Genomic DNA, 144,179 nt, shown 5'->3' with positions numbered 1-144,179 from the left:
CTGGGTAGGCATGAGAGGGGCTATTGAGAGATGGTGCAGAGACTGTGGCCTGTGCAACATAAGGAGGAAAGACCGCGCCAGCCAGAAGACTCCCCTGCAGCCCATTATCACAAGGCAGCCCCTCGAGCTAGTGTCCCTGGACCACGTAAAGCTGGCTCCGAGCAGATCGGGATAGGTCTACGCCCTCACAATCGTAGATCACTACTCCCGGTTTCTAGTGTCCCCGTCAAAAACTTAACAGCTCAGACGGCCGCCAGAGCCTTTCAGCAGCATTTCTGCTGCCCACACGGGTATCCAGAGCAAGTGTTGACTGATCAAGGTCCAGCGTTCGAGGCTGAAGTCTTCCAGGAATTCTGCAACCGTAATGGCTGCAGGAAGATAAGGACAACGCCTTACCACCCCCAAACCAACGGGATGTGTGAGAAAATGAACCAGGTAGTAATAGACCTGCTCAAGACATTGCCCCTGAAGGAACGCAGCCTGTGGCCTGAGAAACTGCCGGATCTGGTGGACTTGTATAACCATATCCCAGTGGGTTCTACCAACTGCACCCCGGCTTCCCTAATGAGAGCAAGACCTGGTAAGCTGCCAATTGACCTGAAAATGGGAGTCCTGACACCCGAGGACACCTCACCAGAAGCAGACTGGGACACAGAACGACAGCAGCAGTACCGGAAAGTACAGGAGTGTGTGGAGTGAAGTCTATCTCAAGCAAGAGAGAGGCAAGAGAGGAATTACAACCAGTATGCTCCTGCAGCTATCCTGGCACCTGGAGAGCAGGTCTTGAAGAGGAAGATACGGCTCCACAAGTTGGATGACCAGTGGGAGGAAGACCCGTACACCGTACTGCCGTCCAGCCATGAAAACCCAAAGGTGTGTGTTATCAGCAAGGATGGAGGAGAGACCATAGCCACTGTCTCCAGAGACCACCTGAAGAGGTGTCCCGAGCAGCTGCAAAGTGCTGATGAAGACCAAGATAGCCCTCAACCCGGGGAAAGGGAAAGGGAAGAAATGGTCAGTACAGTGCTCGGAGAATTTCCCCGGTCCTGGACACAAATCAACAACGCCATAGTGGTACCCGTCCTTACCTTCCTCCAGCCAACCCCTCAAGAGCCCGCAGAAGAGCCAGTAGTGTTGGAAGAGCAAGTGGCCCCGGAGGCAGAAGATTCCGTACCAGCAGCTCAGGAGAATCAACCCTCTGCTAGTAGTGAACCTGCCATGCCCGTGGTGAGCCAAAGAGTACGCAGAAAGCTGCCCAACCTACCCGTAACATCTGCAAACACCTCTAGTGCAGACATGAGCACACCCAGTACACAGGGGGTGGAAATAGGGGACCCAAATAGAGTACCACCAGACAGTGGGTTACGTAGGTCCAACAGGAGCACTAGGGGTCAAATACCAGGTCGCTGGAGAATCTAAATGCCAAGTATATATCTACCTGTATATTGCAAATGTTTAATGTCTGTGTTACCTGGTTACTAATTATGTTTTTCTAGTTACCCGACAGGGTTCATGGACTAACAGGTTATGGACAGTGAATAACCGGAACTACCTTGTAGATAGTTGCACCTTGTGCCCTCTTGCGAAGATGGCCACAGAAGAAAAACCTGTCCGGCGTGGCCCCCTGGTGGTCCAAAGTAGCTAGCTTCAGCCTAACAGCCACGCCCAAGGCCAGGAACTTGGGGTTTGTGGGGACAGGTCCCCGCACCGTTCAAGACTTCACCTTGTTGGGTGACATGGACACCCGGTCACGGAAGCGCTGCGACCTATAAAAACTAAATGTACTTGTATATATGTTTAGGTTATTGCTTATACCCTGTATTTGTGTTTTCTCAAAATATGTTTAGTCGCGGAGTACTAAATTTCACTAGGGGGGAATGTGGCACCCCGAGGTCTGGTTGCCACAGTGACAGCAATGTCATGTCTGAGAGCAGGTGGGAGGTTCCCTGGTTGGGGACAATTAGCATGCAGCACCTCCTGCCTCAGTCCAGGGAGGGGAGAAACCTGCCCTTTATAAACTGGATCTGGGGCGGGGTTAGACAGAGCAGTGAGAGTCCAGTGAAGTGCCAGTCTAGTTCCAGAGATAGGGACAGGTCAGCAGCAGGCTGAGGAGTCCCTGTAGGCAGAGGAGGAACACGAGGCCAGGAGGGGAACTAGCAGAGTTTGTCCTGGCCAGAGACTTACTAAGCCGGACACTGGAGTCCGAGGCTGTGAGGGTTATAAGCCCAGCAGCAGAAAACCACCACGCAGGGGACTTCAAGTCCTTTGGCCCAAGGAAGCCCGGAGGCTCAGCCACACGAGAGGGACCACTACAGCCCTGGAGGGGTGAGAAGCACGGAAGGCCCGAGTCGCCAGTCATACGGGTGAGAACAACACGGTACACTCAGAGACGTGGGCTACCACTACACTACAGCAGGATAGCCAAAAAAGAGTGAAGTCAGCACGGTAGGCTTACAAACTCCCCCTGACCAGCGGGATTTCCCAGTTGCTCTCAGACTGGCCAGGCCTCCATTATTAACCTGTATTCCGGACGGGTCCTTTAATACCACCAACAGTAAAGACCCTGACTTGCATGACAGACTCCGTGTGGTTACTGCTGCTCCTGCGCACCATCACCCCCATCCTCCGCATACACTGACCTGAGGCTACACTCCTCCTGTGGGGAGTTGTACTACACTCTGCTGCACCCACAACACCAGCCTCAGCGGTCTGCCCTGCAGCGGCGGTTCATCCTGACCGCAATCCACGGGTGGCGTAGTCGGACATTTAAAATACAACAAAAAGACTGCCATTTGAGTTGACTACCCTGAGCCAAGGGACCGGGTCCCCGCCACGCGATGACTACAACCCCAAGCATCCACAACGGGTCCGGTTCCGGATATCCCCACACAAACACAGCCCAGGGGGCGTGTCACACGGAACTGGAGCTGTCGACCCCAGACAGGGGCACAGGTCCACAGCAGCTTCTCCACTGATGCACGGAACTGGAGCTGTCGACCCCAGACCGGGGCGCAGGTCCACAGCAGCTTCTCCACTGATGCACGGAACTGGAGCTGTCGACCCCAGACAGGGGTGCAGGTCCACAGAAGCTTCTCCACTTATACATGGAACTGGAGCTGCCGATTTTTTTTTTTTTTTTTTTTTTTCAGGGACGCATGCATCGCGGTTAATACGGCACTAACAAACAGATGCCGGTAACTCGACTTCCGGTCACATGATGTCCTCGAGGCGCGGTGACGTCATCAGGCCGCGACTTACAGGAGGACAGAAGTGCGCGCCCGCACAAGCCTCGCGCCAGGATGCTTCATACACCGCCGGCGCTCCCAGGTAGGCCCTGCCCATTGCGATGGCCTGCTACCTCTGGACGGGGCGCCGCTCTCCCGCGGCCCATTCCTGGTCGCGGCGGAGGTTCGCAGACGGCCTCAGACCCGGCGCGCCGACCTCCGCCAGGTGTCAATGGGGACAACAATCCACGTAACTCGCATCTCCAGGGCGATGGTGGGCTTGCCACCCCAGATAGGGGCGCAGTCCCACTGCAATCCGGATCCCAACCAGGGCAGACTCCTCTACAGAAAGCGCAATCTGGCTGAGGCAGATAAAAGGGCTGCCACCCCAGATAAGGGCGCAGCTCCCCTGCATATCCGGTGCAAAAAAATGCTGTGCCTCTCCCAGATAGGGGTGAACTGACATAGGCAGAACGCTGGAGCTGCAGATCCCAGATAGGGGCGCTGCTCGACAGCAGTCGCCATCCAGATCTTCCACAAACCTGCAATAGGTTCCCTCCATCAAGGACAGGAAACTAAACTGAGGCGAGAGGGAGGGCCGCCCCCTTTTAAGCCTGTAGGTTTCCTGTCCTTGGTGGGCGGATCCCCTCTCTCGTGGTGCAGTCATGGTCGACCGATAAAAATAACATTTCCCTAATGTCTGCCTTACATCAGCACCATTTGTAAAATGTTCTTTTATCTTATTAGCATTTTAGAAGGTTTAAAAATGTAGCAGTAATTTTTCATTTTTTTGAGGAAATTTACCGTATTTTTCGAACTATAAGATGCACTTTTTTCCTCGAAAATTATGGAGGTAAGTGGGGGGCGCGTCTTTTAGTCTGGATATACCTGCTGTGGCGGGGGGGGAGCGGCAACGGAGGAGCTGGTCACAGAGCAGGACACAGCGCTGGAGCAGAGGGAAGGAAGATGAGTAAAATCCTTTATTTTTTTATGTGTGCAGCGTGTTGAGGGTCATATATACCAGGATGGGGATGAGGGGGCCATGCATACCAGTATGGGGATGAGGGGTGCCATGTATACCAGGATGGGGATGAGGGGGCCATATATACCAGGATAGGGATGAGGGGGCCATGCATACCAGGATGGGGATGAGGGGTGCCATGCATACCAGGAAGGGGATGGGGATGCCATGCATACCAGGAAGGGGATGGGGGTGCCATGCACACCAGGAAGGGGATGGGTGTGCCATGCCTACCAGGAAGGGGATGGGGGTGCCATGCATACCAGAATGGGGATGAGGGGGTCATGCATACCAGGATGGGAATGAGAAGGTCATGCATACCAAGATGGGGGTGCCATGCATACCAGGATGGGGATGGGATGCATACCAGGATGGGGATGAGGGGTGCCATGCATAGCAGGATGGGGATGAGGGGTGCCATGCATAGCAGGATGGGTATGAGGGGTGCCATGCATAGCAGGATGGGGATGAGGGGTGCCATGCATACCAGGATGGGGATGAGGGGTGCCATGCATACCAGAATGGGGATGAGGGGGCCATGCATACCAGGATGGGGATGAGGGGTGCCATGCATACCAGGATGAGGATGAGGGGGGCCATGCATACCAGGATGGGGATGAGGGGGGCCATGCATACCAGGATGGGGATGAGGGGGGCCATGCATACCAGGATGGGGATGGGGATGCCATGCATACCAGGATGGGAATGAGAAGGTCATGCATACCAGGATGGGGGTGCCATGCATACCAGGATGGGGATGGGGTTGCCATGCATACCAGAATGGGGATGGGGGTGCCATGCATACCAGAAGGGGGATGGGGGTGCCATGCATACCAGGATGGGGATGGGGGTTAATGCATACCAGGATGGGGATGAGGGGGCCATGCATGCTAGTATTGTGTCTGAGGGGGTCATGCATACCAGGATGGGGATGAGTGGGTCATGCATACCAGGATTAGGATGGGGCCACATATAGCGATGAGGGGGCCATGTATAACAGGATGGGGAAGAGGGGGGCATATATACCAGGCTGGAGATGAGGGGGCCGTGCATACCTGGATTGGGGGCCATATATACCAGGATGGGGACCATATATACCTGGATGGGGACCATATATATACCAGGATAGGAGATGTTAGTATATAATTGGGGGACATTACCCCTGTAAAAGTGTCAGCAGCAGACCCCTCCCCTCATAATAGTGCATCACGACTACATTTTTTTCCTTCTATTTTTTTTCTATTTTCCTCCTCTAAAACCTAGGTGTGTCTTATGGTCCAGTGCGTCTTATAGTCCTAAAAATACGGTACTTTTCGAGGTACCTATTCAGTTTTGAAGTGACTTTGGGAGTCCTATATATTGGAAAACTCCCAAAAGTGACATCATTTTAAAAACAGCAGCCCTCTACATATTCAAAACTGCGGTCAGGTAGTTTATTAACCTTTCAGGTACATTTCAGGAATTAATGTAAAGTGGCATGACAGGAATGAAAATTTTTTTTACCACCTAAATGTTGCTAATTTCTGAACAGGTCCCTATAGTCGGCAGACTAACACCGTTATTTGGCAGTGAATTGCCATGGCAAACAACAGGACCACACGATCAAGATTTCAGGGTGCCGATGGGGTTAAAGAGGGAGCCGCCACTCTGTTAACCATCTAGATGCTGTAGTCACTATTAACAGCAGCATCTAAGGGGTAAAACGCCCATAGTCTATGCGAACACTGATCGTGGCTGATGCAGCAAGTTGTCAGCTATAGTGTACAGCTGACAAATGCTGGATTGTCACCTGTCTAGGGATGCTAGTCTCTTATATCTCAGGTCAGTAAAAAGTCGTATTGGTGGTCATTAAGCGGTTAATAAACCTTAAAGGGATTGTCCAGTGACTGCTGCTCCATTCATTCTCTATTGGGCTGCCAGAAAAAGCCAAGTGCAGTACTCAAAGTGCCCTGTTCAGCCGATCAGCGTGGGTCCCAGCAGTTGGACCCCTATCAATCCTAAAAAGTTATCACCGATCCAATGGATAACACCTTTATTAGAAATACTAGGCCTTACACTTTTGAATGCTTAATTTATTTTATTAAACACTTAAAAAAAATTGTTGTGTTGACTTCTTTATTTTCTGAACATAAAAACTTTATGTAAATGGTTTCCAACTCAAACCTTCTGTTAAAGGGTAAGTGTCATCCGTAAATGACATGGTTTTAATCAGGTTTTTGTGTCCACTGTATTTAAAAAAAAAATGTTGGTAATGTTTTTAGTTTTGTTTTCCAGATCACAACCCAGTTTAAAAATCCCACTGAGGATAGCTTAACTTCCTGTTCGATCAGGAAATCCATAGAAAACTCAGACTCTATGTTTTATAGTGAAGCATCTAATGAGAATGTGCAAAGGTCATTGTGGAGGGAGGGGGAGACAGTGTGCTGTGACATCACCTGTTGTAAATTGTGGATGCTGTGTTATCTACTGTATATAGAGGTGTTATCAGTCATTGCACAGGAAGAGGAGGTGAGCTGTGACATCACCTATTGTGAATGGTGGATCCTGTGTTATTTACTGGATATAGAGGTGTTATCAGTCATTGTACAGGAGGAGGGGGTGAGCTTTGACATCTCTTATTGTGAATGGTGGATCCTGTGTTATCTACTGTATATAGATGTGATATCAGTCATTGTACAGAAGGAGGAGGAGGTGAGCTGCGACATCACCTACTGTGAATCCTGTGTCAGCAGCTGTATATAGAGGTGTTGCTATGTACAGTGCTGCTTTGCTGGGTCATCTGTTGATAGATCCTAAAGGTAAATACAAGCTTTTTTTTTGTCTCCTGAAACAATACCAGGAAAAACAACATTATAAAACTCTGGGCACGAGAAGGTGGGCGCTGCTGCTGGGTGGACTATTCCCAAACGCATTTACACCCCTGTAAATTTTATTTTGCTCAACATGAAGCAGCCAACCAGCTCCAGGTGTTGGGTAGATTAGCACACATCTGACAGTAGTAGCCATGAACTTTATACGTTCTACGTCTGAGGGTCGCCAATAAAGTCTTACAAATGTTCTGCTTAATGTTCAGTTGGCTGCTTTAAGGATGGCACCTAGAGGAACTCCCTTTACTGCTTTTTTAGAAGGAGCTGCAACTCTAAAGGAGTGTGCCTTGAAATTATCAAGGCCGAAAGGATCAAACATCTGATTATGCTTGATGATACTTTCCTAATAGGCTGTCTAGAGTATATGAAAAGATTGCGGGTGTTGCTCCTTAAAGGAAATCTAACAGCTGATACATGCTGCTTGATCTACAGGCAGCATGCATCAGACAATGGCTGAATGATTTCAGCCAGGTATGTAGGATTCTGAAACGCTGCGATGTTACAAGCACAATCATACTTTATGAGTCACCAGGCACCGAGCTGCACAGACGACTAGTTGGACAGGTGTGTGGGAACCTGGCGGCTTCTCCCTGAGTGACAGGTCTCTTCCTACGTGTGTGTATAAAGAGAAACCAGTCAGTCACTGGAAGAGGTGGGAAGCCGACAGGGACTGATCCGCAAAGGAGGCTAGTCGGAAAAGGTGTGTGGGTCCCTGGCGGCTTCTCTCTGCCGGCACCTCTTGAGTGACAGGTCTCCCTCTATGTGCGTGTATAGGGAGAAACCTGTCAGTCACTGGCAGCGGTGGGGAGAAGCAGCTGCAGACCCGTTTGTCCGACTAGTCTCCTGTGCAGCTCGATGTTTGTTGTCTTTAAAAGTATGTTTTTCTCCATTTGAGAGAAAAAAGACATGCCTGGCAGAAATCATACAGCCAGAGCCTGATACATTCTGTCAGTAGTCCGGGCAGCATGTATCAGCTGTCCGGTTCCCTTTAACAGTGCTGTCATCTCCAAGTGTACTTTCATTCATTTGACAAATCATAATGATCTATCCTCTACGTCTTCTATTAGATCAAAGTACTGAATTTCTGTCAATATGAGACGCCTTAGGTTAAGTTCCTACATCTAGATTGTAATTTCCAAACTAGATTATAATTTTTTAAACATCTTAAGCCACCATGATGGGTAGATCTGTCGTGAAACGTGTCAGGATGTAAAGCAGGCTCGGCAGCCGAGCTCTCTCCATGCGCTGTAGATGCCGTCTGTGTTACATTGCCGGCATCTGCCTCTAAAAGTAGCGACCGACACTGAGCTCCGATTGCTGCTATTAACCATTTAGATGCTGCTGTAAATCTCTCACAGAAGCATTTAAATGGAGAAGGCACTGGCTAAACTTGATGCAATAGTGGGGGAACCGATGGGTACCATGGCAACTGAGGGCCTGCTGAAAGTTCCCATAGCTGACATCTTGGTACTGATATCTCAGAAACTGGCAAAAGAAACAAAAAATTATTTTAGCTTTTTTTAAAAAAAAAAAAAATTAAGATTTTTTTTTTACCTAATAAATGTAATAAAGTGTATTCAAGTTTGGTATCTCCGTAATCGCATTGACCCGGAAAACCATGTTTCCATTTTTACCAGATGGTGACGTTCGTAAAAACAAAATAAAAAAAAAAACTATGGGTCTTTTTTTCAGTATTTTATCCCAATTTTAATTTTTTCCAGCTTTTCAGCACATTATATGGTAAAGCCAATTCCCACAACTCATTTTGCAAAAGAAAAGATCTCATATGGCTCTTTCGACGTTAAAAAAAAACAAAACAGTTATGCCTCTTGGAAGAAAGGGAGCAAAAAACTAAAGCACAAAAACTAAACATTGTCATTCTATAAAAGGTTAAGAAGAAATACTGAATATCTCTACAGTTCTCCAATGTTCGGTGGTGTAACCTGTGTATAAAGGTAAGTTTAGGATACAAGTTGGCAATGACTGCCACCACTGAGGATGGCTTGCAGTGTCTTTGCCAGTGAAGTCGTTGAGGTCATTGCGGCCAGATATAAAAGATACCCAAGTGGTTGTAAGATCAGCTTCCTGCCAACACTCCATAAATCAGCCTGACTCCTGCACACTGAGGAATCAGCCAAACCTGCCGGGTCTACACATTTAGGGTCAAGCAATAAACTGCAACAATAAGTGACATTTAAAAGGGTTAGGCTATGTTCACACACTGCAATTTTTTAAAACAAATTAAAATCTGCTTTTCACAGTTCCAGCAAACCTATGAGATTTCAGAAATCTCATGCACACACTTTTTTATTTCTTGACTGAATATGAGAACTAGTGATTTTGAAATCTGTAACATGTCAATTCTTACAGCATTTTTGTCGCATTTTTGGTGAATAAAACTAACTATAAAAACATGTACTGTAGACAAAGCACATATGTAATTCACATCCCAAAAAAAAAAAAAGAGGCAAAACGTGTGATTGCATCGCAGCAATTTTACTGCCAAGAGAGCAGGTTTTGGCTGCAGAAAAAAAAATGCTGCGCGTGAACATAGCCTTAAAACAGATACTTCATACTTAGCAAAGGACATCATTATTACATTGGTGGGTGGCCGTGCCTGCCATTACAGAGCTTGGCCTGTGCAAGTAAACAGGACTGAGCAACCAAATCATAACAACTGCTACCAAAAGTACAACATTGTCCTATATGGAGCAGTATTACCAGTGAATGGGAGAAGCACCATTAATCAGCTAATTGGTGTCGAGAGTCGGATCTCCATGAGGACTCAGTCAGACGGCCGTATAAACTGAGACAGATGCTGGGAATGGAAGTTGTTTCTGTGCTCTCTGGAGTTACGACAAACTATTAGTATGGATAAAAATGTATGGTTGTCCTGAGGAAGGAGTCGGTGGACTCTGAAATGCGTAGACAATAAACCTACATGTTTATCTATACTAATGGTTTGTCGTGACTCCAGGGAGTGCAGAAACAACTTCCCTTCCCAGCATCTATCTCTGACATATCCATAGGAAGCTGCATCATTCATCTGGAGTCCAGGCTTTATAGTTGTTGTGTCCCACACAACCCTACTAGGTGAGCAGTTTTTAATACTTCTGTACCAATTATTAATTGGAAAAGACCCTATTGCGCGCTTGCATTTTTTCATGGCCGTATAAACTGGACAGAGATCGGCCCGCAACGCATGGACAGGCAGAAGGCTTTCCCCACCCCATATATTTCTATGTAACGGTCACGCTCGGGTCGGGAGAGCCGTGGCCAGTCCATGCATTGCGATTCGATTTATAAAGGGTATCTGACTGCACCCTTAATCTAACACTACTGATCTGTCTTAAGAATAGACTATCAATTTAATAAACTGGAAAAAAAAATAATAAAATAATTTTTTTTATTTATATAAATTTCCTATATAAGGCCAAAAGTCATTATAGTGAAATACTATATAACAACGATGCTAAAGCTATCGCTTTCCCGCTGCTGTGATACTACAGCTCCCAGCATACTATAAATTCTACAAATCTGTAAAATGCCTTTTGACTTTTCACATTTCTGTTTCTATGGTAAATGATCACTGACACGTCTCACTATCTCCATCTGATTTGTGAGTGTAATCAAGCTGTCAGGACCATTAGCTGCCACGGTCGCCCAGCAGGGTGATAAAGACACATGAGGTTGTGTGACTGACAGGTAGTAACTTGGGTGTTGTGTCTCAATATTTACTGGTCATAAATTAGTAGCAATGATCCAGAAGAAAATAGCCCTAAATTTACTAAGTAAAATTAATTATTGTTGTTTTATTTCTGCCATATACCACAATTGTGTAAGCAGCAAGACATAGGGCTGATCTTAAAGGAAATCTGTCGTCATCAGGTTTTTCCAACCTAATCTGAGAGCACCATGATGTACAGTGTCATGTGAAAGTTTGGGCACCCCTGCTCAAAATTACTGTTATTGTGAACAGTTAAGCAAGTTGAAGATGAAATAATTTCCCCCCTACTCTGGAACTCTCTACCCCAACGTATCAGACTCTCGCCTACCATGCAAGCCTTCAAAAGGAACCTGAAGACCTACCTCTTCTGACAAGCCTACAACCTGCAGTAACCCCCGCTCCACCATACCGCTGCATGACCAGCTCTACCCTCACCTACTGTATCCTCACCCATCCCTTGTAGATTGTGAGCCCTCGCGGGCAGGGTCCTCGCTCCACCATACCGCTGCACGACCAGCTCTACCCTCACCTACTGTATCCTCACCCATCCCTTGTAGATTGTGAGCTCTCGCGGGCAGGGTCCTCGCTCCACCATACCGCTGCACGACCAGCTCTACCCTCACCTACAGTATCCTCACCCATCCCTTGTAGATTGTGAGCCCTCGCGGGCAGGGTCCACTCTCCTCCTGTACCAGTCACTGTCACATTGTGTTCAAGATTATTGTAATTGTTCTTGTATTATACCCCTTTTTCACATGTAAAGCGCCATGGAATAAATGGAGCTATAATAATAAATAATAATAATAATATCTAAAAGGCCTAAAGTTAAAAATGACACATTTCCTTTGTATTTTAGGTAAAAAAAAAAATTATATATATAGTCATTTTTTACATTTTGAGGAAAAGGGACTGATGCAAATGTTTGGTCACACTTTGAGATTTGTGTGCTCAGATAACTTTGAGCAAGGTTTCAGGCCTCAATTAGCATTGTTAGGGTTAACGTTAGGAAAGGCCAGGAGACGCAAATTTCCCAGCTTTATAAAAATTTAGCCTCTTCCTACTTTGTGCCAAAAAACAGCAGCCATGGGTTCTTCTAAGCAGCTGCCTAGCACTCTGAAAATGAAAAGGGTGGAGGCCACAAAAGAAGAGAAGGCTATAAGAAGATAGCAAAGCATTTTCAAGTTGCCCTTTCGTCAGATCGAAATGTAATGAAGAAAGGTCAGTTAACAGGAAAAGAAGAGGTAAAGATAAGTTCTGGAAAACCAAGCATAATTTCAGTGAGAGCTGCTAGTATGATTACTAGAGAGGCAAATGAAAGTAAAAGACCTTCAGAAAGATTTAGCAGACTCTGGAGTTGTGGTACATTGTTCTACTGTTCACAGACACCAGCACAAATATGGCCTTCATGGAAGAGTCATCAGAAGAAAACCTCTCCAGCGTCCTCACCATAAAATTCAGCATCAGAAGTCTGCAAAAGAACATCTAAACAAGCCTAATGCATTTTGGAAACAAGTCCTGTGGACCAATGAGGTTAAAATAGAACTCTTTGGCCACAATGAACAAAGGTATGTGTGGAGAAAAAAAGAGCACAGAATTTCAGGAAAAGAACATCTGCCAATCATTCAGCATGGGGGAGGATCAATCATGCTTTGCGGTTGTGTTGCAGCCAATGGCACGGGGAACATCTCACTGGTAGAGGAAAGAATGGATTCAGTGAAATTTTAACAAATTCTTGATGTAAGCATCACACCATCTGTAAAAAAGCTGACATTCAAAAGAGGATGGCTTCTATAAATGGATAATGATCTTAAACACGTCAAAATCCACAACAGACAACCTCAAAAGACGTAAGCTGAAGGTTTTACAATGGCCCTCACAGTCCTCTGATCTGAACATCATTGAAAATCTGTGGTTAGACCTCAAAATAGCAGAGCATGCAAGACGATCCAGGTGTCATGATCTGCAACAAGAACTAAGGAAAGATAGGGGAAAGCTGTCCCTACAGTAAAACTAAGCTGAATCCCTACGATGTAGTGGGCTGCCTGTTCCTAGTGAACAGACCCGCCTTCGTCCTCGGCTAGTCTGAACGAAAACCTATAGAGTTAAGGGAGGGGTCCCTAAAAGAACTAAGGACTGGAACAAAAATGGAACACCTCCTAAACAGAAGTTGTTGTAGAACACAAAAGACAAACTGACAAAAGGTACTAGAGGTCCCAGAGGACCAAGCGAACTGACAGAGATAGGCACCGAAGTACCAGGCTAGCAAGACAGTCAAACAACACTGAAGTCCAGCAAAGCCAGAAGGGCGGAGCTGGAATATATAGGCAGATGGTCACGTGACCGCAAAACACAAGATAGAAAAAACTAACAGGAGGGTTCTAACAGTACCCCCTCTTTTATGAGGATCCTCCGGATCCTCCAGGCCCAGGCCTATCCGGAAACCTCCTGTGGAAAGCTTAAACAAGCCTAGGAGCAGAGACATCATCCGTCCTTACCCAGGAGTTGTCTTCGGGACCGAAACCCTTCCAAGAGACGAGATACTGTAATCTCCCTCTATGCCATCTAGAATTCAAGATACGCGAAATCTCAAATTCGCCGTCTTCCATCACAGGAGGAACTGTGACCGTGGCGTCCCTATCAGAAACGTCAGCCTTTTTCAACAAGGAAACATGAAACACAGGATTAATCTTCCAGGAAGTAGGGACCTCCAACCTAACAGCAGACGGGTTAACAACCTGAAGCACTTTAAATGGACCCACAAACTTAGAACCCAGTTTTTTAGGGGGAATCCTCAACCGCAGGTTCTTCGAGAACAACCAAACCATGTCACCCACAGTAAACAAAACCTCTTTACGCTTCCTGTCAAAATACTTCATGGATTTCTCGTTAGCCTCTTGAAGGTTGCAACGTACATTAGTCCAACCTCTCTCCAAATCACAGGAAAAATTCTCCTCCTCCGGCACCACCGACCCTAATTTGGAGAACGAACCAAAAGACGGATGTCTCCTAGTACAACAAAAAAAGGAGAACACCCAGCAGAGGAGGATGTATGATTGTTAAGGAGCAAATTCTGCGAGAGGCAGAAACTCAGACCACACCTCTTGATTGTCCGCCACAAAACAACGCAAAAACTGTTCAACATCCTGGTTCTTTCTTTCAGTTTGTCCATTAGACTCAGGATGATAACCAGACGAAAATGACAAATGGACTCCCAACCTTTCACAAAAAGCACGCCAAAAGCGAGCCACAAACTGAGGTCGTCTATCAGAAACAATATCTGTGGGAACGCCATAGAGTTTGACAATCTGCTTACCAAACGCCTTAGCGAGTGTCTTGGTGCAGGGCAACTTAATGAATGGAACCAAGTAACACATCTTACTAAAACGTTCCACGACCACCCAGATAACAGTAAAACCCTCGGACACAGGAAGATCAGTAATAAAATCCATTGTGAGATGGGTCCAAGGCGCACTAGGAACTTCCAGAGGCAAAGCAACACCGCAGCAGGAGTATGTGAAGCCTTTGACCTAGCACACACAGTACACTGACGCACCCACTTGATGACATCCTTCTGCCATCCAGGCCACCAAAAACTGCGACTGATAAGTCTCTTAGTTTCCGAAATTCCTGGATGACCTGTCAACCGAGACTCATGACACTGCACAAACAAATCTCTCCTAAAAGCTCTAGGCACGAACAACCTCCCATGGAGAGTGTTAGATGGGGCATCATCTTGAGCTTTCAGAATCCCATTCTCCAAAACGGAGTCCAAATCCGCCACCACAACTCCTTTCTGTAAAATGCTCTCCTCCTCCTCGGCACCGACCGTAGGAGAGAAACTGCGAGATAAAGCATCAGCTTTAACATTCTTAGTACCAGGGATGTAGGTAACAGAAAAATGAAACCGAGAAAAAAAAAGTGCCCACCTAGCTTGACTGGCATTCAAGCGCTTGGCAGCATCCAGATAGATCAAATTCTTATGATCTGTGAAAACCTGAATAGGAAATCTAGCGCCTTCCAAAAAATGACGCCAATGTTCAAACGCAAGTTTAATAGCCAGCAATTCCCGATTTCCAACATCATAATTCAGTTCGGTTTCTGAAAATTTCCTCGAAAAGAAGGCACAAGGATGTACTCCACCCTTGTTCTCCTGAGACAAAACTGCTCCGACCCCCACCGATGAAGACTCGACCAAAAAAGGCTTGGTCTCATCAGGCTGCATAAGGATAGGGGCAGAACTGAACCTCTCCTTGAGATACTCAAAAGCTTCAATGGCCTCAGTAGTCCACTGGGCCGTATTCGCACCTTTCCTGGTGAGATCGGTTAGAGGTTTAACAATTACAGAAAAATTCTTAATGAATTTCCTGTAATAATTGGCAAAACCCAAAAATCTCTGTATAGATTTCAACCCAATAGGCCTAGGCCATTCCTGCACAGCCTGAACCTTCACAGAGTCCATCTCAAAGCCCTCGCTGGAGACAATGTAGCCTAAAAACTTATTTTCTGCACAGCGAACTCACATTTCTCCAGCTTAGCAGAGTGAATTATCACTCAATATCTGCAAAACTTCACGTACACTCTGCCAATGGGACTCCAGATCTGGCGAATAAATCAAAATGTCATCCAAATACACGACCACATTCTTACCAAAGGTCTCAGGACGTCGTTAATAAGGTTCTGAAAAAATGCAGGTGCATTGGTAAGACCAAAAGTCATCACCAGATTCTCAAAATGACCTACCGGAGTGTTAAAAGCAGTTTTCCATTTATCACCCTCCTTCACTCGTAACAAATTGTATGCCCCCCCGGAGATCAATTTTGGAGAACCACTTGGCTCCCACTAACTGGTTAAACAAGTCAGGAATTACCGGCAATGGGTAGGAATTGCGTACGGTAATCTTATTAATTTCACGAAAATCCAGACATGGACGTAAACCGCCATCCTTTTTTTTAACAAAGAAGAATCCAACTGCCACCGGCGACTTAGAAGGTCTAATGTGACCAGCAGCCAGGCTAGTCTGTATGTACTCCTCCAAGGCCTTTCTTTCAGGGATAGTCAGATTAAACAAGCGACTTTTGGGAAGAGTAGCACCCGGAACAAACTCAATGGCGCAATCATAATCCCTATGAGGAGGTAAAACTTGCGGTGACTCCTCTGAAAAAATCCTCCAAAAATCTTGAATAGGTACAGGTAATTCCCCTTTTTCCACAGCCGCAATGTGACCATTACTACATTTATCATAGCACTTCGGACTCCAAGACTTAATCACATTAATAGACCCGTCCAATAAAGGATTGTGCAGTTTTAACCAAGGCAATCCTAGAACAACTGGAGAGGGCAAATTATCCAAAACAACTAAGTCCAAAATTTCTTGGCGAACTCCATTGATAGTGAGGGAAAATGCAGCAGTCTTGTGAGTAATACATTTCAACGGAGTGTTATCAATTGCAACCACAGAAATAGGTGATGACAAAGGTTTGAATTTCAATTTAAGGTTTTCCAAAAACCCTTTATCAATCACATTAAGTGTTGAACCACAATCCACAAATACCTGAAATTCAATCAAATCTCCCTGCAGAGTGGTACTCCCAGAAAGAAATACTCCTGCAGAGCGTAAACAAGCTATAGGGCCGTAACTGACCTTTTTTTTTTCTTTACTTAAACGAAGCTCACAATACTTAATCAAATGGTCAGCTTTACCACAATAAAGACACAATCCCTCGGCGAATCTCCGGTCTCTTTCCTGAGAGCGGAGTGACATTGCCCCCACCTCCATTGGTTCTCCGCTGTCAGAGCAGATTTTCTGGGATCTAGGACCTGACGTTACAGGAGTTTTTACATCATTCACCCTGGACCTCAGTCTCCTGTCCACACAAACAGCTAACTGCACAGCCTCCAGCAGAGTCTCAGGTGCAGGGAATGCAATTAGCAAATCTTTAACCCTTTCACTCAGAACAGCAAGAAATAAACATCTCAGCGCAGAATCATTCCATTTAACTTCTGAGGCCCATCTCCTGAAGTGTGTGCAATAATTTTCAACATCATCTGACCCCTGATTCAAACGTCTAAGTTATGATTCAGCAGATGAGATTCGAGCAGGATCGTCATATAATAGCCCCATAGCAGAAAAAAATTCCTCAACAGACCCCAAACATGGATCATTAGGTTGGAGAGAAAAGGCCCACCCCTGTGGCTCCTTGCGCAAAAGTGACATAATAAAACCAATGCGCTGTGATTCATTCCCAGAGGATCTTGGTCTCAAATGAAAATATAACAAACAAGCATTTTTAAAGGAAAAAACATCTTGCTGTTTACCACAAAAAACATCAGGCAGTCCTACCTTGGGTTCGACAAAATGCGCTCCAGAACAGCTACTCACGTGTTGCTGGACCTCGGCCACCTCCAGAGACAATCCCTGCAAGCGTTGAGCCAACTCCTGGACGGAAACCATACTGATCCCCAAATTTCTTTCCTTTAAGTTTTTTTTGGGCTGGACTTACTTTTATGATCTGCAACAAGAACTAAGGAAAGATAGGGGAAAGCTGTCCCTACAGTAAGACTAAGCTGAATCCCTACGATGTAGTGGGCTGCCTGTTCCTAGTGAACAGACCCGCCTTCGTCCTCGGCTAGTCTGAACGAAGACCTATAGAGTTAAGGGAGGGGTCCCTAAAAGAACTAAGGACTGGAACAAAAATGGGACACCTCCTAAACAGAAGTTGTTGTAGAACACAAAAGACAAACTGACAAAAAGTACTAGAGGTCCCAGAGGACCAAGCGAACTGACAGAGATAGGCACCGAAGTACCAGGCTAGCAAGACAGTCAAACAACACTGAAGTCCAGCAAAGCCAGAAGGGCGGAGCTGGAATATATAGGCAGATGGTCACGTGACCGCAAAACGCAAGATAGAAAAAACTAACAGGAGGGTTCTAACACCAGGAATATCACAGAACTGGAAGAATTTTCCAAGGAAGAACGGATGAAAATCCCTCAAACAAGAAGTGAAAGACTCTTGGCAAGCTACAGAAAGTGTTTACAAGCTGTGATACCTGCAAAAGGGGTGCTACTAGGTACTAACCATGCAGGGTGCCCAAACTTTGGCATTGGTCCATTTTCTTTTTTAAAATTTTTAAAATGTAAACAAACAACAATATACAGTGGGTAAAATACGTATTTGATACACTGCCAATTTTGCAAGTTTTCCCACCTACAAAGAATGGAGAGGTCTGTAATTTGCATTGTAGATACACCTCAACTGTGAGAGACAACCTTAAAAAAAATCCAGAAAATCACATAGTATGATTTTTACATAATTAATTTGCATTTCATTAGATGCAATAAGTATTTGATACAATAAAAAAAAAACAGAACTTAATATTTGTTTGCAATTATAGAGGTCAGACGTTTCCTGTAGTTCTTGACCAGGTTTGCACACACTGCAGCAGAGATTTTGACCCACTCCTCCATACAGATCTTCTCCAGATCTTTCATGTTTCAGGCCAGTAGCTGGGCAACATTCAGTTTCAGCTTCCTCAAAAGATTTTCTATTGGATTCAGGTCTGGAGACTGGCTAGGCCACTCCAGGACTTGAAATGCTTCTTAAGGAGCCACTTCTTAGCTGCCTTGGCTATGTGTTTCGGGTCACTGTCATGCTGGAAGACCCAGCAACAACCCATCTACAATGCTCTTATTGAGGGATGGAGGTTGTTGGCCAAAATCTCACGATACATGACCCCATCGATATTCCCTTCAATAAGGTGCAGTCATCCTGTACCCTTTGTAGAAAAGCACCCTCAAAGTATGATGTTTCCCCCATCATGCTTCACGGTTGGGACAGTGTTCTCGGGGTTGTACGCATTCTTCTTCTTATCCCAAACACGGCGAGTTGACTTGATACCAAAAAGTTCTATTTTGGTCTCATCCGACCACATGACTTTCTCCCAAGCATTCTCTGGATCATCCAAATGGTCATTGGCGACCTTCAAACGAGCCTGTACATGTGCTGGCATGAGGAGGGGAACCTTGCATGTCATGCTAAATTTTAATCCATAACAGCGTAGTGTGTTACTAAACAGTAATGTTTGAGACTGAGGTCCCAGCTCTTTTCAGGTCACTGACCAAGTCCTCCCATTTAGTTCTGGGCAGATTCCTGACCTTTCTCAGAATCATCCTTACAACACGAGGCAAGATTTTACATGGAGCCCCAGTCCGAGGAAGACTGACAGTCATCTTGTGTTTCTTACTATTTTTAATAATTGTGCCAAAAAAGTTGTTGCCTTCTCACCAAGCTGATTGCCTTTTGTCCTGTAGTCCATCCCAGCCTTGTGCAGGTATACAATTTTGTCCCTGCTGTCCTTAGACAGTTGTTTGGTCCGGGCCATGGTGGAGAGTTTGGAGTGTGATTGATTGTGTGCAAAGGTGTCTTTTATACAGGTAACGAGTTCAAACAAGTGCAATTAATACAGGTAAAGAGTGCAGAGTAGGAGGCTTCTTAAATAAAAAACTAACAGGACTGTGACAGCAAGAATTTTTGCTGGTTGGACGGTGATCAAATACTTTCATGCAATAAAATGCAATTTAATTATATACTGACTTTTATTTTTAGATTCTATCTCTCACAGTTGATGTGTATCAACAATAAAAATTACAGACCTCTCCATTGTTTGTAGGTGGGAAAACTTGCAAAATTGGCAGTATATCAAATATTTATTTTCCTCACTGTATTTTTTTTTTTTTGCCTAAAATACAAAGTAAATGTGCCATCTTTAACTTTAAGCCTTTTAGAGATCATTTAATCTTCGACTTCCATAAATGTTCACAATAACAGTAATTTTGACCAGGGGTGCCCAAACTTTTACATGCCACTGTAAACGCAGAGAGTCTGATTCCAGCGGTGTCACTTTATGGGCTGCTCGCTGTAGTTTTGAGAAAATCACTGTCTTATCATTATAGGACTGGTAAAACTGCTGCCATGTAGTCAATATTAGTGCACTCTCTATAATCCCGCCCTCACCGATCGCCAACTTTCTGCCTATGCACAGTGTACACAGCAAGTTGTCACTCGGGGGGGGGGGGGGGGGTTATACAGGGCTCAGCATTTGAGCTCTGTTAGATCTGCAGCAGATAAAATTGTGATTTTATCAAAATGACAGCAAGCAGCCCAGTAAGTTACACCGCTGTAATCAGGGTCTTTGCCCTAAATAATGCTGCTCTCACATGATGTAGCAAAAACCAGGAGACAGATTGCCTATAAACCTTTTTTTTTTTTTTAAATAATGAGTTCCCTATTGTGTTTTGATATATTATAGGTGGAGATGATCAAATTGATTTGGTGCCCGTCAAATTAAAGTTGAATTTTATGAAATTCACCAGTAATGGCAACTTTAAACAATTTGCAATTCAATTTGAAAAATGGCTAAAACAATGCTCAACATCCTTTTACAAATGGCAAAAAATTGCCTCAATCACAGAACTATGACATGACATCAGGTTCAAGAACACAGACGTCGCCATTATGCCTTGCAGCTATCATGTCACAGGAGAGACTATCATAGCCTGTGTAAGGCTGTGTGCCCACGATGAGTTTTTTAAGCATTTCCGCAGCAGCAAAAACACTGCAGAAATGCTTAAAAAATGCATGGTAGAAGGCCTGCCATGTTCCCCAATGATAATCCGCATGTGCTGTGCACATGCTGAGGAAATTTCCACTGCGGATTATCATTGCGGAAAAAAATGCAGCATTACGAATTATTTTGCGGAAGTGCTGCGTTTTCGCTGCCATTGACTTGCATTGGAACGCATGGATTACGCATCACTGGATCTGTACATGCGGAATCCAAGTGTTTCAATGTGCGGATGGTACCCGGGTCTGGAGGACAGGAGACTCTCCTCCGGACCCGGGTACCATAGAACCTGAAAAAAAAAAAGAATAAAATAAAAAATATACATTATACTTCCCCTCTGATGGCCCCCGGTCTCCTTGTCTTCGCTTGCCGGCAGATTGCGGTGGACTGAAGGACCTGCGCTGACGTCATCTAGTCATGTGATGGGTCACGCGACGCTAACGTCGGCAGGTCCTTCAGTGTACTGCGAGCTGCCGGCAAGCCAGGACAGATCGAATAAAGACTCCGGAGGCCATCAGAAGATAAGTATAGATTTATTTTTTGATTTTTTACCATTCTTTCGGTCACACTATATATGCCGGTTGCATACTATTTATATAGTGTGACCAAGTTGTCAAGCACTTTCCAAGTGATGCTAAAATTGCTTGGAAAGCTCTTGACAACCCGCATGCGGAAATGCAAGTGAAAAACGCTTCACATCCGCATGTCCCTGGCAGGAAAAACGCATGTACAATCCGCATATACAATCCGCATGTACAATCCGCATGCGTTTTTTCTGCCAGGGAGATGCAGAAACGCTCAGGAAAAATCCAGAGCATTTCTGCATCGTGGGCACATAGCCTAAAAGCTGAGGCAGGAAATGCAGCAGCCATTAATCATTGTAACAGTTAAAATGAGATTAGTAGTCTATAAACAATCTAGAGATTAAATCAATAAAGGGGACAGATAGGAAGGGTGTCAGCAGTAGTACCCGACTCTGTGAGATTGATCAGTGATATGAGCTGGCATCTGTCCTGTTGCATTTGAATTGTAATTACACATTTTTCTTTATCCCTGACGCACTAAAAAGCAGAAGCAAGACAGCACAATAGATTTTACAGAAAAAAAAGATAACTGTCATACGATGTGCTTGCTTGTTACAAGAAAATGCACTGAGTTTTTGAATTTTTGTGTGCAATACTTTTTGTGAAGGAGGAAATTATTTTTATTTTTTAATTTTTTTTTTAAATATAAAAGAAAATTCCCCAAAATCAAGAAATTTAACTGGGACTGTCTATCTCACAAAGTGAGGGCTAGGCTCTGCTATATTGCTGGACTCTGTTTCATAGCTACAGTGAGACTCTCTATATACACATCACAACCCTGTGCTTCCAGCCTCTATAACCTCCATGAACAAAAATACTGCATTTTCATGAGTGCTTTTAACACTTGAGTCTTTTTTGGGCATGCATGGCGTATATCCGTTTGTTTTTGGATCCAACTTAACGAATACTTCTAAAAGAATTAAATTAAAAAATTCATATTCATCCGAAAAAAAAACTCTGAATGATGCAAATTAATTCTACATCATATAGGATATAGTACATGTTTCACGCAATCTATGGAGCCCTAGCAGAAAAAAAACAGATATAAAATGGCTTTGTGTCTGAGACCCTAATAAAGTACATCGCAATGCAAACCCTATTAGGTCAGGTTCACAGAGTGCAATTTTTCATGCTTCTTTTATTACCCAAAGTTCTAAATCCTGTGTTTTATACTTTACCACCCTTTATGATCCAGCCTCAGCACTGCCTTTGTGAACATGGCCTTGGTAAATCTAGGCTTGGAGCTGAAAAAAGTCATGAGGCTGCCTTTTTGTAGATGGGAAGTTTCCACCAAATCACTTGAATAAAGACTATAGCAAAATCTTATTCCTTCATAAACCCAGCAGCTGAATGTAATGACTGTGTTTAGCAAAGCAAACACATTCTTAATAAGAAAATCCCCCAAACTGATACGTGGGCTCTTATAGATTCCTCAGACTGTTCTCTGCATTACAATGTATTTCAGAAATCTCAAGTGTGGGACAAGATTATTTTTTGATCCCTAAGCCAAAACTACATGGAATCCTAATAAATCAGAATTAGTGACGTGCCAGAGCCATTGACTTGCTTAAAGCGCACCTCTCAGCAGGATTGTGCTTAGTAAACCACATACACTGTCAGGTGGGCGCCGTTACACTGAGTAGAATGATACCTTTGTTAATGAAATCCGTCCAGTGGTTTTATAATCTTTATTTTCAGTTCTGCCATAATGATATGCTCGGGACTTTCGGGAGGGGCTGTAACTGGTGCTCTCATTATGTTTTCCTGTCTCTGGCCTCCGACAGGTCACTGTGCTTTCCGTCACCTGCCTACTATTTTAAACTCTGCCTTTGTAATTTCTCTGCCAATGTGAAATTTACATGTCCCAAAATGGCCACCGCCCGCGCGTGCCCAGTAGCATTTTGCTTTTGGAAAAAGAATTTGGGAGCCGCAGTATGGCGCTGCGCATGCGCAGTAGCATCTCTCGGCAATCAAGAAATGCTACTGAGTAAGCGTGGGCGGCGGAGACCATATTGCTGCAGGCAAGTTTCTTTTTCCATCGGCAAGCGATAGATGCAACTGCGCACACGCGAGCGCCATTTTGCTAGAGGAAAACTATATTCAGAGGAGTGACTGAACGTGGGCCGGCACTGTCCGCTGTGACTGAAACTGGAACGCTACCGGAGGGGGATAAAGTTAATTTACTCCCTGCAGCGGGGCTCTCAGTGCGAGCACCGGGCAGCTTCAGAACGCTATTAACCGGAAGATTAACCCCATATCAGTAGGTTAATAGCATGTTTTCATGTGACAGGTTCCCTTTAATTAGATCTCTCACATTTTGAGGTAAGTCTATCCATCTATCACATATCTATCCTTCATCTATTATCTATGTATCATCTATACATCGATTGATCTATCCCACAACTATCGATTTATTCATCTATGTATCTAACGATCTATTCATTTAACTATTGCATATCTATCAAATTATTTATCTATCCATCGATTTATCTATAAATGTATCTAACGATTTATCTATGTATGCATTTATCTATCTATCCCATATCTATTATCTATCCATCTCATATCTATCTTCTACCTATTTACAGGTGCATCTAACAAAATTAGAATATCATCAAAAAGTTACTTTATTTCAGTTCTTCAATCCAAAAAGTGAAACTCCTATAGAGTCATTAGAAACAGAGTGATCTACTGTATTTCAAGTGTTTATTTCTGTTAATATTGATGAGTCATTATCTCAGTAAATTACAATAATTAACAAAAAACACCTGCAAAGGCTTCCTAAGCATTTAAAAAGGTCCCTTAGTCTGTTTCAGTAGGCTCCACAATCATGGGGAAGACTGCTGACCTGACAGATGTCCAGAAGGCAGTCATTGACACACTCCACAACGTCCCAGTGTTCCAATTTTCATTTGAAAATCAAGGTCCCAGAGTCTGGAGGAAGAGTGGAGAGGCCACAATCCAAGCTGCTTGAGGTCTAGTGTGAAGTTTCCACAATCAGTGATGGTTTGGGGAGCCATGTCATCTGCTGGTGTAGGTCCACTGTGTTTTATCAAGACCAAAGTCAGCGCAGCCGTCTACCAGGACATTTTACAGCACTTCATGCTTCCCTCTGCCGACAAGCTTTTTGGAGATGGAAATGTCATTCTCCAGCAGGACTTGGCCCCTGTCCACACGGCCAAAAGTACCAATACCTGGTTTACACACAACAGTATCACTGTGCTTGATGGGCAGCAAACTCGCCTGACCTTAACCCCATAGAGAATCTATTATAGAGAATCTATGGCAGGGGTCTCAAACACGCGGCCCGCGGGCCGCATGCGGCCCCTGAGGCTGCTTTATGCGGCCCGCAGGCACAGACCCCTTGACGATCTCGACCTGGTCCAGGAGGAGCCGCCGACAGCAGCGCTGAATTGCCACACAGAGACTGTTTCCCAGCACTGCATTTCCAATGCCAGCCGCTGGCCAATCAGAGGCCATCAGCTGATATCTGCGTGTCGGCGCAGCGAGTATGACGTCATTGCCATATGCAGATGTCAGCTGCTGGCCTCTGATTGGCCGGCGGCTGACATTGAAAATGCTGTGCTGGGAGACAGTCTCTGTGCGGCAATGCAGCGCTGCTGTCGGCGGCTCCTCCTGGACCAGGTCGGGATCGTCAAGGGGTCGGACTCTGTGGTGCCTGCGGGCCACATCTGCAGGAAGGCCGCCGAGGGAACGGAGGACAGGTGAGAATCATCTTTTTTTTTTTCTATTTTATGTGTGTGAAGAACAGCACAGGGGGCACATAGCCACAAGAGGGGACCTGGATGGGGCACATAGCCACAAGAGGGGACCTGGATGGGGCACATAGCCACAAGAGGGGACCTGGATGGGGCACATAGCCACAAGAGGGGACCTGGATGGGGCACATAGCCACAAGAGGGGACCTGGATGGGGCACATAGCCACAAGAGGGGACCTGGATGGGGCACATAGCCACAAGAGGGGACCTGGATGGGGCACATAGCCACAAGAGGGGACCTGGATGGGGCACATAGCCACAGGATGGGGACCTGGATGGGTCACAGAGCCTCAAGATGTGGACCTGGATGGGGCACATAGCCACAAGATGGGGACCTGGATGGGGCACATAGCCACAAGATGGGGACCTGGATGGGGCACATAGCCACAAGATGGGGACCTGGATGGGTCACATAGCCACAAGATGGGGACCTGGATGGGGCACATAGCCACAAGATGGGGACCTGGATGGGGCACAGAGCCTCAAGATGTGGACCTGGATCGGGCACATAGCCTCAAGATGTGGACCTGGATGGGGCACATAGCCACAAGATGGGGACCTGGATGGGGCACATAGCCACAAGATGGGGACCTGGATGGGGCACATAGCCACAAGATGGGGACCTGGATGGGGCACAGAGCCTCAAGATGTGGACCTGGATCGGGCACATAGCCTCAAGATGTGGACCTGGATGGGGCACATAGCCACAAGATGGGGACCTGGATGGGGCACATAGCCACAAGATGGGGACCTGGATGGGGCACATAGCCACAAGATGGGGACCTGGATGGGGCACATAGCCACAAGATGGGGACCTGGATGGGGCACATAGCCACAAGATGGGGACCTGGATGGGGCACATAGCCACAAGATGGGGACCTGGATGGGGCACATAGCCACAAGATGGGGACCTGGATGGGGAACATTGCCACAGGATGGGGACCTGGATGGGGCACAGAGCCTCAAGATGGGGACCTGGATGGGGCACATAGCCTCAAGATGTGGACCTGGATGGGGCACATAGCCACAAGATGGGGACCAGAGCCACAACATGGGGACCTGGATGGGGCACATAGCCTCAAGATGTGGACCTGGATGGGGCACATAGCCACAAGATGGGGACCTGGATTGGGCACAGAGCCACAAGATGGGGACCTGGATGGGGCACAGAGCCACAAGATGGGGACCTGGATGGGGCATATAGCCACAAGATGGGGACCTGGATGGGGAACATTGCCACAGGATGGGGACCTGGATGAGGCACATTAGTACAAGATGGGCGCCAGGATGGGGAACGTTGCCACAGGATGGGGACCTGGATGGGGCACATAGCCACAAGATGGGGACCTGGATGGGGCACAGAGCCACAAGATTGGGACCTGGATGGGGCACATAGCCACAAGATGGGGACCTGGATGGGGAACATTGCCACAGGATGGGGACCTGGATGGGGCACAGAGCCTCAAGATGGGGACCTGGATGGGGCACATAGCCTCAAGATGTGGACCTGGATGGGGCACATAGCCACAAGATGGGGACCAGAGCCACAACATGGGGACCTGGATGGGGCACATAGCCTCAAGATGTGGACCTGGATGGGGCACATAGCCACAAGATGGGGACCTGGATTGGGCACAGAGCCACAAGATGGGGACCTGGATGGGGCACAGAGCCACAAGATGGGGACCTGGATGGGGCATATAGCCACAAGATGGGGACCTGGATGGGGAACATTGCCACAGGATGGGGACCTGGATGAGGCACATTAGTACAAGATGGGCGCCAGGATGGGGAACGTTGCCACAGGATGGGGACCTGGATGGGGCACATAGCCACAAGATGGGGACCTGGATGGGGCACAGAGCCACAAGATTGGGACCTGGATGGGCACAGAGCCACAAGATGGGGACCAGAGCCACAAGATGGGGACCTGGATGGGGAACATTGCCACAGGATGGGGACCTGGATGGGGCACATAGCCCCAAGATGGGGACCTGGATGAGGCACATTAGTACAAGATGGGCGCCAGGATGGGGAACGTTGCCACAGGATGGGGACCTGGATGGGGCACATTAGTACAAGATGGGGACTTGGATGGGGAACATTACTACAAGATGTTTTCCATTATTACTATATGATGCTAATTGTAAGATAATATTACTGTATGTGGCCAATTGGGGGAAATAAAATTGTAAAAAAAATAAAAAATAAAATAAAGCATGAAAAAATATTGGGCACTAAAAATGCTGTTTTATATGTAAACTAAAGTAAACACAAAAAAGTGCACGTTTATTATCGCCACATCCATAACGACCCAAGCCATAAAAAAATAAACACGGCAAAAATGTTCAAAAGGTGTATATAAAAAAAATGGTATCACTAAAAATGTCACATTGAACAAAGAATGCGGCCCCCCAAATTCAAATTTTTTCCATGTGCGGCCCATATACCCAGCCGAGTTTGAGACCCCTGATCTATGGGGTATTGTCAAGAGGAAGATGAGAGACCCCAGACCCAACAATGCAGATTAGCTGAAGGCGGCTATCAAAGCCCCCTGGGCTTCCATAACACCTCAGCAGGGCCACAGGCTGATCGCCTCCATGCCACGCCGCATTGATGCAGTAATTGATGCAAAAGGAGCCCGACCAAGTATTGAGGGCATTTACTGAACAGACATTTCAGTAGGACATTTTGGATTTTAAAAACATTTTTCCAGCTGTTATAAAGTATTCTAATTTACTGAGATAATGACTTTTGTGTTTTCATTGGCTGTAAGCCATAATCATCAACATTAACAGAAATAAACACGTGAAATAGATCCCTCTGCGTGTAATGACTCTATATAATAGATCCCTCTGCGTGTAATGACTCTATATAATAGATCCCTCTGCGTGTAATGACTCTATATAATAGATCCCTCTGCGTGTAATGACTCTATATAATAGATCCCTCTGCGTGTAATGACTCTATATAATAGATCCCTCTGTGTGTAATGACTCTATATAATAGATCCCTCGGTGTGTAATGACTCTATATAATAGATCCCTCTGTGTGTAATGACTCTATATAATAGATCCCTCTGTGTGTAATGACTCTATATAATAGATCCCTCTGTGTGTAATGACTCTATATAATAGATCCCTCTGTGTGTAATGACTCTATATAATATAGGAGTTTCACTTTTTGTATTGAAGAACTGAAATAAATTAACTTTTTGATGATCTTCTAATTTAGTGAGAAGCACCTGTATCTATCTTGTATCTATCTCTCATCTATCCCAGCCTATATATCCATCGTTATCTGTTCATCTTCAAGTGCTTCTATATATATCTGCATTTCTGTCATCAGCTCTCAATCTCCCTTAGATCTTGCTTCTTCTCTGCCCTCTGTCCTGCGCCTCTGTCTATTCCTGCAGGCTGAAAGTCTGAGCTGAACATTCAATCCCGTCCTTGGTTCCTGATCAGTACACTAAATCCCTAGTCACATCTTCCGGCTGCGCCTGCCTAACACAGAGGGTGTAAGGGAATAAGGGGGGAGCGAGGAGGACTAGCATGGGGGCTAAGCTTACTAATTCACCAACTGGTTTATCCTCATATTTTTCCCAAAATTTATAAGATAGGAAATGTAGTTTTGCCTACAAACTAGTTTAATACAGTCCAATCAGTAAAAAATGCATGGCAATAGAAAGTCTGCAAAACAATGTTTTTCATCACAAAATGAAAAAAATGCAAGCGCAAAGGTCAACAATTATCTAATTAAGTCGTTTGGCAAAATCCAGAGAAAACAGGACGTTCTCTTTACTTTGTAAAATTTAAAAAGATTGTACTTTGTATGTAAAATTAGATGACTATATCCTGATGTACTTTCAAGAGTTATTAAAATAATTAAAAAACTATCACCAATCCAAAGGATAGGAAATAACATGCAGGTCAGGGGGGTCTGGCCGCGGTGATCCCGAGAACGAAGCTCTGAAGTGTCCAGTCCAGACAGAGAGGTGGCCGCACAGAAGTGCCACCGCTCCAGCCATTCTCTATGTAACTGATGGAGATAAACGAGTGATAGGAATAATAACGCTTAGTCACAATGGAATTTATATTTATATATTTTCTATTAATATATGTGCTTTCTATTTTTGTGGAGTCCATGAGGTGATCTAATGTCTTGTACGCTGTGAGTTGTGCTGAATGTTTTACTTACTCTTGTGTAGATTGTGCCTTACTGATACACTTGCGACAGTTTGTTGTAGATTACACAACTCAGATTTTACCTTTTGGATAGACTTGTCCTTAAAATAAATCTGTCTGCAGGTTTTTGCCACCTCACCTGAGTGCAACATAATATAGAGACAGAGACCCTGATTCCAGCGATGTGTCACTTACAGGGCTTCTCGTGTAGTTTTGAGAAAATCAACGATTTATCAGCAGGAGATCACAAGAGGACTAGTAAACCTGCTTCCAAGTAATCCTCCATATTCATGAGCTCTCTATAATCCCGCCCCCAGCATGGACTGGCAGCTTTCTGCCTATGCACAGTGTACATAGAAAGGCTGCTAATCACTGACTCTACTGATAAAAAGGTGACAATACTCCAGGTCTGCAATGTGCGAAGCTGCAATATCGTAACACTACATTGTTTTGCACGCAAACATCACTATCTGCAGCAAAAAGACGGATTTTGGTAAGACCTTACCTGTAAAATCCTTTTCAGCGAAGGAAAGAAGGGAGACACAGATCCATTACTAGTGGGGTAGGCGGAGCCCCACAGGATAGTTCACCTCAGATTTATAAAAAGTGACAACCGGCCCTTCCAACTTAAGCTCCTCCTACTCCCATGTTCTCCAGTCCGTACACAAGCTAAGGAAGAGCAGACAACACCAGCAGAACAACACAACCCCTTCCGAAAATTCAGAAATGCGAGAGAACAGGTTATGTATATAACAGAAAAAACACACAGTCCCAGGCACTACTTACTGGACCTGACAACTGCGATGAGCTGGCAATGCTGGAACAGAGCCCCGCCCAGATGACCGCCATCAGAGAGGAGTCGCGCCGCATCTGGAAAACAATAATACACTTCTGCCCTGGGAGGGTGCTGTGTCTCCCTTCCTTCCTTCGCTGAAAAAAGTTTTACAGGTAAGGTCTTACCAAAATCCGTCTTTCAGCAGCAGAAGGGAAGGAAGGGAGACACAGATCCATTACTAGTGGGACGTCCCAAAGCAGTGCAGAACTCAAGGGTGGGAAACAGTGGCAGAATCGCCAACACCCCAACAACTTAGGCAAGCGCGCAACAAGCGCCAAAACTAGATAAAGATATAACCTAAACCACCGCCGCCTGCAGGACCCTGCGTTCCAAGGCCGCATCGGCGGAAGCACTCACGTCCACTTTATAAAATTTAGTAAATGTGTGAACGGAGCGCCAGGTAGCCGCCCGGCAGAGCTGCGCTGCCGAGGCCCCCTGACGAAAAGCCCACGACGAACCAACAGCTCTCGTGAAATGAGCTCGAACCTTAACCGGACAAGGCTTGCCCTTGAGCCGGTACGCCTCCAGGATAGCCGAACGTATCCACCGAGCTATAGTGTCATTGGAAGCCCGCTGACGACGCCGACGACCAGCAGGAATCACAAAAAGAGAGTCCGACTTCCGAAACCCTTGCGTGATTGTAAGATAGAACTTCAAAGCCCGCACCAAATCCAACGAGTGCAAGGCCCGCTCCTTTGGACTCTTCGGTTTCGGACAGAGGGAGGGCAACACGATGTCCTGATTGACGTGGAAACGCGACACCACTTTAGGCAGAAAATCGCAACGGGTACGAAGCACCACGCGATCCGAGTGGAACTCTAGAAAAGGGGGCGAGCAAGACAGTGCCGCCAACTCAGAAACCCTTCTCAAGGAGGTGACCGCCACCAGGAAGGCCACCTTCCAAGAAAGCAAGTAAAGCGTAGCTGAATCCATAGGCTCAAACGGCCCATGCTGAAGAGCCTCCAAGACTAGATTGAGCTGCCAAGGAGCCACAAACGCCCTCCGAGGCGGAAACTGATGTGCAACCCCGCGAAAAAACGAACGCACATCCCTGCGCGAGGCAATAGCCTTCCGAAAAAGCAAGGATAGTGCAAATACCTGACCCCGCAAGGTACCAACCGCCAGACCCTTGGCCAAACCACATTGCAGAAAAGCCAAGAAATTGGGAATGGAAAAAAACCCTCGGGTTCCTTGACGATCCAGAACACCATGAATAGAAGGCCTCCCAAGTTCTGTGATAAATCCAAGACGTAGCTGGACATCTGGCCACCCGCAAGGTGGCAATGACCTCGGCCGAAAACCCACAACGGGTCAAGATCTCGGTCTCAAGTGCCACGCCGTCAAACGAAGTGACTTCAGGTCCGGATGGCGAATGGGCCCTTGAGTTAACAGGTCCGGGCGAAGAGGCAGTGGAAACGTAGGCGCCGCCAGAAGAGACACCAGCGTTGAATACAATGCCCTCCGCGGCCAATCCGGCGCCACCAAAATCGCCGAAATTCGTTCGAGTTTGATCCGCCGGATCACCAGAGGAAGTAAGGATACTGGCGGAAACACGTAGATCAGCTCGAACTGGTCCCACGGGGCCACTAGAGTATCTACCGCCACAGCCTCCGGGTCCCTGTACCTGGACATGAACGTCGGAATCCTGGCGTTCAGCCTGGATGCCATCAAGTCCACTTGGGGAGTCCCCCAACGGGAGCACAGCAGTGCAAAAACTTCCGGATGAAGACTCCATTCTCCGGGATCCACCTGCTCGCGACTGAGGAAGTCTGCCGTGATATTCAGCACTCCTGGGATGTGAATCGCAGAGATGGCTGGAACCCTGGACTTGGCCCATACCAGGATCCGAGAGACCTCCATCATGAGTCTGGAACTCCTCGTCCCACCCTGATGGTTGATATACGTGACAGCTGTCGCATTGTCCGTCGGAATCCGGACCAGCAGACCGCTCAAAGGGACCGTCCAATGTCGGAGGCAGAGAAATATCGCTCTCAACTCCAGGATGTTGATCGGCAGAGACGACTCCTCTGACGACCAGACCCCCTGAACCCGGAGATAGTTCCAAACCCCCCCCCCCCAGCCAGTCAGGCTGGCATCGTTGGTAATGACCGACCACCGTGGGAGGAGGAAGGATTTCCCCAGGGATAAAGCCTCCGGACGTAACCACCATCCAAGAGACTCTCGCACCCTGCGGGAGATACCGACACTGCGATCCATCGATCCCAACGGATCAGAATAAGATCTTGGAGACCCCGGGAATGAAATTGTGCAAACAGTACCGCTTCCATTGCCGCCACCATCAGACCCAGACGGCGCATACACTTCCGAAGGGACATCGCCATCGCCGACCTCATAGCCTGGACATGGTGACGAAGGTTTGCTTGTTTGTCCGGAGGCAGGTACACCACTGCCCGTACAGTGTCGAAATGCATCCCCAAGAACAGGATTGACTGCGACGGCTCCAATGACGACTTCTTCCAATTGACCAGCCACCCGAAGTCCTCCAGGTGCTGAAGGGAGAGATCGCGAGCTGTCACCGCCTCCTCCGCTGTGGGCGACACAATTAACAGGTCGTCCAGGTAGGGGAGAATCGTAACTCCTTGCCTTCGAAGGAGCGCCATGAGCGGCGCCAGAATTTTTGTAAAAACCCTGGGTGCCGAGGCCAACCCGAATGGAAGGGCCACAAACTGGTAATGGGCCTGACCTATGGCGAAACGCAGGAAGTGCTGGTGAGCCCTGCCGATAGGGACATGCAAATAGGCGTCGCGGATGTCGATCGACACCAAGAAATCGTACTGCGACAGGGCCGCCACGACAGAACGAAGAGACTCCATACGGAATTTCCGGGCCCGGACATGAAAATTCAATTCTTTGAGGTCCAGAATGGGGCGAAACTTGTCCTCCTTTTTGGGGACCACAAAAAGGTTGGAGTAAAACCCCCTTCCCCGGTCCTCCGGCGGAACCGGAACCACCACACCCTGCTGCAGAAGAGAGTCGACCTCCCGCAGCAGTGCGGCAGCCAGCTTGGGCTCGGACGGGATGCGTGACTGACGAAACCTGTCCGGGGGTCGATAATGAAACGCTATGAAATAGCCTGCCGACATAACCCGCGTCACACAGGCGTCCGATACGTGGGACGCCCAAATCGACCCGAATTGTAGCAGACGACCTCCCACCCGAAAGCCCTCGAGAGGGTTCCTGGCGTCAGTCCGCCTTAGCGGGCTTTTTGTCAACCTTCCTTTTGTCCTGAAGGAAATGTTGTTTCCAGGGTGTACGGGATTTCTGGGTGGTCTTCTTTCCGGAAGACGAGGGACGACCCGATCTCCAAAAGGGCTGACCGAACCGCCCCCTGGGCCGAAAGGACCGACGACCACTACCGGCACTTGACTTGCCAGACGTAGAAGCCGCTATTTTCCGCTGCGGTAAAGCCGTATCCTTGGCCTTAGCAATCAGCTTTGTGAGGTCCGAACCAAAAAGATGACCGCCCTTGTACGCCAGACTCAGCAAACCTTGTTTGGATACTGCGTCCCCAGTCCACTGTTTAAGCCACAGTGCTCTCCTGACTGACGGCCAAGGATTGAGCCCTGGACAGAACCGAAGTACTATCCAGCACTGCGTCCCTGCCATATCGGGCCGCCTCTTCCACCAGCTGGAAGAGCCTTTCCACCTCAGACAGCGGAGTCCCCTCATGCCACGCCGTCCGCAGCTGATCCAACCACTGCAGAGAAGCCTCACCAGCCCACATGGCCCCCAAGGCCGCTCGGAATCCATGACCCGCGGCCTCATAGATGGACTTCGCCGCTAACTCGGTCCTTCTGTCCAGCGGATCCTGTAGACTCGCCTTCCCTTTAACAGGAAGCAAAGAGGATTTGCTCAGCTGAGACAATGGCACGTCCACTTCAGGAGAGGGGACCCAATTAGCGATCATCTCCGTGGAGCAGGGATATAGGGCATCAAAAAACCGCATCCCCTGGAAGCGTTTATCCGGACACAGGCGTTCTTTCTCCACCGCCTCGCTAAGTTCATCGTGCGCCGGCAGCGTCGAACGAGCCCGACGCGACTCCTGATACAGCCGGGCCGACTTGCCAGGGCGCCTCGTCACCTCTTCAGACAGCTGTAACGCTTCCCGCATAGCCCTAATAAAAGCGTCCACGCGGCCCGAAAGCGAAGCAGAGCGACCCTGCCGATCCTCTTCATCAGAATCGGAGATCTCACCAGCAGAGTCTGTCGGTGATTCCGAAGCCTCCGAAGCACTGCGCGGAGGAGACAGCGCCACCACAGGCCTGTGGCGCTTCTTGCCTCGTGACGTCGGGTGGGACTTAGCTGATACTCAATGACCCAGAAGGTCAGACAGACTGTCAATGGAGCGAGTGAGCGCCTCCACTTTAACATCACTGAGACCCCCGACCGGTGTCGAACCTGACGCCGTCGAAGACCCCGGCGTATCAGAAGCGCGTGACCGATCCTGAAGCGGACCGGGAGAGAGGTCCGCACCCCCTGATCCGACATGCCCCCACACAGTTGCGAGTGTCGCGGATAAGGCGGTAATAACCCCTTACAATGGGTACAGTAACCGAGGATGTGAGATTCCGCTACCACAGCCTGTTCCTACGCAAAAAAATCACCAAGCACTGAAGGGTTAAAGCTCCTCCTTAGAGGGAGAAGAGCTACCCCAGCTGCCTGCAGAGCAAAAGTTAACCTAACAGACTAGGGTGATGCACTCAGAAGCATGCACATCCAGAAAGGGTTAACTGCCCTGATGAGGCCAGACCCCGTTCAGAAGGGGTTAATGCTGCTGACCACGCAATACACATTTGCCTTAAAAGGACAGAGGTGTGCGAGTCCCAGAGCCTCCTCAGCAGAGAGGTAGCAGCGCCGGATATAGCACACCCTGTCTGCCTTAACAGGCCAGCAGTAAGGTGCTCTGCGCTGCAAAAGTGAGAAAAGGGAATCTTCTGCCTTAAAAGGCAGAAGTGACTCACCAGCTGGCCGCGGTGACTGCTCTTCCCGGTCTGGTGGTGTAGAGAGCGGGGAGCAGGGAGCAGGAGGCGCTGCACGTGGTAATGGACGCCGGCAGAAGGACCCGGAAGAAGAAGGGGCTGGGACAGCCCCAGCGCGCGCTTCCTGCCTGAGGCTAAGATGACAGGCAGCAGAGAGGCGCGAAGCCACGCCCCCCGCCGCCGCATACTAACGGAGCCCGCGGCTCCTCCGTCCCTGCTCCCCTGCTAACACAAACGCCGTATGCAGTGGAGATATCCTTCCTGCAAGGACAAAACAGCAGTCACCACTTGTACAGTAACAGCAGCTGCCGCCGCAGCCGCTATAGCACTCAGACCCTGAGATCACTTACCCAGCTGAGCGCCACAGGGACCCCCAGGGATGTGTGGCGCCGTGGTCCTTTGCTCCCCTCCACGGCGTAGCGCGCAGGGACCCCACAGAAGCGGTGTGCGTCTCCGCCAGGGAGCACCCTGTATCCCCCGGGGCCGGCAGGCTTCAGCGGGGACCTCCTTAGGGGGTACGCAGATCTGCCAGGGGAGGGTCTGGGGTCCCAGCAGCGCCGAGACCCCCTGAGACCTCTAGACCACGGGGGGTCCAGGTCTCCGGAAATGATAAAATAAAAAATTCTTCTGAGGAGCTGCAAAGGCAGCGACTATCCTCTGCGACCTCAAATTTTAGACTGAAGGACATGGGAGTAGGAGGAGCCTAAGCTGGAGGGGCCGGTCGTCACTTTTTCTAATCTGAGGTGAACTATCCTGTGGGGCTCCACCAACCCACTAGTAATGGATCTGTGTCTCCCTTCCTTCCCTTCTGCTGCTGAAATATCATCTACAAGAATATACAAAGATATAGTATGCAATAGAAATAACATTTATACAGCATAGCTACTAATACAGAAAAAGGGATGCAAGATGGATGGATGTAAGGGGCTACATGATTTGGATACAATTTCTGCTTAATATCCAGGAATTTCACCCTTCCCTTGTAAACCTCTGCCAAAAAGTCCAGATGGAAACTTTTTTCCCATCAATGCTAACAGTTGTGTGGCCTTTAGCTTCCAAAGAATGGAATCCATATGCATAAAATAAAGAAGCTTTATTAGGAAAGAACAAACTAGAGTCCAATGGGCGCCGATGCAAAAATTGGACCTGGGCCCCCACCTGCATATTGGTCAGATGTGTAGGCCCTTGTAGCGTTTTAGATCCTGAAAAGAAATGTGTTTGCCTCTCCCCATATAAAGATACCCCCCGTCCTGGCACCTATGTCTCCTATCCCAGGCCCCTTCATGGTATAATATCCCCCATTCCAAGCCCCTTACTGGTATCATGTACCCGATCCCGGGCCCCTTCCTGGTATAATGTCCTTCATTCCGGGCAGGGCCAGCTCCAGGTTTTTGTGGATCCCGGGTGAAAGTCTCAATGGGCCCCTCTAACACATACCACGATTCATGATACATAGATATGGCAGAGAAATATAGGTATAGCACAATGCCAAAGACTTCACTGACTTCTTACATTACATGAGCGATATCTATTGTAAATTCTACAATAGTTCAGAAACCAGAGAATCCTGGCAGCGCACAGTGCAGACCGGACAGTATAGTCCTCCACACAGAATAATGGGCACCACATAGTGCTCCATACACTATAATGGGCCCCATATAATGCTCCATTCCGTATAATGAGCACCATATACTGCTCCATTCAGTGTAATGAGCCCCATATATTGCTCCATACAGAATGAGCCCCATATAGCACTACATACAGTATGAGCCCCATATAGCGCTACATACAGTATAATGAGCCCCACATAGTACTACACACAGTATAATGAGCCCCACATAGTACTACACACAGTATAATGAGCCCCACATAGTACTACACACAGTATGAGCCCCATATAGCACTACATACAATATAATGAGCCCCAAATAGCGCTACACACAGTATAATGAGCCCCATATAGCACTACACACAGAATAATTAGCCCCATATAGTGCTACATATAGAATGGTCCCCATATAACGCTGCATACAAAATAATGGTGGTCCCCATATAACGCTCCATACAAAATAATGGACCCTATATAATGCTCCATAAAGAATAATGGATCCCATATAATGCTCCATACAGAATAATAGGGATCACATTATGCTCCATACAGAAAAATGGGCCCCATATAATGCTCCATACAGAATAGGGCCCATATATTGCTCCATACATAAAATATAAATAATCAAATACTTGCCTCTCCTTATTTCCCGCTGGCCGCTGCTCTGGTCTCCTCAGCTCCGGTGTTTTCGGACTCTCTGCTCAGCAGAGGGCGTGCTGGCACCACCTGCCCTTTTTCCCCCCGATTCAAGGGCCCCATAGCATTCCAGTGTCCCTGACGGTGAGTGGGCCCCCCTGCTTGCTCAGGGCACTGGCACTTGCCTGGGTGCGCCGGGTGAGGGTGCCGGCCCTGATTCCGGGCCCCTTCCTGGTACAATGTCCCCATCCCGAGCCCTTTCTTGGTATAATGTCCCCCATCCTGGGCTTCTTCCTGGTAAACTATCCCCCATCCTGGCCTATTCCTATAATAATGTTTCCCATCTCAAACCCCTTCCTGGTATAATGTCCCTCAGCGGGAGCTCCTTCCTGTTATAATGTCCTGTTTTAGTACTCAATAGGCTTACATTTTGAACATATTTCTTGAGATCTTTATGGATAAAGGGTGTTTGGTTTGACAGATGTACCTTAGTCTGCCTTCTACCTGCCAAATTCTTTCTTTGACTTTTTGCAGCTCTAGTCTAAAAAGACTCTTGTCCACTTTGAGTCTCCCCATGTGCATATTGAGAGTGGCCAATGCGGTGTTGCATACTGTAACTAAAAGAATACATCTCTGGTCTCTTGATCTGAGTCTAAAGGGGTCTCTCTAGAGTCAGATACACATAGAGGGGTGAAATAAGTTTCTTTTTTTTTTGTAACAATTAGGTTGTGAAGGTCTTGAGACAGATCACTGGTTTTACCCATCATGAGATGTTTTGTTGTGTGGCACATTATTAATGAAGAAAAATCTTAAAATTTGAGAGTCCTCAGTGGTTGATATCTGGCTATCTACTGGTTAACACGGTACAAAGATATATTTTTCCTGTATCACCTTGGTAATGAGACACCTTTTTATAGGTCATCAGTTGAACCAGCTAATATTTTTTACAAAGTGTCAGGATTGCTTTCTAATTACTAAAAGATTTCAGCTGGTATCATGACTTTCTCATGGCTTTTTGCACCTCTCTTTCTACATGAGTTCAATACTTTTTTCCTGTGTCATTTGTCATTATTACACATAATTCATGGACATCTATGGTTTCATTTCTTTGCCTGTTTAGATTGGATGGGTTGTTTTCAACATCTGGTGAGAATTTCATGTCAAATATATTTACTTAGAAAATTGGTGACATTTTCAATACTTATTTCACCGGCTGTACCTCAAACGCAGCTTCTCCCGCCTGGGGAACAAGACCTGCTCCACTTATCCACTATTGTGGAAGCAGGGACATGTTACATTATGGCTCCTCAGTGGTGTTACGCTTCCAATTCTTTCCCTCAGGGGTGATAGCAGCCTGGGATGAAGGAAGCCTTTGTGCAAGGATATTAGGTAACAGGAGGGCAAACCGCTCTAACTTTGCAGCGGCCACCTGTACCACTCTGTCTCTAACTGGTACACAGGGTAGAGTCACAGTGTTGTAATGGCCTCCATCCTGGCTCTGCTCCTTCTAACCCTTGCAGTATATCATACCGGACCTGAAGCATGCCGATCTTTTGTCCTCTGATGCTGCATGATATAAAAATGGGATAATTGGAGGGAAAGGTCTGTGTCACAACTCTGTTGTCGGATCACCAGGGGCTCCTGCCCTGTCCCTAATGCTAGGGGCACCCTAGGTATCCCAGGTCCCCGGATTACTTCTGATGGTGAAGACGCCAGTGCCACGTACCTTGCTGTACTCCTGAATCAGTCCTATATCGGTCCCCCTCCCTCACCCAGGAAAGTGGGGAGAAATAGTGTATAAATATACACAAACTAGGCTAATAAGGGAGGACATACAGGGATTAATGAAAATAGCAATCATACAAATATGCACTCACAGACAACAGAGAGGAACACCAGTGGGAAAAGGAAGGGAAATTAAATAGGAGAGGATGAGGACTTGTACACAGCCAAAACACCAAGCAACAATCACAGATCAACACTCCAAATGCCTCTACCAACAATCTACACCTCCACTCCTCAACAGGCAGTAAGAAACTAACGCTGGCAATCTAGGCGAGTATATATAGGAGAGGGGAGTGGCCAATACTGAACAGCTGAGATCATCCAAGCATGGAAGCTTCAGAGACTCTAAGGTGAACAGATTAACCACTGCTAACAGGAACCTGCACCGTTTAATATAAAGAAGTGCTTCTGATCAGTGCAGGAGTGCGTGAAATCAAACCCTGCGGTCTTCTGGCAGTAAACCCATGACAGTCTGGTTATCTACCCGGTAACCCTGGATTTTACAGAATGGTTTGCAGAAGCTAAGGTCCGAGCATTTTCTTCACGTGAGAGCCAGGCCATGTCATTTGGATACAATTTTTGCATTATTCTGCTTTCTTACACACTAACAAGTTTGATAGAATACAAAAAGCTTTTACACAGGGTGATAGTTGACTGTACAATAATTGACCCAAGTACCCATGTTCAACAAGCAAATATTTACCGATTATTTGTGAGAGGAAGAATGACACGTGATCTCATTAACTATAGCTGATTTACACATTGTTACAGGTGATTTTACCTGCCTGTGTAAAAGGACCTTTATAAATTGTGATCTTGGAATGTACATGATTATACTGTATACTATGGGGCATTCCTCTGATGATGAGGCACCTGGGGTTATCTCCTAGTGAATGAAAAAAAACAGAAGATATACAGAGACGGCAATTGAAGGAGCAGGGACTTTAAGCAGACTGCTTCACTTTACTGATTATCCTTAGAAGGTAAAAATGGTTTTAGACAACCCACTCCAACATAAAGCGTGAGAGAAAAAAAAATCAGACATCACCTGCTGAACTCTGATGTCTGACAACTTAGCACTTGTGTATAAACCTAAACCTGCTGTGCGCCTCTCCAAATAATGAGACCCTCTGACCTGCTCTAGAAATTGTCCTTTCTTTAGAACCCTGACCAGAGGCTGCCCTCTTCCTGCTCACTCCCATTTCATCCATTTATCTTGTCTTAGCAGTTACTGTTTAGAAAATGGAGGTCATGTAACGAAACAGGTGGTTGCATTGTAGTCGGTTTCTGCCATGTGCACACTGGTTTGCTATAAAATGCGCCGAAGTATGATCAATTCTATTTCTTTCAACTGCATCACACACTACATAACAAAAAACTGTGTACTAAAGAGTAAAGATATGCGGACACATTAACAGGGTGGATTTACAGTGGAAGTCACTGCAGAAATTTGAGGCTGACCATCAAATTTCTGCCATTGGTGCGCATGGGGATTAGCAGCTAATATACAGTTATATGAAAAAGTTTGGGCACCCCTATTAATCTTAAGCTTAATGTTTTATAAAAATTGGTGTTTTTGCAACAGTTATTTCAGTTTGATATATGTAATAACTGTTGGACACAGTAATGTTTCTGCCTTGAAATGAGGTTTATTGTACTAACAGAAAATGTGCAATCTGCATTCAAACAAAATTTGACAGGTGCATAAGTATGGACACCTCACCAGAAAAGTGACATTAATATTTAGTAGATCCTCCTTTTGCAAAAATACCAGCCTCTAGTCGCTTCCTGTAGCTTTTAATGAGTTCCTGGATCCTGGATGAAGGTATTTTTGACCATTCCTCTTTACAAAACAATTCCAGTTCAGTAAAGTTTGATGGTCGCCGAGCATGGACAGCCCTCTTCAAATGATCCCACAGATGTTCAATGATATTCAGGTCTGGGGACTGGGATGGCCATTCCAGAACATTGTAATTGTTCCTCTGCATGAATGCCTGAGTAGATTTGGAGCGGTGTTTTGGATCATTGTCTTGCTGAAAGATCCATCCCCTGCGTAACTTCAACTTTGTCACTGATTCTTGAACATTATTGTCAAGAATCTGCTGATACTGAGTGGAATCCATGCGTCCCTCAACTTTAACAAGATTCACGGTGACGGCATTGGCCACACAGCCCCAAAGCATGATGGAACCTCCACCAAATTTTACTGTGGGTAGCAAGTGTTTTTCTTGGAATGCTGTGTTTTTTGCCGCCATGCATAACACCTTTTTGTATGACCAAACAACTCAATCTTGGTTTCATCAGTCCACAGGACCTTCTTCCAAAAAGAAATTGGCTTCTCCAAATGTGCTTTTGCATACCTCAGCCGACTCTGTTTGTGGCGTGCTTGCAGAAACGTCTTCTTTCGCATCACTCTCCCATACAGCTTCTCCTTGTGCAAAGTGCGTTGTATAGTTGACCGATGCACAGTGACACCATCTGCAGCAAGTTGATGCTGCAGCTCTCTGGAGGTGGTCTGAGGATTGTCCTTGACTGATCTCACCATTCTTCTTCTCTGCCTTTCTGATGTTTTTCTTGGCCTGCCACTTCTGGCCTTAACAAGAACTGTCCCTGTGTTCTTCCATTTCCTTACTATGTTCCTCACAGTGGAAACTGACAGGTTAAATCTCTGAGACAGCTTTTTGTATCCTTCCCCTGAACAACTATGTTGAATAATCTTTGTTTTCAGATCATTTGACAGTTGTTTTGAGGAGCCCATGATGCCACTCTTCAGAGGAGATTCAAACAGGAGAACAACTTGCAAGTGGTCACTTTAAGTAGCTTTTCTCATGATTGCATACACCTGGCTATGAAGTTCAAAGCTCAATGAGGTTACAAAACCAAAAAAGTGCTTTAGTAAGTCAGTAAAAAGTAGGTAGGAGTATTTAAAACAAGAAAATAAGGGTGCCCATACTTATGCACCTGTCAAATTTTGTTTGAATGCAGATTGCACATTTTCTGTTAGTACAATAAACCTCATTTCAAGGCAGAAACATTACTGTGTCCAACAGTTATTACATATATCAAACTGAAATAGCTGTTGCAAAAACACCAATTTTTTATAAAACATTAAGCTTAAGATTAATAGGGGTGCCCAAACTTTTTCATATAACTGTATGACTGATCCATTTGTGGCTCCCAAACGTGGTTTCAAGATGGAATCCACGCAAAGTCTTGAAAAATGCAGTAAAAAAATCAGTGGCCCTATGAACGGTAAAGAAGATTTCCCATTCCAAGTGTGGATGGGGTTTTGTGAGCTGTATTCACTTGGATTTTTGACTTTCTAGGAGTCCAGTTTTATCTTACGGCATCCCCGGCACTGCATGTGATTTGTCGGGGGCTGGCACGTCATCTGTGCAACGGGAAGCACAGATGACATTACACCAGCCTTGGCTAATAAAAAGCCATATTGGGGATGCTGGAAGGACTGGACCAGAGTCTCATAAATTGATCCGCTCATCTCTACTATTATACGTTTGTCCTAAAAGCTGCAATACCAAGTTTAGTCACTATAAAAAGCACAAAGTTCTGGTGTATGGTATAAGTTGAACCACCACCAATCTAATGTCCAATGTTATTTTATAAACCTGTCTACTCTGGACAGTCCATTTCTATATGCCCCAGAAGCTTGGGAACTTTATGAGCCAAACTGTGGAACCAGTAAAAAAAAAAAAAAAAAAAAAAAAAAAAAATGGCTCCAACTCTGGTGGGTCAATGTAAACATGTTCTATATGGCTGCCCATTCACTATACTATATTTTATCTGTAGGCGAAATAAGCGGACGGATGTAGCGTCTCCCAGTAATAACAGCTGATCATCAAAGGGATAGCAAAGTCAGACCTGTGGAGGTCAGCTGACTCTGTTTAAGTCTCTGCCTAATCTGATAATTGAGATGAAACCCAAAACCACCACTTCTTAATTTCTTTCATTCGTCCCATTACACCAGGACATGTCCTGTAACAAACAGTCCTATCACAAATAATGTATATCAAAAGCTAATGGTAAATTCTAGGAAGTTCCTATCAACAATCTATTTTTGTTATTTCTATTTTGAAGTCTATTTTCTACTTGTTTGTATTTTTTCCTCTTGTCATCATTGTGGACGTGGTTTTTGCTTTCCAGATATTTGCTGCTGATTCACTATTGGCTATTTTTTACAAAGTAAAAAATTTGAGATGCAAATGTAGTCCAGTCCATCACCCCCAAAGTGATTTTTTTGCCCAACAAATTTTTGTGTGAGTAACATTGTAACGGATTGTGTGATTTCTTTCATTTTCTTTTGCTCTAAAAGGTGCAAAAAAAGGTAGACAAAAATAAACAGCATTTTTTTTATTTTGTGCAAATTTGAAAAATTTTGCGCAACAAATACAAGGCAAAAAAAAAGAAAAGTGATGCAAATTATAAATGTAACCACAGTGTTTTCCCAAAATGTCAATTCTTTCCAAATTTGTGGCCAGGAAAAAACAATACACTTGCTTATTGAAAGCATTGGTTTGTAAGCAGATAAACTGTGCTGTGAAAACTATGTAAAAAAATGCAATTTTTTTTATTTCATGCAGCTGCTGTATCAAATTTTTCTGCCGTTGATATCTACATGATAAAAACTATTCGAACATGTAATGACACTCCTGAGAAAGTATGGCCGTCCTACTGATGGGATGGCATTTTCAGTCCATCAGTAACACTGGGAAATTACAAAAAAAAAAAAATGACACATTATAGGGCAAGATGTTTTCAGAAGAAAAAGCGATAAAACATCAGTATTTCTGATAGACTGGGCACAACTCTGATCAGCGCTAATGGAGCAGGTAGGTTCTCAGTCACAGTTGCTGATTTCACCTTGAAGAACCTCTCCACTAGAAATAGTGCAAACCCTATGGCTGGGGCCGAAGAATAGGGCAAAAGTCAGCGACACCATCATTGAGGTGAAAGTATTCAGTGGAACGTTGGTAAAAGCAATTTTTTCTTTTAGGAATGTAACGCATTTTGAGATCTTGGCACCTGACGAATCAGCAGCATTGACGGAGTTCATATTAAACATGCTTTAAGTTCACAGAATCAGAATGTGCATTCTTTTCTGCAATTTTGATTGGCATGTTGGGGTGGGGGGCATTTAGTGTAATTATAACCATACTAGATGGTGGCCCGATTCTAATGCATCGGATATTCTAGAATATGTATGAGGCCGACCGGGCGCAATCAGCAAAACGTTATTTAAATTTGGCGCCAAAATCGCTGATTGGTCGCGGCCGGCAACCACGACTAATCAGCAAAACGGTGTTTAAATTTGGCGGCAATATCGGTGATTGGTCACGGGTGGCGGCCGCGACCAATCAGCGAACTGTGTTAGTGAGGACCGGAGAGCATGTTTAAATTTGGCGATAAAATCGACCAATCAGCAGAGCGGTGTTTAAATTTGGCGCCAGTCTCGCTCATTGGTCGCGGTGGCCGGCCGCGATTAATCAGCAGAGCGGCGTTTAAATTTGCCGCCCATCTCGCTCATTGGTTGCGGTGGCCGGCCGCGATTAATCAGCAGAGCGGCGTTTAAATTTGCCGCCCATCTCGCTGATTGGTCGCGGCCGGCCACCGCGACCAATCAGCGTCGTATTAGTGTGGGCCCGGGAGCGGCGCTGCTTGTGCGGCTCTGTATTAGCGAGGACCGGGGAGCGGCGCTGCCTGTGCGGCTCCTTCTGCTGCGAGGAGCTGGGAGATGAGCGGCTGCTCGCAGTAGAAGCATCCCGACCGGCGGCGCCGCTCCCCAGTCCTCCGTTCACACTTGCTGTCGGGAGATCAGCGGGCCAAGCCGCTGACCTTCCGACGTTAGCCGCATGGAGGTCAGCTAGCGCCGCTCATCTCCCAGCAGCATCGCCGCTGATCTCCGTCCGCCAGATGAGCCGCTAACGGCCGCCATCTTTTTTCAGAAATCCCGCGGCGCTGATTGGCCGCTGCCGGACCAATGAGCGACGCGGGATTTCCAGGACAGACAGACAGACAGACGGGATAAGACAATTATATAGTAGATTACTTTCTAAAATAGTCATAGGCTCCTTATATTTTTTTTTATCAAATTCAACTGATAAAAGCCTTTTAATGGGAGTCTATGACCCCAAAACCATGATTTAAACAGCCCCATAGGTCAAGTAGCCACTATAAAACTTTTATCTGCAGTATATATTTCTGTTAGTTGTATAGAAAAGGTTTTATTACATATTCACATGGCCTCTGTGCACCCTTGCCATGGCCAATGGCTTAATGCACACCCCGCCCCCCCAACATGTCATGTTCCTCCTCTTAGCTTGACTGACAGCTCTCACTTTGGCCTCTGTACTGTACTGTACATTTTAGGCATGCACACAACTGTGGTCGACCACACTTCTATGTGCTAAAAAGACAGACATTGTCAGAACAGAGGCCATACAAAGTCCAAAGGGCCTTTTTTTGTCTCATTATGTTGACATTTTCTTTCAGGGGTTTTGTCTAAATTGCGTGGTTTAGGCATTTACACGAGAAATCCGACGCATGTTCTCAGTGTAGCGCGCATCATAAATGTGAACCTTGCCTTAAATTGAAAGCCATCAAAAAAATACTATATACCCCAAAATGCCACAAAGAAAATCTTCAGGTCATCTTGCAAAAAAAACAAGTCTTCACTTGTGTCCATGACCTTTTGGCGGAAAATCGGGAGGTGTCCACGTTATTGATAGCTCAAAAGCCCTGAAAAAGCGACTTTTCTGCCTCCCCCAATTAAAATCCAGTGAAATCTAGGCTCCCAAACCCAAATGCCTTCTTCTTTCTAAGCCTAAAACACAGTTAATAGCCTGATGTCTTGCATTACTGTAGTGGGAAGAACCCACTTAAAGAAGTTGTCCAGTACTTTTTTGAATTGCCCCAATGTATTTAGCATGTGGCCATAAGTGTTTTTGTAAATACCTTTAGTTGTATGTATTGCCTGTGAGTGGAGCTGTCACTGGCCGCTCACAGGCATCACGTGACCCCCGGCTTTTTCTTCCGCTGATGTCACATCAAGTGAGGCGTGACTCAGCGCTGGGGTCCCCGCGGTGGATGCTGGGTTGTGGGCGGGGTTACCCCGCGCGTCACACCCAGCATCCACCGCGCGCTTTCCCAATGAATGAGGAGAGGGAAAGTGCGGTGGATGCTGGGCGTGACGCAGGGGGAAACCCCACCCACAACCCAGCAGCCACCGTGGAACGCAGCACCGAGTCACGCACGGCTGCAGCCGGAACTAGACGTGACATCAGTGGATGTCAGAGCCGGCAGCAGCCGGGGGTCACGTGATACCTGTGAGCGCCCAGTGATAGAGTTGCTCACAGGCAATACATACAACTAAAGGAATTTACAAAAATACTTATGGCCACGTGCTAAATACATTGCGGCAATTCAAAAAAAGTACTGGACAATTTCTTTAACGATTTATGGAGTGCATGTCTCCAAAACCAGAAGCTTTGAACAATGTATGGGAACTAAAGCGGGCATATCTGCAATTTTCGATAAAACATCATGGAGATTGCAAGTGAAAACAACTATGGAGCCAAAATAGTCACACCAGCCGTGGATGAATTCATCAAGAGGTGTAATTTCTTCACTTTTGCTGGTTGTCTTCTATTCTAGCAATGTGAGGGCTTTGCAAATTGTGTCTGCAAATTATTCCAGCAAAATTTGTGCTTTAAAATCCAAACAGCATTCATCTTCTAAGGTGGGAAAACTCCAGTCTGCGATGACCTTTTCTCCGGCCCCTGGGCAGATTCCCAGACCTGATTTTCCAGCCGCCGATCCTTTAAATTTCTTCTTGGATTGCGAGCATGCACACGCAGCATTCACTATTGAACGCTGGGGCACATACAATAAAGGATTGCATCTTGACTTTGGTCAGAGCCACTGTCAGGATGTTCCTCGTGGGCGGAGTTAGTGCACGATGCATTCCCATCACACAGATGAATACAGCAGCGGCTGCCTCCATGTCTCCTGTGAGGTATGCACCAGCCCCAAAGTCTCCTGTGATGTGCATGCTTTTGCCCCAGCGTCTCCTGTGATGTATATGCTCCTGGCTCAAGTGACTCCTATGTGATTTATATGCTCCAACACCCAGTGTCTCTTACTCAATGTATATGCTTCTGCCCCAGCGTCACCTGCAATTTATAGGCTCCAGCCCCAGTGTCTCTTATTGTATTTACTCCAGCCCCGGTGTCTATGTGGTGTATATAAAGCAGTTTCAGTGTCTCCTATATGATGTATATACAGCAATCTCAGTATCTCCTATGTGATGTATACAGCAGTTCTGATGTCTCCTATGTGTTGTACACAGCAGAGTCTCAGTGTCTCATGTGATGTATATACCACAGTGTCTCAATGTATCCTATGTGATGTATACAGCAGACCTCCCACTGCTTTAGTTCTAAGATACCTGATAAATTTCGCACTTTGAGGAGACATACAATGTAATATACCTCTGTGTTCGCTATTACTTACTGCTGTAAGTTCTTTACAAAACGTATTGAAAAGAATCAACTGCGCTCTACACTGATGCAAACCTGGAAAAACAGTTGCAAGCATCATCATCACCACCACCTAATATCACAGTCTCACCAAGAGAAGAAGCTCCAGTCAGTGACATTAGGGGCATATTACGGTAATTAAATGCGTATCAAATTAAAAATGATCTTGCCATATTTGATCAATTTTGTTTGACATCCAAATGATGGTATAAATATCCAAATGGCCAAAAATATTTTCACACCCATTCTAAACTCTGTGTGACCAATCAGTACTTTACAATGACATGTCTGTGTGTTGTAATTTAAACAAAATCAGTGTTTCATCAGCAGAAAATTTTCTTTAGAGGACTATTTGTCTTGTACCATGTAGTTCTCCTGCTCTGTGTAACCCCGCCTCCACCACTGATTGGCAGTTTTCTGCCTATGCACAGTGTACACAGAAAGCTGCCAATCAGTGGTGTGGGCTATGGTGTGGTTTATACATGGCTCAGCGTTCAGGGAACTGCTAGATCTGCAGCAGAGAAAACGGTGATTTTAAAAACTGCAGCAACCAGCCCAGTGAGTGATACATCGCTGGAATCAGGGTCTATGCCCCTCCACCATGCTCAGATTACATAGCCAAACTCTGGTGACAGATTGTTTTATTTTTTTCAGAATCCAGAATTATTTTAAAGGTAAACAAAAAAATTGGTTTAATTTGCCATTTTACAATGCTTATAACTTAATTTTTGTCGATATAGCTGTGTGAGGGCTTGTTTTTGAGCACTGAGCAGTAGAATTCATGGATTTCACTTGAACCTATGATAATTTCATCACTTGTATTATATAGTGCAATACTTCTGCACCAGTTGGCAGAAAGGGGAACTTGCACATGGATGAACAAGAAAATGAAAGGAGCGGTGTTCCTCTAAAGAGGAAGGGGAGAGGGGGTGGTACAGAGGTTGGGCACCCATCAACCAATAAGTTGTCACCTATACAGTCGACAGTTTGTAACTTGTTTTCATTGGACAACCCCTTTAAGTGCCCACAAATCGCTCAGCCATTTCAATAATCTGTTAAAGAGGACCTGATACTTTCATTAAATATGTTGTTTTTTTACCTGATGTAAATGTTATTTTCCTGAAATTGGTGCTGTTCTTTTTTTTGTTGTTATGTCTCTTTATTCAGGAGAGGTCACCGTGTTCCTTGTCTAAACTGTACATATAGACTTTTTAGCCAAGTGGGCATGATCCTCAATTCTTCTCCATTAGAGGCTTCTTGAAGACGTCCATTGACCAAAATAAGTAAATTTACAAACAAGGAAGAGGAGGGTCATATCTCAGGAAAAGAGAAGCGCAGGAACAAAAAAAACAACAAAAAAAAACACTAGATTCAATAGAACAGCAACATTTACACCAGGTAATAAAATTACATAGTTATGAAAAGTGATGGGTCGTTATTAAATATTAAAACTGTTTAACATGGACATGTATGAAAAGACGGATTACTTTGCACAGTACTCCTAAGGTTTGAAGCTTGATCAAACGAAAACACAGCTCCAAATCCCCTACTTTCCTTCACAATGCCAGAGTTTTATGATATATTTCTGTCCCACCACAGTCACACGTGGGAAAGTTTACTAAAAAACACTTTTACATTAGAGTCAATAATAATGATGACCTTTGTATAAACCGGCATCCTGTGATGACATCTCATCGAAAGGAAGCACTGCAGCCAATCACAAGCTGTGAAAGTCACATGGTAAAAGACATTACAAGGTCAAGCTGTACAGAGACCTGCCTAGGCCGAGGAAAGGGAGCCTCTGCTTTTTTCAGCATAGTTTTTTTTATTATAATTTCACCCTACCTGCAGAAGCAAACCACAGACAAACTAGCACCAACATTTGCAGGATTGGGTGTGGGTTTTTCCCAGGAGTTTCTCTTTGAATTTCAGCAGTAATTTTTAGCAACAATTCTGCACCCATGTGAACATACCCATAAATTCTCTTATATGTGCGGCTTCCTCTGGTAAGTGGCGTAAGGGTAGGGACATTTTTTTTTTAAGGCAGTCAAAAACAAAGTTTTCCAGTAGGAACCGCTTCAGGAAATGTTTTTTCTTTTTGAAGCTTTTGATAGTATTTTTTTTTTGTTTATTAAGGTGGTTTTGAAGCATTTTATGCAGCCTTCTGATTGGACACAGCCTATTTTAGCGCGCATGCCATCAGGAGCCGCTTCAAAAAAATGACATGCAGTTTAATAATTGACATGCAGTTTCTCTGTTTTGTTTCTTACCAGGCTTTTTTTTTTAAAAAATCAGAAGTGGGAAAAAAAATTCTCAATACACTGAACATATGAACAGCAAATTGGTTTTACAAAAGAAATAAATAGAAGTCTTTTGAGCAGTTGTGCTTTTTTATAAAGCAGAACCGCTCCAAAAAAAAAAAAAAAAAAACCCTTGTGTGCGCAAACCCTACACAGTCTGAAAACACACAGTAGATCGCTGGTGGTCTCTGCATACAGCCTATACAATGCACCTTAAAGGGAACCTGTCACGTCCTAGCTGCCCTCTACACTGCCCCCATAGCGTGACGCAATGTGCATCACTAACAAGCTGTTTCCATGAAAATCGGTGCAGCTGTAATGATTTTATAACGTTTAATATACTTAGATCCTACCTGTCTTTTCAGTCATAGGGGGCGTGCTTGTCATATTCAGTCATGGGTGGGCGCTGCATTCACTCACAGCTGGCGCCGCCCATGTATTTGAATCCTGCTCCCAGCAAGCGCTGATATTGTGGGGCGCAGGCGCACTTGTATATGTCCGTCTGCCTGCGCAGTGAGGCTGTGTGATTACCATGCTTCACTGCGCATGCGCTATGACCTGAGGCTCCCAGCGCGTTTAATGTATCATGCAGTCACCACAAGATACACTGACCGCGCACGCACCGGGAGCCACAGGTGACAGCACGTGGGAACTAAAGCTGGTAATCACACAGCCTCACTGCGCACGTGCCGGACCAGTGACCTGATGTGTGCGAATACGCATGCGCCCCTCAAGCCTAGCGCTTGCCAGAAGCAGTATTCAAATGTCATGGACGGCGCCAGCACTAACTGAACGCGGCGCACGTCCTTGACTGAATCTGAGAATCACACCCCTATGACTGAATACGAGCAGGTAGGACAAAGTGTATATAAGGTTATAGAATCATTATACTACCATCGATTTTAATGAAAAAAAGCTTGTTAGTGATGCAGATTGCATCACTAACAAAGCAATGGGGGCAGTATACATAGCAACTAGGACGTGACAGGTTCAGGTCTATAAAAGACAGATCAGCCGACAATTTCTTTTTTTGAGCTCAAAAAGTGTCTTTCGTTGACCATCCAAAATATTAAAAGATTAGATAGTGTGTGAAGATGCTCCCTAAAAGTGATGTTGTATAGCAGAACTCATAAAGTAGGTCAGTGAACTATTAGGCCTCAAAAAGCCTTGAATTGGTGTAGCTGTTCATCTGTGCTGTGCATCGTGGGCTATGTGCTCTGGATTTTAACCGAGCATTTCTGCATCTCCCTGGCAGAAAAAAAACGCATGCGGATTGTACATGCATTTTTCCTGCCAAGGACAAGCGTAATTGAAGCGTTCTTCACATGCATTTCCGCATGCGGGTTGACAAGCACTTTCCAAGCAATTATAGCATCACTTGGAAAGTGCTTGACAACTTGGTCACTCTATATAAATCCATGCAACCGGCATGGATTTATATAGTGTGACTGTAAAAGAATGGTAAAAAAATAAATATTATACTCACCTTCTGATGGCCCCCTGTGTCCTTATCCGATGAGTCCGGTCTCCCCGGTGTTTCACGGTTGTGTAAAAGGACCTGCCATGACTTAATTTAGTCATGTGATGGGTCAAGCGACCGCCGACGTCAGAGGTCGTGTGACCCGTCACATGACTAAATGACGTCATGGAAGGTCCTTTTAGACCATCGCGAGCTGCTGAGAAGCCAGGATGGATCGTTGAGGAGACCTGGGGCCATCAGAAGATAAGTATACTTTTTATTTTAATTTTTTTTTCTCCTCTTCTCTAGACCCGGGTACGATCCGCACATTGAATCGCTTAATATCAGCATGTGCACATGTACCATGCGGATATTATGCGATTCAATGCAAGTCAATTGTGGCGAAAACGCCGTGATTACGCAAAATAATTGGTAATGCTGCAGATTTTTCTACAATGATAATCCGCAGCGGAAATTTCCGCAGCATGTGCACAGCACATGCGGATTATTATTGGGGAACATGGCAGACCTTCTAGCATGCATTTTTAAGCGTTTCTGCTGCGGAAATGCTTAAAAAACACATAGCGGGCACACAGCCTCAAAAGAGAATGCATTGGAATTGAGTAACTAGTGTTTTGAATAAATTGTTTGTCTTTGAAGTCTATAGTGTTATTTTTTTTTGCAATCGGTTGATGAATTAGTACTAACTGTATGGTAGCTAATAATAATAATAAAAAATAAAATGATCTGTAAATAATAATACATAAAATGTGACCGTGTGGAGCACATAAATCTTTTTCAAGGAGAGGAAACTGGCTGAAACAATTAAAAGTATTTACAAGAGTGATAAAAGAAAGATAAAAGCAAGGACGGTTATGTAAGTGACAAGCAACGAGTGTGTAGTTGTCGTCCGAATATATATAACAATTATGGACAGGTGACAAAAATAACTTGAATGGGTTTAGTGGAAGGGGAAAGGCAAGAGCTTGCCAGGATGGGATCTGAGGGAGGGACACCTACTGGGTTCTCTTACAAGCTTGTCCTGGACTTTGAGTGACAGGTTCGTGTGTGTGAGTGTGTGTCTGTGTGAAACGCCTACAAAGCTCATATCAAGTCAGCAAAAACAAAAAACCAAAGAGGGTCTCCTTTCTGTAAAGGGCTGGACAGGGTGATAATGCATGAACTGACATCAGTCATATCCCTGACCAATCGAAATGCAAGGTAGGGGTGTGGGCTTCCTAACCCTCTTATAAGCACCTCTCCAGAAAAGGTTCTCTCTGACAGCTTCTGTGTGGGGTCCAGGGTTGAGGGTGATCCAGTCTCCTGCTAAGGACAGAGCAGGAGATGAGCTGTTGAGCCACGGGTCGGCTCTTAAGGGAGAATCCGCTGCAATACTCAGCTGCAGAAAAGGGGAGACCTGTCCATTAAAGACTGTCAACCACAAGAGGTGGGGGGAAACAGACCACTTTTTCTTAAGGACAAGGTGAGCCCTTTGTGGCAGGGCTGAAAGGGAAGGATGCAGGACGCACACACCAAAAACACAGAGGAATGCCTCGCCTACTTTGGGGTCAATGAAAACACAGGTCTGTCACTTGATCAAGTCAAGAAGAACTTTGACAAGTTTGGACCCAATGGTATGTCAACTTTTATATACATAATATATCGGTAGAAATCTGTCATATACTGCATGTATGTTGTTCTATATTACACAAACTTAGATTAAGTTGATACTATTACAGCACATTTCGCACTTCTCATACAGGGCTACAAATGTACTGTGACCAACTCTAACACCTGCCTCACACTTCTAGATCAGACACAACCGATGAAGCCCAATCCACAAGTAAAGCAAGCAGCTATTGTAAAAACACTGCAAAAAGCAAAACTCGGGGAATGGAGCTTATAACAAATTACTGAACGTGCACTCTCAATCCTCGTATCACATCGTACTAAATCCACAACTTACATAACAAAGTTATTAAATCGATACTAAGAAATGAAGTATTATTTCCAACATGACCTGATAACATGATTGTCAACGTTATTTTATATTTTGTAGTTAATAATGATTAAGTATTATTATTGTTTATTGAGTATTATACTATTGATTTACTAATACGTCATGTATGTTCAGGACAGTTGTATATGATGTAAAGGATGAGTACAATGAATGCCTAAATTAGAGTTAGGTAGTCTGGGCTGTAGGCTAGTAGACTTGTCTAGTCATCTGTAGGCTGAATACATGATATGAGCCATATCTGCAGATCTTACTTTTAGAAGTCTAAGTGATGTACTTTGCATTGAAATGCCTGTGAAGTTGAGGACATCTGTTCTGTGCCTCTTGTCACCCGGCTGTGAATGACAGACGGCTGTCTGCAGTCGTCCAGTATTAGGAAGGAGAGTTACATCTCTCAATATCCTATCTTGTCCATGATGCTTCTTAGTTCTGTATTAGTAAGGTTTTATAAATGATATATATAGTGATGACTTTATCTGTATACAACTCTACACTACATCCCTGCACATACAAAACAGGCTTCCCTTACAGAGCTATTACAGAGTTGCTATGATTATCTTTTACTAGTCCTGGGGGACGACGAGGGGATCTCTGTAAATGTCACATTCTTGTAATCAAAGCTACATGAGCCGGCGGAGCAGAATAGCCAACACTGAGGTCTGTGTTGATTTGGAAAGTGCACAGATATACATTTATTAGTGTGTTTTAGCTTTTATGTGACTAGATGACAGCTACAAAATACTAGTCTGCGAAATGTGTCATATTGACATATAGATGTACGAGGAAGAACATATGCCAAGTGTTATGTATAGCTCTGCATACTGCACATGCTGTGCATATTAGCGGACATGTATAGCACAGAATGACATTAGACGTATACTGCCACCTCCATAACAGTCTGCAAGGGGACATGTAGGTGCTGCGATATATCTAACACTATACATTGTAACCTAGAAGGCTTCTCACATGGCAGAGAGAAGTATTTTAGTATTGGGGCATTGGATCCAGCTCATGATGTCACTCTCCTTATACAGCCATCTCACTTGTGTCCTTCAAGAGAGTCCCAGGCTGCAAACTGCTGAGAGACAAGATCCTTCCTATGGTCTTCCCACTCTCAATGTCAGACAGTGTGCCCCAAAATACTTTCATAATAAGTCATGCATCTCTATATATAGACATATTGGTAGCCAGCAGGAAATACTATAGTCGGAGGGCTAAATAAAGCTCCAGACGTACGTTGAATTATATATAAAGTTACAACCATTGGGAAAATGTTTTCTACTTAAACTTGCTTCTCTTGTAGTGCAGAGGACAGTATATCACAAGTTTCATCCACTTCTTCTGGCAACTAAATCTTTTCTTTTAATCATAATTAAAAGCGATTTTCTAAGTCATTACATGATTTATTTAGTATTACGTGGTGTAAAACACTGTGTAGAAATTCTGCTGTATTCTTTCTGGATGCGAGTAGGTTACAGGGCACCTGAGGGTTCGCAGCCCAGCAGTATGTTGGCCCACATCACCGTGTGGTGCAAGATCCAGAGATTCATGTCCCAGAGCATTCTGTTCCCGTGGCAGGAGGATCACACATAGTATCTGCGTGACACAATCTGGCAGGGGGATTTATAAAGCTGTCACATAACCCTCAGGATAGCCTCACGCACACACATCATCAACATGGTCATTTGACTGCACATTTGCTTCGTTCTCAATCATTACCTCTGTTACGAACCACCTGTGCTCATATGTTGCCCCTAATTTCTCACTTTGGAAAAATCACATATGAAATAATCATTTGTTGAGTTTATCAGAAGAACTAAGCTGATACATCGCTTGTCAGTACAGATACTGGTTTTCTAGGATAACTTATATTAGGTAAAGGAAGAGGGTTACGTGTATAAGAATATGTAACATATGGGTCATTTCTTGGATATATATTTTACTCACATTAGTTTAGGCCTCAGGATTGAAATCAGGCACACAATAAGCCTTAATATAAATATTACCAGGGTGTATGAATAATTGCAAATCCAAGCTTAGTGTATGCATTGATGTACCTTTATAATAGTAACAGATTATTGTTTTGTTTTTTTCTTTATTGCTACTGTTGTTGTGGACCAGAGCTCCCAGCTGAGGAGGGTAAGCCGTTTTACTGAATATCTTACAAAATTTGGCGAATTGTTAGGTGTGCGTGGTGGAAATAACTGTGGCAAATGAATGGTAAAAATCAGCCAAAAATTCCACAACAGCATGCATGGCTGACATAAACTTGTCTCCTTGCTACAGGAAAATCCCTTTGGGAACTGGTCATAGAACAGTTTGAAGATCTGCTTGTCCGAATTCTGCTGCTGGCTGCCATCATATCTTTTGTAAGTACTTACAGCAGGTGATGAGTAGAGGCTCTAAAAATGGCAGAAATAATGGTAACAACCTAGAACAGAAGGGGGCTCTGTCACGCTCTTTCAGCTCTACCGCAACATACACTATTAAAAAATTTTTTTCTTCTTCCATGAAAGCAATAGAATGAGCTCCTCTATAGTGTAACAAATGCCCATGATTCCTGGTCTAGGTGTACACTAGTGTATGAACCACAGGCAATAACTGTAATAAATGGTGTCGTTTTCTCCTTCAGCACAAATATGTGCAATACTGGATGCATATTTGTCTTTTTGTTTTACTGATAAATTAAAAATGAAGTGTTAATTCCACCTACAGTTGAAAAAAAGACTAAGTATTTTTTTCTGCAAAAAAAAAAAGCTTTTCTTTAATTGCAGGGCAGCGATCCTGAAAGATTTAGATTATCTGTAAAGAAACCCACTATGTGGCGAAAAATACCGATCACCTGTTACCAAACAAAAACCAGGCGGTTCTTAGCTCATAACCCTCATGTGAACATGCCCCACACGGTCTCTTTATCACGCAGTCACGTACGGCTCTTGGAAAGAGTTGTACAACAAAGGAAAAGCCAGAGCTAGAATGGAGGGGTCACCACATACATTTCAGAGTATAAGGAGTCCAATGATTGTATAGTTTAGAGCTTTAAATAATGAGATTGCTTTACAATGTGTATTCACCATTCTATAGAACAATGCATAGAAATATAATACCCCAGCGCTCCCTCCCTGTATGCCATCAGACAGATTACATTACATTATACATATCTATATTTACACCTGGATTCTACTTAATTTTTGCACAATATTACTAAGTGTATGACCATTAGACCAAAGAAGCATAAAACTGGTTGGTTTTGAGAACACACATGATATGGGCCAGTGAAGGGGTTAACTGGGCTCTAACCCTGACCTTTTCTTTTCCCAATGAGCGGCACATTCTGCAGGTTAAATTTGTCTTGAAGATAACTCGATCCAGCCAGTGGCCAGCTCAAGTGTCAGACAGCTGCTGTGAGAGCGCAGGAGGAGGCCCCACAAGAGAGGGGAGGTCAGGGGAGACAGAGGGTGTTTCTTGCCGCTCTGAGTGACAGGCCCGGGTGGCTATGTGTTTTGCAAGCACAACAGCTGCATGAAGTATGGGAGGGCCCCATAAAATAGCTGTAAATCTACTCTAATGTAATTTAAGATGCTGTTTATAATGACACAGGCTCTGCTGTGACACAGCTCTACTCAGAACTCCTGTCCACTGTCCTAGACAGGCAAAAACAAAAAGCAGCACATTTATAGTCTTATAAATAAAGTGATCACTATGGTTTACAGTCCATAAGATATGAGCAACATACTTCTAACTCAGGGATGTCAAACTTAAACACACAGAGGGCCAAAATGAAAAACTTGGACAAAGTCGTGGCATTCAGTATACAGTATAATGGGCCCCACATAGGTCTCCATACAGAATAATGAGCCTCACATAGTCCTCCACACAGAATAATGAGCCTCACATAGTTCTCCATACAGTATAATGAGCCTCACATAGTCCTCCATACAGTATAATGAGCCTCACATAGTCCTCCATACAGAATAATGGCCTCACATAGTCCTCCATACAGAATAATGAGCCTCACATAGTTCTCCATACAGTATAATGAGCCTCACATAGTCCTCCATACAGAATAATGAGCCTCACATAGTCCTCGATACAGAATAATGAGCCTTACATAGTCCTCGATACAGAATAATGAGCCTCACATAGTTCTCCATACAGTATAATGAGCCCCACATAGTCCTCCACACAGAATAATGAGCCTCACATAGGTCTCCATACAGAATAATGAGCCTCACATAGGTCTCCATACAGAATAATGAGCCTCACATAGGTCTCCATACAGAATAATGAGCCTCACATAGGTCTCCATACAGAATAATGAGCCTCACATAGTCCTCCCTACAGAATAAAGTGTTTTTTCACCTGAATTGGGCGCTGTCTCGTTCTTCTATGGTAGTGCTGCTGAGATTTGCCACAATCACTGAAATGACAGAGTAGAAGTGCTTAGCCGATCACTGCCCTCCTCCTTAATTGCAAGTCTATGTTAAAGGGAATCTGTCAGCACATTTGACCTATCTAAACTATTAATATGGGCATACAGGTTATAGACTGCTGAAAGGACTTTACCTGTATGCCTCTTATCAGTTGCCTTGTTGAGAAATCATCTTTTATCACTTTATGTAAATGGCCTCTTCCAGGCTCTGGGGAGGACACTGTGTGGAAGATAACACTGCCCCAGAGCTCATTTTAAATAAAAGGGGAGTTATAATATAAAGAGCTATAGTATAAAGATAAAATATAGAAATAGTTTTCATAGTTGCATCTTTAACATTAAACACAGCAATAAATGTACGAGTGATGTGAAAATAGGACCTATAAATCATAGCGTGCAATTGTTAAAATGGACATGAGAATATGAAAAGAGTAAATAGAAAAATATAAGATTTTTAAAATCAACTTCAGTTATTTCTCGCATCAAAGATTGAACGATAGCCTTAAAGAATAAAGGTATACACAGAACCTGTTCTTGTGGAGAATGATAACGGTGTGTGGATTGCAGGTGCTGGCCTGGTTTGAAGAAGGTGAAGAGACAATCACAGCTTTTGTGGAGCCCTTTGTCATCCTGCTGATCCTCATCGCTAACGCAGTTGTAGGAGTCTGGCAGGTAAGATCACCGTACCCAATATAGATCCAGACATCTTTTCTTGTGTATTAAATAATTACAACCAAATACTTTTCTGTTTGAAATCGTCACTTATGATAAAAATCATATCATCGACTTTCAAGGATTCTAAGTATATAAGTGTTACTGTGAGGTAATTATCATATGATTAGCTAATAATCCAGGGTGTTTAATAAAACAGACCTGCTCCTTTTCCACCTCCGAAATTCAAACCAGCAGGTCTCCTGACCCAAACTCAGGAAATGTCAGGCCTTGTAGGTATAGACGTATATGAGACTGTTGAGTTTGGGTCAGGAAAATCGTAGCCAGTTCAGATATTGGGATCTGCGCTCGGGCCGTGAATAGTGAATGTCTGAACAAGTCTAAATAGGAGCCCAAATATAGTGTAAAATTATAATACTTCTCAAAACATTAATATTGTAAGTCTGCTTCCAGGTAATAAAGCTCTAAGAAATTTCTGTTTGCGTTGTAGGAAAGAAATGCTGAAGATGCCATTGAAGCTCTCAAGGAATATGAACCCGAGATGGGAAAAGTTTACCGCAGTGACAGAAAATCAGTACAAAGAATCAAGGCAAGAGAGATTGTGCCTGGTGATATTGTGGAGGTAGCAGGTGAGTTATTGCAGGGCTGACATCTACATGGCTGACATTACATTGTCTTAGTTCCCAAAATCCCTTTCCCACATTTTAGCCTTTATCTCCTAATATCCACATTAAGGCATAGGGCTTGAAATAGTGGGATGTTAAGTCGTTAAACCAAAAACTTCCGACTTCTATATTTTCCACTCTGAGACTTCTTCATAAATGACTAACATGCAATAAGTAGTGACAAAAAAAATGACTTTTCTAAATGGTACCTTTTAATGGCCAACTGAAAAGATGGTAACAAATTGCAAGCTTTCGAGAGTACTCCGGTTTCTTCATCAGCCATGTATTTCTATATCAACTAAGGAATGTGCTCCTCAGACATGTAGGGGCATTAAAACCTCGGACCAGACTTCAATCACAGGACAATAAAACGTTCACACTCCTTATATATGAACTATTTCAATATTTACGGCCACAACTGTTTAACCTTCTCCCATACTAACAGTTCTCCTTTATGTCACTTGCCTCATCTATTGCATTATTTCTGTGTCTTGAATATAAATATGTGACTCTTCAGATTTTGTGTTATACTATGCCTGATGAAGAGACCTGAGTAGTCTCGAAAGCTTGCAATTTGTTGCCATCTTTTCAGTTAGCCATTAAAAGGTACCAACCACTGAGGACTCTCAAATCTTAATATTTTTCTATCTACTGGCTAACACGGTACAAAGATATATATTTTTCCTGTTCCAAATGGTACATTCAGGCTCTTCATCATCATTATACAATATTAATAACATATTCAAAATTATATTTTTACACCATTTGCATGCTTTTTGTAAATTAAAATATTAAGATTTGAGAGTGATCAGTGGTTGATACCTTTTAATAGCGAACTTTTTTTTTTTTTTTTTTTTATTATTATTATTATTATTATTAGCAATCAATATCTTATGGATCCATTTTCTTTGTAGTATATAATATATAATCTGTTCTGGTGTAGGCAATCATTTTCTACCAAAACAAGAAATATATTTTTCAATGTATAAAACAGCTTCTATTGTAAAATACAAGGTGCAATAGAGCTGCCAGGCCAGAACTGTGAATACATACAATGCAGTACTGTAGAAACAAGACAGGCTAATGTTGCTTATATTCATGCCTTTCTTTTTCTCCTAGTTGGTGATAAAGTCCCAGCTGACATCAGACTAATCAGCATCAAGTCCACCACCCTGCGTATTGACCAGTCCATCCTGACAGGTGTGTTGAGCCACTTTCAAATATAAATTGAGAGTATTTTACAGATTCCTAACCCAAAATTTGTGCTTCCTACAGGAGAGTCTGTTTCTGTCATCAAACACACAGAAGCTGTTCCTGACCCTAGAGCTGTCAATCAGGACAAGAAAAACATGCTGTTCTCCGTAAGTATTTCTAGTCTTCAATTTCTGTTTGTTTTTTTTCTATTAGACATTTTTTTTTATATCTTTCTAATCTTTTCTAGGGTACCAATGTAGGAGCTGGAAAGGCTATTGGCGTGGTCATTGCCACTGGAGCCAACACTGAAATTGGTAAGATTCGTGACGAGATGGCAGCCACAGAGCAAGAGAAGACCCCACTTCAGCAGAAACTTGATGAGTTTGGAGAGCAGCTGTCCAAAGTTATTTCCCTCATCTGTGTTGCTGTATGGCTCATCAACATTGGACACTTCAATGACCCCATCCATGGTGGCTCTTGGATCAAAGGAGCCGTTTATTACTTCAAGATTGCTGTGGCTCTGGCTGTAGCTGCTATTCCAGAAGGTTTGTTTCATATACTACTACTGCTCGTAAAAAAGGTAATGCCACCATAATATATTCTCCATACATTATCTCATTGCTCTTTATACACGCAGGTCTCCCCGCTGTAATCACCACTTGTCTGGCCTTGGGTACAAGACGTATGGCTAAGAAGAATGCTATTGTCAGAAGCTTGCCCTCTGTGGAAACTCTTGGTTGCACATCAGTCATCTGCTCTGATAAGACTGGTACTCTGACCACCAACCAGATGTCCGTCTGCAGGGTACGATTATACTGTAGGCTATTACCCAAGAAGAAAGGGCAGTATCTATGTCAATTAAAGTGGATTTGCCCAATTTTTTTAATACTAACTGCATACATTTTTAAATAGATCTCTTACACCTGATAAGACCGGTATATTTATGCTGAAAACCCACATCACGATGGCTTTCTAATCATTTTTTTTACCTAATATTGAAATGATCAGCAGTAATTGAGAAAACCAGTGCCTAGTCCATAATACATCAAGCTTTTACTTAACACATCTTTGAAATGAAATATTTTTGTTTCCTGCAGATGTTTGTCATTGATAAAGTTGAGGCCGATGTCTGCTCCCTGAATGAGTTCTCCATCACTGGATCCACCTATGCCCCCGAAGGAGATGTGTAAGTTTTAAGTCTTCTCAAATTTGGCACTGACCGCCAATAACTGTGTAGAAGCCCTAATATTTGTCAGCAAAAAAAAAACCTTCACTAAACTAAAACTTACAACCAGCGTTTTTCTCATCACTTCCCAATGTCATTCATTACAAAACTGATGATCAGTGCACGGCCAGAAGTAGATTAGAGGCAAATGTTTGCAACCATATAAGAGTGTTCTGAATTGTCAGGAGTAATTCCTGCAGCATTATAGACAGCTACTGCACGAAACACGAGTACAAAAATGGGCCAGTAATACGCATCCATAAAACTGGTAAATATCGGTTTCCTATCCTCATCAAGCACTTTTCCCTATACGTTATCCGCTGCCGTTTTGTCTTTATAATTTTCCCTCTGTCAGTCACTGCTGCTATCCTCATTTTTGCATGTCATCGTACTTCTCTTTCACTTTTTTCATAAACTACTCTTCCTTCTCATCTCCACCTACACCGGGCTTGGCCTTGTCTTTCTCTGTGGTGTCATCTCAGTATGAAGAGTGATAAGACTGTGAAGGCAGGCCAGTATGATGGGCTAGTGGAATTGGCCACAATCTGTGCACTTTGCAATGACTCTTCTCTTGACTTCAACGAGGTAAACACGGGAGATTACTAGAATTTCACTTTCGGAGGATAAGGCTTGGGGTTTTTTTTTTTTTTTTTAATCTAACACTTATTGCATGAGCTAAAAGATTTGGTAGTAATAAAACTATTGATTCACTTTCCACTAAAATGAATAATGTGTGTTCATCATCATTAATTATTTTACATTCTACGGTTTTTATTTTATTTTGCACTTTCTTCTACTCATAGTACTTGTATGGTCCCTGCCTCCAGTTTGGCTCGCAATCATGCAAGGGCCAAGGAACTTATTTTTTTTGGCACTGATGTAAACCCTATATAAAAATAACCGAAGAAAATGCAAGCTCTATGCACTGTTTGTTATTGCTGCATTTAAGCTAGAAATTAAAAAAAACAAATCTTATATTAACAAGTAAAGTGATGAAGGATGTAGGTATGGAAACTACCATAAATGAACTTTTTTTTTTTTTTTTTTTTTTTTTAATAAATGAATTTTGTTTTAGTCCAAAGGAGTGTTTGAGAAGGTTGGAGAGGCAACTGAGACTGCTCTGACTACCCTTGTTGAGAAAATGAACGTATTTAACACAGATGTGAAGAGTCTATCTAAAGTAGAGCGTGCCAATGCCTGCAACTCTGTAAGTTCTGGAAGACATACATTGTTTTAACAAAGTTGTGAGAGACTCTATATAAAACCATCTATAAAGCTTGGTACTAGATAACCAAACGTATAACCCTGGAGAACTTGAATCTACATTTATCATGTTTCTCTAACACAAGAAGGAATAACCTTCTACTTTCCCAGAACCACTGCCTGTGGTGACAAACAGCCCCAGCTGCTTGTCTTCTACCATTATAGAAATCTAATTATGCAGCACTCAGCAAGCTGGCAGGAGGGTATCAAGAACTCTGTATACCGCACACCTGCCTTGTGCTCGTCATGTACAAGAAACCTAACTCCCTTCTAGCAATGCTGTCCTTAATGATCCCATGAAACATACTGTCCCAAACACATGCCATTGTGGTATTAAGTACCGCAATTTAGAACAGTTTCCCTTGAGTCTGGGGATACGGCTCTAAGTTCAGGTTTTCGGTGTTCAATGAATGATAAAAAGCTTTTGAAAACTTAAACTACAGCAAATGTCTATGTAATCAAAAAAAAAAATCTCTCTCCAGCAACCCATTTGCTTCAAAACTGAGAAAATCCCCCAACATTTGTTAGATCACAAAAATTCTAACACATAACGATTCTCCCAGGTTATTAAACAGCTGATGAAGAAAGAATTCACCCTGGAGTTCTCCCGTGACAGGAAGTCCATGTCGGTCTACTGCACACCCGCCAAAGCTTCCCGTGCCGCAGTTGGTAACAAGATGTTTGTGAAGGTAAAAGCCGAGATACATTGGGGCACGTCTATTAATGCTTGATAACCGTAATGTTGTCTGATTACATGCTAAATTAATCAGGGGCGCCCCTGGCTATGAAAGCTAGATACCTTTCTTACTTATGCGGAGTTTTAGGAGACTTACCGTGGACCACACACAAGATTTGGTGCAAATTACAACTACATTTGGCCATGCCGACTGTTGAATTGAAAAAAAAAAAAAAAAAACACCAGAACACGGCACTCGTGTGTCACTTTTTTTGTGTGTGCAAACAATTAATATATTTGTCCAAATTACTTTGTACTAGACTTTTGTAAACCAAAGCCAACACATAAATTGAATAAAGTCGAGCTAGCCCACTGCCATACTGCGTATTAGTGAAGACCCTGAATAATCATTAAAGATTTAATTTTTATACTTTTATTACAAAACAATAGGGTGCCCCAGAGGGTGTCATTGACCGTTGCAACTATGTACGTGTGGGCACAACACGTGTGCCTTTCACTTCAGGCATCAAGGATAAGATCTTGGCTGTAATCAAGGAGTGGGGCACAGGAAGAGACACCCTGCGTTGTTTGGCTCTCGCTACAAGAGACACCCCACCAAAAAGAGAAGACATGGTTCTCGATGATGCCACCAAATTTGTTGACTATGAGGTAATAAATGGAAAGACACACTGGCTGCACTACTGACAGACATCAGTTCATTATTATCTTATGCATAATCTATACTGATCCATACTTTAGAGTTAGCATCAACTATTATTCGCCAAGATGAAGGACTACATTTCTTATGACACATTCATTCTTCCACAGACTGACTTGACATTTGTCGGCTGTGTGGGTATGCTGGACCCACCTCGTAAGGAAGTCATGGGCTCAATTAAACTTTGCCGTGAAGCAGGTATTCGTGTCATCATGATCACTGGTGATAACAAGGGCACAGCTATTGCCATCTGTCGTCGTATTGGCATCTTTGGTGAGGATGACGATGTATCAGGACGTGCCTTCACTGGTCGTGAATTTGATGATCTACCACCAGCTGAACAAAGAGATGCCTGCAAACGTGCTTCTTGCTTTGCCAGAGTTGAGCCAACTCATAAATCCAAGATTGTGGAGTTCCTGCAGTCCTTTGATGAAATCACAGCTATGGTGGGTGAAATTATTCACGTAGGAGTTCTCATTTATGACTATACATTCTTTAATTATTCCTTCTTTTCTTGATTCCATTCTGGCTCACACCTTTTTTTGGTAACTTCCAACAGACTGGTGATGGTGTAAATGATGCCCCTGCTCTTAAAAAGGCTGAGATTGGTATTGCCATGGGTTCCGGTACTGCTGTAGCTAAGACAGCCTCTGAAATGGTGTTGGCTGATGACAACTTCTCCACAATTGTGTCTGCAGTAGAAGAGGGTCGTGCTATTTACAACAACATGAAGCAATTTATCCGCTACCTCATTTCCTCCAATGTAGGAGAGGTCGTCTGGTGAGTTTAATATGTTTTTATTGTTAGAGAACTGTTTTGTTCTTGAGGTGTTTAGACAGTGATAATGATCATTCACCATTGTTTACTTGGTTGTTGGATTGCATAAGCTGATTGCAACATGCTTTTAATAATGCAGTATCTTCCTGACCGCTGCTTTGGGTCTGCCTGAGGCTTTGATCCCTGTACAATTGCTCTGGGTCAACCTGGTCACTGATGGTCTGCCCGCTACAGCACTCGGCTTCAATCCCCCCGATCTGGACATCATGGACAGACCACCCCGTAGCCCCAAGGAACCCCTCATCAGTGGATGGCTCTTCTTCCGTTACATGGCCATTGGAGGTGATGCTACAAACCTTTTACATTGATAAAAAAAAAACAGCATAATTTTATGTTTCTCTAAAAAATTCAACATTTACCACAGTTAACTACAAGACATGTTGATTCCTTGCAGGCTATGTGGGTGCTGCCACTGTAGGTGCTGCTGCTTGGTGGTTCATGTGTGCTGAAGATGGACCTTCAGTGACTTTCTACCAGTTGGTAAGCATCTGTCCTCCATTTCTTGATCTTTATTACAATCGTTTTCAACATGATAAATACTACTCCAGTTCAGCTATAGTTGCCAACTCATATTAATGCCAGAACGGTGTTGTCGTCTGCCCCAGTTTGGTATTCTAGATCTTATTTCATCTCGTGTCTTACGCTTCCTTTCTCAGAGCCATTTCATGCAGTGCACAGAAGACAATCCTGACTTTGAAGGCGAGGATTGTGAAATCTTTGAGTCTCCAGTTCCCATGACCATGGCTTTGTCCGTGTTGGTCACCATTGAGATGTGCAATGCTCTGAACAGGCAAGTCCATATCGCACTTGTTTTGCCATGGATTCTTATGAACTCCTGTTCCGCTATCACTTGTATACTTATTTTATTTTTTTCAACAATAGTCTTTCAGAGAACCAGTCTCTGATCAGGATGCCACCATGGGTCAACATCTGGCTGCTGGGCTCCATCTGCCTCTCCATGTCCCTCCATTTCCTGATCCTTTATGTTGATCCTCTGCCAGTGAGTAAAATAAAATACAACCACTGCATGGAAAAACGTACTCAGGATAATGTCATATATTTTGCAACTGGGAAATAAATGTATTAGTAATGTATTGAGCGAGTCATATATCATCTTATATAATGCTTTCCTATCCTAACATCCTACCGCTTTTTGCCCTGCAGATGATCTTCAAGTTGACACCTCTGGACATTACTAAGTGGTTAGTTGTCCTGAAGATTTCTTTCCCTGTCATCCTATTGGATGAACTTCTCAAATTTGTTGCCCGTAACTACCTTGAAGGTAAGAATTAGCTCATGTTTTAGCATAGGACATAATTTTTCAGAAATCAACCACATATGGATTTATGTATACTGTCTATAGAAAATGTACCTACCAAAAGTAACATAACAGTGAAATATGGAGCAAATGCACTATCCTTCTTCTCATCTGATATAATCATTATGGCAGCCATTGTCTCAAGACATCGGAATTTACACAATATCCAACAATAATATTAATTCTTACCTTATAGTCACAGCACACGGTGAATAGGAGTACAAGATTGAAGATTGCTTACAGTTTTTCTATAGTTTTTGATGACTTCATAAACTTCAGTATATGAATCACAATACATGGACCTGATGCAGTTTTACTAATAATCATCTTTTTTTTTTTTTTTTAATTCATGATTACTTCACATTAAACTGGTATTTTTTTTATCCTTTCCCATAGCATAATCCTTTCCTCACAACTTCCCTGTTCCTGTTTAACAGGTATCCCCCCTGTTGCATGTGTTGATACATGTCATTCTGTACCATTTGCACATTTGTCCTCTTCATTTAGCTTCATCGTGATTTTTTTGGTGTCTTTACTCTTTTTCATTAACTTTTCCTACAACGATGTGCAAAATTGACTAATCACCGTTCTGCGTGTCTCATTGATCAATTGTCACGTCCTGTTCTCTATGGATATCATTTTCTGTTCCTGCTCTAATATCACACATCTGTATTTCACCGTTACAGCTAAACTTCACTATCACAAAACTTTTAAACATATAAGAGAACTGGGACCAACTCTTCTCCGAAACTGCAAATGGGCTCATTGACTATTTATGGAGTTTATCTTCAGCTTTGGAGGGGAGAACTACGCTCAACTGAGCATTTCTGACTCTTCATTTTAGCAACTGGTGGAGGTCTGGGTACCGGAACCTCACCAATCAAAACTACCAACATGTCAAAAGTTTTGTGAGGCAGCAATTTCTCTTTAATGGGGTTGTCCGTTGAGAACAAGTTGATAATGTATTGATTGTTTGGGATCCAACTGCTGAGACAGCACTAATCAGGAGAACGGGGCACTTATATCCCCACTAGAAAGAAATGGGAGTGAACATGCTTGACCGCCACTCCATTCATTCCCTATGGTGCGGATGAGAATTATAAGAGGCATATAAATGCCCCATTAGGGATAAAAAAAAAAGCCACAATCTATGGATCGTGAAGATTGCTGTGGTCGGACCCCCAATAATTAATAAGTTATCACATATCCTATAGATTGTTTTCACTGGACAACCCATAGCACTCATTTCTAGATGAACTACTATAGAACATACAACGAGTCACTTTTTTATACACCTCTAATACAAAACAACAATAGAAATGGTAATCATTTCTAACCCAATTGTCCCACGTATTATTAAATGACATTATTCAGACCTATTAATGTTTCTTCCCATCATCATTATATATTACCTAACATCACTATGTAGACTTCCTCTGTGCCATATAATCCAATCATTACATCATGTCTAACAATCATCACCTGTCATCCCTACCATTACACCTCTCCTTACCCTTTAATAATATAAGCAGCAAAGAATAAAGGCACCATACCACGGGCTCCTAGAGGACATACGTTACAAAGGGTGGCACTGCAGATATGGTGGCACTGCCGATATGGTGCCTGACAGCTGTATGTGTGTGTGTAGTCTCACTGCTCATATGATGAGAGAAATCCATCATATGTATTCGTGGCTGGCTTGATATTGTAAAACAACGTAAAAAAATAAAAAAAAAATGCAAAATACACAATAGATGGATATGAGCTTTCCAAAAGTGGTTCTTGTTAATAAAATTCAGAATTTGTATTTTGCTGGCAAATATTACAGCTGTGCATGAAAGAAGCTGACAATACAAAAAGATATTGTAAAACTGCTGCCGTTTTACAACTTGCATCCTGAAAAGCGCTGCATGGTTGGAAAATTACAATGCTTAAATGTGTGCCGAGTCACATTTACGGTAAGTATTAAAAGAAAGATCGATCGTTATAATCTCTAACATGTCGATGAAGATCATCCCGACGCCAGAGGACAAAGTCGCGATAGACATCTTCACTGCGAGGGATACCATTAATATCAGGCAATTCTGGGTGTTTCTGTAACTTTGGTTGTCTATTAAATATGTAATTGCACATATTTATACAATTGTGTGTGTACAGAGTGGTAAATGAGAGCGATCTGTGTTTTCTCCACTAATTATTCCATTACGACACCAAGCGCCTCTGGTAAAAAAAAATAACATCACATTTGCCATTAAAAAAAAAAAAAAACAAGTCTTCTAATTGAATTCTTTTTCTCTTGACAGAGAAAGAAATACAGCAGTAAAAGGAATTCAGCTTTTTACTGAAACCACGTCAGATTTCAGCCCACATATCCATTGAGACTTTTCTCTGTATCTGTCCCCTCCTAAGATTTCATCTTTCATCTCCCTACAACACATCACTGCCAAATCTCCACCTGTGTTCCCACAGTCCGTACATCCTGGTGCATGCCAGGTGTGATTGCAAGGGCTCTGTTACTGATGGGCTGTTATTCTGTTTCCAACGTACCTTATAAAGTTTTGCTTCCAATCTTGCCCCCTTTTTTTATAGCGCTCCCCTCCCGTTTCTCCCGTTAAAATGAAGGAAAATGTCATATAGCTGGAGAATACCAGGACTAAGAATGCATTGCCCCCAGAGTCTATTCCATCAGCGAAAGCCACAGTCGGTGTTTTTGTAAATTGCAGCGTCGTGTCATCCTGATCCCAGCCCTTCGAGGGAGTTGCAGCTTGTAGCAAAGAAAAAAAAGGAAGCGAGAAAAACCAAAGAAAACTGTTCTAGCTATTTATTAAAATTAAATGATAAGTTAAACTAAGAATTGTCACATGTGTTTTTTTTTTTCTTGGGGGGGGGGGATGGGTTGGAGGGTGCATCTCCGTATTCAATGAGCTTCACAGTGTTTTTTACATTTAGGAAGTATTTGTGCCATTACATATCACTGTGGAGTGAACAAAGTAGAAAGAGTTGTGGCAACAAGGTATACAAGCAGAGCTTGGAGCAAACGCAAAGTCTAAAACGGTCAAGAATATTATTGTTTATTACTAACAGCATTCAGCTCGATCTTGAGTCATGGCAACTTGATGGATGAACGCTGTGAAGGAAGAATGATTTTGTGCAGCCTAGATAGGTCCACCAGGGTCTTCTCAGCCATTATCTTTAATGTATCAAGCCATCGGGTTGCTGGTCTTCCTCTTCACCTTGTTCCTTCTATTCTTCCGACCAGGATGTCCTTCTCCACTGATCGCTCTCTTCGTTTGATGTGTTCAAAGTAGGCAAGTCGTAGCTTGGTGACCCTTTCTTCTAGTGACATGTCTGGCTTGATTTGTTCCAAAATTGATTTGTTTCTTCTTCTTGTCATCCATGATATTGATAACATCAATTTTTGTCTTGTTGGATATGGTATTGAGGATACTGGGCTCTCCTAACCACTAACCTCTGCTCCTCTGGAATTGTTAAACAAAGGTAACCAGACTGGAAGTGTTTCTGCGCCCTCTGGAATTATGACAAAACTTATACTAGATTAAATTACAGATTTAATGCGTTTCATTGACTCCTTCCTCAGGACAACCATAGAAAAAAGAAAAAAAAAAGATTTTTTTTTGTATGGATGTCTTGAGGAAGGAGTCGGTGAATTCTGAAACGTGTCGACATTAAACTTATAATTTTATCTGCTATAAGTTTTGTCATAATTCCTGAAAGCCCAGAAACTCTTACAGTCTGGTTACCTTCATTTGATATTTTATGGAAGCTGCTGCATCTGGTCTTAAGGCTCTTTACTAAGAGCTGTGTCTCACACAACCTTACAAGGTGAGCGGTTTTATCATTATTTATTATACTTTTAACCTGGATAAGACCCTATTGCTCTCTTGCATTTCTTTACACCCCTGAAATTGGTGAATCACTCATTTTTGAGCAAATAATTATTTTTTATTATTATTTTACACAGATATCAGGAATGTCTCCAGGGGGTAGCACAACCTCCGACGGGGCTTGTAAAAATGAGCAACTTTGCAGGTTCCTTCATTAGAAATTCTCTGTGCTCTAAAGAAAGGAGGGATTTTTAATCTGAGTGTACAGCTCATTGCTTTGTTACGGGCCACCCTGCAGTCTGCTCATGCAGCTCTGAAGCTGGACAGACCTCTGGATTCGACCAGTCTCTGTCTCCCTGCGCTTCTCCCAGGCTGCCTGGGGACCGCTCCATCTCCAGCACAATGCCTTCAGCAAGCAGGAAGCCAGGAGGCAGAGGAGCGGTGCACTCCTGAAGCAACATCAGAAAACCCCTTCAAAATACTCAACGTAGGAAATTATCCTAAAAAAAAACTTTTTCTCTTGATTGAAAATCTCCTGCCAGTTCATTACTTTGAACACAAGATTACAGTAAGTACCCAGGACATTATAAATTAATCATATTCATTAAAAATACAGAATATACTTCCACATGAAAACAAAAAAAATTTGACAGGGGGAGGGAAGCTGATGTTCATAACAAATCTTCAATTCATACATCTGTGGTACAGTACACCCTCAGCTGTGGTGGCAAGAATGCAAGTAACTGATTGATGGTGCCAAAAAGCAGTCACTAAATGGCGCTATTGGACAGAAACGAGGTACACCTAGTATTAAAAGTATACAACAAATTGCTGCTTGATCACTCACTCGCTCAAGTCACCTACACCTTAAAACCATCTCTAGAATTCGATCTTTTCTTACCTTTGACAAAAACTCTGTCGCTCTTATTCATTCGCATCTGGACTACTACATCTCTCTACTAATCGGTCTTCCTCTTACTAAACTCTCCCCACTAAATCCGTCCTAAATGCAGCAGCCAAGATCATATTCCTTTCCAATCACTACACCGATGCCTCTACCCTATGCCAGCCATTGCACTGGTTGCCCATCCACTAGAGTCTAATAAAAACGTATTACTCTCACCCACAAAGCGCTCCACGGTTCAGCACCACTCTACTTCTACTCCCTTGTCTCAGTCTACCACCCTACCCGTGTCCTCTGTTCTGCTAATGACCTAAGATTAACATCCTCAATACTATGAACCACCCATTTCCATCTCCAAGATTTCTCGTGTGCTGCGTCAATTCTTTGAAATCACTACCCAGGACAATTTGATTAATTTCCAATACCCACAGTTTTAAGTGTGGCTAAAAATACATTTCTTTTTAGACTGGCCTATTGCCTCACCTCACTCATCTAATCCCCATTTTGCCCATACAACATTTTCTTCAAAATTATGATCCTCGTAGCATCTGTTCACACACAAATTTAATAGCCCTCTGGGTCTATACTGTACACACACACACACACACACACACACACACACACACACACACACACACACACACTGGCTGGTGATGGATTCATTAACCATTATGTGAATACCTTATTTAGTATATTATGGCTGGACCGTATAATACAAGCTCATTTTACCATTTACCTTTTTTGTTTCCCTTTTTTCCCCCTCAGACTGTAGCTTGTGAGCTTCAGGGCTTTATCTCCTCCTGGTATCTGAGTTATGTGTTATAATGTATTGTCTGTACAAGTCCCCTCTAAAAAGTGCTGCCGAATACGTTGGCGCTATAGAAATAAAAAGGATTATTATTATTATCCTACCTATCCTATTATCCTACAGATCAGCCACACCTGTTACTCCGGTCACCTGTATCACCATCTAGTGGCTTCTTTTTTGCATCACTAATCTGATACTTCCTTTCTTGCCATCACCTGTACAGTATGTATTGTATCGCAAATGCATGGCTTGCAGATTTGTTCTGAACACCACTGTCTTGCTCAGTGGTGGTCGGGCTCAGCCTCCTCACCTCGGCTGTGTCTCTGAGCACCTTGTACTTCTGTGTCTTGCTCAGTGGTGGTCGGGCTCAGCCTCCTCACCTCGGCCGTGTCTCTGAGCACCTTGTACTTCTGTGTCTTGTTCAGTGGTGGTCGGGCTCAGCCTCCTCACCTTGGCCGTGTCTCTGAGCACCTTGTACTTCTGTGTCTTGCTCAGTGGTGGTCGGGCTCAGCCTCCTCACCTTGGCCGTGTCTCTGAGCACCTTGTACTTCTGTGTCTTGCTCAGTGGTGGTCGGGCTCAGCCTCCTCACCTTGGCCGTGTATCTGAGCACCTTGTACTTCTGTGTCTTGCTCAGTGGTGGTCAGGCTCAGCCTCCTCACCATGGCCGTGTCTCTGAACACCTTGTATTTGAGTCTTGATCAGTGGTGGTCGGGCTCAGCCTCCACACCTTGGCCGTGTCTCTGAGCACCTTGTACTTCTGTGTCTTGCTCAGTGGTGGTCGGGCTCAGCCTCCTCACCTTGGCCGTGTCTCTGAACACCTTGTATTTGAGTCTTGATCAGTGGTGGTCGGGCTCAGCCTCCACACCTCGGCCGTGTATCTGAGCACCTTGTATTTGGATCTTGCTCAGTGGTGGTCGGGCTCAGCCTCCTCACCTCGGCCGTGTATCTGAGCACCTTGTACTTCTGTGTCTTGCTCAGTGGTGGTCGGGCTCAGCCTCCTCACCTCGGCCGTGTCTCTGAACACCTTGTATTTGGGTCTTGCTCAGTGGTGGTTGGGCTCAGCCTCCTCACCTTGGCCGTCTCTCTGAGCACCTTGTACTTCTGTGTCTTGCTCAGTGGTGGTCAGGCTCAGCCTCCTCACCTCGGCCGTGTCTCTGAACACCTTGTATTTGGGTCTTGCTCAGTGGTGGTTGGGCTCAGCCTCCTCACCTTGGCCGTCTCTCTGAGCACCTTGTACTTCTGTGTCTTGCTCAGTGGTGGTTGGGCTCAGCCTCCTCACCTCGGCCATGTCTCTGAACACCTTGTATTTGGGTCTTGCTCAGTGGTGGTTGGGCTCAGCCTCCTCACCTTGGCCGTGTCTCTAAGCACCTGTACTTCTGGCCTCCAAGGAGGCTGCAGTTCTGGAATATGACAGCACTGGAGAATAATGCCTCCTCGTCGCTTTACATTTGATTCTCCTCATATCTTTGGAAGTTAATGTGTGGCCTTCTTCTCAACACGTTTTTTGCAACCCTGATGACTGACTATTTGCAACAAAACTTTTGATGTTTCTGCGATCACGCCTCAATATCTTAGCAATTTCAAGAGCTGCGTCCTCTGTTAGATTTTTAACAATTCGCGACATTTGCGAGTCAGGTAAATATCTTTTACAGTCCATTATGCCTGAGTAAACCACGCTAATAGTTTTGCACAAATTGATAAAGGGAGTTGTTTCCTTAGGCCACACACCCCTCAGTACTCAAATACACATCACCTGATCTGCTTCATCCAATCAGCATTCATGTTTATATAGCAGAGGTGGAAAATCTGCATAAAAATTATATGGTTAAAATACTCACTTACCTAATAATTCTGCGCACAGTGGAGGTGTATAACACATTTCTATACATTCACTACATCCCAAGAAGAAACCAGGCACAATGGGTCTTGAATTCTGTAGAATATAGGGAGTTACCAGCCCGACATTCTACAATCTGCACAAAAAAAGAAAAATACGTTTTTTAGATATTAAATGTGTACAAGATTAAAAACTACAAAATAGAACAATACATTTTCAAACTTTAAAATTACCTTAAAATGGGTTTTCCGGTCTAAAATGAAAAGACGGCAGTCACTGCAGAGGATTCGCCATACCCAGAGGGTATATATGACTTATGCATACTCCCGGGAGGAGCCCAACTAGTGGGCAAGGCCTCACTCCATACACTAGTATAGAGCGAGGCCGCACCCTGTCTAGTGACGTGGCAGTCCAGTGGACATGGCTTTGCTCAATACCAGTGTCAACTAATCGGGCTCTTTCCCGGGAGAATGCATAATGCATATATTACCGCCGTTCCCAGCTCAGAAACCAACGAATCCTTGCAGTATTGGGGGGGGATTCAAAAGTCTGCTATCACACAGAGTGACTGCAGACTTACCAATTTAGACCGGACAACCCCTTTAAGTGACTGACAGACAGGAATTGGGGCTCCAACTACATCACAAAGTGCTAGGATGAAGAGGATAGACGTCAGTAATTAGGAATCCCGGAATTGGCGCATCTAATGTGATGCACCACTTCTGGGGCAGCTGTGGTTTGGTATTTTGAGGCCGGGAAGGGCCCAATAACCATGGACCTTCCCAGCCTGATATCAACTCACAGATGTCTGCTTTACCTTTGCTGGCTTTCAAAAGTATAGGGGACCCCACCTAATTTTTTTTTTTTTTTTTTAGTATATATTAGGTTAAATAAACCTAAACACACTTTAGTGCCATATGAAAGGGTTCAAGTGTATTATATGTAGGGGGGTTATGAAATTACATATCTGCAGGATATCTATTTATTATCGAACTAATATCTATCATCTATATAAAAAAAAAAACGCACATGACATATGGAGTGACATATGCATTACACTCGTCCAACTTTTCAGGAAGAACATCGGAGCGATTTATAATATGCTGATGTGAGCAAACCATTAATACGGCCTCCTACCACATTATGTTTTGGACTTATAGATCCTACAATTTGTATTTAAACTACCGCATTTTTCTGACCACAAGACGCACTTTTTCTCCCCCCAAAATTTGGGAGGAAATGGGAGGGGGTGCGTCTTATGGTGCGAACGTAGCTTACCGGGGAGTTGCGGTGGTGGTGGTGGAACGGGATCACAGGAAGCAGGGTCCCTCCCTCAGTACATTTCCCTGAGGGCCACGGTTCAGGAAGATAGCTGCCGAGATCCCAGTTTGCGCATGCGCCAGCTCGGGCTGCCATATCCCTGTAGATCACGGCTTCAGGAAGACGCCTGCGGCCGCCAGAAAGGCAGTGAGAGTAGTAGAGAATTCATATAATCCATCAAACTCAATCTGACAGGTGCCCCGCCCCTATCAAAGTGTATCAGTCTAACCCCTCCCCTTTTTGCAGAGTGTGACCCCACCCCTATGCAATTGATAGTGTTATATTAGTGTATCAATTAAAATTGATAGGGTGCATTATCAAATCATTTATTTTTGATTAATTGATTTGATGTTACTATCAATTAATTGCCCGAATATTATTAACATGTTGTTGTACTGCACAATAAATTTGATTTGATAGTGGCATATTATGTATGACACTATCAAATTTGATGTGTTGATCCATATTTTACGGCGGTGTGATTCACAATATTATATGGTAGTGTGATTCTCCAATTTTACATTCAAATGAAATTAGTCAGGCATATTATATATATGGCCGACTTATAGCTACTCCCAAGTATTAAAAGTATGCACTTTATACACTTTGTGAAAAAATGAAAGACACTTTATAAGTTTTAATGATTTTACTACATTCTATTTTTTATCAGACAACACATTTCACCCAAATTGCAGAATGATACAAAAGCATTACAATAACATAAGATGTTGGACTTAATAAAATAGGTTTTACAAGTGTTCAGAATAATGTATAAATAAAAAGTATTTCATAATATATAGCAGTATCGGCATTTTACAAGTGTGTCTCAGACCACTGACCTCTACACATTTAGGATGAAGCAGGGTCAGCATAATTTTCAGCACGACCAGCGACTGTTTTAGGCTGCGTTCACACATTGCGTATTTGCTGCTTTTTTTTACGCGCGTGTATTTTCCTGCAGTTTTTAGGCTGCGTTCACACATTGCATATTTCCCTGCGTTTTTTTTACGCAGGTAAAAAAAAGCACCTCCATTCACACACTGCGTAAAAAAGCACAGCAAAAAACGCAGTGTGAAATGAAGTGTGACATGTGTAATGTATGTGTCTGTGTGTCCTGTGTGTACTGTGCGTCTATGTGTCGTGTGTGTGAGTGTCCCCCTAGCAGTGTATGTACAGACAGCTTCTGGCTGCAGTACATACACTGCTTTAAAAGAAATAAACTATGGATACTCACCTATCCGATGGATGGGAGAGGCGTCAGCTCCGGTCCCGCGGATTCCAGCATCTGCTGTGAAGCGATCAGCTGACTGTCACGTGACCGGCTTGTAAATCAGCTGACCGGAAGCCGGTTACAAGCAGGTTAACTAACAGCTGATTGCTTCACCAGCAGATGCTGGAAGCGCGGGACAGGACCGGACGGCTCTCCCATCCATCGGCTAGGTGAGTATCCATAGTTTCTCCTGCACCTCCGTAAAAAAGCGCTGGAATTACGCAGTGTGTGAACACCGCTGCGTAATTCCATCGCTTATAATGGGCACAATAGGAGAAAGCGAGGGACGCAGCTGCGTAAAGAATTGACATGTCAATTCTTTACACAGCTGCGCTTTTGCCTGCGTAAAATCACAGTGTCTGAACGGCAAAGTGAATTTCCCGTTCACTTTGATGGCACACACAAGGCACATTGCGTATTTTGAAAAAGCGCGAGCAAAAAAGCGCGCGAAAATACACAATGTGTAAACGCAGCCTTACCTGCGTTTTTTTTACGCAGGTACAAAAAAGCACCTCCATTCACACACTGCGTTTTTTGCTGCGTTTTTTTACGCATGCGTTTTTTCTGCAGTATACACTCATACTGTATTATGGCCACCGGTCACTGATTTAAAAATAGATCCAGTACTCACCTCTCCTGGTTCCAGACGATGCTCCGGTCTCCTCAGCGTGTAGTGCCGGACATCTCATAGCAGCGAGTGCCCTGTAATGACGTCATACGTCGAGTAAAATGATGGGAATGGAAAAGTCTTCTGACGCTACCTCCTCCATCATCATTGCTCGCACTGGGCCCCCTCCGGCTGTCAGTGTGAGCAATGATGATGGAGGAGCAAGCATCAGAAGACGTTTCCAATCCCATCATTTTGTGCGGGCGAGCGGCCAGGCAGTGCGGGTGCTAACGGGAAGAAGCAGGGCCTGCTGCGGTGAGGCTCACGGGTCCCATAACAGTGGAGTGGCCTGCCGCCATTGGCGGTACACCACTGCATATATGCGCGCGCACACACACACACGTACACACATATGCATTCACATATATAAACACACATTACACATGGACTTACCTTCTCTGCAGATGATTCTACATGAGAGCACAGGGGGAGAGAGAGCACAGGGGGAGAGAGAGCACAGGGGGAGAGAGAGCACAGGGGGAGAGAGAGCACAGGGGGAGAGAGAGCACAGGGGGAGAGAGAGCACAGGGGGAGAGAGAACACAGGGGGAGAGAGAACACAGGGGGAGAGAGAACACAGGGGGAGAGAGAACACAGGGGGAGAGAGAACACAGGGGGAGAGAGAACACAGGGGGAGAGAGAACACAGGGGGAGAGAGAACACAGGGGGAGGCAGGGGGAGAGAGAGCACAGGGGGAGGCAGGGGGAGAGAGAGCACAGGGGGAGGCAGGGGGAGAGAGAGCACAGGGGGAGGCAGGGAGAAGGGGCCATGCTGGGAGCAGCCGCTCTGCTGGAGCTACAGGCCGGAGCTGGTGGGCGGAGCCTCATCTCCTGCACCTACAGACACTGAAGCATCATCCCGCCGCTTCCAGCATCTGCCGGTGAACCGATCAGCTAATCGGTCGGTATACTGATCAACTGACTAGACCGATCAGCTGATTTACAAGCCGGTCAGCTGACAGTCAGCTGTTCGGTTCACTGGCAGATGCTGGAAGTGGCGGGACCGGACCGGACGCCTCTCCCATCCATCGGATAGGTGAGTATCCATAGTTTCTCCTGCACCTCCATAAAAAAGGGCTGGAATTACGCAGTGTGTGAACACCACTGCGTAATTCCATCGCTTATAATGGGCACAATATGTGAGAAAGCGCAGGCCGCGGTGCGTAAAGAATTGACATGTCAATTCTTTACGCAGCTGCGCTTTCGCGCTGCGTAAAATCACGCAGTGTCTGAACGGCAAAGTGAATTTCCCATTCACTTTGCTGGCAGACACAAGGCACATTGCGTATTTTGAAAAAGCGCACGCAAAAATACGCAATGTGTGAACGAAACCTTAGAGTGATTACTGGCTATGTGCCCTGGCTACCAGATAAGGTGGCCACTAACCCAGCACCGCCTCATCCTGACCAGATAGTGTCCAGTGTTAGCAGCTGATAGAGTGATGGAGAAGTGTGGTCAGCTAAAAGCAATCAAAGAATTAATTATTGCATCTGTAAATATAATAATTTTAGCTGTTATTACAAAGGGTCAAACAATGTTACTTATAAAGGTAGCTTGCTCTATAGGTTGAATGTGCAGGGCATAGATTATCCTTCAGAAACCAGCTCACTATCTCCCCATTTTGATTTAAATTCGCATTGAAGAAGCTCAATATCTTGGTATAGGTCAGGCCCCAGGCAAAATGATACAGAAAAAAACCCACAAATGTCCGCACACACTGCTAAATGTATCTTGCAACTGGCAATTTTGATAGGCATATGTCGCACAGGTCCTATTAAAGAATGTCACAAAATCATGGGGAAATAAAATATTATTTGGCTATTGAAAAATATGGCCTTTTTATCATTGCAGAGCACTATCAATATTCAGTGGCGGCCGGGGCGCCCCAAGTGATCCGTGTTGATAATAAAGGCGGCGGGTCTCTTGATTACTCTCTCTGACGGCAGCAAGTCACACGGCAGCACACCTGCAAATATGCGTTGTATATAGCGGTCGGACTTCAACAGGGCTGTGAGTTCTAGAGTATCCATCAGTTAAAATCGTACAATATCTCTCTCTGATGGTTTATTTCAAAGATGGCAGTACTGGTCGAATATACGATCATGCTAACCGTGTGGGGCATTGGTAGGGCAAAACATACTTCAGCACGCAGGTTACCCGTTTTAATGAGGGAGAAGTGACCTCCCGGTTCTTGATCAGGTGATAAATCAAATGCAAACAAGGTGAACCCATCCATGAATTCTTCACGGTCTATTAACAGCCCGCTATCAGACTTGTACTTGCCAGATATGTGCGCAAGGGCCAAATACTCCCGAATTGCTAAATAGACATTAAAATTAGACTGAAAGGGCCTTGCAGGGATCTGTTGGCCGTCCAGGTACAGTGCTGCATGGTTCACATTATAATGATGGAACAGCAAGGGATTTTTATTAAGTGTGCCGCTAAATGCTTCATTATCGACGAAACCTAATATAACGGTTTTAGGCAGCGAACAGAGGAAGATATTTTCATGGTTGCTTAAGCGCGTACCAGCCGTAATACTATAAACTTTTAAACAAGCACGATCAAGTGCATATTTGGCTGTGGCCGCTAGTAGTGCTTGGCTGTGGCCTATACGGAAAGCCGGTGAGACTTGCACCCTCTTTACGTAGAGAGTGGCCTGTAAGATTTGCACCTTGAAAGGGTCGGCCTCTGCGGACATGAGACAGAAAGCATCCTTACTTCTTGATAACTTGACCTTAGTCCATTCAATATAAGCTTCGGTTGATTAACTATATCTCCAAAAATGGGTCCCAAGAGATCAACCGGTTTAGAGTGGGCCGTTGCCCTGTCTCTTTTGATAAAACCGGCATTTGAGCCGTCCGAGCGCCGATCATTATGGTGGCCGGCAGTGTCTTTATAGAACAATCCAGCAGTAAATTTCATTGCCAGAGGAGATGCGCTATAGTTTAAAATAGTCTCGATGTAGGCTCTATAGCCGGAGAGATTATCCGATTGCGAGATAAGGCGATCCCCGAGAGTGATATCGACCTGATTAAAAAGCGTCGCTATAGGGTAGTTTATAAGCGCCACCCGCGCGTCCTCGGGAATCGCCAAAGAGCAAAAACTGTGAAAACATTCCTTGAAAGAAGACACATAAGGTCAATGTCATGGCCTGCAAATAGTCCAGATTTCAATCCAATTGAAAATCTTTGGTGGAAGTTGAAGAAAATGGTCCATGACAAGGCTTCAACCTGCAAAGCTGATCTGGCAACAGCAATCAGAGAAAGTGGGAGCCAGACTGATGAAGAGTACTGCTTGTCACTCATATGGTCCATGTCTCAGAGACTGCAAGCTGGCATTGAAGCCAGAGGTGGTGCAACAAAATACTAGTGATGTATTGGAGTGTTCTTTTGTGTGTTTGTTTTTCATGATTCCATACTTTTTTCCTCAGAATTGAGTGATTCAATAATTTTTTCCCTCTGCTTGGTCTGAAAAAAATTACCCTTAGGCTATGTGCCCACGATGCAGAAATGCTGAATATTTTTTTCCACTTCTCCCTGGCAGGAAAAACGCATGCGGTTTTTACATGCGTTTTTCCCGCCAGGTAGAAGCGTTGGTCAAGCGTTCTTCACATGCATTTCTGCATGCGGGTTATCAAGCGTTTTTCCAAGCAATTTTAGCATCACTTGGAAAAGTGCTTGACAACTTGTTCACACTATATAAATCCATGCAACCAGCATGGATTTATAGTAGTGTGACCAAGTTAGTTAAAAAAAAGTAAAAAAGAATAAGAATGGTAAAAAATAAAAAAAATTATGCTTACCTTCCGATGTCCTCCCGGTGTTTTCGCTGCTCCGTCCGGTGTCTTGGGCGGCTCGCGGTGTTGGGAAGGACCTGCGGTGACGTCATTAAGTCATGTGACGGGTCACATGACTCAATGACGTCATGGCAGGTCCTTCACAACAACGCGACCCATACAGCAGACCAGGCGGAGGGGAGAAAACACCGGGAGGACACCGGAAAGTAAGTATAATCTTTATTTTTTTATTTTAAATTCTTTTTTTAACAGTTTCTATGGTACCCGGGTCTGGAGGAGAGTCCCCTCTCCTCCAGACCAGGGTACCATCCACATATTGAACCGTGTGATATACGCTTGTGCACATGTGCTCATGCAGATGTCACGCGGTCCAATGTAAGTCAATGGCAGCAATTACGCTGTGTGTATGCAAAATTAATGGACATGCTGCGTATTTTTTCGCAATGATAATCCGCAGCGGAAATTTCCGCAGCATGTGCACAGCGCATGCGGATTGTCATTGGGGACCATGGGGCACGTATTACCTTTTTAAGCGTTTTCGCTGCGGAAATTCCGCAGCAAAAACGCTTGAAAAACGCATAGTGGGCACTCAGCCTTATTGAGTTCCACATTTTTTATCTTAACTTCTTTTAGTGTTTCTTAAAGCCCTAAAGTTGCCACTTGAAATGACTTTAGTTTTGTACCATGTCTGTGATCTGCTTCTTTTCAACAACATTAAACAATGGAATGAACATCATCCGAGCCCAGTGATTCCATAACTTTTGCAAGGGGTTGTAGCAGCCACAAGTGGTCAAACTGTAGAAGGACAACTGGAATCCTGACAGATACAGGCGACTGCTCAAGAAAGAACTAAACAAACAAGTATATGAGCCTTTTTAAAGGGGCATTCCTATCTCCAAGATCCTATTTAAATATCTAGTAGGTGTATTAATAATAATAATATTACCAAGTATCTTCAAATAGAAATATAGTATAGTTCTTCTGATTTGCTAGGTCGCTTTCCCCATGTGCAGGGCATTGCAGTAGCTTAGGTATCCATAGTTATGACCACTAACAGCTAACAAAGTGTCACTATGAGTGGGCATAAATTATGGATACCTAAGCTACTGCAATGTCCTGCACATGGGGTAAGCGACATAGCGAATCAGAACTATACTACATTTCTAATTGGAGGTATTTGCTAATATTATTATTACTCCTACTACATATTGGGATAGGATATCGGAGATGGGAATACCTCCCATAACCGCTTCCCGTTTCTGAAGACGCAAAGTGGTTCAAAGACCAATAGTTTATATCAAAATGTAAAAAAAATGGTCTATGGCTGTGTTCACAAATCATGTTTTTTTTTGTGTCACAAATCTGCAGAAAATCCTGATCTCTCAAGGAAGGTTTGTTCAGGATTTTTCTCGCAGTTTTGCTTATTATTTTGTGCGTTTTTTTCAGCGTTTTTTTTTTTTTTTTTTTTTCACTGTCCTTTCGTTTTTTTATGCATGTACATAAAGTTCAGTGAAAATAAAAATCATTCTATTTTGACATCAAAAACCCAGAAAAAAGGTCACCTGCGTTTTTTCTGCGCTTTTTTCAGCACCCATTATTTCCAATGGGTGAAAAAACGCTGAAAGAAGTGACATGCTCTATCTTCCAAAAAACCATGCAACGCACACAATTCTGAAAAAAAAAAAAAACATGTGTGCATGAGATTTGTGGAATCTGATAGACTTCGCTGGTACGGTAAAACGCAGCTGAAAATTTGCATGAAAAAAAAAAACACGCATCAAAAAACCATGATGTGTGAACATAGCCTAAAAGACGCCAGAAAAGATGGTTCAGGACAAAACATGCTGACGTGTCCTGAAGCATCATCCTCTAGCAATAGTCATCAGGTACATTGGCATCTAAAAAACGTCACGTGCACACGTTTAGTATTTGGTCAGAATTTTACATCAGTATTTGTAAGCCAAAGTCAGGAGAAGAGCAATTAGATGAAAAGTATAATAGAAACCCGTCACCACTAGTGATGAGTGAGCATGCTTTACTCGAGGTTTACGAACATGCTCGTGTGTTTTCCGAGTATCTTCAGCGTGCTCGGGGGTTATGTTTCAGTCACTCATTGCTCATGATTTGCGACTGTTTGACAGCTTTAATACATAAGAAACCGGCATTCCTCACATGAGTGTGCAAAGCAGTCATCAAAGCAAAAGGTGGCTACTTTGAAGAACCTAGAATATAAGACATATTTTCAGTTGTTTCACACTTTTTTGTTAAGTATATAATTCCACATGTGTTAGTTCATAGTTTTGATGCCTTCAGTGTGAATGTATAATTCTCATAGTAATGAAAATACAGAAAAATCTTTAAATGAGGTGTGTCCAAACTTTTGGTCTGTACTGCATATCCTGAGCAAAATCAATTATTAAAATGGCAACTTGTGGATGACGTGTTGCGGGGAGCTAGAAAGTGTGTGAGATGTAGACGTAATAAAATTCTCCAAAATGTACCTCAGACACAAGGCTTAAAGGGGTTGTCCACTACTTGCACATTGAATAAGGCATCAATGTATGATCGGCCGGGGTCCCGGACGCGGCACCCCCGACGATCAGCTGTTATCTGTACCGGCAGATGGAAGTCCTTACCTCGGCGCTTGGCCGTCAAGGTGTAGTGGCCGGCGCTTCTTACTGCACAATCGCCTCCCATTTAACTGAATAGGAGGTGGATGTGCAGTACCCTGCTGGGGCCACTACAGATGGACGGCCAAGCACCGCAGGTAAGGACTTGCACCGACAACAACTGATCGACGGGGGTGCTACGTGTGGGACCCCAGCAGATCATACATTGATGCCATATCCTATGGATAAGGCATCAATGTGAAAGTAGTGGATAACTTATTTAAGGGTATGTGCACACAGTCAGTAAACGCTGCGGATTGGACGCAGCGCACTTGCATTACAAGCAAAGTGGATGGGATTTCAAGAAATGCCATGCCCACTATGTGTCTCCGTGCACCTGCGGATCACCCGCGAACACGAGTCTCGTCTTTCCAGACCGCAGCATGTCAATTTCTCTTGCGGAGTCGCTAGTGTCCGCAGGAGAAATTATATCAGTACAATGTATTGATTACGGCGAATCTGCTTCGTTTAATGAAGACATGCAGATTCACCTGCGTGCAGCGCAGCATAAAGTATACTGCGTTCAAAGCGCGGACAGGACGGATCGTGTGCACACAGCCTAAAAAATATACATCCGAGCCTCTACATATGTACAAAAACACATTCAGCCATAATTCATTTCATAATTTGTAAGCGCTGAGAAACGGCTTCATTCCCGCAATTATCAATCACTTTTTATTGTGAAATTTTCATCAAAAGGCCGGAACCTCCATTCACACTGCTGATACAGTCCCAACATGGCTGCCATCACGGCCGAGACGGTGACACCTTCCTTCATATGGGCACGCTGCCTCAAAATGGAGAGACAGCACTGGCCCATGACCCTGACAGAGGCTACCTCAGTATACAGCTCCCGCCCATGACCCTGACAGAAGTTACCTCAGTATACAGCTCCCACCCATAACCCTGACAGAAGTTACCTCAGTATACAGCTCCCGTCCATGAACCTGCAGGAATTTACCTCAGTAAACAGCTCCAGCCCATGAACCTGACAGAGGCTACCTCAGTATACAGCTCCCGCCCATGACCCTGACAGAGGATACCTCAGTAAACAGCTCCAGCCAATGACCCTGACAGAGGATACCTCAGTAAACAGCTCCAGCCAATGACCCTGACAGAGGATACCTCAGTAAACAGCTCCAGCCCATGAACCTGACAGAAGTTACCTCAGTAAACAGCTCCTGCCCAAGTATCTGACAGAACTTACTTCAGTAAACAGCTCCTGCCCATGTATCTGACAGAACTTACCTCAGTAAACAGCTCCTGCCCATGACACTGACAGAATTTACCTCAGTAAACAGCTCCTGCCCATGACCCTGACAGAATTTACCTCAGTAAACAGCTCCTGCCCATGAACCTGACAGAAGTTACCTCAGTAAACAGCTCCTGCCCAAGTATCTGACAGAACTTACTTCAGTAAACAGCTCCTGCCCATGTATCTGACAGAACTTACCTCAGTAAACAGCTCCTGCCCATGACACTGACAGAATTTACCTCAGTAAACAGCTCCTGCCCATGACCCTGACAGAATTTACCTCAGTAAACAGCTCCTGCCCATGACCCTGACAGAAGTTACCTCAGTATACAGCTCCCTCCCATGACCCTGACAAGTTACCTCAGTAGACAGCTCTTGCCCATGTATCTGACAGAATTTACCTCAGTAAACAGCTCCTGCCCTAGAATGTGACAGAAGTTACCTCAGTAAACAGCGCCCGCCCACAAAGCTGACAGGAATTACCTCACTCTCGTCTTTGCTGGCTGACCGGAAGAAGAAACCCCAGTCTGAACGAGCCACACCTCAGAGGAGCGGACATTACAGAGAGAGTCTCGGCTCTGAGTATGTAATCTTGTGTTTTATGGTGTCCTCGTCAATACTTAATAAAACGTCTTAATGCCGCATCGTGTGCAGGTGACGCGGGGTGTGTGCCTCGCACGCTTGGTTCCCGCTCGGCGCTCGCTCTGGCGGGGGGCGGGGTTTAGCGGCCATGTCGATCCTCAGGTAATGGCGGCAACTGATCACCTAAAATGGCGGCTTTGTGTATTGTACTGTTAGGTCTGTGCTCCTAGCAGGGAATGGCTGCCGCTTACCCCAGCCTGATCCTGGGGCACACACTGGGCCTGTTCTCACTAATGGGGACCCGTGTAACAGGCCTGATGACTAGAAAACACTTTAACACATAAATATAACATTACTTTGCTTTTATACATATATACTAGTTTATAAAATATATAAAACACGAATATATTATTACTTTGCATTTATAAATGGTTTTTAAGGGAAAAAAAAATATTCCACCTGTTTTAAAAAGTGTAACCGTGCATAAAAAATAATGCGTAAAAAGTCGCAATTTGCAAAAAAATTCTTTTGCACATTGAGAATTGTACCAAAAACCATATTTTACCTCCATAAAATATGAGGTGAACGGAGCACAGCTGGTCTTCACCCTCCTAGGGGTCTGGATTCTGATGACTGGAGGCAGCGGCAACATCACCGCTGCAACCAATCCTTCAACTCAGGGATTGACTGCAGCGGCCACTGCTCGTTTTTTTGTGTTTTTGTCTTTTTCCTTCTCTTTTCCGGCTGCGTGGTCGTAAATAAGGGTTTGTTTTCTGTGGTTCGAGTTGTAGTTTTGAATTTTACCAAAACATGTATTGAAAAACGAGGAAAATACCAAAGTGAGAGAACATTTTTTACAGGGTTCATTCTATGGTAAAGATTAACGGGTAACATGATAATCCAGGTCAGTACGATTACCGCAAAAGGTGGGGTTTTTTAGGTTTTTGGGGTTTGTTTGTTTTTTTTTTTATCCTTTTTTTAATATTATTTTAATGGCTTAAAAAAACTTATGAACTTTATAAAAATACTAGATGGTGGCCCGATTCTAATGCATCGGGTATTCTAGAATAGGTATGCGGCCAACCGGGCGCAGTCAGCAGAGCTGTGTTTAAATTTTGCGCCAAAATCGCTGATTGTTCGAGGCCGGCAACCGTGACCAATCAGCAAAGCGGTGTTAAAATTTGGCGCCTATATCGCAGATTGGTCGCGGCCGGCGGTCGCGACTAATTAGCAGAGCGGGATTTAAATTTGGCGCCAATAATGCTGATTGGTCGCGGCCAGTGAACGTGACCAATGAGCAGAGCGGTGTTTAAATTTGGCGCCAATTTCGCTGCTTGGTCGCGGCCGGCCACCGCGACCAATCAGCGAAGCGGTGTTTAAATTTGGCACCAATATGGCTGATTGGTCGCAACCACCGGCCGTGACCAATCTGCGTTTTTTGTGCCAAATTTAAACAATGCTCTGCTGATTGGTCGCGGCCGCCAGCCGCGAACAATCAGCGAGATTGGCAGCAAATTTAAACAACGCTCTGCTGATTGGTTGAGGCCGCCGGCCGCGACCAATCATCGATATTGGCGCCTAATTTAAACAACGCTCTGCTGATTGTTCGCGGCCGTCAGCCGCGATTAATCAGCGATTTTGGCGCCACATTTAAACCCCGCTCTGCATGTTTCTGCTGATTGGTCGTGGTCGCCGGCAGCGACCAATCAGCAGTATTGTCGCCAAATTTAAACACCTCTTTGCTGATTGGTCGCGGTCGCGACTAATCAACGGTTTTGGTGCTAAATTTAAACAGGCCGGCGGCCTCGACCAATCAGCGATTTTGGCGCCAAATTTAAACAACGCTCTGCTGATTGGTCACGGCCGGTGGTTGCGACCAATCAGCAGAGCGTTGTTTAAATTTGGCGCCAAAATCGCTGATTGGTCGAGGCCGCCGGCCTGTTTAAATTTAGCACCAAAATCGTTGATTAGTCGCGACCGCGACCAATCAGCAAAGAGGTGTTTAAATTTGGCGACAATACTGCTGATTGGTCGCTGCCGGCGACCACGACCAATCAGCAGAAACATGCAGAGCGGGGTTTAAATGTGGCGCCAAAATCGCTGATTAATCGCGGCTGACGGCCGCGAACAATTAGCAGAGCGTTGTTTAAATTAGGCGCCAAAATCGATGATTGTTCGCGGCTGGCGGCCGCGACCAATCAGCAGAGCATTGTTTAAATTTGGCACAAAAAACGCAGATTGGTCACGGTCGGTGGTTGCGACCAATCAGCAGAGTGCGGTTTAAATTTGGCGACAATACTGCTGATTGGTCGCTGCCGGCGACCACGACCAATCAGCAGAAACATGCAGAGCGGGGTTTAAATGTGGCGCCAAAATCGCTGATTAATCGCGGCTGACGGCCGCGAACAATTAGCAGAGCGTTGTTTAAATTAGGCGCCAAAATCGATGATTGTTCGCGGCTGGCGGCCGCGACCAATCAGCAGAGCATTGTTTAAATTTGGCACAAAAAACGCAGATTGGTCACGGTCGGTGGTTGCGACCAATCAGCAGAGTGCGGTTTAAATTTGGCGCCAATACTGCTGATTGGTCACGGCCGACAACCGCGACCAATCAGCAGAGCGATGTTTACATTTTGCGCCAATACTGCTGATTGATCTCGGCCAGCGGCCGCGATCAATGAGCAGAGCGGTGTTTAAATTTGGCGCCAAAATCGCTGATTGGTCGCAGCTGGAGTCCGCGACCAATCAGCAGAGCGTTATTTAAATTTGGCACCAATTTCGCTAATTGTTCGCGGATGGCGTTCGCGACCAATCAGCAGAGCGTTGTTTAAATTTTGCGCCAAGCTCGCTGATTGGTCGCGGCTGGCGTCCGCGACCAATTAGCACAGCAGTGTTTAAATGTGGCGGTAAGATCAGTGATTGGTCGCAGCCGCTATATAAATGTGGCGCCCAAATCGGTGATTGGTCGCGGGCAGCGGCCGCGACCAATCAGCAGAGCGGTGTTTAACTTTAGCACCAAGATAACTGATTGGTCGGGTGTGGAGAGCGCGACCAATCAGCGAATCGTATTGGTGAGGAGCGGGGAGCGGAATCGTCTTAGTGAGGACCGGGGAGCGCCGCTGCCTGTGCGGGTACTTCCGCTGCGAGAACCAGGGACATGAGCGGGCGGTCGCAGCAGAAGTATCCCGACCCGCAGCGCCGCTCCCCGGTCCTCCCTTCACACCCTAGCCGCTGATGTCCCCACAGTATCCGCATGGTGTTAGAAAGTTCCGGACATTTGTGTTAAAAATCGCTGATTGGTCGCTGGGCTGTCCGCGACCAATCACCGATTTGGGCGCCAAATTTAAATATCGGCCGCGACCAATCACTGATCTTGGCTCCACATTTAAACACCGCTGTAATGATTGGTCGCCGACGCTGTGCGCGACCAATCACCGATTTTGGCGGCACATTTAAATAGCGTCCGCGACCAATCATTACAGCGGTGTTTAAATGTGGAGCCAAGATCGGTGATTGGTCGCGGCCGATATTTAAATTTGGCGCCCAAATCGGTGATTGGTCGCTGGCAAGGCCAGCGACCAATCAGCTATTTTTAACACAAATGTCCGGACCTTTGTAACACCATGCGGATACTGTGGGGACATCGGCGGCTAGGGTGTGAAGGGAAGACCGGGGAGCGGCGCTGCAGGTCCGGATACTTCTGCTGCGAGCGCCTGCTCATGTCCCGGGTTCTCAGAGCGGAAGTATCCGCACAGGCAGCGGCGCTCCCTGGTCCTCCCTTCACACCCTAGCGGCTGATCTCCCCACAGTATCCACACAGGCAGCGCCGCTGACATCCATGCGGCTAGGGTGTGAAGGGAGGACCGGGGAGCGGCGCTGACATCCAATTGGTCGCGGCCGCTATTTAAATCTGCCGCACAAATCGGTGATTGGTCGCTGTCTTGGCCCGCGACCAATCACTGATCTTGGCGCCAAAGTTAAACACTATTGTGCTGATTGGTCGCGGACGCTGACCGCGACCAATCACCGATTTGGGCGCCAAATTTAAATATCGGCCGTGACCAATCACCGATCTTGGCTCCACATTTAAACACCGCTGTGCTGATTGGTCGCGGCCGATATATAAATTTGGTGCCAAAATCGGTGATTGGTCGCGGACAGCGTCGGTGACCAATCAGCACAGCGGTGCTTAACTTTTGCGGTAAGATCAGTGATTGGTCGGGTCCGAAGACCGCGACCAATCATCGAATCGTCTTGGTGAGGACCGGGGAGCGGCGCTGCCTGTGCGGATACTTCCGCTGCGAGAACCCGGTACATAGCGGGCGCTGGCAGCAGAAGTATCCCGACCCGCAGCGCCGCTCACCGGTCCTCCCTTCTGCATGGAGGTCAGCGGCGGTCCTTCCGCTCCTACCGGCCGGTAGATGAGCGCCTCGCACCGCTCATCTCCCGGCTGCATCTCCGTCCCGCAGATGGGTCCGGCGGTCGGGGTCCTTCTGCTGTTACCGGCCGGGAGATGAGCGCCTCGCGGCGCTCATCTCCCGGCTGCATCGCCGCTGAGCTCCGTCCCGCAGATGAGCCGCTAACGGCCGCCATCTTTTTTCAGAAATCCCGCGACGCTGATTGGCCGCTGGCGGACCAATGAGCGACGCGGGATTTCCTGGACAGACAGACAGACAGACAGACGGGGTAAGACAATTATATAGTAGACAATTAGTTTCTGTCTCCATTTTCCAAGGTACATAACTTATTTATCCATCGGTGGAGCTGTATAAGGCTATGTTCACACATCATGGTTTTTGATGCGTTTTTTTATACTTTTTTTAATGCAAATTTTCAGTTGTATTTTGCTGTACCAGCAAAGTCTATGAGATTCCAGAAATCTCATGCACACTTCATGGGTTTTTTTCTTGTTCAGGATTTTGTGCTTTGCATGGTTTATTGGAAGATAAAGCATGTCACTTCTTTCAGCGATTTTTCAGCATTTTTTCACCCATTGTAAGTAATGGGTGGTGAAAAAAACACAGGCAACATTTTTCAGTATTTTTTTGTGTCTTAGGCTGTGTGCCCACGTAGCGTTTTTCATGCGTATATGCTGCGGAATTTCCGCAGCGTAAACGCTTGAAAAGCGCATGTATATCCGCACCCCATGGTCCCCAATGGGATTCCGCAAGTTCTATGCACATGCTGCGGATTTTTCCGCAGCGTTTATGCTGCGTTCAAAAATCCGCAGCATGTCATTTAATTTTGCGTTTCCGCAAGCAGAATTGCCTTTGTCCAATGCATAAAAAACGCAAGGCAATTCCGCATGTGGAAAACGCATGATAAACGCGCGAAAAATGCGCGATAAACGCGTGCGGAATTCCGCATGCGTTTTTCCAGGAGAGGACTTGCAGAAATGAAGCAGAAATTTTCTGCTTCATAAATGCAACGTGGGCACATAGCCTTAGGCTAAGTGCCCACGATGCAGAAATGCTCCGGATTTTTCCGCATCTCCCTGGCAGAAAAAACGCATGCGGATTTTACATTAGTTTTTCCTGCCAGGGACAAGCGTAATTGAAGCGTTTTGCACATGCGATTTCGCATGCAGGTTGTCAAGCGCTTTCCACGCGATTTTAGCATCACTTGGTCACACTATATAAATCCATGCAACCGAATAAAAATGGTAAAAAAAAACCCAAAAACCATTATACTGACCTTCTGATGGCCCGCGTTCTTCTCTCCGGTGCGTCCGGTCTGTTGTATGGCTCGCGGTGGTGTAAAAGGACCTTCCATTACGTCATTTAGTCATGTGACAGGTTACGCAACCGCTAACGTTAGCGGTCGCGCGACTTGTCGCATGACTAAATTACGTCATGAAAGGTCCTTTTACACCACCGCGAGCCGCCGGGGAGCCAGGACGACCCGTACAGGAGACAGGGGGCCATCAGAAGGTCAGTATAATGTTTATTTTTTATTTTAATTCTTTTTTTTAACAGGTTCTATGGTACCCGGGTCTGGATGAGAGTCTCCTCTTCTCCAGACCCGGGTATCATCCGCACATTGAATCTCTTAATATCCGCATGTGCACATGTAGTCATGCGGATATTAAGCGATTCAATGCAAGTCAATGGCGGCAATTACACTGCGTTTCCTCAAAAATAATGGACATGCTTCGGATTTTTCCGCAATGATAATCCGCAGCGGAAATTTCCGCAGCATGTGTACAGCACATGCGGATTATCATTGGGGACCATGGGGCAAGTATTACCAAGTGTTTTCGGTGCGGAAATTCCGCGGCAAAAAACGCTTGAAAAACGCATAGTGCCCGCAGCCTTAACCAGATTGAGATTTTTTTTCCCCTGAACTATATGTATATGCATAACAGACAAAAAAGGACAGTGAAAAAAAATGCTGAAAAAAAAAACGCACCAAAACAAAAGCAAGAAAACAGCAACAAAAATCCTGAACAACCTCCTGGCAAGAGATGTGATTTTGCTCTATAAAAAAATATAATGTGCGAACATAGGGCTCAGTTTTCGGGTACATGCGCCAGTTTGATCTGCAATTTTTTCTTTACCATGTGTACCTTTTATGGGTTACATAATTGTATCTTTTGATAGATCGGACTTGTAGCAACGTGACGATACCAAAATGTTTCTTTTTTTTTTATATCTGTTTTAGGCTGTGTTCACACATTGCGTATTTCCCTGCGTTTTTTTACACGCGTGTATTTTCCTGCTTTTTTTTACCTAGGTAAAAAAAGCACCTCTATTCACACACTGCGTTTTTTTTTTACGAAGGTTCTGGAGAAATGAAGTGTGAGGAGCATGGACACCTGTATGTAATGTAATGTATGTGTCTGTGTGTACTGTGCGTCTATGTGTCGTGTGTGTGAGTATCCCCCTAGCAGTGTATGGACAGACAGCTTCTGGCTGCAGTTCATACACTGCTAAGTTATTAAAAGAAAAAAACTATGGATACTCACCTATCCGATGGATGGGAGAGGCGTCCGGTCCGGTCCCGCAGTTTCCAGCATCTGCCGTGAAGCGATCAGCTGACCGGCTTGTAAATCAGCTGACCGGAAGCCGGTTAGCTAACAGCTGATCGCTTCACCGGCAGATCCTGGAAGCGCGGGACCGGAACGCACTCCTCTCCCATCCATCGGATAGGTGAGTTTGTCCTGCGCCTCAGTAAAAAAGCGCTGGAATTACGCACTGTGTGAACACCGCTGCGTAATTCCAGCGCTTATAATGGGCACAATAGTAAGAAAGCGCAGGACGCAGCTGCGTAAAGAATTGACATGTCAATTCTTTACGCAGCTGCGCTTACGCGCTGCGTAAAATCACACAGTATCTGAACGGCAAAGTGAATTTCCCATTCACTTTGCTGGCAGACACAAGGCACATTGCATATTTTGAAAAAGCGTTCCCAAAAAAGCACGCGAAAATACGCAATGTGTGAATGCAGCCTAATTTTGTATTCTTGAAAGGAGGGATTCAAAGTTTTGAGGGTTTTTTTTGTTTTTTTTGAGAGTCCTCAGTGGTTGATACCTTTTAATGGCTAACTGAGAAGATGGTAACAAATTGCAAGCTAATTGGCTAACACGGAACAAAGATGTATATTTTCCTGTTTTTTGGGGTTTTTTTGGTAATTGAACTTGCAATCAACATCGGTATTACAGTATATAGTGAAAATCACTGTCTCGCTATGAAGTAGCGGCTGCCATGAGTGATCGCGTCGCAGGTGGACTGAGGAGCCCTTGAACGCATGGCGGCCGATCAGGATTGAACCATTTAAATGTCTCTTGACTGAGATTGACAACAACATTTAAGTGGTTAAATAGCAGCAATAGGAGCCAGCTCTGATCACTGCTGTGATGTTTAAGCGCATGGTAATAATACAGATGGGGCGTAAAGGGTTTTAAACAGTTGCAAACGTTAATAATTTCAGTGTTATTTATATGGGCACTGTGCTGTTTTATATCTGGTCACTGTACGGTGTTATTTATGTGGTTACCGTACGGTGTTATGTATCCACTGTGCTGCATTATTTATTTTGTCACTGCGCAGTGATATTTATCTTGTCATCGTACATTGTTTTTTATCTAGTCACTGTAGAGTGTTATATATCTGGTCACTGCGTGGCATAGTATATCTGGTCACTGTGCAGCATTATTTATGTGGTGACTGTATGGTGGTGTTTATCTGGTCAGTGCAGCATTATTTATGTGGTCACTACTGTGATATATCTGGTCACTGTACAGTGTTACATTTTAGGTCACTGCTGCATTATTTATGTGGTCACTGTACTGTGATATATGCGCACTGTGCGGTGTTATTTATCTGGTCACTGTGCGGCATTATTTATGTGGTCACTGTACTGTGATATATGCACACTGCGGTGTTATTTATCTGGTCACTGTGCGGCATTATTTATGTGGTCACTGTACTGTGATATATGCACACTGCGGTGTTATTTATCTGGTCACTGTGTGGCATTATTTATGTGGTCACTGTACTGTGATAAATGCGCACTGTGCGGTGTTATTTATGTGGTCACTGTGTGGCATTATTTATGTGGTCACTGTACTGTGATATATGCGCACTGTGCGGTGTTATTTATCTGGTCACTGTGTGGCATTATTTATGTGGTCACTGTACTGTGATAAATGCGCACTGTGCGGTGTTATTTATGTGGACACTGTGTGGCATTATTTATGTGGTCACTGTACTGTGATATATGCGCACTGTGCGGTGTTATTTATCTGGTCACTGTGTGGCATTATTTATGTGGTCACTGTACTGTGATATATGCACACTGCGGTGTTATTTATCTGGTCACTGTGCGGCATTATTTATGTGGCCACTGTACTGTGATATATGCACACTGCGGTGTTATTTATCTGGTCACTGTGCGGCATTATTTATGTGGTCACTGTACTGTGATATATGCGCACTGTGCGGTGTTATTTATCTGGTCACTGTGTGGCATTATTTATGTGGTCACTGTACTGTGATATATGCGCACTGTGCGGTGTTATTTATCTGGTCACTGTGCGGCATTATTTATGTGGTTACTGTACTGTGATATATGCGCACTGTGCGGTGTTATTTATCTGGTCACTGTGTGGCATTATTTATGTGGTCACTGTACTGTGATATATGCGCACTGTGCGGTGGTATTTATCTGGTCACTGTGCTGCATTATTTATTTTGTTTTTTTATCTGATCATTGTATGGCGTTATTTATCTGGTCACTGTGGTGTTATTTATCTGAATGCTTGATAACTAGATGGTATAGTATGATGTAATAAGCAAAAAAAAAAAAACCAGGAGATTGTCAAACACCTGCTGTCAGCATAGTTTGCGGTAACTGCGATGTGACGACATTTTGGGACTGCTGCAGTTTTGCTTTCGGTGTCATCTGGTCACTGGTTTAGGAAATGTGCTTTCACTTTCAGGCTGGTCGTCAGCGACTGAAGCAGCAGAAGCCGGGTCACCTCGGGCTCAGATCTTGTGAGTACAATTTCTCTCCGCTCAGCTTACATGTCGTCCTGTGAGTCTCAAGCGGTCGGACATTAATACTTATGTAGAGAGTGAGGACGGGACTCTATGCGAGGTGATTGCTCATGGAGCAGTGGGTAGGGACGTGAATGCTACAGGACTTCTGATCTCCACCTTTCTCTGGCGTCACCGCATCTGCAGAATTTACCACAAGACCGTGTTCACGTCAGCGTCGGAGCCTCCATCACACATCCAGTTGTGATTGACTGGCAGCATGTGTCCTGTGAAAGTGACGAGCACTGCGGTGGGATCTGGTAGAGCAACGATGGTGAAATGACCACCGTATCCTGGCAGATCTCCTCTATAAATCATTTATGCCGTAATCTGGAAAACCACACACCGAAAGACCCGGCCGATCAGTCTGGAAAGACGATGATAAACTGACAGATAGATGGTAACTCTGACAGAATGAAAGCAAAAGCCATTGAAAAGTAAAGATGAAACCGTGCGGGAGCAGCCGGGGACTTCCTTCTGTTGTCATCGTTGATCTTCTTCTTGTTTCAGAAACTTTTTGTTTTATTAAAGTGTTTACCTTGTGGGTTAAATCATTTTATATTTTGATAGATCAAACTTTTATGGATGAATTTGCTTTTTTTTTTTTTAGATTAGGATTCAAATTTTTATTTTTAACTATTAAATTAAGCTTAAGCTAATAAGCTTTTTTTAGTCTTAGACAGTTTGAACCTGCGATCGTTTTATATAATGCCAGATACTGTTACAGTATTTCATTAAAATCGCCGTCTACAATGAAGTCACAGGAGGGGGCACCAAGATGGCGTTGATAAGGGCCTTCAGCAGACCCTGCAATCATGTCATGGAGTGAGAAAGGCTATGGTAGATAGAGGTCTGTGCTGTTTTGACTAAAAGATTGTTTCTTTATGCTTTTTTTTTTTTACACAGTGTTTAATTCGGTGAGGTTTTCAACTGCTGAGTATATGAGAAGCTAAACACGATTTCCTCTTGTATTGCTTCTCCAGAAAATCATGGCCGACAAGTGCAGTCACCTCTATGAGCAGCTAGTCATCTTATTCCACAGCCACGGATGTGCCGAGTGCACCGAAACGGGCGACCTCCTCCAGTACAGCGCCGTACCCACCTGTCACAGCGTGGACGGCGTACTCAGCCACATGAAGTATTGCAAAGCCGGGATGTCCTGTCAGTGTAAGACCCCTGACGAACTCACTTTACCTCGTTATTGGCAGGTTATTATGTCTCCAGTATAAGGTTTCCACTAATTCTGGGAGTTTCCGAGGATGAATCACTTCAGAGAAATCTGTTCTCGCTTCTTTGATGTCAGATGTTAGGAATTTTTTTTTTACTTTCCTTTTTATCATTAGTTCCCGGTTGTTCCTTTGCTCGAGTTATCGTGTCCCATTGGAAGATTTGTAGAAACAACCAGTGCCCCGTGATCCTGAACCTCAGCGAGGATCGCAAGCAAAGGGTTCAGGTAATGGAAACACGATGTGGGAAACCGTGGCTAAAAATTATGATCACCGCAACCCAACTACAATTACATACGTCTTATTTTATGAAGACGTGATTAATGCAATTCTGACCTCCGAATGCCAGGCTGGGGCCGCTTCACCGGTGGGAGTAGTGGAATCGCAGTGGTCAGTCAATTACCAGTTGTAAAGCAGAATCGTCATAAGGGATGGCGGCACCGTCTTTATCTCACCACCATTTTCTGCTTGGCTTTACTTAGATGCACTTAGAAGCAACTGTGATGTCCTTCCCGTCTTCGGGAGCCACCTGTGAACTACTCTTCAAGAAGCTCGTCCTCCTGTTCCACAACCACCAATGTGAAACGTGTGAGAAAAAACACTCCAGGGACGAAGTGCCGCCCTGCCACAGCGTGGACGCCAAGCTCAGCCACATGAAGTACTGCACCGCCGGGATGTCCTGCCGATGTAAGTGCAGAGACTTTGGAAGCCTGCTTACCTTTATTTTTTTTCCCATTATGTGGGTTTCTACTTCAAGATGTATTTTATCAATAAGGTACAGGGGTTTAGGTGACCAAAATAGACAACCATAAATCAAAATTATGCAGCCGTAAGCTTTTTGTTTTTTTTTTCTTCTTAATCATTATTTCAGTGGTGGGAAGGAAAAAAAGAGGCTTTCAGTAAACCCTTGTCTGCGATAACAATTCAGATTTTTACAACAGCATTTGAGAGGTTATCAGCAGCAGCAATTAGAGCTCGGCTCCGGTTGCTGCTGTTAGAGGTAGATGCCGGCCATGTGACGCAGCTCCTGAGCCCTGCTCCATACTTCCGCACCATAATGCCTTCATCCCAAGTGTATGTAAACTTACAAGTTTGTGATTGACAGTCCCTGGGTGTCCGGCCGCTCGATCAATCATTTCTCATTGGAAGAAGTGCAAGAAGGAGGATTGCCTGGTGGTGTTCAACCTGAGGAAGGATCGCAAGCAAAACGATCATCCAGTGAAGGTTTGTTATAATGTGTCGGCAGCGTTGAGATTGTCCGGACTTATAAATCTGGCTCTTGTACATATAGAAGATGGGCATGATGGCATCTAGAAGCAGGGTATAATAATAACCGATACAACCTGCAGAAGGAGGAGGGCACAGATAAGTAGGCTCAATAGTCTGCAGACCAACATCAGAGGAGGGCACCGATAAGTAGGTTCAATAGTGTGCATACGAACATCAGAGGAGGGCACCGATAAGTAGGTTCAATAGTGTGTGGTGCCGCATCAGAGGAGGGCACCAAGGAGTAGGTTCAATAGTGTGTAGTGCCGCATCAGAGGAGGGCACCGATGAGTAGGTTCAATAGTGTGTGGTGCCGCATCAGAGGAGGGCACCGAGGAGTAAGTTCAATAGTGTGTGGTGCCGCATCAGAGGAGGGCACCGAGGAGTAAGTTCAATAGTGTGCGGTGCCTCATCAGAGGACGGCACCGAGGAGTAAGTTCAATAGTGTGTGGTGCCGCATCAGAGGAGGGCACCGATGAGTAGGTTCAATAGTGTGTGGTGCCGCATCAGAGCAGGGCACCGAGGAGTAAGTTCAATAGTGTGCGGTGCCGCATCAGAGGACGGCACCGAGGAGTAAGTTCAATAGTGTGTGGTGCCGCATCAGAGGAGAGCACCGATGAGTAAGTTCAATAGTGTGCGGTGCCGGATCAGAGGACGGCACCGAGGAGTAAGTTCAATAGTGTGTGGTGCCGCATCAGAGGAGGGCACCGAGGAGTAAGTTCAATAGTGTGCGGTGCCGCATCAGAGGAGGGCACCGATGAGTAGGTTCAATAGTGTGTGGTGCCGCATCATAGTAGGGCACCGATGAGTAGGTTCAATAGTGTGTGGTGCCGCATCAGAGCAGGGCACCGAGGAGTAAGTTCAATAGTGTGCGGTGCCGCATCAGAGGACGGCACCGAGGAGTAAGTTCAATAGTGTGTGGTGCCGCATCAGAGGAGGGCACCGATGAGTAGGTTCAATAGTGTGTGGTGCCGCTTCAGAGCAGGGCACCGAGGAGTAAGTTCAATAGTGTGCGGTGCCGCATCAGAGGACGGCACCGAGGAGTAAGTTCAATAGTGTGTGGTGCCGCATCAGAGGAGAGCACCGATGAGTAAGTTCAATAGTGTGCGGTGCCGCATCAGAGGACGGCACCGAGGAGTAAGTTCAATAGTGTGTGGTGCCGCTTCAGAGGAGGGCACCGAGGAGTAAGTTCATTAGTGTGCGGTGCCGCATCAGAGGAGGGCACCGATGAGTAAGTTCAATAGTGTGCGGTGCCGCATCAGAGGAGGGCACCGATGAGTAGGTTCAATAGTGTGTGGTGCCGCATCATAGTAGGGCACCGATGAGTAGGTTCAATAGTGTGTGGTGCCGCATCAGCAGGGCACCGAGGAGTAAGTTCAATAGTGTGCGGTGCCGCATCAGAGGACGGCACCGATGAGTAAGTTCAATAGTGTGTGGTGCCGCATCAGTGGAGGGCACCGATGAGTAAGTTCAATAGTGTGCGGTGCCGCATCAGAGGAGGGCACCGAGGAGTAGGTTCAATAGTGTGCGGTGCCTCATCAGAGGAGAGCACCGATGAGTAAGTTCAATAGTGTGCGGTGCCGCATCAGAGGAGAGCACCGATGAGTAGGTTCAATAGTGTGCGGTGCCTCATCAGAGGAGAGCACCGATGAGTAAGTTCAATAGTGTGCGGTGCCGCATCAGAGGAGGGCACCGAGGAGTAAGTTCATTAGTGTGCGGTGCCGCATCAGAGGAGGGCACCGATGAGTAAGTTCAATAGTGTGCGGTGCAGCATCAGAGGAGGGCACCGATGAGTAGGTTCAATAGTGTGTGGTGCCGCATCAGAGCAGGGCACCGAGGAGTAAGTTCAATAGTGTGCGGTGCCGCATCAGAGGACGGCACCGATGAGTAAGTTCAATAGTGTGTGGTGCCGCATCAGTGGAGGGCACCGATGAGTAAGTTCAATAGTGTGCGGTGCCGCATCAGAGGAGGGCACCGAGGAGTAAGTTCAATAGTGTGCGGTGCCGCATCAGAGGAGAGCACCGATGAGTAGGTTCAATAGTGTGCGGTGCCTCATCAGAGGAGAGCACCGATGAGTAGGTTCAATAGTGTGCAGAGACGTTAGCGGTGCCCTAATAAGGGTGTAATAATCACCTCCAGAGGGTACACACAGATGAGATATCCTATGTAAGTTGGTGTCCTCCTCCGGTGTCTGAGTAGTTACTACTTCTCTTCATTTTCTCTCTGATGTCTACCTACACAAAGTCCTCAAGAATCGGGGGAGGGGAGAGTTAAAGGGTTATACCCATTTTGATAGCTGGATATTGTCAGATAAAAAGTGTTTAAAAAAAGCACTTTTGCAACCTACAGTTCTCAAAATTGTAATGCCTTTGTTTTGTTTACAGCTTGTTGTTTTACAGACCGACCACTTGCTGACAGATAACATGAACTTCTGCAGGGCAAGCCAGATCTTTATCAAGCTTGTAGGCGCTGCTTTGAAGCCGGTCGCTGGAGCTTGCTGTTACCTCCTAATCCCTTACAATTTACAAGCTACAGTCATGGCCAAAAGTTTTGAGAATGACACCAAAATTATATTTTCACATGATCTGCTGGCCTCTGGTTTTTATTAGTGTTTGTCTGATGTTTATATCACATACAGAAATATAATTGCAATCATATTATGAGGACCAATAGGTTATATTGACAGTTAGAATGAGTTAAGCAGCAAGTCAATATTTGCAGTGTTGCCCCTTCTTCTTCGAGACCTCTGTAATTCTCCCTGGCTGCTCTCAATGAACTTTTGGACCAAATCCTGACTGATAGCAGTCCATTCTTGCATAATCAATGCTTGCATTTTGCCAAAATTTGTTGGTTTTTGTTTGTCCACCCGTCTCTTGATGATTGACCACAAGTTCTCAATGGGATTAAGATCTGGGGAGTTTCCAGGCCATGGACCCACAATCTCTATGTTTTGTTCCATGAGCCATTTAGTTATCACCTTTGCTTTATGGCAAGGTGCTCCATCATGCTGGAAAAGGCATTGTTGGGCGCCAAACTGCTCTTGGACGGTTGGGAGAAGTTGCTCTTGGAGGACATTCTGGTACCATTCTTTATTCATGGCTGTGTTTTTAGGCAAGACTGTGAGTGAGCCGATTCCCTTGGCTGAGAAGCAACCCCACACATGAATGGTTTCAGGATGCTTTACAGTTGGCATGAGACAAGACTGGTGGTAGCGCTCACCTCTTCTTCTCCGAATAAGCTGTTTTCCAGATGTCCCAAACAATCGAAAAGGGGATTCATCAGAGAAAATGACTTTGCCCCAGTCCTCAGCAGTCCACTCCCTGTACCTTTTGCAGAATATCAGTCGGTCCCTGATGTTTTTTCTGGAGAGAAGTGGCTTCTTTGCTGCCCTCCTTGAAACCAGCCCTTGCCCAAAGAGTCTCCGCCTCACAGTGCGTGCAGAAGCACTCACACCAGCCTGCTGCCATTCCTGAGCAAGCTCGGCACTGCTGGTAGTCCGATCCCGCAGCTGAAACAGTTTTAAGATACGGTCCTGGTGCTTGCTGGTCTTTCTTGGGCGCCCTGGAGCCTTTTTGACAACAATGGAAGCTCTCTCCTTGAAGCTCTTGATGATGCGATAGGTTGTTGACTGAGGTGCAATCTTTGTAGCTGCGATACTCTTCCCTGTTAGGCCATTTTTGTGCAGTGCAATGATGGCTGCACGTGTTTCTTTAGAGATAACCATAGTTAACTGAAGAGAAACAATGATAGAAAGAACCAGCCTCCTTTTAAAGTGTCCAGTGATGTCATTCTTACTTAATCATGACTGATTGATCGCCAGCCCTGTCCTCATCAACACCCACACCTGTGTTAATGGATCAATCACTAAAACGATGTTAGCTGCTCCTTTTAAGGCAGGACTACAATGATGTGTTTTGGGGGTTAAAGTTCATTTTCTGGGCAAATATTGACTTTGCAAGTACAGTAATTGCTGTTAAGATGATCACTCTTTGACATTCAGGAGTATATGGAAATTGCCATTACAAAAAATGAAGCAGTAAACTTTGGAAAAATTACTATTTGTCTCATTCTCAATACTTTTGGCCATGACTGTAGACAGCAACAGTGGTTGGACAGCAGCAGTGGTCGGTCTCCTCATCAACGAGTTGTACACAAAAGTTAATGTTTCAAGAAAGGATACTAACTTAAATAAGCAGTAAGTAGCAAAAGCGCTTGTTTCCAACAATGTCCATCTATGAAGATAGGAGTTACGCCCTGCCACAATTTCTCTCCGTTTTCAGATACAGCTATGGCTCTGTTCACCCTATGGCTCTGTTCACATCTTACATGCGCCATGTTCCTGCCATTTGGCCTCAGTGGTAAAAACAATGTATATAGTAATACTTTTTTTTTTTGTTATTGTTTGTTTGTTTCTGCACAGAAAAAACCGCGGCTGGAACTCAAATTTCCATTCATGATAAGTCTTGATAGGGACTTGGCGAAGAATCAGCGCCAGGTTCTGTTTGTGATATTTCACGCCTGGAACTGCATCTATCGACAGACATCCACAGGAATATACAGCTGTGACCTCCCTGCGTGCCGAGCAATGTGGGACGTGCTCCTACACATGGAGTCTTGTACGGTCGGACCCACCTGCAAGTGTAAGATGGCGACAGCAGACTGTCTTAAAGGGGGTTTCTTTAGTGCACATCATCAACAGATCAGCGATGGCAGAGCCCAAACACCACCGCTCCGTCAACCTGCTCACTGCCGGGTACTGAGCTGTGACAATGCTACAATTTTACTACAATTCCCCAACCTTACATGTACGGATAAATAATGGGACAGATTTGCTAAAACTAATATAGAGTAGAGAGATAATGTAGAGTCATTTTTTATCATTGCCCGAGACTGGTTTACAAAAAATGGCTACAAGTCTTTTTCCGCTATGACGTATAACCGTATATTGTATATTTCAGATCCGAGGTGTCGCTATATCAGCTTCACCATCATGCATTACATCTTCTGCTTACAGCACGACTGTGAGGTATGCTGGCCTGTGAGGAGCGAGATAAATCAGCTGTGTAAGTCTTACTGTTTCCTGGGATTGAGAGAAAATCAGTCCAGTAATCTGGACAATCTCTGTATATGCTGATATGTTCTGGTAAACGTTCAGCCCATACACTTGGGCCGAATTTAGCCGTCTGTGCATCATTGACCGGTCCGTACTGAGGCAGTAGAGTTTGGGTAATGCTATCCTGAGGAGGAAATTGACGATCACCTAAGCTAATTCCCGGGGTAGGCTCCCACCCAATACAGGTTTGTTAGTAGCACACCTATGCTCTTTCCATTCACATTGATGTTTTTTTGTTTTTTTTTGTCGGGCGACCTATAAGCTTCATTTAGATGACTGGAGCAGTCAAAGAACTTTCCACAACAAATCAGCAACCATATAGGGCTCGCTCACATTATAAAAAATAACTCGGTTGTTGCTCCTGAAAAGTTGGACAAGTGGAATCCATATGGTTCAACTTATGCCATGCATTTTTTCTTTTCCCTCACCTAATATCCGTATGCAATGCGTTATCTTTTACATACTATAATTCTCTTTATAATTTAAAGCTACTTTACAAAGCTAATAAAGTAATCTTATATACAGATATAGATTTCCTGTAGATCTTTAATGTCACAAGCCCCCTACATATTATAAACTTGTACCCTTTCATGCGGCATTAAAGGGTGTTTAGCCTTATTTAAGCTATTAAACAATTTAAGAAAAAAAATTACGTGGGGTTATTCCTGGGTTAGTAATGGGGGTGTCTGATAGACACGTCTCCATCACTGACCCCAGGGCTTGATGGCAGCTGTGATTTTTGACAAATCACAGCTGACATTCACACCAACTACCATTAACCCAATTTCCACCGCACCAGGGCATTGGGAAGAGCTGGTCGAAGTGCCAGAATTGGAGCATCTCATGTGATTCGCCAATTCTGGGGCGGCTGTGGACTGGTATTTTTAGGCTGGGAAAGGCCCAATAACCAGGGACCTTCCCAGCCTGATAATAACAGCCCGTAGCTGTCTGCTTTACCTTTGCTGGTTATCAAATAATAGGGAGGACCCATCGTCATTTTTGTTAATGTTTTATTTATTTAATAGATTAAATAAGGCAAAATTCCCTTTAGTACCACATGAAAGGCACTAAAGGGTGCAAGTTAATAATATGTAGGGGACTTGTGACATTAAATATCTACAGGATCTCTATTCTGGCTGTGAATTTACTGTACTTGGCTGATGAAATGTTGGGTTTCCTTTGAGATGTGTGTGTAAAAATCAGGCGGCATACACATGGTTTTTCCTGCACCCATAGTCTTGCATTGGTGAGTGCGATCCGATTCTCCTATCTCCCTGCAAATTTTTCCTCATTCCGATTAGAGTTGAGGAAAAACTCGCAGATGAGCACGGACTCATTTACTAACATTGGTCAGACTGCAATGTGATGTTTTCTTGCATTGCACTCCTGTGTGTTAACGAGCCCTAAAAGGGAGATTATCATCAGAAAATGACCTATTCTTGAATTCAGATTTTTGTGCTACGTGTATTTTTAAAATCATTTTGGCAATTTTTGTCGTATCATGATCTTTTATTAAACAAAAAAAAAAGTGCTCTTGCAATTTTCAGACTGTCCACTGGGCCTTTTTTTTTTTTTTTTAGACTTGTTCATTCAGGAAGCGTTTTCAGCAGCCTCATTATCATCAAAAGCAGGATTACCCTGCTTTATAATACAATAGGTGATTTCACAGCTCACCCTACCTTCACAATGACTTTGCACAGGCTCATATGATGCTTCAGTCCAACAGATAGGGTCAGAGTCTGTTCATTTCTGCTAATGTGCATGTGCACTTCCTGGAATAACAGGAAGTTAGAGTCTTAAAATAGCCCCAGTGGCCAGTGTGAGAATTGCAACTTTTCTATTTTTGTATTTTTAATATAGATTGTAATACGGAGAGAATAAATGCCAAAACTTTGTAAAAAAAATACCTTATTTACAGCAGATCATTTTCTGATGATGGCTTTCCTATAAAAATAAATAAATAATACAAACCCGTGGCATGTCCTTCTATTGTGCTGCCTGTTACCTGACACCTGTAAAGTGATTGCTATCATTACTGTTCACTAGAAAAATGACTGTATACTTCTGCAAACCTTATACCTCCTGGTGCAGGGTCTGCCGGAGAAAATCAAGACCTGGGGACAATGTAGAGTATATCTGTGTATCACTATAGCCCCAAGGAATGCTGGGAGCTGTAGTTGGTGACCACAGCGCTGCAGGGCTATTATTGCTGCATTGTACTAGGGTTCAATTTTCACTTTCTGTAAAAATCCTGTTTTCCTTTGGCGCCCTCTAGTGGTCAGCCTATGGTGTAGGACAGTAGTACTTAAAGAAGTGTTTCTCAACTCCAGTCCTCAAGACCCACCAACAGGTCATGTTTTCAGGATTTCCTTAGTATTGCACAGGTGATGGGATTATTGCCTGTGCAATACTAAGGAAATCTTGAAAACATGACTTGTTGGTGGGTCTTCAGGATTGGAGTTGAGAAACACTGACTTAAAGGGATATTCCCATCTCCAAGATCCTATCCCAATATGTTGTAGGTGTAATAATATTAGCAAATACCTCCAATTACAAATGAAGTATAGTTCTTTTGATTAGCTATGTCACTAACCCCATGTGCAGGGCAATGCAGTAGCTTAGGTATCCATGGTTATGACCACTCATATAATGACAGTTAGCTGTTAGTGGTCGTAACTATGGATTCCTAAGCTACTACAATGCCCTGCACTTGAGGTAATCGACATAGCTAATCATAAGAACTATACTGCATTTCTAATTGGAGGTATTTGTCAATATTATTATTATTATTACTGCATGTACTACGTATTGAGTTAGAATCTTGGAGATGGGAATACCCCTTTGACATTAAGACCCCTGTGACTGCATTAATGACCAGCTTCGGGCAGACGTTCATATTCCGCGATTTTTACCGTATACGTCAATACTGTGGAGTTAAGGAGACTAAGGAAAAATTAAAGTGAAAACTATAAAAAAAAAATATGTTAATCACAGCTTCTCTTACTTCCCCCAAGTATAAAAAAAAATAGTGCACTTACATATAAATTCAATCTGTCAAAATATAAAATTAATTAGCCATAATGAGAAAAATTACATAAAAATTCCAATTTTCAAAATTGGAGAGAGGCAGAGGGGTTACTGTCAATCCACGAAAAAAAAAAATTTAATAAACTAACAAAACGTTATATCTACCCCAAAGTGGTATCAATAAAAACACCAGCTCACCACATAAGCAATAAGCTGTCATGCAGCTTCATCGAGCAAAAAATAATACATTATAGGTCTCAGAATATGGTGTACGGTACATAACACTTCTCTGATGTCGCAGGGGAACTGAAGCAGCTCCCGAACACCATTCTTTCATACGGCATGTGGGAGGATTTTACCCCGGGCCACACGTGTAACTCCGACATGTAAGTGGAGGACAGTAATGTGTTATCCTCGCCTCAGAATCCCCACAACATGGTGACGCTTTGTTCTTTTTCATCACACAGTCTGAGCGCAGCATGGCTTTCTTCAATCATGAACAGGCTGATCCGGACATAAGACAAACCCACGATCGGTCCTCCCTTGTTCCTGAGACGAGAGCAGCCATAGAGGCAGGGAGAGGCTTCATTTTCGTATTGTGCCTCTCGGAGTATCACAACTTTGTTTTCATTGTTGAGGTTTGTTTGAATTTTCGTTGTGAACTGATTAAATCTGTCCTTTATTCTCGGTCTGCCTCACTCATGACTTGCCTTAAAGCTACCAATATTAAAGGGGTTGTCCAGGATTAGACGCCCCACTATAGATTGTGTCTGGTATTGCTCTGTAATGTGATATCTGCTATATCGAGCAGCGCGCCGACGGCTCCGCCGCACAAACAGGGACAGATGTTATTTAACCAATAGTAAACAGATTTCTATTAGATGACAGCAAGCGGAGATCTTGAAAACTGAGTGGGATTGATAAAAGCAGGTTTATTGGAAAACTACATAACTCTTCATAGTTGTCAAGCCAAAAAAAAAAGTTTTAAAAATTGAATATCTTCCCTTTTTTACACCCAGTTGAAAATAAATGTAAAAAATAAACATATTTGATTTTGCTGTGTTGTTTATCCTGTACTATAAATGTCATAAAGTTAAAGAAAAAAACACAAAAATTGCATTTTTTATATCTCATTTAAAGCCAAATGGCACACTTGTACTTGTCCTTAGTCTGTTATTTAGCGCCTGTATTTGATTGTTCAGACTCGCGACCTCTCCCGCTTTATGACTTAATTCGATCTCTTCCTGCCTCAGCTTGTTTTCTATCTGATTCCTGGCGGTATCTCTGCGGCCCAGCTCTTCCCTCTCCAGCTCCTTCTGCCTCTTCATCTCTGCCTTTATCTGATCTGTGGCCTGTTTCACAAGACCCCAGTGGACATTTATGTTTTGCTTCTTCTGGATCCCTCGATCGGCCTCTTGCAGACACATGAGCAGGAACTTCAGCACTTTAGAGTCGGTGTTCACACTGCGAGTAGAATGGGTTGTGGTGTAATTATCAAGAAGGAAGATATGTTGGGGGCCCAGGTCTTCTATTTTTTTCTGGGCTAGGGCAGCACTTCGACCGTTATGTTTGGTGAGAACCACAATAGGAAAAATTCCTCCAAAAAAATAAGAATGAGAAATTAGTCAGCTTCCATAAAGGAGAACTGGATACATTATATACGAATCACTACTGGCAGCATACAATGTATTTACCAAAAAAATGCTGTTTCTGTTTCAGTTAATGACTCTGTTTCAATATATATATGAAAATGATTATCCTAATCACCTGTTCAGTATAAATGATTGCTCACACACCTGACTTTAATCCTACAAAGTCTCTGAGTATCCAGAAGAACTGATGCAGTTTTGGAGGCAAAGGGTGGTCACCACCAAATATTCACTGTGTATTTTGTTAACTGATAAAAATTAACTATTAACATTACTATTTCTGAAAGCTTCTTACCTTGCAGCATTTTTTTTCTACACCTGGTTAAAACGTTGCACAGTACTGTATGTAGATTATATTTCTATATCACATATGTTGTGTTATAGTGAATGTCTACCATAGAACAATATGTTGTTTTTATGTAAGACTTTATTAATAATCTCATAGTTGTTAAAATATTTCTTACTCAGAGGTAGATTATATTGTATACAGTCTGGACAATGCCTCTCGCTGAGTATTATCTAGACTGGATACCGTGGATGTTACTTCTGGATTATGTATAGGTTTCTTGTTTCTGATGTAAGAAGGAATGTGTATATATATATATATATATATATATATATGTAATTCAAATCGGAAAAATATTTACCTAGTTGTGTGTATCACTCCTACAGCATATCCGAATGTATCCCTGTAATCTCTCTCTGCTTATCAGAATACAACACTTACCAGTTATTTCAAAGGCGTCCCTTAAAAGAGGGCTAAATTCATTCACTACACTCTGACTGAATGCATTATCCAAACTGAAATAAAAAAAAATTGAGATGTGTAAATAAATTTAAAAAAAGATCCTAGTTACTTACCGGTAACGGGATTTTACAGAGCCCATGACAGCACCACCTGAGAGAGGGTATCCGCCCACCAAGGACAGGAACCTACTGAATAAAAAGGCGGTACCTCTCCTCCGCATCAGTTTTGTTTCAGAGCATGAGAGGGCCTCCGAAGACAGGTTAATATATAACCACCACCTCAACATTTGTACTAAACACCTTAAAAAGTGCACACCACAGTGATAAAGGGGAGGGAATTAATAGGGTGCTGTCATGGGCTCTGTAAAATCCCGTTACCGGTAAGTAACTAGGATCTTTTCCCCTTCTCCCATGACAGCACCACCTGAGAGATTTATAGAGATCAAATACCAGAGGGAGGGATCACCGCTTGCAACACCCTTCTACCAAAGGACAGATCAGTAGAAGAGGAAAGGTCAAGACGGTAATGTTTGTAAAATGTAGCGGGGGATGACCAAGTTGCCGCCTTACATATGATGTCGATGGGCACATCCGCCTTCTCAGCCCAGGAAGCAGCTACCGCTCTGGTGGAATGGGCCTTCAGGTTCTCTGGAACCAGCAGATTGCTAGAAGAGTAGGCTAAGGTAATAGTATCCCTGACCCATCTAGCTATGGTCCCCCTTGTAACCTTAAGTCCTTTCCTAGCCCCCTGAAAGGATATAAATAAGGCGTCACTCTTTCTCCAGGCTTTTGTCACTTCCAAATACTGGACTAACACCCTCCTAACATCTAAGGTGTGAAGCTTATGTTCCTCAGAATCCCTAGGATTAGGATAAAAGGAAGGGAGAGTGATTACCTGCGCCCTATGGAACTTGAAGGCTACCTTTGGAAGATAGGCCGGGTCTGGTCTTAAGATTACTCTATCCGTACATACTTGAGTGAATGGATGGTTAATGGATAGTGCGTGTAAGTCACTGACTCTACGAGCTGATGTCAGGGCCACCAGTAGAGCAGTCTTTAAAGTTAAGATTTTTTCTGAAACCTTCTCTAAGGGCTCAAAGGGAGGTTTGGTTAATGCTTCCAGAACTAAATTAAGGTCCCAAGGAGGCATTCTTGGAATAGGAATAGGTCTGGATCTATGACAAGCTTTAATAAATCTAATGATCCATCTATTTGCTGCCAAGTCATAATTATACGGTGCCCCCAGAGCTGATACCTGTACCTTAAAAGTACTGGTGGCTAGTCCCATGTTTAACCCCTTCTGGAGGAATTCTAGTATGGCCTCAATAGGAATCCTCCCTTTGGCGGACTGACCCGAGGTAGACCAGAACTTAGCCCAGGTTCTACCATAGATTCTAGTTGTTATCGGCTTTCTACTTGCCAGAAGGGTAGTAACAAGATCCGGAGAAAACCCCCTTTGCGTCAATAGCGACCTCTCAAAATGCAGGCCCGCTCTTTGGGGATGACAGACTGGGCCCTGCCTGAGGAGATCCGGGATGTCCAGAAGAACCCATGGATCTGCTTGGGACATTCTCTTCATCCAAGTGAACCATGGTCTCTTGGGCCAGAACGGGGCGATCAATATAACCCTCGCCCGTTCCTCTCAGATCTTCCTCAGGATAGTAGGGATCAGTACTAAAGGGGGAAAGGCATAAGCTAGAGTAAAATCCCACGGAATCTGCAGCGCGTCCACCGCAAACGCCCCCTCTTTTGGATTCAGGGAGCAAAAGGTTTCGGTCTTCCGATTGTGTCTGTTTGCAAATAGATCTATCTGGGGCTGTCCCCACCGACCCACAATCTGCTGAAAAACGGCTGGATTCAACTCCCACTCTCCTTGTTTCAAGATGTGACGACTCAAGAAATCGGCCTTTATGTTCTCTTCCCCTTTTATATGCAGCGCCGAGAGCGTAACCAGCCGACTCTCGGCAAACCTGAAGATCTGATCCGCTACTAACATCAGAGGGAGAGACCTGGTACCCCCCTGATGATTGATGTAGGCATCTGTTGTCTGACATTATCCTGACGTGAGGACCCTGAAGAACAGAACTGAATTCTTTTAGAGCGTTTCTGGCTGCCAACAGCTCTTTCATGTTGGAAGAGAGACTTGTCTCGCTGTCCGACCAGAGGCCTTGTACAGAGCGATCCCTTAGGTGAGCTCCCCAACCTTCCGCACTTGCGTCTGTTGTAATTGTATCCGACACCTGGAAGGTCCAAGGAACCCCCAAAGATAGGTTGACCGGAGATGTCCACCAGTCCAGGGAGTTGATCACGACATCTGGAAGAGATATTTTCCCATTCAGGCGACCTTTGAGCCGCCTGTCCGCTGCCAGAATCTCCTGTTGAAGACATCTGGAATGGTACTGGGCCCACTGAACCGCCGGGATGCAAGATGTCATTGTACCCAACAGAGACATTGCACTCCTCAGGGTCATGGTCGGATTGCTGATAACCTGAGATATTACGGATCTGATCTTCAGCTTCTTTTCCTCTGGCAGAAGACAGGTTTGGTTTTCTGAGTCCAGAATGAGACCCAGGAAAGACTGAACCCTCTTTGGTTCCAGCCTTGACTTCTCCAGATTTAACAGCCAACCTAGGCATCTTAGACTGGCCATGATGTCCGCCAGGGCTAGAGCACAGAGTTGACTTGATCTGCCCACTACTAAGAAGTCGTCCAGATAAGGGATTACCAGAATATCTCTTTCCCTCAAGTGTGCTGTGACCTCCAGAATAATTTTTGTGAAGACTCTCTGCGCCATGGAAATGCCAAAGGGAAGAGCTGCGAACTGAAAATGCCTTACGTGCCTGCCGAATTGTACAGCTACTCTTAGAAACTATTGATGATCTGGCAAAATCGGGACGTGGTAGTAGGCGTCCTTCAGATCGAGGACGCACATAAAACAGTCCAGAAATAACATCTTTATGGCCGATTTTATTGTTTCCATCTTGAACGGCCTGTAGATTAAATGGTCGTTCAGCCTCTTTAAGTTCGCAATGGTCCTGAAGGAGCCGTCCGGCTTCTTTATTAGGAAGAGAGTCGAATAGAATCCTCTTCCTTGCTGGGGTGCAGGTGTTTCCACCAGAACTCCTTTCCTGAGCAGAGAGAGAACTTCCTGCTGTAAGGCTATCTGTTCCGCTAAACCTCTGGGGGCTGATATTTTGACAGTGTTCTTGGGCCTGCTTTTGAACTCTAATGTGAGCCCCCTCCTGACTATCCCTAAGATCCAAGAATTGGATGAAATTTCCTTCCAGGCAGGCAGGAAGTGGGACAATCTTCCTCCCACCTGGGGGGAACTGTCACTTAGGGGCTTTCTTATTCTCGGAGGAGGGACCCCCGAACATGAAGCCTCTGTTATACGGCTTTCTGTCTTTCCAGCTACCTTGGTCTCTGGGAGCTTTACTGCGGCTGTATTTTCTCTTCCGAAAGGAGCTGTTAAACCGGGAACCAGACACCGTGGGAAATCCATGTTTTTTGTCTGCGGCCTTATCTAGGAGGTCATCTAGACCTTTGCCGAACAAGAAGTCCCCCTCACAAGGGATTGAGCACAGTTTAGACTTTGACTGCACATCCCCTGGCCAGCTCTTGAGCCATAGCGCCCTACGGGCTGCATTAGAGAGGTTTGCAGACCGGGCAGCCAGCCTAACTGAATCTGCCGATGCATCTGCCAGGAATGCAGCCGCTCCCTGCACAAGAGGAAGGTCCGATAGAATTTTCTCCCTGGACACATTCCCCCTAATCTGGTCTTCCAATTGTTGAAGCCAGATCATCATAGATCTAGCGGTGCAGGTGGCTGCCACTGCCGGTTTAAGGGCCCCTATTGACGACTCCCAGGCTTGTTTAAGGAAAGACTCCGCTTTTTTATCCAGCGGGTCTTTTAAGGCTCCTAAATCCTCAAAGGGCAGAGTGGATTTTTTTGAAGATTTTGAAATGGCCACGTCAATCTTAGGGGTTTTGTCCCATTTAGCCGCATCCTCATCCTCAAAGGGATACCTCCGCTTGGAGGATGACGGTAGCTGACCCTTCCTCTCCGGTTTCTTCCATTCCCTTTCTATCAGAGATTTAATCCTGTCATTGACCGGGAATGAGCGTCTCCTCCTTTGGTCTAAGCCACCGAACATAACATCCTGGACTGTTCTGGGCACCTTGGTATCGGTAATACCCATAGTCCCTCTGACGGCTATAACTAGTCTCTCAGTATTATCAACCGAAAAACAAGGTCTGCCCCCCCCCCCCCCCCCATCATCATCCGAAGACTCCGATGATGATGAGGAGAGATTAGAGGAGGAAGGCAGTTCTCTTGTAAAACGGGACTCCTCTGATTCTGAAGAAACTAGTTTTCGCTTCTTTTTGCGTGAGGTTAAGTCTCTTAAAGACTCTCTGACCTCTGTTTGGATTAGATCCTTTAATTGCAAAGAAAACCTGGGGGACTACTCTGCAATGGTTTTCTGAATACAGTCCGAGCAAAGGTTTTTGGCATAGGAGGTGGGAAGACCTATTTTGCATAAAGCACACTCCCTGTTTTTACTTTTAGCACTACACTTCTTCGCCTCCTGCCCCAAGAAATGAAAGGAGAAGAAGGAGGAAAAGAGAGAGAGAGAAGAGCACATTATTCAGGTTGAGACTTTCACGAAGATCACTCACCACACTGCCGTTCAGACTAGGGTACCGGAGGCGGTGGTTGCCGTTCACATGAGGGCTCCCATCTGGCGGAGGTGGACTGACAAAGTCTTTTCTGACCAGTCTTGCCGGAACTCGTACGCCGTCCACTGCTGTGACTTTGTCGATGGGAAGATTCCCGTTCCATTTGCTTAAGCTGCTTGCGCTGCTTTGATGGCTGTGGCTGCTGCTGTACTTCCTGTGGCGGTGACAGCTGCTGCCCAGGTGACTGTGGCTCCTCATCCATCATGGTGGGGATGCAGACACCCCCATCTTGATTGCTCCCCATCCTTAAAAGCAGCAGCGCTCCACCTCCTTTAGGCTCCTCCCTTTCCGGCAGCATGCTCATTTCAATCTCCTTTTCTTTTTTTAAATTTAGCCAGCTGGCGCGCTACCCGCAGATCCGCTCGCTTCTGCGCATGCGCAGCCCAGCGGCACCCGGCGCGCTTACAGCGGGATGACGGCTTCCCACCTGCGCATGCGCAGACCCGGCTTCCGGCGCACTCCGTGATAGGGCGCGTCAGCAGCCCGGACTTCCGGCACGCTCCGTCACAGGGTGAGACACGACCCCCACGTGCGCAGACCCAGAAGACCCGCCGGCCGGCGCGCTCAATTCGTCTTTGCGAGGCGCAGGCCCCGGCGCACGCGGGGAGGAATCCAAAAAGCAGCACGTCCTCCCCAGACCTGGGCAGCAGCCAGATGGGCTGGGAACAGGGACCATCTGCTGCTTCGACGGCCTCCAGGCCGCACCGTCCATAATCCAGCTACGTGAGGTACCACCTGGTGAGGCTCCCATCAGGGACAGGAACCAAAACTGATGCGGAGGAGAGGTACCGCCTTTTTATTCAGTAGGTTCCTGGCCTTTGTGGGTGGATACCCTCTCTCAGGTGGTGCTGTCATTGGAGAAGGGGGAAAAAAACACTGTACAATTAACCCTTTGATCACCAGGGCCAATTTTTCTTTCCTGGACTTGAAGGAAACCTGATAGCTGGATGGAAGAGACACACAAACCTCATACCCAGCGTAAATTACTGGGAGATGCAAGTCCTGTGTGTATAATTCCACCTATATTACTAGGAAAGATACAAAGAGCTTTCATAAAGTCTGTATTACTGGGAGCGACACAAATCACATCCAGCCAATATTACTGGATGTGGCACAGACCTCATATCTAGCCTGTATTACTGGGAGAGACATACAAAACTCACACTCAGCTTATATTACTAAGGGAGATTCACAGACTTCACATGAAGTATATATTACTGGAAGACACACACAGACCTCACTTCCAGCCTCTATTACTGGGAGACACACATAGACCTTACATCCAGCCTGTATTACTGGGAAACACACACAGACCTCACATCCAGCCTGTATTACTGGGAAACACACACAGACCTCACATCCAGCCTGTATTACTGGGAAACACACACAGACCTTACATCCAGCCTATATTACTGGAAGACGCACACAGACCTCATGTCCAGCCTGTATTACTGGGTGAGACACACGTACCTCACATCCAGCCTATATTGCTGGGAGAGACAAACAGACCTCACATCCAGCCTATATTACTAGAGAAACACAGACCTCACATCCAGCCTGTATTACTGGGAGAGACACACAGACCTCACATCCAGCATGTGTTACTGAGAGACAAACAGACCTCACATCCAGCCTGTATTACTGGGAGAGAGACACAGATCTCACATCCAGTCTGTGTTACTGAGAGAGACACATAGACCTTACATCCAGCCTATATTACTGGGAGAGAGAAACAGCTCACATCCAGGCTGTATTACTGGGAGAGAGACACCGAGCTTACTTCCAGCCTACATTACTGGGAGAGAGACACCGAGCTCACTTCCAGCCTGTATTACTGGGAGAGAGACACGGAGCTCACTTCCAGCCTACATTACTGGGAGAGACACACAGACCTCACTTCCAGCCTGTATTACTGGGAGAGACACACAGACCTCACTTCCAGCCTGTATTACTGGGAGAGACACACAGACCTCACATCCAGCCTGCATTACTGGGAGACACAAACATTATATCCAGCCTATATTATTGGGAGACACAAACAAAACATGGGCATATGAACAACTCCATAGACTTAAACATACTGTATGTATGTGATCAAACTGAAAAATACGGATAGAATACGTACATAAAAAATGGAAATCTGAATGAAGCCTTAGTGCAATTTTATGAAATAAAGGCAACGACTAACATACAGTATGTAAAAATCATCTTTCCATGTCAAAGTTGTCTATAGCCTTTATAAAGTATTGAGTCTAAACTCATGGCAAATTCTTTAATCCTTATTATTCAGTTCTTCACATTTTTTTCTGCCACATTCATTTATTAATTACAAAATGCATAACTAGGTGGATACATGCAGTTGTAGTTTCATAGCTGAAAATATCCAAACATTTTATTTATATATAATATGTATATATATATATATATATATATATATATATATATATATTAAAACTTCAATACTCTAAGGTTATACCTGCAGACGAGCACTGGCACTATGAAATCCATAGCATGATGGTTGGTTCTCTCTTCCAGCTGATTTACAGTTCTCTCCAATTCAAACTCCCAATCCACCCTGGATGTAGACCGCAGATTACCTACGTGTAAAGAATAAGATAGTACAGGCAGCTCTTGGTCATTACGAGGAGGAAAAATATTTGAGCTGGTTGATTTAACGTGAAAACTGCCAGTTTTTAGCATTCGTTGTACCCCTCCACCCACCAAACGTTAAATGTAAGGTGTTCCCAGTATGCACAAAATAAAATACTGTTAAAGATTTACAGCCCTGTGACCTAAGTGAGAGTTCATAGAAGAAGGTCCACAATTCAAGACCTTCATCTATTAGCCAGGATTGACGGTCACTACAAAGAGCGATGCTATCCTCGTCTATCAGCTGCAAATCTGCAGTGTAATTCATTACCAGCCTTGTAGATGGGATTTTACAAATCTCCTCTCACTCATTGCGGACATGATTCGCACAAAAATTGACAACTTTTCAAAACCGCAACATATCATTTTTCTCTGCAAGGTAGAGGGTAATGTTTGCGGCAAATCAAAAATTAATTACATTTGTGGCTAAATCCACATGTAACAAATACATAATAATTGTAATGTACATCAGAAGCCGGGTGTATGGAGCAGGCTCAGGAGCTGGACCCGCTCCATACATGGTGGGTGCCAGCTGTGTTATACAGATGTCATCTGCTGCTAACAACAGCTAGCTGCTATTTAATCACTTTGTGAAGCAATTGTAGTTTGCTGAGTCCATACAAGTACTATCCATCAAAATATAAGATTAGTTAGCTTGATCGGTAAACACCTTAAAGAGAAAAAAAACCTCAAAAATGACAACATGTTTGCTACAAAAAGAAGTGATAAAAACATCGTATCTACCCCAAAATAGTATCAATAAAAATGTGAGTTCACCACCCCCCATAAAAAAACTAGCCCTCAGACGGCTCTGTCGACCGAAAAATTCAACTCTTACAGGTCTCGGAAGATGACGACACAAACGAAAACATTTTATATTTTTAACAGATTATCAAACTTTTTTTTTCACCACTAAAATAATGAAAAATAAACTGGACAAGTTTGGTATCGTAATCGGATCTGGAGAATTATATCGCCAGGTCATTTTTTCCGCTCAATGAGCAGCGTAAAAAACAATGGCGGAATGGGATTTTTCGCTATTTCACCGCACTTTTTTCTCCCTTTTTTTCCAGTACATGAAATGGTAAAATAAACTGTCATTGAAAACTGCAACTTCTCCCTCAAATAACAACCGTGCTCATGGAGAAGTAAAATAAATATATCTTTGAATATTTTCGCCATATGTTTCTATTCTTGTGTTTTTCATTTCCAAACATCTTTTTCCCCAATGTCTCGGCTACTTACGAAACTGCGCAGAAATCTCCAACCTTGCATCGTTTGTCACTTTCTCTAGGCCACGGTTGTCAGCAATGTAGACCGTGTCTGTCAGTTTGTATTCCTTTCTTGTTTTGGTAAATGGCTCTGCGGATGTTCCTGCACCGGCATCATTGCTAAACGGAAAATTATGGACCACGCACAGACATGAGTTGATGAGTGAAGATTTTCCATCTCCCTCCAAGCCAAAAAGTTGCAGACAAAGTCTGGTGAAGCCGTGTCCTTGAAGGTTTCGTGTTGTTCCGGGCTTGTAGACGGACAGAATGTCTTGTATTGAAGCAGTATCTTCAGAGGCATCTAGTGGGGTCTGCATGGCTCGCTGTATACAACTATTACAAAAAAGTAAGGACAGTATGATAGATAACAGAAAGGCAAAAAAGGTCCAATAATAGTACATGTACACAGTGGCTCATTATTGGCTATTCCTAGCTAGGTTCTGTTATGTGCTGCCAGGAACATCAAACTATCTCCAGTTGTTGGATATGGTTATTTTTTTTATTTGAGTTGTGTGTTAGGCTATGTGCCCACGTTGCAGAAATGAAGCAGAAAATTTCTGCTTCATTTCCGCATGTCCTCTGCCGGAAAAACGCTTGCGGAATTTGGCAAGCGTTTTTCGCGCGTTTTAGAAGCGTTTGGGACATGCGGAATTGCCTTGCGTTTTTTATTGCATTGACAAGGCAATTCCGCATGCGTAAACGCAAAATTAATGGACATTCTGCGGATTTTTGAGCGCATCAAAAACGCTGCGGAAAAATCCGCAGCATGGGCATTGAAATTGCGGATTCTCATTGGGGACCATGGGGGGCGGATTACCAAGCGTTTACGCTGCGGAAATTCCGCAGCATATACGCTTGTAAAACGCTACGTGGGCACATACCCTTACTCTGTAACGTCTTTATTGTCTGTATAAGTCCACTCTAAAATTATGAAGTGCTGCGGAATATTTTGGCGCTATAGAAATACAAATTGTTTTATTACCCCCAAGGAGATGGCATCCTGTTGCATGCCATTCCTATAGCCAATATTTACCTGTAAACAGCATTTCATAATTAAGGTATTGAGATTATTCAAATAGTTGATTAGCTTCATAATGGCATTACCTACTTTGTACTGATCCTGATATACATCCTGTAGATCTTTTATTATAAAAATGAAAAACATAACAATAATAATAACAGAAACATAACAAAATTAATAACCAGAAAATAAACAATGTAATGAACTGGTCCAGCCGCTCCCTCTCTCCTCACACACATATTATACATATATACACAATAATAATTACCTACACCACACCATGACATCTGGTCCGGTTACCACACAAAAAAAATAACAATATAATAAACAGTAACCGACAAATTATACACATTTTTTTTTTTTTTTTTAAATAAATAAAATAAATGCTAACTATACAAATATATACAAGACAAAACAAAACCCCCACACTCGAGCCCACCAGTCCCTCCCCGGCACTGACCTGAGAGCTGGTCCTGCGTCTCATGCCTCAGTCCATGTCCAACGTCCATAGGCCAGATCAGGCAGTGCCAGTTTTTCACCCAAATAACCAGTGTCCCACAAGATGAACCCACCTCCCCCCTTTTCCCTCCACCCAACCTAACACCTACACCCAAACCCATATATACAATATATACAGAAACAAACAATACAATAACCACAACTGACAAAGCCCAAGTTCGGCGCCTGCAGCCCTACATCACTGTCTACTGATCAATAAAACAAAAATCTATGGTGTCAGCAGCAGCCCACCACCAGGAGAGGAGACGACCAGACTAGGGCACACTAAAAGAAAAGCCCCTCCAGAGGAGAGCAGCCCTCCGTGTACCCAGTCTCTCATACTCCAGAGAACGCACCTTCACCAGGTCACCGAGTATGGTCCTAAACACATCGTCCACTGGGAGGATTTTCCGCTGCGTCGATACTAAGCACCGTGCGTTCCACGTGTGATACCTAACCACTGCGCTAACTAGAAATAAGGTGCAGCGGTCCCGACCACCCAGGTCCCCGAATGCTCCATAGGCCCATTCCGCATAAGAGAGACCGGCCAGCCGGGGCCAGCCAATGGAGGCGCCCACCCTGTTGTACACCTCTGTGTTAAAGGGACAACAAAGCAGGAAGTGGTCCATGCTTTCAAGCATGGTACCACAATGCTCCCGAGGACAGTTCCTGTCCTCAGAGCTCCTACACTTCAGATTGTCCCTCACACACAGTTTCCCATGGAAGCAGCGCCAAGCCAAGTCCCAAACCTTCAAGGGGATCCTGATAGAATTCAAAAGATGCAGACCCACCCCAAGATCCCGACTTGGGCAATCCCTGAGCGCCAGAGGCCTCTGAAAATGGGTCAACAGAACCCTTTTGTCAAGGAGCTTCCTTGGCAGAGTCCTGACCTCCCACATTCCCAGACCCCACCGGCGAATTACCTTCAGAACCACGGTAGCGTAAGCCGGGAAATGTCCATGCGGTGTGCGGAGATCCTTCACTTGCCCTCCTGTCTCCCATTCCTGGAAGAAAGGCTGAAACCATCCCTTACAGGAGAATACCCACGGAGGAGCCCTCTCTTTCCAGAGGTTTGCAATATTGATCTTAATGAAGGTATTCACAAGGAATACCACAGGGTTGACCATACCCAACCCTCCTAGTCTCCTCGTACGGTAAGTAACCTCCCTCTTGACCAGGTTCAGTCTATTCCCCCATAACAGTTGAAAGAACAAACTGTAGACCCGAGTCCAGAGAGGCTCTGGCAAGATGCACACACTGCCCAGATAGATCAGCAAAGGGAGCAGGTAAGTTTTGATCAGGTTTACCCTTTCCCTTAGGGTCAAAGACCAACCCTTCCATTGGTTCACCTTCTGAGTGGCGATCTCTATCCTGCTGTCCCAATTTTGTTTGGGGTAATCCCCCTGGCCAAATTCGATGCCAAGAACTTTTGCAGAGACTTTGGGTTCTGGAAGGGTGTCCGGGAGATCAAAACCAGGATCTCCTCCTCCCAGCCAGAGACTCTCACACTTATCCCGGTTGATCTTAGACCCGGATGCCTCCGAGTAGCGATTTACCTCTGACATCAGCCATTCTGCCTCCCCATCAGAGGAAACAAAAACGGTGACGTCATCGGCATACGCCACCACTCTCAGAGTGGCTTCCGGTGCTGCCCGGTCCATCCCGATCCCAGCTAACGGTCCACGCTCCACCCTCCTAAGAAGTGGGTCAATCGAAAACGCGTACAGTAGCGGGCTCAAGGGACAACCCTGGCGAACACCACACCCAACCTCAAAAGAGCTGCCAATCCAACCGTTCACAAGCGGGAAACTCTCTGCCCCAGCGTACAAGGTCTAAAGCCAATCAACGAACCCCCCCGGCAGGCCATACCTCAGAAGGACAGACCAGAGGTACTCATGATTAACCCGATCAAACGCTTTTGCCTGGTCCAATGACAGCATGTACCCCTTCCAGTGGCCAGCCCTACCCTGCTCCACCGCCTCTCGGACACAGAGTACAGCACTAATTGTACTGCGGCCCGGAACAGAGCAATGCTGGGCCCCCGAAAGGAGCTGGGGTGCAAATTTCACCAGCCGATTAAACAGCACCTTTGCCAAAACCTTCCTGTCTGCATTGAGAAGCGCTATGGGACGCCAATTCTCAATGCAAGATGGGTCCTTACCCTTTGACAAGATGATCAGGGCAGACCTCCTCATTGACTTTGGCAGAGTGCCCGAGGAAAGACACTCATTGAATACCTCAGTCAAGAGGGGAACCAAGGCGTCCTTAAAGGTCTTATAGAATTCAGATGTTAAGCCATCCGGACCGGGTGATTTCTTCAGGGCAAGCCCTTCAATCGCCAACTTAACTTCCTCTTCCCTGATCATCTCTGTCAAAACGCCAAGAGAGGGGTCTACCCCTGGTTCGGGGACGGCTTCAGCCAGAAAAGCCGACATCTCATCCCAATCCAGATCCCTCTTCCCCAAGAGGTGCGAGTAGAAGGATCTGACGACCTCCAGGATCCCCGATCTGGATCTTTTCAGGGACCCCGCAGTGTCAACCAGTCCTGTAACAACTTTACTATTCACTGACATCTTGCAGTTTCTGTAAGGGTCGGGCGAGCGGTACTTCCCGTAATCCCTCTCAAAAACCAAAGATGCGTGTCTATCATACTGACACCTCATTAGCAAAGATTTCACTCTGGAGATCTCCTCGCGGCTACCTCCAGTTGAGACAAGATGCTCGAGTTTCCTCCTCAGGCCCTGATACAGGCGATACCTGTCCAGGCTCCTGAGGCTCGAGAGCTGGCGGAAGAATCTCGCCACCCTTTTCTTGAACATCTCCCACCACTCTGACTTACTACTACAAAGATCCAGTAAGGGTACCTGGCTCTGAAGAAAATCCTCAAAGGGCTGTCTTATCTCCGCTTCTTCCAAGAGAGACGAATTGAGCCTTCAAAAGCCTCTTCCCATCCGAGGGGTCTCTGTAACATTCAGGGAAAACAAAATCAAACAGTGATCGGAGAACTCCACCTCAACAACAGATACTGCTGAAGAGACTGCTTCCTCCTTTAAATAAAACCTGTCTATCCTGGACCTACAGTTACCTCTATGATAGGTGAACCCCTCGTGGCCTGGGGTGTGCCGGATGTGGACATCCACCAGGCGAGCCTCACTAGCTATACTATTAAGGGCGACGCTATCAAAAGTCAGCTTGTCTCTGGAACCTCCTCTATCCCGGGGCCTCGTGACAGTGTTGAAGTCCCCTCCAAAGACGACCTGCCGACTCGTAAAAAGGTAGGGCTTGATCCTCGTAAAGAGACACTTCCGGTCCCACTTAGATTGGGGACCATAAATGTTAATGAGCCGAAGCTCCCGTCCCTTCATGAGGACATCTAATATCAGGCACCTCCCCATTTCTAACTCAATAACCCGTCGGCATTCTACCGGTGCGGTAAAAAGGACCGCCACTCCGCTATACGGCTCGGCCGCAAGAGACCAATAGGAGGGCCCGAGTCTCCACTCCCTCTTAGCTATAAACACCTCTGCCATATTTGGCAGCCTGGTCTCTTGCAAAAAGAAAATGTCAGCTTCAACCCGGCTGAGAAAATCAAAGGCCGCAAATCTAGCCATATTTGACTTAATGCTGGCGACATTAATGGACGCCAGCGTCAACGGAGTGGGTACCGCCATCATTGGTGATTGAGTTAGATGGCTTTATTCTTCCCACTCCCCTTACCCTCTGCCTCAGAGGAGGAATCCATTCCCACATTTTTCCTTCTTTTCTCGTCCTCGTCTCCGGACTCTGGGCCAGTCCCTCCCCCCAAGGACCCTGCATCCCCAGGAGAAGGAGCCTCGGCGCCCCCTGTAAGCTCCGCTGAAGCCGGAACCTCACCCTCGGCCTCCTCCTCAGAGGAAGAGATGTTATCAAGGGCTTGGAACCGGTTAGAAAGACCAACCAGAGGGGAGTCAGTTTTACCTTCCTTAGGTACCTTAGTCAGAGCGGGAGAAGATGTTTTATCTCCCTTCTTTTTCTTCTTTTTGGTGCCGAGCTTACGCTTGTTCTCTAGCCACCGCTTATTATCCTCATCCATACTTTCATAATGGGAGGATTCTGAGGCAGAGGCGGTTTCCTCCCTGTGGATCCTCCTGACCTCCTTATCCAACTCATCATCCCTCGGGGCCTCAGCAGCAAGACTGGCATCCAGGACAGGGGCTGCCCCGGTAGTCTGGGGCTCGCCCCGCTCCCTCTCCTGTCTGCGCTTGTCTAGACGCCTCAGCTGGGCAGGCGTCTTTTTATTGCTTTTCTTCCCTGGCCCCTCGGCTCCCCCACCCCTGCTAGTTCCCTCCCCAGCAGAATCGGCCTCACGGCTTACTCCCACCGGGGTCTCGACTGCATTAGCGAAGGAGCGAGGACAACGGCTGAATGGGTGACCTAACTCACCACACAGGTGGCACCTAATCTCCACACAAGAGGCGGCAAGATGGCCGACACCCCCACACAACGCACATTTCTGCACGGTGCAGTTTGCACTGAAGTGTGTGGGGTCGCCGCACCTGTGACAGAGCTTCGGTTGCCCCTGGTAGAAGACCAGGATACGATCCCTACCCAGGAAGGCAGACGATGGAATGTGGGCAACCGTACCACCTGAACGCTTAAGTTTTACCATAAACGTCCAGGCCCCTGACCAGATACCAAACTCGTCGCGGTTTTTCTTAGGCATCTCCACCACCTCTCCATACCGACCAAGCCACGTCATGATGTCATAGCAAGAAAGCGACTCGTTACGAAAGTGAAAGAATTGGGAGCGCAGGTGGTCTCATCCATCATCCCAGTGGATGGCCATGGAACAATGAGGTGGAATAAGATTCTACAGGTGAACAACTGGCTACGTCGATGGTGCCGTCAACAAGGATTTGGATTTCTGGATCACGGAATGAATTACCTATACGATGGACTACTTGCTAGAGATGGGGTGCACCTTACGAAGACTGGAAAACATGTATTTGGAAGTCGCCTTGCTACACTCATCAGGAGAGCTTTAAACTAGAACAATGTGGGAAGGGAAGCAAAAGGCCAGAAAAAGCCATACAGCTGACAAATACTATTGAGATCTCTGCTACTGGAAGTGGAAAGGAAGAACAAAGACAAAACAATTTAAATAATAAAAATATGGGAGGAAGAGAAACCAATCACAAACTAAAATGTTTTTACACAAATGCACAAAGCATGGGCAACAAACAAGGAGAATTGGAACTACTAACGCAGGAAAAGGAATATGATGTTATTGGAATCACTGAAACTTGGTGGGACGATACACATGATTGGAATAAAAGGCTAAAAGGATACAACTTATTTGCAAGAAACAGACTTGATAAACGAGGAGGAGGTGTCGCATTGTATGTTAGAAAAGCGTATATCTGCACAGAGATTGAAGCTTCAGAGACTGGGAGTTCTGTGGAAACTGTTTGGGTAAGAATACAAGGAGAGAACAACGGAAAGGACACCATTGTAGGCATTTACTACAGGCCACCTGGGCAAGCTGAAGATATGGATGAACTCTTTATGTATCAAATGACCAAGTTCTCCAAAAAATATGACGTAGTGGTCATGGGAGATTTCAACTATCCAGACATTTGTTGGGAATCTCTCTCAAGTAAAACTAACAGGTCAAGCAAATTCTTATCCTCTCTGGCTGACAACTTTATCTTCCAAAAGGTAGGGGAGAAAACAAGGGGATCTGCTACTTTGGATCTAATCCTTATAAACAGGGAGGAAATGGTTGAGGAGGTAAAGGTGGCTGGGACGCTAGGAGGCAGCGATCATGCTATTATAGAATTTTGGATAACTAGAAGAGGAAGACATGTGAAGACTCAAACTTCAAGGTTAGATTTTAGAAAGGCAGATTTTAAGAGACTCAGAAAGAGAATAGGAGGGATCCAATGGCTGGATGTCCTTAAGGACAAAAATGTCCAGGAAGGATGGGAAATTTTTAAAAATGAGATTCTCAAAGCACAATCGTTAACAATCCCGAAAAGTAGGAAGAATGGGAAGCATTTAAGGAAACCAGGATGGATGAACACAGAACTTAAACACATGCTAAAAAGAAAGAAAGAAATGTTTATTAAATGGAAAGAGGGAGGCATATCTAAAGAAGATTATAATGCAGTCTGCAGATCCTGCAGGGCACGTATCAGGTTAGCTAAAGCTGACAATGAATTAAGGCTTGCAAGAGATGTCAAAAGCAATAAAAAAGGATTTTGGGGGTATGTCAAAAGTAAAAGAAAAGTCAAAGATGCTATAGGATTTTTACAGGATGAAAATGGAGAAATGGTAAGAGAGGATGTTGAGAAGGCCGAACTTTTTAATTCCTATTTTGCATCTGTTTTCTCTCAGAAAGAAAATGTAACATCAACTGATCTTCACTGTCCTTTTAGAGGAATAGAGGAATCCAAGTTATCTGTAAACAGAAAGATTGTGAGGGAATATTTAGCTAACATAAATGAGTTCAAGTCTCCAGGTCCAGATGAATTACACCCCAGAGTACTGAAGGAGATCATAGAAGAAATTTTAGAACCACTCTCCATAATCTTTGAAAATTCTTGGAGAACAGGAGAAGTCCCAGAAGACTGGAGAAGAGCAAATGTTGTTCCTATCTTCAAAAAGGGGAAGAAGGTGGACCCAGGGAACTATAGGCCGGTGAGTCTGACTTCTATACCAGGAAAGATCTTTGAACAAATTATTAAACAACATGTATGTAAGTACATGGATAAGAATGAAGTGATTAACCAGAGTCAGCATGGGTTTGTAACTAACAAGTCATGTCAGACTAATTTAATTTCCTTCTATGACAGAATCACTGACTGGGTGGATCAGGGAAATGCTGTAGATATAGTATATCTTGACTTCAGCAAAGCATTTGACAAAGTATCTCACACCATCCTTATTGAAAAAATGACCAAGTATGCAATGGACCAGGCAACTGTTAGGTGGATTCATAACTGGCTTAGTGATCGGACTCAAAGGGTGGTTGTAAATGGCTTCACATCCAGCTGGATGAATGTCTCAAGTGGGGTACCACAGGGCTCCGTCCTGGGACCTGTATTGTTCAACATCTTTATCAATGATTTAGATGAAGGAATTGAGGGTAAACTGATTAAATTTGCTGATGACACAAAGCTAGGAGGGATAGCTAATACTAGAGAAGAGAGAGAGAGGATTCAAAAAGACCTAAATAAACTGGAGCAGTGGGCAGCAACCAACAGAATGGTTTTTAACAGGGAAAAATGCAAAGTACTACATCTGGGCAATAAAAATGAAAAAAGCATATACAGAATGGGAGGAATAGAGCTAAGCAACAGTACATGTGAAAAAGACTTAGGTATACTAATAGATCATAGACTGAACATGAGTCAACAGTGTGATGCAGCAGCAAAAAAGGCAAATACAATTCTGGGATGTATTAACAGAAGCATACAGTCTAGATCACCTGAAGTCATTATCGGTCTTTACTCCTCTTTGGTCAGACCTCATCTGGAATACTGTGTACAGTTTTGGGCACCACATTTTAAAAAAGACATAGACAAACTGGAGCAAGTTCAGAGAAGAGCGACCAGAATGGTGACTGGTCTGCAAACCATGTCCTATGAGGAACGGTTGCAGGATTTGGGAATGTTTAGCTTGCAAAAAAGAAGACTGAGAGGAGACTTAATAGGTGTCTACAAATATGTCAAGGGCTGTCACATTGTAGAAGGATCATCTTTATTCTCATTTGCACAAGGAAAGACTAGAAGCAATGGGATGAAACTAAATGGGAGGAGACACAGATTAGATATTAGAAAAAACTTTTTGACAGTTAGGGTGATTAATGAGTGGAACAGGCTGCCACGAGAGGTGGTGAGTTCCCCTTCAATGGACGTCTTCAAACAGAGGCTGGACAGACATCTGTCTGAGATGATTTAGTGAATCCTGCTTTGAGCAGGGGGTTGGACCAGATGACCCAGGAGGTCCCTTCCAACTCTACCATTCTATGATTCTATCACGGTCACTTTCTTGATCTGGATTTGGCGAGACACTGCCTGAACGGCAAAGTCTCGCCAGCCGGGCTCATTTTTTGCCAGCTCATAATTCGCCCAGAAGAGCTCAAGCCCCTCCGGCCGAACAAAGCTGATATCAAACTCAGGCGTGGAATAGGGATGTATCAAGGCGTAGATGTCAATCGCCTTGAAGCCCATCCTCAGCAGGAGCTCCACAACTTTAGACCTTGGAGGACATGCATCACTGCCCCTCCACCGAAGACGGACCACATTCCTACGCACACTGCCTGGCCCGGCTGTTGGGGGGGACCACACTGTATCCCCCCCTTTTTGCTCTCGGAAGGCCCCGAGGCCATGCCTCTCTATCCAAAAGGATAGATCAACCTCTCGACCCTCTACCATTAGTGATCTCTCCCCCTTCTTTAGAGCCTCCAGGAGGCGCCGTTGCAACATGCCGTCCCCAAAGCCCGGAGACAAGGAGGATGCCCTATTTGCCCCGGAGGTGACACTGGCATAACTCTGGACAGGTGTTGCCAACCCCGGGGGGGCAACCGGACCAGTGACCACATCAGCCCGAACAGCAACACCATTACCCACCTCCATCTCACCCTCCACCAAACCAGCAACCACACCACTAGACAATGAATTAGCCTCATTCACCCCCACCATCACATTCATTCCTGCTGGACCAGTAACAATGGCGGATGACATTTTGACCTCTGCATCAGGCACAAGGGGCTCAGTCACCTCCATAGAACTGGAGGCGACCTCACCCCCGGTCTTATGTGTGCCCTCCACATCATTGGTCGGTAATTTCCGCTGTTTGGCATTCGGAATAATGTGCCGCTGATCTTTAGATGCTGTTAGGCGCCGCTGATCTTTAGCATCAGGATCTTCCGGACCAGCGACGCCAACACAAAATAGCACTTTCGTGGGAGGACCGGAACGCTCAGCCCCGACAGCCCCCTCACACTGCCTCCGCTTCTCAACTAAGTGATCAGCGGCAACAGCATTCAGAGGCGCCGAGGCTACCGGAGCTGCCCCCGACACCGGGCTGCTCCCCCCTCCCACTGAGGAGCGCACCACAGCATCGTGGCCTGATGGAACGCCCGCCGCCGGGCCGCCCTCACTGTCCAGCCTCTCGGCTGATGCACCTCCTGCTACGTCCCCACTACTACAAGCAGAGACGGAGCTCTGCGCCTCACTACCGCGCTCTGTAATCTCCCCGCGCCTTTGCACCGGATCCACAGCAGAACCCGGGCTGGGCTGGGCAACGGGGCTTATACAGCGAGCTGAGCCTGCCGCCGACTCAGGAGGTACAGGGAGGGGGGCATATACGTATCTTACCGCCTCCTGCAGCTTTGGCTTGGTCTTCTTTGCCTTTTTGTGGCCCCCAGGTGCCTCTTCTGGTAGATCGTCACCAAGATGGAAGTTTTGGAGGCACACTGGGGACTCCAGGAGCTTAATCTCCGCCATTAGCGCCCCTCCCTGGCCGCTGCTGTCACTGTCCTCCCCAGAGCCGGCAGAACTGCGACCGGATGTCACTGTCGCCTGTCCTGCAGGGAGCTCGCTGCACGTGGCCTGCGGGTGACTTTGCAGGCTGCCAGGTGGGGCTTCCTGCTGGTCATCATCACTTTCATCATCCACCTGGCTCTCAGGCTGCAGCCCCATCTGCCTTTGCTCTCTGGTATCAGCCATTTCTCTAAAGCGGTCTTCATTTATTAGTTTTTCTTTGAAATGACCACTCTGCTCCCTGATGTCAGCTTTCCTCAGTTCCAGCAGGTGAATCTCGCTGGTCAGTCGCTTTACCTCGGCCTGGAGTTTAGCCTTGCTCTGTTTGGAGGCCCCCGCAGCTTTGGCGCTTGTGCAGCGCAGCTCCTTCCGGAGCCTCCTGATGAGCTTACTGGCATATTCATACTCACGGAGGCGGATCATGACCCGGGAGGCATAGGTGGACACAGACTCCCGGGGTCCCTGCAGCGCCCAACCCCCCTCAGGGAGGTCGGCCTCACCTCCGTGAGCACTCCGCTTTCCTCCGGAAGGAGCACCATCTTGCACGCCGCTGTCAGGCTTTACCTCCATGCTGGAAGCCTTGCGGCTTCTAGGGGTCTCCACAATCCCGGGAGGAGTAGGAGCCACATTGCTGCGACTCCTGGTGCAGCGTCTCACCCCCGAGTCCTCTGATGTGCAGGCCGGTTGCTGGTTTCTTCTGCCCCCCGCCGGCCTGGTTCGGGAAGCAGAAGCCTGGGGCTTGGCTCCTTCACTCATCCCAGAAACCAGCTCTCCCTCCGGGAAAGAGAGAGAGCAGGTCCCCAGGTGGAGAGGTGTTGGTTCTCAGAGATCAGGAGCTCACAGCAGGATCAGCAGCCACCACACCCGTAATCACCACACTGACTAGCAGCTGATCAGAGCTGCACCCAGTATGCTGCTGGTGGAGTCACTGTGTGCATACATTACATTACTGATCCTGAGTTACCTCCTGTATTATACTCCAGAGCTGCACTCACTATTCTGCTGGTGCAGTCACTGTGTGCGTACATTACATTACTGATCCTGAGTTACCTCCTGTATTATACTCCAGAGCTGCACTCACTATTCTGCTGGTGCAGTCACTGTGTACATACATTACATTACTGATCCTGAGTTACCTCCTGTATTATACTCCAGAGCTGCACTCACTATTCTGCTGGTGCAGTCACTGTGTACATACATTACATTACTGATCCTGAGTTACATCCTGTATTATACTCCAGAGCTGCACTCACTATTCTGCTGGTGCAGTCACTGTGTACATACATTACATTACTGATCCTGAGTTACATCCTATAGATCTTTAATTATAAAAATGAAAAACATAACAATAATAACAACAGAAACATAACAAAATTAATAACCACAAAATAAACAATGTAATGAACTGGTCCAGCCGCTCCCTCTCTCCTCACACACATATTATACATATATACACAATAATAGCTACTTACACTACAGACTTCTGGTCCGGTTACCAAACTAAATAATAACCACAAACAATAAATGAAATAAACAATAGCCGGCAAAAATATATACAAACTATATATACATACACATTTTATTTTATTTAAATTTTCTATATAAAATAAACAATAACTATACAAATATATACAAGACTAAACTATCCTCCCCACACTAAAGCCCACAATTCCCAACCCTGGCACTGACCTGAGAGCTGGTCCTGCTTCTCATGCCTCAGTCCATGTCCAACGTCCATAGGCCAGATCAGGCAGTGCCAGTTTTTCACCCAAATAACCAGTGTGCCAAAGCCCCACAAGATGAAACCACCTCCCCCCTTTTCCCACCACCCAACCTAACACCTACACCCAAATCCATATCCTTATATACAATATATACAAAAAAAAACAATACAATAACCACAACTAACAAAGCCCAAGTTCGGTGCCTGCAGCCCTACATCACTGTCTACTGATCAAAGCAAAACAAAAATCTATGGTGTCAGCAGCAGCCCACCACCAGGAGAGGAGATGACCAGACTAGGGCACACTAAAAGAAAAGCCCCTCCAGAGGAGAGCGGCCCTCCGTGTACCCAGTCTCTCATACTCCAGAGAACGCACCTTCACCAGGTCACCGAGTATGGTCCTAAACACATCGTCCATTGGGAGGATTTTCCGTTGCGTCGATACTGCGCACCGTGCGTTCCACGTGTGATACCTAACCACTGCGCTAACTAGAAATAAGGTGCAGCGGTCCCGACCACCCAGGTCCCCGAATGCTCCATAGGCCCATTCTGCATAAGAGAGACCGGCCAGCCGGGGCCAGCCAATAGAGGTGCCCACCCTGTTGTACACTTGTGTGTTAAAGGGACAACGAAGCAGAAAGTGGTCCATGCTTTCAAGCATGGTACCACAATGCTCCCGAGGACAGTTCCTGTCCTCAGAGCTCCTACACTTCAGATTGTCCCTCACACACAGTTTCCCATGGAAGCAGCGCCAAGCCAAGTCCCAAAGCTTCGAGGGGATCCTGATAGAATTCAAAAGATGCAGACGCACCCCAAGATCCCGACTTGGGCAATCCCTGAGCGCCAGAGGCCTCTGAAAATGGGTCAACAAAACCCTTTTGTCAAGGAGCTTCTTTGGCAGAATCCTGGTCTCCCACATTCCCAGACCCCAGCGGCGTATTACCTTCAGAACCAGGGTAGCGTAAGCCGGAAGATGTCCATGCGGTGTGCGTAGATCCTTCACTTGCCCTCCTGCCTCCCATTCCTGGAAGAAAGGTCGAAACCATCCCCTGCAGGAGAATACCCACGGAGGAGCCCTCTCTTTCCAGAGGGTTGCAATATTGATCTTAATGAAGGTATTCACAAGGAATACCACAGGGTTGATCATAGCTAACCCTCCTAGTCTCCTCATACTATAAGTAACCTCTCTTTTTACCAGATTCAGTCTATTTCCCCTTAACAGTTGGAAGAACAAACTGTAGACCCGAGTCCAGAGAGGCTCCGGCAAGATGCACACACTGCCCAGATAGATCAGTAAAGGGAGCAGGTAAGTTTTGATCAGGTTTATCCTTTCCCTTAGGGTCAAAGACCAACCCTTCCATTACTGATCCTGTACTGATCCTGAGTTACATCCTGTATTATACTCCAGAGCTGCACTCACTATTCTGCTGGTGCAGTCACTGTGTACATACATTACATTACTGATCCTGTACTGTTCCTGAGTTACCTCCTGTATTATTCTACAGAGCTGCAGTCACTATTCTGCTGGTGCAGTCACTGTGTACTGTGGTAGATCGACTCACTTAACTGAACAGAGGTAACACAGGAACTGTAAAGTCCATCAAAACAAACAGGCCTTTCTTGTCATAACGGGTAAACAAAAGAAAAATAGATAAGACAGTCCTTACATCTGCGGGGATCCACCCACTCCAGGTTAGCAGAACCACACTGTTCAGTTTAGCAAACAAGACTACAAGCTCCTCTCTGGAGTTAGCCTGTCCAGACACTTGAACTCTGAATGTCTCAGCAGGTCTTCTATTTAAACCCCAGACCACACCCTGGTGTGGAGATATTGTGAATGACCTCCCACTCGCTCTATGGTTGTTCTTTTAAAATGATTGTTCTTCCATTGGTTCACCTTCTGAGTGGCGATCTTTAGCCTGCTGTCCCAATTTTGTTTGGGCTAATCCCCCTGGCCAAATTCGATGCCAAGAAATTTTGCAGAGACTTTAAGTCCTGGAAAGGTGTCCGGGAGATTAAAACCAGGATCTCCTCCTCCCAGCCAGAGACTTTCACACTTATCCCGGTTGATCTTAGACCCGAATGCCTTCAAGTAGCGATTTACCTCTGATATCAGCCACTCTGCCTCCCCATCAGAGGAAACAAAAACGGTGACGTCATCAGCATACGCCACCATTCTCAGAGTGGCTTCTTGTGCTGTCTGGTCCATCCCGATCCCAGCCAACGGTCCACGCTCCACCCTCCTAAGAAGTGGGTCAATCGTAAACACCTACAGCAGCGGGCTCAAGGGACAACCCTGGCGAACACCACACTCAACCTCAAAAGAGCTGCCAATCCAATTGTTCACAAGTGGGAAACTCTCCGCCCCAGCTTACAAGGTCTTAAGTCAATCAACAAACCCCCTCAGAAGGACAGACCAGAGGTACTCATGATTAACCCGATCAAACGCTTTTGCCTGATCCAATGACAGCATGTACCCCTTCCAGTGACCACCCTTACCCTGTTCCACCGCCTCTCAGACACAGAGTACAGCACTAATTGTACTGCGGCCCGGAACAGAGCAATGCTGAGCCCCCTAAAGGAGCCGGGGTGCAAATTTCACCAGCCGATTAAACAGCACCTTTGCCAAAACCTTCCTGTCTGCATTGAGAAGCGCTATGGGACGCCAATTTTCAATCCAAAATGGGTCCTTACCCTTTGACAAGATGATCAGGGCAGACCTCCTCATTGACTTTGGCAGAGTGCCCGAGGTAAGACACTGAATACCTCAGTCAAGAGGGGAACCAAGGAGTCCTTAAAGGTCTTATAGAATTCAGATGTTAAGCCATCTGGATCGGTCGATTTCTTTAGGGCAAGCCCTTCAATCGCCAACTTAACTTTCTCTTCCCTTATCATCTCTGTCAAAACGCCAAGAGAGGGGTCTACCCCAGGTTCGGGGACGGCTTTAGCCAGAAAAGCAGACATTTCATCCCAATCCAGATCCCTCTTCCCCAAGAGGTGTGAGTAGAAGGATCTGACGATCTGCAAGATCCCTGATCTGGATCTTTTCAGGGATCCCGCATTGTCAACGAGTCCTGTAACAACTTTATTATTCACTGACATCTTGCAGTTTCTGACAGGGTCAGGCGAGAGGTACTTCCCATAATCCGTCTCAAAGATGGGTGGCTATCATACTGACACCTCATTAGCAAAGATTTCACTCTGGAGATCATCTCATGGCTACCTCCAGTTGAGACAAGATGCTCGAGTTTCCTCCTTATGCCCTGATACAGGCGGTACCTGTCTAGAGTCCTGAGGTTCGAGAGCTGGCGGAAGAATCTCGGCACCCTTTTCTTGAACATCTCCCACCACTCTTACTACTACAAAGATCCAGTAAGGGTACCTGGCTCTGAAGAAAATCTTCAAAGGACTGTCTTATCTCCGCTTCTTCCAAGAGAGACGAATTGAGCCTCCAAAAGCCTCTTTCCATCATGGGAGTCTCTGTAACATTCAGAGAAAACAAACAGTGGTCGGAGAACTCCACCTCAACAACAGACACTGCTGAAGAGACGGCTTCCTCCTTTAAATAAAACCTGTCTCTTCTGGACCTACAGTTACCTCTATGATAGGTGAACCCCTCGTGGCCTGCGGTGTGCCGGATGTGAACATCCAGCAGGCGAGCCTCACTAGGTATACTATTAAGGGCGACGCTATTATAAGTCAGCTTGTCTCTGGAACCTCCTGTGTCCTGGGGCCTCGTGACAGTGTTGACGTCCCCTCCAAAGATGACCTGCCGACTCGTAAAAAGGTAGGGCTTGATCCTCGTAAAGAGACACTTCTGGTCCCACTTAGATTGGGGACCATAGATGTTGATGAGCCGGAGCTCTTGTCCCTTCATGAGAACATCTAATATCAGGCACCTCCCCATTTCTAACTCAATAACCCGTCGGCATTCTACCGGTGCGGTAAAAAGGACCGCCACTCCGCTATACGGCTCGGCCGCAAAAGACCAATAGGAGGGCCCGAGTCTCCACTCCCTTTTAGCTGTAAACACCTCTGCCATGTTTGGCAGCCTGGTCTCTTGCAAAAAGAAAATGTCAGCTTCAACCCGGCTGAGAAAATCAAAGGCCGCAAATCTAGCCATATTTGACTTAATGCTGGCGACATTAATGGACGCCAGCGTCAACGGAGTGGGTACCGCCATCATTGGTGATTGAGTTAGATGGCTTTCTTCTTCCCACTCCCCTTATCCTCTGCCTCAGACGAGGAATCCTTCCCCCTCTTTAATGACACAGAGGTGTCCATTCCCGCATTTTTCCTTCTTTTATCGTCCTCGTCTCCAGACTCCAGGCCAGTCCCTCCTCCCAAGGACCTTGCATCCCCAGGAGAGGGAGACAAGTTCTGCCAAAGCCGGAACCTCACCCTCTGCCTCCTCCTCAGAGAAAGAGATGTTCTCAAGGGCTTGGAACTGGTTAGAAAGACCAACCAGAGGGGAGTCCGTTTTACCTTCCTTAGGTACCTTGGTCAGAGCGAGAGACGATGTTTTATCTCCCTTCTTTCTCTTCTTTTTGGTGCCGAGCTTACGCTTGTTCTCTAGCCACCGCTTATTATCCTCATCCATACTTTCATAATGGGAGGATTCTGAGGCAGACGCAGTTTCCTCCCTATGGATCTTCCTGACCTCCCCATCCAACTCTTATAAATAAGAGAAAAGACGTATGGCAAAACAGAAGCCATGCACTCCCAACAATTTAGAAAAAAATAGCTAAAATCTTTATTGACAATATAAACAAGCGAACACATGCAAAAAGTTTAAAAACAATTAAAACATATAATGTACAAGCATTGCTTTAGACCCAGAGGTTCTGATATGATAATCAATAAATATGGAGGACCGCTTAACTTTGCTGGCACTGTTTAATGTATCTAATCTGTTATGTCTGGATACAGTAGGTCCCAGACCATTCCCCAGCTCAAAAAAAACAGTACTATTTTGATTCACAATAAATACACAATGAATCGAGTAGCCAAGGTGGATTAAACATATGGGGTAAATGCATATGATTACCTGCAAGATGTATAGACCCAACACATATCGCTGCTTCTCAGCAGCTTCATCAGGGGTAAATAAGCAAGTGAATAGCTTGTATTCATATGGCAGATTAGAAAGGACATGTGACCGTTTTGAAATGCCAACAGGTGGTGTATAGATCAAGGGAAGGTTATGGCCCAAGCTTAGTGCGGCGTGCGTTTCATCCTGTGGAGCGCATAGACCAGATGTGATGCGTGCATTACATCCGGTTAGCGTCACATTAGGAAGATGTATGCATTCCACCCATGGATGGCGGTGGTACGCAACCGGATGTGACATGCCACATCACATCCGGTTGGCGTCATATCCGGAGCACACATGCGTTCCACCCGCTGATTGCGGTAGAACGCAGGCAAACATCCCGCAATAGCTCTGTACGTCGCAGCCCCAAAGCAGAGTGGTCCTCGGGAACCAGAAAAAATGTGCTCCGCTCAATAAGGTGAAAACAAAAGAAGCAAAAAAAAACGGAAGTGTTTTTTTTTCATCCCTCGGGGCCTCAGCAGCAAGACTGGCATCCAGGACAGGGGCTGCCCTATTAGCCCGGGGCTTGCCTAGCTCCCTCTATTGTCTGCGCTTGTCTAGACGCTTCAGCTGGGCAGGCGTCTTTTTATTGCTTTTCTTCCCTGGACCCTCAGCTGCCCCACCCCTGCTAGTCCCCTCCCCAGCAGAATCGGCCTCACGGCTTTCTCCCACCGGGATCTCGACTGCATTAGCGAAGGAGCGAGGACAACGGCTGAATGGGTGACCTAACTCACCACACAGGTGGCACCTAATCTCTACACAAGATGCAGCAAGATGGCCAACACCCCCACACAACGCACATTTCTGCACAGTGCAGTTTGCACTGAAGTGTGTGGATTCGCCGCACTTGTGACAGAGCCTTGGTTGCCCCTGGTAGAAGACCAGGATACGATCCCTACCTGGGAAGGCATATGATGGAATGTGGGCAATTGTACCACCTAAACGCTTAAGTTTTGCCATGAATGTCCAGGCCCCTGACCAGATACCAAACTCGTCACGGTTTTTCTTAGACATCTCTACCACCTCTCCATACCGACCAAGCCACGTCATGATGTCATAATAAGAAAGCGACTCATTACGAGTCATCACGGTCACCTTCTTGATTTGGTCTTGGTGAGACACTGCCTGAACGGCAAAGTCTCGCCAGCCGGGCTCATTTTCTGCCAACTCAAAATTCGACCAGAAGAGCTCAAGCCCCTCCGGTCGAACAAAGCTGACATCAAACACAGGCGTGGAATAGGGATGTATCAAGGCATAAATGGCAATCGCCTTGAAGCCCATCCTCAGCAGGAGCTCCACAACTTTAGATCTTGTGAAATGCATCACGGCCCCTCCACCGAAGATGGACCACATTCCTACGCACACTGCCTGGCCCAGCTGTTGGGAGGGACCACACTGTATCCCCCCCCCCCTTTTTGCTCTCGGAAGCGGAAGGCCCCAAGGCCATGCTTCTCTATCCAGAAGGACTCTCTCTCGACCCTCTACCATTAATGATCTCTCCCCCTTCTTTAGAGCCTCCAGGAGATACCGCTGCAACATGCCGTCCCCAGAGCCTGGAGACGAGGAGGATGCCCTATTTGCCCCGGAGGTGACACTTGCATAATTCTTTACAGGTGTTGCCACCACCGGGAGGGCAACCAGACCAGTGACCACATCAGCCCCAACAGCATTACTATTACCCACCTCCATCACCATCTCACCCTCCACCAGACCAGCAACTACACCACTAGACGATGAATTGGCCTCAGTCACACCCACCACCACATTCACTCCTGCTGGACCAGTAACAATGGTGGATGACATTTTGACCTCAGCATAATCAGACACAAGGGGCTCAGTCACCTCCATAGAACTGGAGGCGACCTCACCCCTGGTCTTGTGTGTGCCCTCCGCATCATCAGTCGGTAATTTCCGCTGTTTGACATTTGTAGTGATGCGCCGCTGATCCTTAGTTGTTGTGAGGTGCCGCTGCTCTTTAGCATCAGGATCTTCCTGACCAATGGCACTAACACAAAATAGGACTTTGGTGGGAGAACCGGAACGCTCAGCCTCGACAGCCCCCTCACACTGCCGCCGCTCCTCAACTAAATGATCAGTGGCAACAGCATTCAGAGGCGCTGAGGCTACCAGAGCAGCGCCCAACACCGGGCTGCTCCCCCTCCCACAGAGGAGCGCACCACAGCATCGTGGCCTGACCGAACGCCTGCCGCCGGGCTGCCCTCACTGTCCAGCCTTTCGGCTGATGCACCTCCTGCTGCGTCTCCGCTACTACAAGCAGAGATGGAGCTCCTCGCCTCACTACCATGCTTTGTAATCTCCCCGCGCCTTTGCACCGGAACCACAGCAGAACCCGGGCTGGGCTGGGCAACGGGGCTTATACAGCGAGCTTACCCTGCAGCCGACTCAGGGGTTTCAGGGAGGGGCCATAAACGTATCTTACCGCTTCCTGCAGCTTTGGCTTGGTCTTCTTAGCCTTTTTTTTGTTTGGCCCAGGTGCCTCCTCTGGTAGATCATCACCAAGATGGAAGTTTTGGAGGCACACTGGCAACTCTAGGAGCTTTATCTCCACCACTAGCGCCTCTCCCTGACCGCTGCTGTTACTGTCCTCCCCAGAGCTGGCAGAACTGCGACCGGATGTCATTGCCGCCTATCCTGCAGGGAGCTCGCTGCACGTGGCCTGCAGGTAACTTTGCAGGCTGCCAGGTGGGGCTTTCTGCTGGTCATCATCACTCTCATCCCCATCTGCCTTTGCTCTCTGTTATCAGCCATTTCTCTAAATCCGTCTTCATTAATAAGTTTTTCCTTCAAAGGACCACTCTGTTCTCTTATGAAAGAGTTCCTTATTTCCAGCTCATTAATATCCAGCTTTAGTCTCCTTACCTCCGCCTGGAGTTTCGTCTTCCTCGATTTGGAGGCACCTGCAGCGTTGGCACTTGTGCAGCAGCGCAGCTCCTCCAGGAGCCTCTTGGTGATCTTACTCGCTTCTTCATACTCACGGAGGCGGCTCATGACCCGGTAGGCATAGGTGGACACAGACTCCCTGGGTCTCTGCAGCCCCCAACCACCCTCAGTGAGGTCGTCCTCACCTTCACCACTCAGCTTTCCTCCGGAAGGAGCGCCATCATGCATGCTGTCAGGCTTATCCTCCATGTTGGAAGCCTTGCGGCTTCTCTGGGTTTCCACAGACCCGGGGGAGTAGGAGCCACATTGCTGCGACTCCTGGTGAAGCGTCTCACCCCCGAGTCCTCCGAGGTGCAGGCCAGTTGCTGGCTTTTCCTGCTCCCCACCGGCCTGGTTCGGGGAACAGAAGCCTGGGACTTGGCTCCATTGCTCATCCCAGGAAACCCACTCTCTCCCTGGGTAGGAGAGAGAGCAGGTCCCCAGGTGGAGAGGTGTTGGTTCTCAGGATGTGATACCTCATCACACCAGCCTCTAATCATGTATTGACTAAGTTTTATATATTTTGCTTTCCACCAGTCTATCCATTGCTTCTTCATATGATCTATATATTGCATAGATCATCTTGCATATATATTTATGTACTTTCAATATCCAGTTCTCATTTGCCTGCACTTAATTGTGCATTATGGTCATGAATCACCTATGTATTGGTGTTTTGATTGTGCCACTGGCATTAACAACCCAAAGAGTTAATTGCTACTATATGGGTTTCCAGCAAGTGACATGTTATAGCTTGCCGTCCACCAGTGGTACGATGTGTGACGTCATTTGTTGTCTCACCTTTCAAATGATGCCTGATGGAATGTGCGCCTCACTTATAGAAAATAGCAGTTTATGAACTGCAGCGGATGTAACGTCACCACTGTGACGCCTCCGGAAGTGACGCGTGTGTCTCAGTATGCATTCCCCTTGCTTATCGCGGGTCTCACGCTACCTTAGAGCCAAACGGTAAGAACCAGAAATGACGCATGCGGTCCAGCATGCGTGTCAGCACAGCTACTGTACCACTGGCACTGAGCTTTACAATGGGTTCACCCCTGGAAGTGATGCGTGCGGTTCACCCGGACCTGAGTGCATTCCAGGATGGGCGCACACTTCCCTCCCCATGGATAGTGAATGGTGAATGTGTGTGTGACTTACAATCCACATTCCCATATCTAGAAGCTGGTTGATGGGACAGATGGACATCAGTGACCACCTGTTCTTGTTTCTATCTAATTTACCCTGCCATATATATCCCTGATACATTCCTTGTTCCACATCCCTTATTGTGAGGATAGTGGAGAGTAATGTGGCTCTTATTATAGCACTATAGCCTACTAACCTTCTTATCATGTATATATGTCCCCTGAGGAATCTTGAGGAAAGAAGAAACGCGTCGGGATGCATGTGAGGCATTTTTTGAAGGGCAAGTGCAGGGCCTCTTATTGCAGTGGTAGCTGTGAGGTGTGGACTGCCCTTGTCAGGGAAGAAGCAAAAGGGCAACGAGGGTAGTGCAGTACTCTGTCAGGGTTTAATAGGGGCAGAACCATATGCCTTCCTGAAACTACCGCTGGGACCCTCTTGTTGTACTCCTGCTCCATCAACTGGGGATCCATGAGAACCTTCTACTGACAACTCAATTTATTGATGGGTGAGGACGTTCCAATTTATCTATGTTTTTACTATATCTAATTCACCATTGGGGTGATTGTTGGTGTATATTTATGACCTAGCAGTCTAAAATATTGCCTTTAAGGACGTCTGTAGTGTTTTGGTTATTTATCAAATGCATAGCACGTGCTACATTTTAATTGTGGTGTATACTATTTGATAATAACATCATTATCAAGTTCATTGATTGTCCACATTGGGTTTTTTTTTTCTTTTGACAGGCCCACTTCTAATATCAACTCTACACTTATACAATTATGTGTAGAGTTGTACACCTGTCATTACTTGTTATATATTGGTGCAATAATACATCCTGATGTGGCACCATACATGCCTTTTGGTTGTTATTGCACGGCAGTATTGACCATACAGGTCTTTGCTCTCTTTGTATGTTTTTGTATGTCCATTTATTAAGTGATTAGATTAAAAGTTATGTTTTAGTTACCCTTGCTGTTCTTACCTTTGTTTGATAGGGTCACGAGACCACTGGGTATTTATCACCTTTGCTGCTTTGTTCTCAGGAGCTCAGGAGCACACAGCAGGATCTGCAGCCACCACACCCACAATCAGCACAGTGAGCAACAGCTGATCAGAGCTGCACTCACTATTCTGCTGATGCAGTCACTGTGCATATACATTATATTACTGATCCTGTGCTGATCCTGAGTTACTTTCTGTATTATACTCCAGAGCTGCACTCACTATTCTGCTGGTGCAGTCACTGTGTACATACATTACATTACTGATCCTGAGTTACATCCTGTATTATACTCCAGAGCTGCACTCACTATTCTGCTGGTGCAGTCACTGTGTACATACATTACATTACTGATCCTGAGTTACATCCTGTATTATACCCCAGAGCTGCACTCACTGTTCTGCTGGTGCAGTCACTGTGTACATACATTACATTACTGATCCTGAGTTACCTCCTGTATTATACTCCAGAGCTGCACTCACTATTCTGCTGGTGCAGTCACTGTGCACATACATTACATTACTGATCCTGAGTTACATCCTGTATTATACTCCAGAGCTGCACTCACTATTCTGCTGGTGCAGTCACTGTGTACATACATTACATTACTGATCCTGAGTTACATCCTGTATTATACCCCAGAGCTGCACTCACTGTTCTGCTGGTGCAGTCACTGTATACATACATTACATTACTGATCCTGAGTTACATCCTGTATTATACTGCAGAGCTGCACTCACTATTCTGCTGGTGCAGTCACTGTGTACATACATTACATTACTGATCCTGAGTTACCTCCTGTATTATACTCCAGAGCTGCACTCACTATTCTGCTGGTGCAGTCACTGTGTACATACATTACATTACTGATCCTGAGTTACATCCTGTATTATACTCCAGAGCTGCACTCACTATTCTGCTTGTGCAGTCACTGTGTACATACATTACATTACTGATCCTGAGTTACATCCTGTATTATACTCCAGAGCTGCACTCACTATTCTGCTGGTGCAGTCACTGTGTACATACATGACATTACTGATCCTGAGTTACATCCTGTATTATACTCCAGAGCTGCACTCACTATTCTGCTGGTGCAGTCACTGTGTACATACATTACATTACTGATCCTGAGTTACCTCCTGTATTATACTCCAGAGCTGCACTCACTATTCTGCTGGTGCAGTCACTGTGTACATACATTACATTACTGATCCTGAGTTACATCCTGTATTATACTCCAGAGCTGCACTCACTATTCTGCTGGTGTAGTCACTGTGTACATACATTACATTACTGATCCTGAGTTACATCCTGTATTATACTCCAGAGCAGCACTCACTATTCTGCTGGTGCAGTCACTGTGTACATACATTACATTACTGATCCTGAGTTACATCCTGTATTATACTCCAGAGCTGCACTCACTATTCTGCTGGTGGAGTCACTGTGTACATACATTACATCACTGATCCTGTACTGATCCTGAGTTACCTCCTGTATTATACTCCAGAGCTGCACTCACTATTCTGCTGGTGCAGTCACTGTGTACATACATTACATTACTGATCCTGAGTTACATCCTGTATTATACTCCAGAGCTGCACTCACTATTCTGCTGGTGCAGTCACTGTGTACATACATTACATTACTGATCCTGAGTTACATCCTGTATTATACTCCAGAGCTGCACTCACTATTCTGCTTGTGCAGTCACTGTGTACATACATTACATTACTGATCCTGAGTTACATCCTGTATTATACTCCAGAGCTGCACTCATTATTCTGCTGGTGCAGTCACTGTGTACATACATTACATTACTGATCCTGAGTTACATCCTGTATTATACTCCAGAGCTGCACTCATTATTCTGCTGGTGCAGTCACTGTGTACATACATTACATTACTGATCCTGAGTTACATTCTGTATTATACTCCAGAGCTGCACTCACTATTCTGCTTGTGCAGTCACTGTGTACATACATTACATTACTGATCCTGAGTTACATCCTGTATTACACTCCAGAGCTGCACTCACTATTCTGCTGGTGCAGTCACTGTGTACATACATTACATTACTGATCCTGAGTTACATCCAGTATTATACTCCAGAGCTGCACTCATTATTCTGCTGGTGCAGTCACTGTGTACATACATTACATTACTGATCCTGAGTTACATCCTGTATTATACTCCAGAGCTGCACTCACTATTCTGCTGGTGGAGTCACTGTGTACATACATTACATTACTGATCCTGAGTTACATCCTGTATTATACTCCAGAGCTGCACTCACTATTCTGCTTGTGCAGTCACTGTGTACATACATTACATTACTGATCCTGAGTTACATTCTGTATTATACTCCAGAGCTGCACTCACTATTCTGCTGGTGTAGTCACTGTGTACATACATTACATTACTGATCCTGAGTTACATCCTGTATTATACTCCAGAGCGGCACTCACTATTCTGCTGGTGCAGTCACTGTGTACATACATTACATTACTGATCCTGAGTTACATTCTGTATTATACTCCAGAGCTGCACTCACTATTCTGCTTGTGCAGTCACTGTGTACATACATTACATTACTGATCCTGAGTTACATTCTGTATTATACTCCAGAGCTGCACTCACTATTCTGCTGGTGCAGTCACTGTGTACATACATTACATTACTGATCCTGAGTTACATTCTGTATTATACTCCAGAGCTGCACTCACTATTCTACTGGTGTAGTCACTGTGTACATACATTACATTACTGATCCTGAGTTACATTCTGTATTATACTCCAGAGCTGCACTCACTATTCTGCTGGTGGAGTCACTGTGTACATACATTACATTATTGATCCTGAGTTACATCCTGTATTATACTCCAGAGCGGCACTCACTATTCTGCTGGTGCAGTCACTGTGTACACAGCTTATCCCACCGTTGCATTGAGGGAAGGTTAGATCTGATTTATCCAGACATCATATAATGGATCCATGTTACATGCTATTCTAAAACGTAGTTTGGAGCTACATATTATCAGAATACTGATTTATCTTTTTTAAGATGAAATAAAATATGTTGTTTTGTTGTTTTTTTCAGAACAAAAACTGCAGAATAAAAATGCAGCCTAACAGCTGATCTATTCCATCTTTCTGCTGCAGTACATCCAGGTTATAGATATCCCTGTTGTATGTGGTGACGATCGGTTCAGATTTTCCTTCTTGTTTCAGAAATTGCATAATGGAGTAATTGTAAACGCTTAATAACAAAAACATTATAGCTTTGAAATAAAGAAAACGTAATATGTGCTACTGTTTACCCCATTACCAGCAAGAGAACAAGATACTTACCAGAGAGAGAATCGCACTCTGATGACAATCCCTTAAAATGTCCGAAAGTGAAAATGACTTCCTGGATCCAATGTAGATTCAGCTCCAGGGTGGAGCCGCAGAGCAGCGCATTAACTGTTTAGGGCTCTGTGGTAAAGAAGGCTTAAAGGGAACCTGTCACTTTGTACACGCTCTCCAACCTGTGGACATTGTGGTAAGGAGGAGGAGAAGCTGAGAAGAATGATACATCAATTTGTTGGAAATGATTCAGTATAACTTGTATTTTGTTAGTTGAAATCTCTGGTGTTCAGTGTTGGACTGGCCCATCAGTGAAACGGAGAATCCTCCGGTGGGCCCTGGCTTCTCCTTCAGGAGAGTTCATAGTGCAAACCTTGCAGCTGCTATGGGGCTGTTGAGTGGGGGAGAAGGTGGGTCCTCAGAATCAAATCCTCTGGTGGGCCCAATGTTCTTCAGTCTGATACTTCTGGTGTTTGTATGTATATGAGTCAAGTGGGCAGTCCTACTCAGTGACTATCTCTGCATGCACAGTCATACAGGGAAGACTGTCAATCACTAAATAGGTCCGCCCACTGTATATTATTTATTATGCTTTGCTCATATAGCGCCACTGTAGCGTCGGCGTCCCTGCCTCCTGCTAGGCAGGGACGCTGTTCCCCTCACCTCTCCGCTCCGTGCCCGGCGTCCTCCTCCCGCTCTGCTGGCAGCGCGCGCTCCTTCCCGGCCACGGTGCTTAGGGCGCGCGCGCTCCCCCTCTCTTAAAGGGGCCGCGCGCGCCGTCCTAAGGAGTCCCCGGCCAATGGCCGGAGGACTTCACCATATATAAGGCACCTCCTCCAAAATGGAGGTGCCCGAGCAATGTTGTAGCACAGTTCATCACTCTGCTTCAGCCCTCAGGTCCCGTTTCCAGTTACCTGCCAGTTACCTGCCAGTTACCTGCCAGTTTCCTGTCTGATACCTGCCAGTCTCGTGTCTACCTGCTACTATTCCTGCGGTCCGACAGTCTGCCTACCTGCCCTGCCAGTCTGTCTATGGATCCTTCTGCCCGCTCACCTGGGAGCGCACATCTGCTACCTGCCTGCTAGCCAACCTGGAGTCTCCGCCGTCACGTGCTGTGACCACCTGCCTGTCCAGAGACTCTTGCCCGCTCACCTGGGAGCGCTCACCTGCTACCTGTCTGCTAGCCTACCTGGAGGCTCCGCCGTCACGTGCTGTGACCACCTGCCTGTCCAGAGACTCTTGCCTGCTCACCTGGGAGCGCTCACCTGCTACCTGCCTGCTAGCCAACCTGGAGGCTCCGCCGTCACGTGCTGTGACCACCTGCCTGCCCAGAGACTCTTGCCCGCTCACCTGGGAGCGCTCATCTGCTACCTGCCTGTTAGCCTACCTGGAGGCTCTGCCGTCACGTGCTGTGACCACCTGCCTGTCCAGAGACTCTTGCCTGCTCACCTGGGAGCGCTCACCTGCTACCTGCCTGTTAGCCTACCTGGAGGCTCTG

General features: G+C 45.3%; 3 protein-coding genes across 6 annotated transcripts; 2 read left to right on the top strand and 1 right to left on the bottom strand.

Annotated features, from left to right (window-relative positions):
- The first annotated feature begins 52,438 nt into the window (after positions 1 to 52,438).
- On the top strand, positions 52,439 to 69,055 carry ATP2A1 (ATPase sarcoplasmic/endoplasmic reticulum Ca2+ transporting 1). 2 transcript variants are annotated; one of them, XM_073648649.1, is made up of 23 exons: positions 52,439 to 52,818; positions 55,323 to 55,340; positions 55,488 to 55,570; positions 58,201 to 58,305; positions 58,796 to 58,934; positions 60,090 to 60,170; positions 60,246 to 60,331; positions 60,412 to 60,709; positions 60,802 to 60,968; positions 61,262 to 61,350; positions 61,872 to 61,974; positions 62,465 to 62,596; positions 63,216 to 63,341; positions 63,779 to 63,997; positions 64,157 to 64,492; positions 64,606 to 64,826; positions 64,963 to 65,165; positions 65,278 to 65,363; positions 65,540 to 65,673; positions 65,766 to 65,883; positions 66,048 to 66,165; positions 66,598 to 66,638; positions 68,505 to 69,055. In XM_073648649.1, the coding sequence occupies exons 1-22, from the start codon at positions 52,701 to 52,703 to the stop codon at positions 66,600 to 66,602; spliced, it is 2,985 nt and encodes a 994-aa protein (XP_073504750.1). In that variant the 5' UTR covers positions 52,439 to 52,700; the 3' UTR covers positions 66,603 to 66,638; positions 68,505 to 69,055. The 2 variants fall into 2 exon arrangements, with proteins under 2 accessions (XP_073504750.1, XP_073504749.1); XM_073648648.1 differs by lacking the exon at positions 66,598 to 66,638.
- Positions 69,056 to 85,036: 15,981 nt separating this feature from the next.
- On the top strand, positions 85,037 to 106,910 carry LOC141162479 (uncharacterized). Of its 2 annotated transcripts, XM_073648644.1 has the most exons (10): positions 85,037 to 85,156; positions 94,595 to 94,649; positions 95,675 to 95,858; positions 96,035 to 96,144; positions 96,400 to 96,604; positions 97,023 to 97,141; positions 101,604 to 101,823; positions 102,142 to 102,246; positions 105,625 to 105,709; positions 105,791 to 106,907. In XM_073648644.1, the coding sequence occupies exons 3-10, from the start codon at positions 95,681 to 95,683 to the stop codon at positions 105,840 to 105,842; spliced, it is 1,074 nt and encodes a 357-aa protein (XP_073504745.1). In that variant the 5' UTR covers positions 85,037 to 85,156; positions 94,595 to 94,649; positions 95,675 to 95,680; the 3' UTR covers positions 105,843 to 106,907. The 2 variants fall into 2 exon arrangements, with proteins under 2 accessions (XP_073504745.1, XP_073504746.1); XM_073648645.1 differs by lacking the exon at positions 94,595 to 94,649 and having other exon boundaries at positions 85,063 to 85,156; positions 105,791 to 106,910.
- LOC141162481 (uncharacterized) lies at positions 106,263 to 142,815 on the bottom strand. Of its 2 annotated transcripts, XM_073648647.1 has the most exons (6): positions 142,685 to 142,781; positions 120,761 to 120,858; positions 116,352 to 116,710; positions 114,934 to 115,054; positions 107,700 to 107,773; positions 106,263 to 106,920 (listed from the first exon to the last, which is right to left on the bottom strand). In XM_073648647.1, exons 3-6 carry the CDS (start codon positions 116,692 to 116,694, stop codon positions 106,454 to 106,456), a joined length of 1,005 nt encoding a protein of 334 aa, XP_073504748.1. In that variant the 5' UTR covers positions 116,695 to 116,710; positions 120,761 to 120,858; positions 142,685 to 142,781; the 3' UTR covers positions 106,263 to 106,453. The 2 variants fall into 2 exon arrangements, with proteins under 2 accessions (XP_073504748.1, XP_073504747.1); XM_073648646.1 differs by lacking the exon at positions 120,761 to 120,858 and having other exon boundaries at positions 106,264 to 106,920; positions 142,685 to 142,815.
- Positions 142,816 to 144,179: the final 1,364 nt, after the last annotated feature.

Source organism: Phyllobates terribilis, unplaced genomic scaffold (assembly GCF_046119375.1).
Source record: "Phyllobates terribilis strain yellow unplaced genomic scaffold, ASM4611937v1 Scaffold_9__5_contigs__length_417890890, whole genome shotgun sequence".
Classification (NCBI taxonomy): Eukaryota; Metazoa; Chordata; class Amphibia; order Anura; family Dendrobatidae; genus Phyllobates; species Phyllobates terribilis.
The sequence above is the reverse complement of the archived record's forward strand: the minus strand, read 5'-3'. Positions and strand labels throughout refer to the sequence as shown.

Coding starts and splice junctions, on each gene's coding strand:
- ATP2A1 (XM_073648648.1), top strand. CDS start 52,701: ATGCAGGACGCACACACCAAAAACACAGAGGAATGCCTCGCCTACTTT. Junction 61,975..62,464: donor CTTCTCTTGACTTCAACGAG/GTAAACACGGGA, acceptor ATTTTGTTTTAG/TCCAAAGGAGTGTTTGAGAA. Junction 63,998..64,156: donor CCAAATTTGTTGACTATGAG/GTAATAAATGGA, acceptor ATTCTTCCACAG/ACTGACTTGACATTTGTCGG.
- LOC141162479 (XM_073648645.1), top strand. CDS start 95,681: ATGGCCGACAAGTGCAGTCACCTCTATGAGCAGCTAGTCATCTTATTC. Junction 101,824..102,141: donor GGTCGGACCCACCTGCAAGT/GTAAGATGGCGA, acceptor TGTATATTTCAG/ATCCGAGGTGTCGCTATATC. Junction 105,710..105,790: donor CACACGTGTAACTCCGACAT/GTAAGTGGAGGA, acceptor TTCATCACACAG/TCTGAGCGCAGCATGGCTTT.
- LOC141162481 (XM_073648646.1), bottom strand. CDS start 116,694: ATGCAGACCCCACTAGATGCCTCTGAAGATACTGCTTCAATACAAGAC. Junction 115,055..116,351: donor GGAGATTTCTGCGCAGTTTC/GTAAGTAGCCGA, acceptor CTTTACACGTAG/GTAATCTGCGGTCTACATCC. Junction 107,774..114,933: donor GTGCCAGTGCTCGTCTGCAG/GTATAACCTTAG, acceptor TTTTTATTTCAG/TTTGGATAATGCATTCAGTC.